The following is a 144,179-nucleotide window of genomic DNA, read 5'->3' as shown; positions in this document are numbered from 1 at the left end:
GCTGAACAGCAAATAAGACATTTAGTGGGATGACACATGTTGGGCAAATCTGAAGGCAACAAAAAGTTTAAGACTTCTGTACACAATCTGCCTCAGTATTCATTGGATCTGCCAGTTGACATGGCCTACTCTGACTATCAGCGAGTTCCCCTTCCTACAGAAATTTGCCAACTGAACCTTTTGCATCCTAGAACAATGCTGGAATTTAGAGCTCGTTGACTGCAGCCCATCCTTTTGGAAATGTTTGTAGTTCAGTCTACAATCCTAACCACATTGTTTTATACACATGTGGTCATGGGAGTAATTGGAACACCTGAATTAGGTTCTTTTGTTTCAAAAAAACGACAGATTTCATATGAAAAATGAATAAAGAATCAACAGAAGTGCACTTCTAGCACCATATTCATGAAGAAATTGCTACAGTACAAAAAGTTTGACAAGTATTAAAAGATCACAACCACAAGAAAAACACCACATGAAAAAAATCTGGAACAATGAACAAGACAAAAGTCTCTACAGCTGAATCACTGAAAAGTTCACCCAAACTGTCATTCAAGTAGTGTGCTGCAGAAACACTTCTGCTCAATATCTTACTTGCAAACTTTATTTAACCAAATGAATCAGCTAATAAAACTTTTTAACATCAGTAAATGCAAATCCAGAGATGATAAAGAGCAAGAGAAAATGGAGCACTTGCAGGTATGCAAACTATTTGAGGAGAGAAAATTGACAGGAATTGCCCATGGCGCTTTACTCTAACCTTGACATGTATCAGAATACAAAAAGAGGAGAAAAGTCCACCGACCTTCACTCAGTTTTTCACAGTTTGTTTATCCCACTTAAGATGTGAAAAAAACAGGAGGAACAGGTAGTGTAGGACCCAAAATACAGGGGACCAAATCATCTTAAATATGGCTGACCCCATGACCTGAGGGAGCAATAAAACAGATGATGAGACAAGGATGAACTGAAAATCCAACACTAATATATGCTGAGGACAGTTACCATAAATGAAAACAGCTGTGGATCGTTGACTTATTATTTACAATGCTTATCTTCAAATCCTGCAATTTTTGATGTGCCATTTATAAAAACTCCACAATGAAACATTTGGTTTTCCAGGGTTAAAAACAGAAAATTGTTGGGATAAAGCTTTTTTTATTTTATTTTATTGTTGACAATATACTTGCTTGTGTATTTTTATTCACTTACTGACTTGTTCTTGCTGACATTTGGTGTATTTTTCTGCATGCTCACTGTCTGTCACGTATACAGTGTAGGTAAAGCAGATGCAGCAAAGCTGTTGCCACTTTATTAAATAAAAATTTTTTTTGTGATGAGATTGTTGTGATGGAGAAGAGGTGGCCTAGCTGCAACAAAGAGAAAAACTAACACTGTAGAGCAAAGCAAAATCCCAAAATTCTAAATGTTCATAGAATAAAATCAAACGAAATTCATATTCAAATCCATGTAAATTATTGAGTCCAGTCAGACAGCATGTTACTTTTGCCCACTATGCAAGAAATTTGAAGCACCATAAAGTCAAATAAAGGTATGAACAGTAAAGTTCAGCTGAGAGGGTTTTGAGTACATTTATGATAAAATAAAATAAAATTGTGTGTTAACATCACTTTCAGTTGACATACTAAAAAAAGTTCTGTAAGGGATTTTTTTTTAAATCTAGATTTTAATTCAACATTTTAAACATTGGCTATGCCCCAAACAACTTTTAGAACATTAAACAAATCAAAATATTTTTGTAAAGAGCATTTACTTTTATCTAAAGCTCGACAGTATCAGTCTGAAATCAGAAGGTTCATTTAGAGAAATGTGCAGTCTTTGACTTTGCTCAATTGCTATGTAGTCAAAGAAGGAGAGAAACTGCAGTTGGACAGGAGGCAGACTGCATTCACCACATGAATATTCCTGAATTCAGTTTGCTGGCGTTCAAACAGATTGAGGAAGCCAAAACCCATAGTTTCTTTTTCTAAACCATTCTCAGGGCACAGAGCTGCAGTCAGACACACAGGGAATGAGTCTTTTGAGATCTCTGCAACTAATTTAAACTAAACTTTAAAGAAAAGAGGAGATTTTACTGAGACCAGAGTTTAAAGGCTCAATGTGAAAGCAACACTAATCAAAACATGGTTGCAAGGGAGCTGAGTGATGCTTGTCTTATAATGACATCACGCTTTTTATTGCTATCCTTCCCTGAGGCTTGTGGCTGTAGCAAATTTCAATCATTGTTATGCTGTTTTCTTTTTTTTGTTGTTGCTACGTTTGTGTACATTAGTCAGCTGGGAGTTGCAAATAATGTTTTATGAGCTTGCCACAGGTTTGATTAAAGTAGGATTAAAACAGGATTCCCAACAGTTACATGTTTCGGCATTGTGCACTCTTTTACAGTTCCACCATGCAAGAAATGCTTCATCAAAAAAAAATGCAAATGAAAGTCGGTGGAGGTTATCGACGACGAGCAGTTTTGAGACCATATATCTAAAGCTTAGTGATTATTGAACGTTGATCATTGACGCACTGAAGGACTGTGGTCAATACCAGGACAGATGATCATGCTGTGTGTTCACATGCTGACCATAATATCTTACAGGCATTTTTACTAAATGAAATTTTTGTGTGATATAAATAAAAATAAATATTTTATTTTTCTACTGGAATCGTTTGATTAAAAACAATATAATGCAATTTCAAAAGTTGTAATCCAGAATTGCTTGGATTTATTAAAGATTCCGTTTACATTCTTATCAAATATACAGTACATCATACATGAAAGTTAATTGGTAGTAGTAGTAATGGGCTTTACTTGATGAAATAAAAACGCACAGAAAGCCATTGATTCATCCATCCCATTTTCTACATTTCCTAATTTCAGTAAAGGGTTACAGGGTTGCTGGAGCCTGTCCGGCAACTGATGGGTGAAGAGGGGCTCGTGCACCCTGGACAGTTTGCACAGAAACAAAACCACATGTGTGAAATAATTTATTTTAACTTATGTTTTACTTGCACTTGCAACTTGTGTTCATTTTCTTTCTTAAATACTCATGTCAAGGCAGACAACAGTTTCCAGTCTCAGCTGTAGTCCACACAATACAGTTTAGATTATAAAGTCCCACTTTGTTCATATTTAGATTTTTTGTAAACGCATTCCCAGTGGTTCTTTAATAGTAATTATGTCGTTTTTAGCCAAAATCCAAAAATCTGTCATTTCCTAGGACAGAGTTGTAGGCAAGAACCTAGGTGCAAAGTATGCCCACCTTCCCGTCCTCTCCGTTTACACTCTCTCTAGCTCCCAGCACCTCACAACCCAAACATAACACGAGTTGGAGCTATGGAGCCGTATATTTTTGAGCCAGATGCCAGCTCAGGTGAGGAAAACGAAGACGCACATGGATCAAGTCATTTACAAGTGGATGCAGCAGAATGGAGCAGAGCATTGTAGCTTTTTACACCTACAAGCTTTTCCAATGGCATGTTTTTGTATTCTCCTGATTTGCAATTTCAAATAAAGAAATCCTTAAATATTGCTATTTTAACCTTTATTTTCTTTTTATATGTCCATCGTGAGGAAAATGCCAGAAGAATACGTTAGAAACACCAAAAACATGATTTTTGGAGTTGGTTTTAGTGATATGCTAAATGCTAAAACACAATGTTGGTTTTATGAATAGAGGATGACCCAATATGCAGAGTTTATACCATCTTTGAGCAAATAAATGGTATGAATCTGCTCTAACAATCATAAAAACTTAAATTTATATTGGAATATTTTGGTTCCTTCCCCTAAACCCTGATCAACCATAGCTAACTTTGCCTGATCTCACTTCATTCTTAACCTTCAGCAAGAGCATTGAATCTGTCATGATCAGCAAGGCTGAGCAGACCCAATTGCTGGAACCCGGAAGGACTACAGGAGATAGAGCAGGATTTAATGATTTATTGTCCCAGTCTGTAGATTGTGTTAGGATGAGGATCAGCAGGTAAGTATGAATGTTGTTTTTCCAACGACATAGCTATTCTTGTGGAGCGGCTGATAGTAGTTGCGTGGAGACTTGGCGTGGCTTGGTGTAGTGGTTGGTAGTCGTGGCGTGGCTAGGAGTCCTGGAAGATCTGAGGATTTTCAGCAGGCTCGTGTGGAGGTAGGACCCAGGTTGGCACACATGGAAAATTGTCCTGTAGACAAGGTATAAATCTGGAATTAGCAAGACAGCCAGTGTTGAGTAGACCAGCGCGCATGACGTAGTGACCAGATATAAGCACCATAGAGGAGCAACGAACTGGCAATGAATGCTGGTGAAGATTACTCTTAAATAGAGCTGGCTGGTGATGAGGTGAGTGCCAACAGCTGGGTCCAATCTGAAAGGCTGAGCAGAGAAGGGAGGGGGGGAGAAGAAGACTGCCAGAGGCACCATGACAGAATCAAATACCGTTTTTCAGCTCCCCTGAAAAATTGTTACAAGCTTAAGGTTAAATTAAGAAAAAGGCAGACAAAAAAAAAAAACTCCAATTCATCCAGATTCAACATCAGAACTTTTATTTACAAACAGAACTCTTATCCATCTATCAGACTGTTGGCCCTTCAATGAAATGATTCTCCCTCTGAAAAGATGGTTTAATTTCAACAAAAACTTTAATTTGTTTTTTCTCCAACACCCACAGGGCTTAGCTGCTTCCCACAACTCACTGTTTTTCCCCATAGTGTGTTATTTTATGGCAGCCATGAAACCAGGCTCAAACATATTAAGTGACTTAGGTCCTAACATTGAGGGTATACTTCCAAACGACAAGGAAATCTTTGGTTTCTTCATTTTTGTCTGTTCTGCTTCTAATCACCTAATGCACTTCTCAGAAGTTTATTGATTATATTAACTCCTCCAGATAAATTACATACCAGGGGGGCATTATTCTTTGTGTCAGAGCCTTTTCAAGGGACCATGCGAAGAAGATCACCAGATGTGAAGTGCTTCTGGGGGGGATTGGGTGACAAAAGACTGTAGATATTCTGTGGTTGCCGGAGGTGAGAAGAAAGATTGGTTTAGTACCGTGAGTGATCCTAGACAAGTGCTGTCCACCTAACCCAGCAGCTTTGATGGGAGAACTGAGGGGTTCGTTGGGAAGAGATAGTCGGGTTACTATGTGTTGATCAATAAGACTTTGTTCAGCGCCAGAATCAATAAGAGCCTTGAACTCATGAACCTTGAAATCGTGACAGACTTTGACAGGAAAGAAAAGATAATTTTAATCGGGTTGAGCACATTTTTCCCCCTGTAGTTTATTCACTAACAGGGGAGGGGGGTTTAAACGACGTTTGCATTGGTTCACTAGGTGGCATTGATTTCCGTAGTAAAAACACCACCCTTCGTCTTTCCGCTTTTGCCTTTCTTCCGCTGACACCTTAGAGTGACCAACCTGCATGGGCTCCTCCTCTGCTTATTAGTAGATTCGAGGTCTGAAGAAGGAGAGAGATTAGATGAAGAAGTGTGGTACAAAGAAGTGGAAGAAGTTTGCTTACGGTTCTGGTGGTTTTGTTTGGCTCGGCATTTACGTACATCCGGACATCTATAGAGCTGGGGTTACTAGGTTTTCCAAGCGAGTGGCTTCTGGCTGGGAACACAAATGATCTTTAATGTTATCATTGAGAGATTGATAAAAAAATTCTTTTGAGTGTGGGTTCGGGCCAACCCGCCTCTACTGCCAGAATACGGAAATTGATTAAGTGTTCACTGACCGGACGATTGCTTGAGGTTAAGAAATTGCCGGATAGCTTCTTCCTGTCGAAGACCAGGTGAAATTCTCCTATGAAACAGTCAAACGGAAGGTGAGAGATGGGATTGGCTGCCAGGAAAGCTTGAGCCCATTGAAGAGCTTTGTTTCGTAGAGCTTTCATTTTGAGAGTGATTTTACTGTGATCGGTTTGGTAATACCTGGGTGCCTGCTGGAAAATTAGCTGGCATTGGAGTAGGAATCCTCCACAGGCTTCAACATCTACATAGAATGGTCCCGGCTGATGGCTGAAGTTTTCCGCTGACGTGGCTGGGGTGGGAGCAGGAATGTTACCGGGTGGTGAACGGGATGCTGCAGGGTTGGGGAGAGAAAAAACAAAAACAAACGACCAGTTATTTCATATTTCATTAAGGGTTTCAATTCAATTCAATTCAATTTTATTTGTATAGCCCAAAATCACAACAACAGTCGTCTCGATGGGCTTCGAAGTAAAACATGAACTTAAAAGGATCACGAATACAAAGAGTTCAATAGGAAAATACTAAAATGAACTAACAAACTGACTATGCTATACTGGCATCCCTGCCCTTAGACCCCCCTTTGCGGTAAGGAAAAACTCCCAAAAAAAACGAATTCCGGAAAAAACGAAGAAACCTCAGGGGTGCCCACATGAAGGAGGGATCCTCCCCCAGAACGGACAGGCGATTTACCAGAACTCTTAGAGAAGAATTAACTTATCTAAATCTACAACTACATATATATATATACATAAAAGTCCAGCAGACGAGCTTCATCCAGCCGTGGTTGTGGGGACAGTCAAGGGCGCGAGTCGAGCTGGAGACAGGAACCACAGCCAGGTGTAGGAGCAGGAGCAGAGACGAGGTACTCGGTCAGGTACAGAGCAGAGACGAGCCAGAGATGAGCCAGAGGCAGGATCCACAGCCAGGTGTAGGAGCAGGAGCGAAGGCGAGGTAAACGGTCAGGAACTGGAGCACGGATGAGCCAACAGGAGTCTGGAAGCACTCCCACTCCCCAGGAGGGGAGAGGAAAAGAGGGACAATACATGAATCGCACTGTACCAAACAGAGGCATGGAGAACTAAATGATGAATTATGATCAAGAATAGAGGAGAGGAAGCGTAGAAGTAGAAAAGAAAAGAGGACAGAACCCCGGAGCACCATAGTTACCCCAGCTTCAGCTTCTAGCAGCCTTTTAAAGGAAAAAGTTATTAAGTTTAATTTAAACAAATTAACATTAAGTTAAATAATCTCTAAATACTAACTAGTCTGACAATAAGCCTGTCCAAAGAGGAATGTTTTCAGTCTAACTTTGAATGTAGAAACTGAGTCGGCCTCTCTTACATGAGCTGGGAGTTTATTCCATAAGACAGGGGCTTGGTGGTTAAACGCTCTACCTCCAACCGTACTTTTACTAATTCTAGGAACCACATGCAGTCCTGCATTTTGCGAGTGAAGTGTTCTCATTGGATGGTAAGGGACTATGAGGTCCTTAATATAGGACGGGGCCATTCCATGTAAGGCCTTATAGGTTAACAGGAGGATCTTGAACTTGATTCTAGAATCAACTGGGAGCCAATGGAGCGAAACTACCACAGGAGTGATGTGATCTCTTCTGCTAGTTCCTGCTAACAATCTTGCTGCTGCGTTCTGAACAAGCTGGAGACTTCTTAAGTTTGTGTCATACCATTAAGTCGTGAAAATAAATCCGACCTAATTAAAATAAATGCTTTTAAAATAAATGCTTCGACATTCGAGATAAGCCGTTAGAGTGTAGTTCCAGAAATGCTCCTTGCTGTGAGATGGTGAGACGGAATCCTTCTGGGTCAGGAGTTTGGCCAGTTTGCTATGTCATGATTTCAAAGAACCAAGGTAGACCCAGATGCTAGAACCCCGAAGGAAAACACGAGAGTATCTAAGGTAAGTTAGATGATTTATTTTTTCAGGACGCAGATCCAATGGCGTGGATAACAGCTGTAGATTGCAGATGATTAACAGGATGAGAAACGGAGAATCCTGACTTGGAGTCGTGGCGTGGCTGGAGGGTTTCTGCAATGGCTGAGCTGGAGGGTTGGCATGAACAGGAATCCAGGCGACATTGAGGAGGACCGATAGCTCTGGAGGTGAATCCCAGGTAAACACTTGCGGTATGTATTTCCTTAAAACAAGGCGTAGGAAAAATTTTAACAAGAGGTTTAAGCTTAAAGAGCAAGAACATGAGCCACCAGACTAAGCACCATTGAGGAGCAACGAACTGGCAATGAATGCTTGGGCTATTTCCTCCTTAAGACTGCTGGAGGTTGATGAGATGAGTGGAAACCGCTGGGAGTCTTCAGGAGCAGAGCAGAGAGGGGAGGGGGAGGAGAGCTGCCAGAGGCACCATGACACATTCCCTAGATCCTTAATCAGTCTTTGTAGCTACAAGCCACAAAGTCAAACAACGTTGAACCATTTTTGCAATGGTGAGGGTAGACATCCAAAACTGTGTTTGTCAAAGGAATGCCCTATATTTCCCTTCAGAGCATTTCCCATAGCATCCTGCTTTGTTTTCTTTTTTAAATGCATCCCCCCCTGAAAACACACGGACACATGCATCCATGTGATTGTCTGAAGACACAATACAACATTTGTGTTTTGAAATGTTCACATGATGCATTTAGGGATTTAGAGACTGAATATTTAACCATGTAACCATGTTGAACATTTGACTTAGAAATGCAGACCTTTCTTCATGCTGAGACTCTACTGCCCTCTGAATCACAGGTGTTTACATCTAATGCTAAGTTTTTTCTGAAGCAGCTGCCCAACTTCATTAACAACTACAGGAAAGTTCATCCAAATGGGGCTGTTAACATACCTTAATCATAGCGATTGCATTTTGCATCGCAGGAATTGAATACTTTTGATCCGACAATAGCACAGGGGCACATTAAGCTGCAAAGTTTTCACACACAAGCCCATCTGTTCATGTCTCACTGATAGTGATTCTTTCAGAGACATCACCATTTTACATAGGATCAGTAGTTGCTAAAGCTAAAAATCAGGATGATGGCTAAAGCTACAGCAACACTGCTCCTCTGTACCAGAATGCCATTAAAAACAATAGAGTTAAACCCCAAAAACTTTCAGGATAGCTTCAGACTAGTAGCTACTGACAAAAAAACACCTCTAATAATTTCTTCACACTTGGTTCTCAGCAGTTTGTTTCCTTGGCTTGTCTGTTTTACTTGGCAGGTGTAAAAGCTCAACTGGTGTGTATCAATCAGGCAAACTCCACTTTAAAATAAAGGTTTCTGTTTCTGTTCAGTGGCTGTGTTAACTCAAGAAAAAAAGAGCACAAGTAACAAAAGTGCTGTGCATTTTTGGGAAGAAAAGCCAAAAGATTCATGCTTTTGGTGGTTATAACATGTTCTTGAAGTTCTTGGCCGATTTGGTACCCTAATTTCTTCTCTAAATTGAATGGAATCAAGCAGACAAAGCTGGTCTAAAATTATTGGTCCGATTTGTCTGGCTTCCTGCAGAATCCGATGGAAGGAAGACACAAGAAGACACTGTAAAAGCAAAAAACTCTGATAAATTGAACATGTTTAAATCAATAAAGCTTTAAAGAGCCTCCCTTATATGACCCCGGGCTTCCTGTTGCTATCTGACATTTTTATTTTTAACCAAACTAGCAGAGTTTAGGCCCACAACTCCCAATAATTTTGGAGATTTACTCTGAAGAAAATTGACATCATTAACCCAGCAGGACCAGACAAGCAGCATGGCCTTAATCTGAATCCATGGAATCAACAGGATGTCCACTAACATTTTCTATCTCTCCTTTTGAGCAGACTGCAGTTCCCACATGCCTTAAATGAAACCCGGCAGCCTGTGCGACTTCATTCATGTGTCACTGTGACCATGACACTTTCTTATCTCTCATCAAAACCAGCATCCCCTCCAGTCTGATCTAGACATGCATCAACTTGGCCTCCCCGGCAACACACAGTCTCTCAGTCTTTTGTCATTTGCAGTCGTTCTTACACTTGTCCACAGCAGCACATAATCTCATTACTGCCAAACAAGTTTAGTATTCTGTCAGTGTCACCACAAACTGCTAAATGTTTGAACATGAAATCCAATTAACATTTTTTTTTTTTTTAATAAAACAGCGTTTATTGCAGAGTCAAACATGGTCCAAATCAGCGTGTGCAGGGCAGGCTTGCAAGCAGGCATCTCTATAAACTCCAAAGGTTAATAAGAAAGGAACATGCACACATTCAACTTCGTTCAGCCAATCAGGAAACTGATAATAGAGATGTCAGCAGAGAAGGAAATAGCAAAGTAAGTGTAGGGCTGCATGATAGTTATGTGGTGGTTAGTACTGTCACCTCATAGCATGAAGGCCCAGTTTGAATTACAGCTGTGTAGAGTTTGCATGTTCTCTTCATTTATGCATGGATTTTCTCCTGTCATTCGGTTTTCTCCCAAAAACATATCTCATAGGTTTGTGCCTTTAAGTAAAAAAAAAAAACCCTCTGCCGTGATTTTAAAATATGCGCAAATGAGCACTTTTTTGACAGATGTCTTTAGGAATACTGACAGTAAGTTATGCACACCTCTAGAAGTGAGGCCCAAGACCTATTATATCATATTAACACACATGATCACACGCTAATGAAGTTTGCTCATAAGTGATATTCGGAAAAGATTAGATGCATTAGAGAGAAAAGGTTCAAACTCACTGGAAAGAAGAAGACCCCAGCATTCATCAGGAGATTCAGAAAACAGCTCCTGCTGTTGTGACGTGCTTGGTTCAATCATCTAACTACCTTTGTCAGAATCTTGATAAAGATCCTCACAGTTTAATAATATTAATAAGCTTTATTTGTATAGCACCCTTCAAGATATAGAATCACAAAGTGCTTTACAGTAAACATAAAGGCAAGAAACACACGATATAATACACATATAAAAATAAGACAAGGTTAAGAGAACGCCATTTTAAAAAGATACGTTTTAAGCTTCTTTTTAAAAGAAAGTACTGAGTCCACAGATCTGAGGCTAAGGGGGAGGGAATTCCAGAGAGATGGAGCGACCGCTGTGAATGCTCTGTCACCTTTTGTTTTCAACCGAGTTCTTGGAACAACCAGCAGACCCTGGTCACAAGATCTCAGGGACCTGTTTGGAGTGTAAGGCTGTAGGAGGTTTGTTAGGTAAACCTGTGCTTGGCTCTTCAAAGCTCTGTATGTTAGAACCAGGGTTTTAAAATGCACTCTGTAACGTATGGGGAGCCAATGAAGCTGGTTCAGCAAGGGGGTGACATGTGAATTTCACACTTGCCTGGTTGTTTAGTAGCTTCCAAAACAGACTGTTATTGGGCCTCTATTAAATTCTTCCAAAGAAAAAAAAGCTCAAGCAGAAAAGGTGGATTAATTACTCTACAATTAGGTTAGGCTGTCAGTATGTAAAATGTAATGTAAAATGTGCGCAAAATGTGCGCAGCTCAAAGGCGTCAAGACACCGACTGAGCATCACACATACACGTTGTTGTGTTTGGGGTTTAAATGCCTTTATTTTCTCAGAGCAAACAGTCAGAGCTTCTTCTCAACATGGGACGCTGCTGGATCCTCCCCACAGCCTTTTCACTCATGCTGATGGTTAACTGTTACTCTCATGTGATGCTCAGAACACGTTTTTTTCTGATTCTTTGCTCACATAAAAATTAAAATAAATGCTTTTTCTCCACTGTCTTCAAAGTGGACACTTAAGCATGAGCAAGGTGTATGTGAGGCTCCTGAGAGCATACTAATTATTTAGCTAACGTCATTCTTCTTGTCATGGTGCCTGTCAGACTCCTCCCCCTCCAGCTCTGCCTGCTCTGCTCCCTGATTGCCACCAGCTGACGCCACTCACCTCATCGGCCATACTGCTTAAAAGGAGACCTTACTCATCAGTTCAACGCCAGATCGTTACCCCTTATGGTGACTATGCCTGGTCTTAAGTTTATGCTCTGCAAACTCTTGTCTTGTTCCAAGCCTCAAACTAATCATTGCCTTTTGTCTCAGGATTACCAGCACCTCACGAGTGACGTCAGCGCTCTCTTACCTCCTGCTGCTCATAGACATCCTGAGGATCCCACGGCTCTCTTTAACCGCACTAAGCCCTCCAGCCACGCCACCAGCCGTTGTCAAGTCCGGACCTCACCCAGCTACAACTCCTACCATCGTCCTAGCAGGAATAATAAACCTTTTCTCGCCAAATCCCTCACCTGTCTTCCTTCTGGGTTACAGCATCTGGGTCCTCACGCTAGAGCGTCATGACAGAACGATCTGGCCATTCCCCGGACCCAGCTGACCCAGAAGAACTCCGCTTCGCCGTTAACCAACACAGTTTATATTTGGAACTCCTGTACAGCGCCATCTCCCGTGTCACCACAGTCCAAGAGGATCTTCTTTCACGTATCAACGGTATCAACGATACTATAAGGATTTTTACCAGCCAAATGTCTGCTCCCGTATCAACTCTTCCTGCTCCCGTCACTGCCGCTACTTCAACCTCCGCTCCGTCACCTGAAAACTTCCGCCTACAACCTGAGCCATATTTCGGTGACGTCGAAGCTTGCGGAGGTTTTCTGCTGCAATGCCGGTTGCTGTTCCAACAAGCCCCAAGGTACTATAATTCTGACCTCAGCAAGATTACTTTGATTATTAATTCACTCCGTAATAAAGCCCTACAGTGGGCTCAGGCGTTTCTAGCCATCAATCCTGTTTCTCAGTTAACATATGAATGTTTCATCGACAAATTCAAGCTGGTGTTTGATCAACCCCGTAAGCAGGAGGAAGCCGCACACAAGCTCCTCGCTCTCGAACAGCGTAATCGGTCGGTCAGCGACCATGTTATTGATTTTAGAATCCTGGCGGTGGAAGCAGGCTGGACGGATCCAGCGCTACACGGGGTCTTCTACAAATCCTTAAATGAAACCATCAAGGACCACCTGTGTTTACAACCTGAGACTCACTCCTTCAAGGAACTCGTCACTGCAGCTCTCCGCTCGGACACACGCTTACGTGAACGACAGCATGAGAGTCCTCCCCCCACACGCACGAGCTCATCTAATCCCGCACAAGGTACGAAGCCACACGTCCCACCAGTAATTCCATCTATAAATCCCCACAGCCAACCTGTCAAACCGATGCAAATCGGGCATTCCAAGCTCTCCGCAGAGGAAAGGCAGCGACGACGTGCAGAGGGAGCGTGCTTTTACTGTGGACAATCAGGACACCAGGTACACCATTGCGGGTTACGTTCAAACTCCCAAGCTTCCCCGCTAGAAGACCAGCCACGGGCGGGTTATGTCAGATCATCTCCTAAAGATTTTCTTCAAATTCCCATCAAGCTATGTCATGCCTCGGAAACTTTAGAACTCCATGCCTTAATTGATTCTGGTGCTGAACAAAATCTCATTGATCACAGTATCGTGTCACGTCTGTCTTTGCCCACGGAAACCCTTCAGTCGCCTGTTAAAGCCGCTGGTTTGGGGGGTCAGCATCTCTCTATCATTACTCACCACACCGAACCTGTTTTACTTGTTTCTTCCGGTAATCATAGAGAAAATACCCGTTTTTTTGTCACTCGCACCCCTCAAAATCCAGTCGTTTTGGGTTTTTCCTGGCTCCAGCGTCATAACCCTCAATTTGATTGGGTGCGTCATCGCATCACCGGTTGGAGCGAGTTTTGTCTCGCCAATTGTTTACAATCGGCGGTACCTCCGATTAGCTCTTCCCCGTTAAGTTCCCCGGAGGAGATTGACCTCTCCAATGTACCTAGCTGTTATCATGATCTACGCACAGTCTTCAGCAAAGCTAGGGCCGGTGCCTTACCCCCTCACCGGCCCTATGACTGTTCCATCACTTTATTAGATGGTGCCCCTCTTCCCAAGAGTAGGCTGTTTAATCTTTCCGGTCCCGAGAAAGTAGCCATGGAGAATTACATCCAGGAGGCGCTTTCTTCGGGACACATCCGTCCCTCGTCATCTCCAGTCGGGGCGGGGTTTTTCTTCGTCGAGAAGAAAGACAAAACCCTCAGACCGTGCATTGACTTTAGAGAACTTAATCAGATCACCGTTAAGGATAAATACTCCCTTCCACTTATCAGCTCTGTGTTTGATTCCATTCAGGAAGCTCGCATCTTCACTAAGCTTGACCTGCGCAACGCTTACCACCTCGTTCGGGTCAAGGAGGGTGACGAGTGGAAAACTGCTTTCAACACCCCACTTGGTCACTATGAATATCTCGTAATGCCATTCGGGCTAACCAACGCTCCTGCCATCTTTCAGCGTCTTGTTAATGACGTCCTTCGGGACTTTATCAACCGGTTTGTCTTTGTGTACCTCGATGACATCCTCATTTATTCCAAAAATCCTGAGCAACATTCCGATCATGTTCGTCTAGTTCTCCAACGTTTATCTGAAAATCAGCTTTTTGTTAAAGCTGAAAAATGTCAATTTCACGCCACCACTATCCCTTTCTTAGGATATATCTTCGAGGCTGGTAGCATCCGTCCAGACCCTGCAAAAATTGAAGCAGTTTCCCTATGGGAACCCCCCAATACGCGCAAGAAACTGCAGCAGTTTTTGGGGTTTGCTAATTTTTACAGACGATTTATCAGAAATTACAGCGCTATTGCCGCCCCCCTTACACAGCTCACCTCCACGGCCCGGGCTTTTCTTTGGAACTCTGCAGCCCAGGAAGCTTTTGACACCCTTAAAAGCCTTTTTGTCTCAGCACCCATTCTTATTCAACCGGATCCCACCAGACAATTTGTGGTTGAAGTCGACGCATCAGACTCAGGCGTAGGAGCCATCCTGTCCCAACGTGAGGAGAAGACTGGCAAGTTAAAACCCTGCGCCTTCTATTCAAAGAAACTTACACCCGCAGAGCGCAATTACGACGTGGGCAACCGTGAACTCTTAGCTATTAAACTTGCTCTTGAAGAGTGGCGTCATTGGCTGGAGGGTGCGGTTCATCCATTTATAGTCTGGACTGATCATAAAAATCTCTCTTATCTCCGTTCCGCCAAGCGTTTGAATTCCCGTCAAGCCCGCTGGTGTCTCTTCTTCGATCGTTTCAACTTTACCATAACTTACAGACCAGGAAGCCGCAATATCAAGCCAGACGCCCTTTCCCGGAAATATTGCTCCTCTGACGACCAGGACAACACAGAGGCCACCATCATCCCCTCGACCTGTATAATCGGGAACATCACTTGGGACATTGAACATAAAGTTCTACAGGCTCAAGGTGAGGATCCCGATCACCCGGACCCCCCTAACGGCACCCTTTATGTTCCCCGTTCCCTTAGGTCCGATGCCATCAACTGGGCCCATGCCTCACGCATTGCCTGTCATGGCGGAGTTACCAGAACCCTCAACCTCCTCCGTCGTCGTTTCTTTTGGCCATCCATGCATAAGGACGTTAAGGAGTACGTTGCTGCCTGCACCACCTGCGCTCGCTCAAAGTCCTCCACTTCTCCACCCTCTGGTCTCCTGCATCCCCTGTCTACTCCTAGCCGCCCCTGGTCCCACGTTGCTCTGGATTTTGTCACCGGTCTCCCACCTTCTCAGGGTAACACAGTAATTCTCACAGTCATTGACCGGTTCTCAAAATTCGTTCATTTCATTCCACTCCCTCAGTTACCCACTGCTACGGAAACCACCGAAGTCCTCGTCCAGCATGTTTTTCGCCACCACGGTATCCCGGCTGACATCGTCTCCGACCGGGGCCCCCAGTTTGTCTCCCAAGTATGGAAGTCATTCTGCGGAGCACTGGGAGCCTCCGTGAGCCTATCTTCAGGATACCATCCTCAATCAAATGGCCAAGCCGAAAGGGCTAATCAAGAGCTCGAGACCTCGCTACGTTGCCTTGTCGATCAGAACTCCTCGGACTGGTCCAGGTATCTCGTTTGGGCGGAATACGCCCACAATACTCACCCATCTTCTGCTACAGGCTTATCCCCGTTTGAAGCCTCCCTGGGTTATCATCCCCCGCTGTTTCCCTCACATGAGTTGGACCTCGCTGTTCCCTCGGTACAAGACCATCTCAGCCGGTGCCAGGAAATCTGGCACCAAACCAGGGCAGCGCTGCTCCGTACCAGAGACAACAACTGCCGTGCGGCTAACCGTCACCGGGTGGAGGGACCGGCCTATCGTCCTGGTCAAAAGGTCTGGCTTTCATCCCGCAATATCCCTATTCAGGCCACCTCTCGCAAGCTTGCCCCCCGTTTCATAGGACCGTACACCATCGACAAGATCATCAATCCCACCTGTGTTCGACTCCGACTCCCGGCTGCCCTCAAAATCCACCCATCCTTCCATGTGTCACAGATCAAGCCTGTTGTCAACAGCGACCTTTGCCCGCCGTCCGCTTCCCCTCCACCCGCCCGGCTCATTGATGGCGCACCGGCTTACACTGTTAGTCGGATTTTGGACGTCCGCCGCCGGGGTCGCGGTTACCAGTTTCTCGTGGACTGGGAGGGTTACGGTCCGGAGGAACGCTCCTGGGTCTCCCGTTCCCTGATCTTGGATCGGACCCTCATATCCGACTTCTACCGGGCCCACCCGGATCGTCGTCCCGGACCGCCTGGAGGCGGTCGTTGAGGGGGGGGTACTGTCATGGTGCCTGTCAGACTCCTCCCCCTCCAGCTCTGCCTGCTCTGCTCCCTGATTGCCACCAGCTGACGCCACTCACCTCATCGGCCATACTGCTTAAAAGGAGACCTTACTCATCAGTTCAACGCCAGATCGTTACCCCTTATGGTGACTATGCCTGGTCTTAAGTTTATGCTCTGCAAACTCTTGTCTTGTTCCAAGCCTCAAACTAATCATTGCCTTTTGTCTCAGGATTACCAGCACCTCACGAGTGACGTCAGCGCTCTCTTACCTCCTGCTGCTCATAGACATCCTGAGGATCCCACGGCTCTCTTTAACCGCACTAAGCCCTCCAGCCACGCCACCAGCCGTTGTCAAGTCCGGACCTCACCCAGCTACAACTCCTACCATCGTCCTAGCAGGAATAATAAACCTTTTCTCGCCAAATCCCTCACCTGTCTTCCTTCTGGGTTACAGCATCTGGGTCCTCACGCTAGAGCGTCATGACACTTCTCCTCCTAAGAGGTCCTGAAGGAGTAATTACACCTATTAGAATAAACAGGCATTTCTCCATTTTAGCATTATGTGTCAGCCTTACCAAACAGCTCAACTAAACATCTACCAGGGCTGTATTCTGCGAGAAATGAGTCCATAAATGCGACCTATGACCTATGAAATGTCACGATTTTAGCTACCCTTTAAAGCAGTGTTTTTCAAACAGTGTGCCGCGGCACACTAGTGTGCCGTGGGAGATGGTCAAGTGTGCCGTGGAAAATTGCCCTCATTAACTGATCTAAAAACATTTCCCATCTCCAGGATTTCAGCTCTGTGTTCATCCAAACAGGCCCTGATAAAACACTGAGGAGTTAGGAATATAAAAGATCGTAAAATACTTTTTCTTTGCGTTTATTTTATTTTATTAAAGACATTTTGATAAGAATGACCGTACCGCGATTCAGCTGCAGCTCCGGCTGTATTTGGGAAAAGTCCCGTCCCTTTAACTGTCTCCACCAATCATTCTTGAGGGGCTTAATCACATGTCATCAGTCTGACCAATCAGAAGTGCTTAAAGTCTTCACTTCCTTGTCCCGATTTAGCTCGTAAAGTCGCTCAGTTCTAACAAAAATACCAGCTAAAGCTCGTCTTTTGCGCTGTAGCTTTCCACAGAATCCGGTATCAGACCGTGGAACAAGTGACCAAAACAATGAGGCTCCGAAAACCGATCTCCGGCCGTTTTATGCACTACATCTCCCATGATGCATTGGGTTGTGAGAGTGACAGGGCACAAGGAGATCTGTCGTTAAACGTCTTGAAACCAACGAACACACATCAAACTATTTTTAAATCTTCTAAATTAACTTTTATTGAATCTTTTAGAGAAAAAACAGCTGCAGTTTCCAGCTTTTTCTGCAACAATTATCTCAAAAATGCATGTGAGATTGTGGAGGGGCTGTAGATCAATACAGACTATGAGTTTCTCCTTCTTTTTTTAAATTTTTGGATGCTGGTGTGCCGCGGGATTTTTTTTAAGGTTAAAGTGTGCCGTGGCTCAGAAAAGGTTGAAAAACACTGCTTTAAAGTCCCGCCCCAATCACATCTTGATTTTTGGTAAAAGCCTTCCCAGTGGTCTTCTGATTATGCCTGTGCCATTTTTAGCCAAGATTTAAAAAAACCTGTGTTGTTTTCTAGGACATAGTTTCTGCAGAGCAACAGGAGTTCATTAGAAATGTGCCTCTGAGTTAAGGCCGGGACTTTTGGCCGCAGAGTGAGTCTGCCTTCATTTCCCATTATTTCTTTCGTGAAAGGCTTTCCCGCTAGCTTACAGCCCCTCACAACCCCAAACCGGTGCAACAAAAATGTGGAGCAATATTAGAGCCATCCTGCAGTAAGGTTTAGCGGCAGATGCCAGCACGGGAGCTCGAACGAGGAAAACCAAGACGTACATGGTTCTAGTCGTCTACAAGTGGATGTATCAGAATGGAGCTTGTGGCCCACGGCCTGTAGCTTCTATGTCTCAGCTACAAGCTTTTTAACTGAATTTTTTTCTGCTCCTGATACACTGCAATTTCAATAAAGAAACGCTCAGGAAGGCTATTTTAATCTTAATTTGACCTCCATAATGAGAAAAACGCCACAAGAACATGTTAATAACACAAAAAATATGAATTTCATTGAAGTGGGTCTCTAATCAAAGATAATTTGTTGTTAATAAAAGTGATTGTGACTACAATGTTTTGATTTTTTAATACTTCAGACATTGCTGCTATATTATGTTCACAGCCTTCTTCCTTTGAATTTTGGAACGTTTTTTTAATTTATTTCAAATGTCGTAAACATTAAGGCCTTAATTATTTATTGTATTCACACTGAGACATTATTTACTACTAGATTGAAAAACACATTTCCCTGATGTAAATAATAAACATATACAAGTTTATCCTGTCTTTGTGTTTGTAACACATTAAATTCCTTGTCATTAATAGTCTCTATCCGTGCGTACCTAATAGATTATATGATATATTCACTCTATTGAGCTTAACCACAAAGACTAATGGGGCACTTAAGGCCTTAATGGGCTGAATGGAATTTATCAGATGCAGACAGTGTCCTTAGTCAGCAATAAAATGACTAAACGGTGTGCACTCCAAGGAGACTGAGGTAGACAGGTCACGAGTGTTGGAATTTAGGATCCCAATGTAATCACAGATGATACTCGAAGTGATGAAAAATGCTCTGAACTTTCCATCAAACATTCATTTAACTTTGTTTTCACCGCTTAAAACTGCAGAATGATAATGCAGCACACCCATATGTCCAAAGGTGAAAGAAAACAGTCTAATTTAACACTAACACAGAGATGCTATTGTTATTGCTTGCAGGTTTCTAGTAAAGAAAACAGGCAATTCTGTGAGATATGCCTTGAGTTTAACAACCCCTTTATTTTAAACCTGCACACATGGTTGTAAAAAAAAGTGTCCAACAGAGAATCAAGGAAAGCTTTGATCCAAACTTAAATAATTGGCTTGGCAAGTTGAAACTGCTGCCAATAGCTGTTTCCAAGTAAGAGGTGATGGTTTTGGACGCTGAAAAGAAAACTCCTGCCAAAATCCAAAAAAGGTCACATCTGAATTCAAAATACGTGAATTCCTTGGCACATATGGAACACAAAAGGCCATTCTGATCAGGTAAAAGGGAAAATAAGGGCTGGTCAAACCAAGTGGGCCTATTTGGCTGGAAGTGATTCTCATGATCATCTGGTCTCAAAGTCTTTTTTCAATGACAACGTTTGGATGGTGAGGTCAGAACCTGCTCTATGCAGGATAAATAAATTGATCAGTCCTGTCCCAAACCCCCAATCTGGCTTTCGGTTCTGTGTGACAACAGATGATTCTGGAGACCTTTGACCCAGATTCTTTCCTCTTGGTGCAAATTGTCATATGTGGCTAAAAGGATGCAGTGCAGTAAAACCCAAATCAAACAACTACTCAAAATAAAGCACCAAATACCATTAGTACCTGAAGTCTACTGGATTAATACTGCTGACAAAGTATTTTTTTTTATAAATACTCATCATCTAATGGATTTGCTGCCATCTCACACAACTCTCAGCGCTGCTGACTGGTTTCTTCAAGATGACATTAAGGCCAAGCAAACGGCCTGCAGAGTCGGCTCATCTCATGTCAGCAAAACAACTTTGGGGGGAAATTTTCCAATATTTTTTCATTAGTTAATGCATTTTACACAAATCTGCTGAATTCTGTTACCAGGGGTCCAAAAGAAAGAGGTCAGGATGTAAATAAAAATTGGTTGAATTAAGTTCAGAATTTAAAATGAATAATAAATAAATAAATAAATAGTGAGTCACTTTTGGGAAAAGCAGTATACATTTTGAGAAAGAAAATCAAAATTTGAAAATAAAGTAAGAACTTTAGAAAACTGAGGTGGTCCAGGATTACAGGAACCTATCAAGGAGCATTTGCCTTTAGATTGTTCATATCTCAAGCTAAGAAAAAAAACAGCCAAATTGGTTCAATTTATAGTTAATGAGGGAAAACTGAGCAATTTCTTTTGCATGAATTTAAGAAATGTGAGCTAACAGGAGGAATCTAGCAGATTGTCAAAATATTGACATGCCAAATCCTAAAATGCAACAAGTTATTTTAAAGCACAAAAAAGATAATCTCTGTTACTATTTTTGTAGCTTTGAGGACAAACATGCATTTGTTATGAAAAAAATTAATGATATCTCTAATCAATTTAATTAAACACAAATCCTGCATCTAGAAAACACAATATAGCTTTATTTACACATAATGTAAGGTTTACAAACAACAGAAGTCTGTACAAGTTTCAACCACAAAAACATTCAACATTTTTATAATTCCTCACTTATTTGCAGGCATATATCAATAACTTTATCCTGCCTCTTATGCACAGAAAATAATATCTTTACAAATATGTAAAATCGGACCTTGTTTCACTCAATGAGCTTTTGATTTTCTCTTTCTGCTTATTACCACATAGTAGCTTTCTGCCCTAAAACAGCAGTTTAGGTTAGTATTATCTTCTATATGTGTTTGTTATTGCACTACACCACAGCTCACAAGATGTAAAATCTTTTGTCAGAGCTGCCTTGCCAGCTTTAAATAAGGGTTACTTAATGATCATGTATCCGGGTGCCCTAATTTCTCTGTCACTGGCCAGAAAATTGCTGTTTTCACCCTTGATGATACATCATTAAGAGGGTCAGTTCTTGTAAAACACAGTCCATTTGTCACAGTCATTCATGGGATGACATTGAAGCTAAGTATTAATTTACTACTGTACATGTGCTACAACAGCAGCATCAATCCTAATGCATGTAAAGAAACTTCATTAATTATCTGTACTAAAACTACAACACCCTGATATGGTTCAATCAGAGGACAGCAATTTTACGCACTAAAAAGATACATTTTTAGACATTTAAATGGTCAAAGCAGCTTGTTACATAAGTGCACCTGTGACAGATGATGTTAAATATCTGAAGGACAGAAATACAAAAGGCTGGAACATTTACAGCATTCTTTAGATGAAAACTGAAGGAAAGCAGTGCGAGCACGGCACTGATGGCTGGGATGGAGTCCAGGTAGCCCTCATCTGAGATTCATGTCTCAGTTTTAGGAGAAACACAATTTGACAATTCAGAGAAACTTAAATCTGTTAAGTTTTTCTTTTAAAATTCAAAAGTATCACACAAACAAAAGGTAAGATGTGCATGTGATAAATCTATTTTTACATTCATCAATGGAATGCTGACTGGTAAGACCAAAGCTGTCAGTGTGCATGTCGGACGAACACTTTCAATCACTAAAAAAATCTATTGTTTAAATGGTAACTGATGTCTTTTTGTACAGTAAATATATTTTTGTCATTTATAAGCCACGCTATCTGTTTATTTTTGTAGAAAATGTTTGAACAAACTTTCTCAAGTCATTTTCATGACTGACAAAACAGCAGCATGAGACCATAAGATAACTTATCGGTGAACAAATCATGGCACTCGGTGTGTTTGTCATTTCTTAAAGCCTCAAAAACAAGAAACTAGCGAGATCTTATCAGGCAGTTTCAACAGAGATCACCTGAGCACTCTTTCAGCAAGTACTATCACCTCAAATCTGGAGGAGTATTCTGATGGTTTGCGGCATAAACAGCAAGGCAGAGGTTGTTAGACCTTATTGTTTGAAAAAAAGGCATAAATAATACAATTAAATAGTGCTTAGGCATATGAACATTTTTCAAGTAAGCAAACTCCCAACTACTACCCTGTAAAAAAGCTGTTAAACATCATGGAACTGGAAATTGGGGAAGATTTTAATACATTTTTAATAAGTTATTTATCATCAAGTCATATGCTTAGCTTAGTAGCTTGAAGGAGGAAAAAGGAATTATCCGACATTTCTTGATTCTCTTGGTCTCACAAACTCATTAGATCACAGCACACTCCTGGAAATCCTGGTTAAAATGACCTGTTCCTGGCACAGCCTTTCTTCCAGTCTGAACTGTAAGACTCAATGCTGTCCTATAGAGGCTCTTTCACAACTTTGACAACTTTTAATTAGGTTGAACATTAACCGCTATTGGCTTTTATGATTGCACCTTGTGGATTATTAAAGTGAAGGTGCTTCCAGTCTGATATTACTCAGTAGTTCCCTCGGATCGGATAATCGTACATAATTTATAATAAGTAAAACTCTGCGGCGCGACAACAGGAAATGCTCCCTGTAAATATTGCGTTGGCTTTTCTGGACCCATTAAGGAATGTATCATGTTTAAATTATTTACTGCTGTTTTCTCCTCTACTGTGGGGGTAGGTTGGGATGTTTTTTTTGCTGCTAATCTTATAGCCATGAGTAGGACGAGACAACTGAAAACAAATATTCCAAAAATGATTTGTTTTTCTCCCTTGCCAAGCAGGAGCCTTGAAAAGCCAAAACATTTGCAAGAATTGGATGGACATCAGCTGGACAGCTGGATCAGTAGATACTTTCACTGTTTTGAATGTGAAAACGGAACCACAAAGGGTTTCATTCTGAGCTCATTGTTACATGTTTAAATTAAAGTCTGGGATGCAGACCCACAACTTCAGCTCATTATTCTCCAAAAAAGTACTACTAAAACACTCTCTGTTTAACAAACACCCCTTTTTTGTCACAGCAAAGGACCAAAATCAGCAGTAACTGTCAAGACAATTCATAAAATGTTCAGTCAGTTTTCTTTGCTTTATGCTTTTTTTTTATTTCTTACCAAACAAGGCTAATCCTTTGAGTGCCTCACTAAAAGCAAATTGCTTTAAAATCTACACAAGATCAACTGTTATCTCTGCACTGTCTCCATTGGTAGATAAAGGCATGAACGGGAGCAGAAAATGTTTTTCCTAGTGTGTTTTTTCAAAGATAACAATTTCCGATGGGGTCATCATCACCACTGAGCCTGTGTGTCTTTTTGGAGCTAAAAGTCTAAAGAGAAGAGTATGGATGACAGATGGCACACATTAACCTCATCTTGTAGTTAGAGCTGGATGTTGGCTGTGTGGAAATATTGTCCTAAAACATCAAGGTTGCCATGACAGTAAATGCACCAAACCTTGAAGTGATCTCTTTTACCAGCTTTGATAAAAATATTAACAGCCTGACCAACAATTAGAAGATGTTGCGCACTGAGCTGCACAAAAACAACCTTTACAAAATTGAAGGACAAACGCCTCTTTGAGAAATTTGGCACTAAAAAAACTGTCATCCAATCGAAAGGTACATGGTAAAAGGCTGAGATTAATTGTACTTGGCAACTGAAAGACTATAAATGTTTGCCTCTACTTGGAGTTTGCGCCAAATTTACAAAGAGGTAAAGCAAAAAGAAAAAAATGGAAATTCAAAAAATTGTTCATAAAAATGCCCTTTACTTATAATAAAGTGATGTTAGAGGAGGGAAACTCCACTAACAGCATATTTCACAGTGTCACATCTGCATGTTGTTGCCTTTAACGTATCATTTTATGGCATCAGACTACAGGTGGGTGGGGTGGGGGGGTGGGGGGAGACAAAATCCCTGACAGAAAAAAGACCCCCAGAATGAATACAACACAATGGTTTGCAAGAAATCTAGGATATTATATTTTAAAGCAATTAGAATTAGAGGTAAATTTATATGACAAACTTTAGCTCCAGGTGCATTATCTGGATATTTATATGACTCTTTTGTGATCCAACGTTTTTCTTTTCTTTCATTTTCTACAAAAGTTGGTGTAGACTTATGGCACTTCTATCTTTTTTGACAGGCAATGCCGGCACAATCTGCTCCTAATTTACAACCCCCTCTCCTGAAATCAGAATTTTGATAATGGCACAGATACAATAATAATTAAGCGTTAATGGCCGACGAAGTATGCATTATCACTTTTTAACGCACGCCGTGGAAGGCTTCCATGAGGATTTGAATCACTTTTCTCAAAAAAAGCGGGCTATTTGTTACGTGGTACGGCGCGATGTAACAAAAAGTCCGCTTTGCGCCACACCACTGCTGCAGTCAAGATTCGGCGATATAAAGCGATATATATATGCTGACCTTGCCGATGGGTTGAATAAAGCATCAGTTCAGAGATAAAGTTCGCCTCTTACCGCTTATTTTTGTCCAAATGATGAAGCAAAAGGTTGTTTTAAAGAAGCCGGCGCAGTGATACAAAACATTTAAGCTAGGTGACCGGAACTTCTGTTGTCACAATGCGGTTATCCTGTGGTATATCACTTTTTAACACACAGCCAGCAGCCAATCAGAATCAAGTATTCACCCGGACTATTGTATACAATTAATTAATTAAATTGCTGCATGATAAATGATACATTATGCTTGGAAGGGATGCACCCCACAAACTTACAGCTTCACATTTCTTACTTCTTAATGCATGCCAAGGACAGCCGTGTTATAAATTTACAGCAATTTCTACCAAACAGGCAGAGTTGTGAGAATTTAGCGCAAAAGCAGTAATATGTTATAATGAAAAAGATAAATATTCTTATTGGCTTTAAAAAAAAAAAAAACGTTTTTTTTTTTTTTTTTTTTTAAGAAAAACGTTTATTCTGAGACATTTCTGTTTAAGTTTACATTTGGCCTGTGCGTTTTTAAATGTAATTACAGCTGAGTTTATGGGCTTGTTTTAAGCACACAGCCATGGCAGGGGTGTGTTAGGTCAGTTTATGGCTTGAGGTTACTGAAATTCACCATCATTTAGATTTTGTGAGTCTTGTGAGACATGGTCATGCTTCCACATGCTGGTTAAGAGAGTTTCAATTGTAAGTGCTGCGAACAACACAAATGCTCAGAGCAGGCTTGACTCAAACACACTGCACAATGTGTGTGAGTAGTCATCCATTTTTTTCTCCATCTCCAACCAATTTCAACTACTCCAAGTAATCCTCATCTTCTTTGTCGGTTCAATTACTTTGATTTATGCCAAGTTTGTTACCCTTTTGGTTCTGTTTGTTAAGAGCATCAAGGACTGTCTGTGTCCCCTTCTGATCCTCTGTGGAGCAGTTGGAGACAGCGTTAGCCACAATGCAGAACTTGCGCAGGAGGATCTCTCTGAGCAACAGGTAGACCCATGGATCCAGGATCTGGTTGAGGGATGCCAGACGAATCGCTGTCAGAAAAAAGTTGCAATCCAGAGTCCTGCTGTTATTAGCTGTTGATGATAGGCCACACTCATGGGATGACATTTGATTGTAGATCATCTTCAGCATCAGTACCTAGAATGATTGGAGATGTCATACTGAGGGATGAGGCTTTTGCAGTCCACCTTAAATTTAAGGTGTTTAACAGAAAGCAGAGCGGGTAAATTCGCTTCTGCATGACTAGACAGTAAAGTTTCAATGACAAAGCTCAGGATCAGCAGTTTTAAGTCTGTTATAACTGTCATTTAAAGAGGTGCAATAATTTTATCAGCTTTATCTCTACACTTGACAGTTTCTATGCACGTGCACTGTAAAAATGTACACTTTCTTACATGGCTGCAAAAGAATAAAAATAAATAAAAATGGAAACAAACATACCAGCAGAGGAGACCAGCATATAAGCAAGACGCACATAATGCCCATCAGCTGAATGACAGTTTCTGTGGTGAGTCGTTCCCACTGTTTTGAAGACTGAGACGCGCCAGACTTAGTTTTACATCGGATTATTAAACCCCGGATCGTCATTACGTTGCAGGACAGGGTCACCAGCAGAGAGAAAATCCCAAGCGCGGCAAAAGTGACGGCGAAAACCGTGTTTCCTGGCACTTTGCTGTCCCCGGTGCTGATGAAGCACCACGTGCCCGGCCACTGCTTCTGATACTCCCCGACTCCAGCGATGGGCAGCAGGGCAAAGAGCAGCACGAGAAGAAACATGACGCCCAGAATTTGTTTAGTCACACTTGTCTTCATGTGGTTGGAGTACCAGTGCGGGTTCGTTATCGCCATGGCTCTTTCTATCGCCATGGCACTGGCCAAGAAAAGAGCGCACAATCCAAAAGTTGTCATACAAACCCCGAAAAATGAGCACAGGCAACCATCTGTGTCTATGTTTTCCCATTTGCGACCAGCCCGGTACACTGAGATGACAATGGGACTTGTCATAAGCTGTCCGAACAGGTCTGTCAGCGCCAAAGATCCAATACAAAGCAAGAAAGACTTTTTCCTCCTGTTCTCCTTCCTTCTGTAAGATATGTACACTAGAATAAGAGCCAAAGAGTTCCCGACTAAACCAGTGACCATCATGGTTATTGGGAATCCAACAGAAACTGTTCTGCACGCGGAGTCATTGACGTTGTTGTTATCAAGCGGCGCCAGGGAGACGTTGGAGCACAGCATCTCTTGAACGGTGGTTCCTGAGCCCTGTAGAGAACTGCAGCAACCTATAGTCATTTTTTAGGAAAGAGTAAGCTCATATCCCTCGTTTATTCGTTTGCTGTCATCTTGCGCCTCCTGCTTCTCCAAGCGAATGCGCTGCGTAAAAGCGCATCGAAGCTTTTACGCCCCGGAGGCGGGTCTCGCTGCCTGCTGACAACGATTCCGCTGCAAATGTACAGAAAATTAGCATTAATTGATTTTTTTAAGTGTCTTAGACCGTTTAACTAAAAACAAACTGTTAAAAAATAACACAAACGAAAATCAGTAGGCCAACTGGGAAAAAAAGCAAAAACCATTGTGAGCGTTTCCCGGATAGGATGGAGTTTGTATGGAGTTCCATTTGTGCCTAAACACGCATCTGAGTCAAAACAATGCTCACATGCACCTGTTCCTTTAAGATGCAGAGATGCTCACAACTCTTTTTTGTGACTAAGTCAGAAGACTATATCTTTTGGCCTGACTTTTGTCATGGAACAAAAATATGTGCAAACAAATGAACACTGTCCACACAAATGAACACTGTCCATACAAATGAATACTGTCTCTGTATGTAAGACATCTGATATCTGAGTCTCCATGAGCCGAAGCCTCCAACGCTTGTGAGATGCAAATATTGAAAAAGCATTTCTGTGCTGTCAAAACTACAACATTCCGTGTGCGTATTTTCAACAAAACCAAATACCCTAATTCTGTAAGTTCAGCTCCCATTTATTCTTTATGAGGCCTTATTTCTTTATTATGTTATTTTTTCTATTATCCAGCTTTTTTTTGTTATGTTAAAATGATCCCTTTCTTGACCATTGATGTAAAAATCTGTCAAAGCAAACCTACAATTGGATCTTGTCTCAAATAATGTAAGGAAAATGATAATCATTTACAGCAAAAAATGCCAGGATCAAATAGTAAATTACTGGTCAAGAATTTCAAACACATCCAAAAGAATAAATAAATCAAAAATAGGAATAAAGGCATACAGATTTTCTTTTGCAATTAATGAACTTTAAATAGTAATTTATTGTTTCCTTTTGTTTGCTGTATTTTCAAAGTGGATTTGAAAATGAATTTGCTAAATGGTAACTCTTTTCATTTAGCCGTTTCAGTAGCAGAGCAGTAAAAGTCATTTTTAAGTTATTCACTTAAAACTTTAAATGTAATGTTTGGGTAGGACAGAGACACACAAAGGAAAAACTACATTTAAACACAGGATGCTTTAGGTTTTTTAAAAAACATATACTTTTGTTTTTAAGGTTGGAGGCCTGAAACAAAATGTTAGTCTGTCCAGAAAGGTTTGGTGATGTTTGTAGGTTCAGTGAAGTTTGTAGGTTAGTAGACTGACAAGAAAAAAGTCTAAATTTTGACAGCTGCTTGAAAAAGAAGCAATTTCCCCCCAAAGTGTTCCATTAATAGCCCATCTCACAGATCTTGAGCTAATTATGAAACAGCATGACAGCACAAAATTAGGGAGAAAGTCCACTCATTGCAGCCAATGTTCTATCATGAAAGTGCTTTAGAGGTAAACAATAAAGTAAATCCCATTTTATGAGGAATTTGAAAACGCTGCAGAGATGGAAAAAAAGGTGTTAAGCTAGTTTTTTTTTTTTAAAAATACTTACAAAATATTTTATGAAGCTACTGTTCGATGGGAAAAAATCTAATTACAAAATTTTCCTCAATTGAAGCTCATAACGCCTGAAAGTTTTGTAGACCCTCATTTTCCTTTTTATTTATGTATTGAATTTTATTTTTATTTTTTGGAAGGTTTGTGTGTTACTCTTCATATAAAAGAAAATGAGCGTCTGAAGGACACAATTTCCTTTGAGGTTCTCAGGGTGACAGTGTGGAAAATCCAAATCCATTTGCTAAAAAATTGGTTTCAATTTGTTCACATCATGTTGATCCCCCGAGAGCTCACTGCTGAACAAGTCATTTGTGTTTGGTACGTGCACTCTGGAGTGCATTCAGCTAGAGATGGTGCATCTGCAACTAAGGTTTTATTTAAATCTTTGAAAAAGAGAAGGATGCTCAAGTTTGATGTAGAGGAAAAAAAAAGGTAAAACAAGTACTTTATCTGTAAGTTTGAAAAAATCCCAAAGATTGTTGGATCAAAACATCTTTTTCTGTGGTTTAATTTAATGCAGCAATTTTCAAAATAAGAATCAGAATCAGTTTCATTGTCATGGCAATAGTAAATTGTAATAAAAGTAGAGAAACTCAAGACTGGGAATGAAACAAAGGAAACAAAAAGACATCTGTGTGCAAAATGAAAGGAATTCACTGTGCAAAAATGCAGTGTCTAAATACAAAGAAAAAAGGAGCAAAAAATACAATTAATAAAAACAGGAAATAATATCTCTTACATTTTGATGGTTATAACAGTAATAATAAGAAATTGAACCATTAGATGTAAAAAGAGAAATGGATATAAACTGATGTATGCAGAATACTGTAAGGCACCTCAAAATAATCCACAGTACCTCATTGTAGTCATTTTACCGTAAACTGTAAGGAAACACTAGCTTTCTGGTGAAACAGCTGCAGACAAAATACTGAAAAATTCACAGTTATAGTGTATGCTCTAATTTGTATGGGAAACTGTCTTTAGAGTGTTTTAAATAATGGACAGCAGGTGAGCCTGATGTTCAGTCCACAAATAGATGAGTTGTAGTTCAAATAAAACTATCCATTGGGTTATTTCATTAAAAAAAAGAAAACAAACAAAAAATAACTTTCCAAAGAGAATTATATTGGATCCAAAACACGGTGATGTAATAAAAAAAATTAAAAAGTGGTATCGGGGGATAGATTTTTTTACTGTGAGTGACACCACATGTAAACAATGTTTGGAACTTGCTTACAATAAACAGTCATTGCTCTTGTTCATAATAGCTAGTTAAACTTAGTCCAAGTAGGTATGAAAAAGTAATGACACTTGTTTGTGATTGGTTATATTCTTGTGGGTGTTTTTCTTGACGTTTGCTGATTCACAGTAAGTGAGAAATTATAGTACTGACATGGGAAATTCCCATAATCCTTTGATTTTTACAGTAAACTCTCACAATTTATTGGTGTTTATATTGAAATACTGTAAAGCCTTTGTACAGTATTCTACTGTTGACATTGCAGTAAAATACTGCTCAGTTTACAGAAATCTGTTACAGTGTTGGGAAAGAACTTTTTCTCAGTCTAGTGTGGCGTCTGCTGGAGGGCAATAGGTTGAACAATGGGTGGGCTGGATGGGTGCAGTCTTTGGGAATGCTGGTCACTCTGCTGAGCCAGCGTAGATATTGGTGAGGGAAGGGAGGGTCTGGCCAATAGTTATCTCTGCTGACCTCACCACTCTATGGAGCCTCTGGCGTTCTGCTCCCGCGTGAAGGGGAAACCACATCAGGATGCAGCAAGACAGGATAGGCAGAGCGGTGGAAGGTCCTCAGCAGCTCATGGTTGATGTTGGTCCTTCTGAGCCCCTTCAGGAAGTGCAGGTGCTGTTGGGCTTTCTTTAGGATGGTCTTGGTGTTAGAAAACTTGGTGAGATGTTGGTCCCCAAGAAAGCAAAGTTATAGACCCTCTCCACACACTTTCTGTGTATGTGGAGATGGGGGATGTCACCTCCTCACCTCCTGAAGTCTCCTGAAGGTGTTTAGAATGAGGTTGTTGGCCTGGCACCATGGAGACAACTTGAACACCTCATCCTTGTGTTCAGCCTCACTACAGTTGAGTCGTCCACAAACTTGTTTATGGTGTTGCTGGTGTGTGCTGGTCTGCAGTCAGCAGCGTAAAGGCTGTAAGGAGTGGGCTTAGCGCTCATCCCTGTGGGAATCCTGTGATCAGTGTCCTGGTGGAGGAAACGTGGGTCCAAGCTGGACTGTCTGTGGTAGATCTATGAGAAGGTCTTTGCTCTAGAAACAGATGAGAGGGTGGAGTCTGACGTCAGAGAGTTTGGTCACCACAATATCAGGGATGAATGTTTTGAATGCTGTGCCCCATTAATACCCGAACAAAGTGGCTTGAACATTTTCCTCTCTAAATCTGAATGATTGATTTTTTTTAAAAACCATATTAGGTTTTCTTTTTCTGTAAGACTTGTGTTGCATCTTTATTTCTTCCTCTTTTGTATTCAAGGAAGGCTTCATGATTGTCACAGATGGTCCCAATAGAAAGTCCTTTCTTTGGAACCTCACTGTTTTTTGTTAATTACAACACAAGTCCTTTTTCATATAATTTTTTTTTCTGGCGGGATTTGATTCATGTCATGTCGTTTGGCGTACAGACAGCATCTGTTTCTTCATGAACTCACACTTGCTTATTATCAATTAAAGAAAGTGATTGAATTACTAACAGCTGGCTGCTTCTCCCCATCTTCATCAATGTGACATAAACAAGTGTGAAAGCAATTTCTGTACACATATTGTTCCCAGTGTCCTCCTCTTCTCTATAAAACAGTTGAATTTTGATTTCAAGACCAAACTTGAATTTTATTTATAGCACTTCTCCTGCTGGACAGCACCTCAGTGTTTAACATATGAAGCAACCAACTAATAAACAAAGAAATAAAAACTTTAAAGCTGCTTTAGTTGGTTGACTCTCTTGTTTTGCTTAAAGAAGTGTCAGTTCTTACATAAATCTTTCTATTTCTGGGGCTCAGAGATATTTTAATGGCTGTAAAGCCAGCTCACACAGAGAACAAGTGCAGCACACTTGACATTGATCTTTCTTTCTTCTTGCTTTAGCAATTCCAGAGCAATGCAGGTTTTTGCCGCAGGTAACAAAAGTACTGCAGAAAAAGAAAAACCAAGATTCAACATGAGCATAACATCATTTCAAAAAGGGGCAAAATGAATGTTTTCCTTATAAAATTATTAGAAAAGCACCAAAAATCAATAAAATGTTGCAGTTGTATAACAAACCTGATCTTTAAAAACATGGAAATTAAAGAAAATCTCTAAATAATGCTGTTTGTAAATATGGTCTTTAGTAGAAAAACCTAAATGTCCCAGTTCTGACTGACGCGATGGGATCAGCACCAAATTAGGAGTTTAATGTCAGAGGGGACATCAGTGTAGGTTTTACTGATTTGTTCTCATCAGCTGGCTGTTTTAAGAGTGTCAACAGTCTCAACAGGTGACTGTGTTTGTTTGACCTTTAGATAACCTCCACGAGCCTCTTCAACACAGATCACACCTTTAACATCAACCTGTTTTATCCTTTTCAAAACACTTTTTTGTCACCTCCCATGAGGCTGAACTGTTTGACCCAAGCCCAATAAACCCATGAGAAAACACGTTTGTTCATTTGTTGGTATGTTTGCCCTTCATGGTCTTCAAGTGTAGAAAATAAAATATATTAATTGATACAGTGGCAAAAGAAATACAAATACAAATGACTTATAAAAGAGACAAAATAGCAATGCAGACCTTTAAAGTGAATAAAAAAACAAAAATAACCAAAAACAAATGCAGTTTAGCCAAAGCAGAGACTGGAATGACCAGAATGAGCTTAAAAATGCCATAAAAACATGAATGTGACTAAAGATCAAAATGACTCAAATTGCAAAATCATAAGAAGCAGAGACTGGCAAAACGTAAAAAAATGATCAGACTGATACAAACAATTTCTAGAAAAATTGTTGTTTGAACATCAATGAGGTATTTCTTGTTAAGGTGAAAATAATTTTCAACAAAATAAAGCAACACACAAACAATAACAACCGAAGTGCTGACCGAAGCAACCAACATAAAAAAACAAACAAACAGTAAACATGGAAAAATACAAATTCTCAGTGTGTGTAGAGAGAGAATAACGTTTACATTAAAAAACAAAAAAACAAGATCCAGTGGTCACATTGGAATTAAATCCTATTTGAATAGAGTTTGTTCAATTTATGGACACTATAAAATATTTTTATTAAGTAGAAGGGTGTGGGTTGCCTTTAAAACATCGATTCTTGTGGTCTTGTTTTATCAATCAACAAAAAAAATCCACATTTCCTCAGCCGCAAAGAACATGATAGCCTTTTTTATTATTGTTTTTGAAAAGCTTTTTTTTTTTTTAAATAAAACACTATCTGGATTGTTTTTGCTAATAATTAACAACATTTTGGTACGTCTAAAGTCCACAATTCAGCAAAATAGCTACGTTTCTGCTGATCTGTTTGCGTTATCTTCTGAGATGTTGCAGTATTGCAGTTTCAAACCTTTGCCTAAAGAGGGCGACACAAATCCATAGAAAAAACATCAAAATGGTTTGATCCACTGTGTGACTTTGACGCTGTTAGAAACCTTCTTTTAATGTCTTTAGTACACAAAAATTTAAGTAAAATGTTTGTAGTAATAATTTCTAGCAATTCCAGTATTCCAAAAGACTTGAACATTATCGGAAAAGTGGCCAGGACAACAAGCAAGAAGTTTCTGAAAAATATCATATGATTCAATTGTTTTCATTGACACATAAGGAAAACAACAGGTGTGAAAATTCTTAAATATTAGAAAAGCCTTTAATTTTTCAGAGTTTATTTGTAACATTTAGATGCATTTAATGCCATAACATTTAAGTATGTTGTCACATTTAAGACACTTGATGCAGATATTTATGCAATATTTAATAATATTCTTTTTAACAGCATATACATTTTTTTAGCTTCTGTTGCAGATATTATCTAAATTTTGAAAAATTGCTCATCTATAAATAAATCTATTTAATCAAAAAGGAATTTTCTTAAATTAGTTATTTACTTTAAAAAATGTGGCCTTTCCATTTTCTTTTAAGGACTATAACAGTTCTTTAAATTTATTCTTGACCTTTAAGTTTGAAACCCTTGTGCTATCCTAGGCATTTTAACATTGGGAGTTGGGTCATCTAGATCCACTAGACAGTGCGATGAACCTTATTTCTTCAATGATTTGTGATCTTCACTGGTGTCCATGGATTACATGAAATCTTTCCACCTTTATCCACCTTTGTCATGGTAGGGAGAACACGTCAATGTAAGGGCGGGGTCATCTAAGAAAGCACAAGGGTTAAGTGTCATGCTGTGTCTACCACAACCTCACTGAAAGCTCTTTTTTAGGTCCCAAGCAGTACTTTTTGAAATCTCTAGAGTTTAGCAGATTTTCAATAAGGTGGACAGATGGGATAAAAAAAGAAAAATAAATAAAAAATTGAAAAAAAAGGAAAGCACAGTCTCCACTTAGTCCAGATGTAGTCTCTGTATCTGACAATAAAACTGAATACATTTTTACAAAGGTGTCCTTCTGACACTTCTTAGGCAGTGTGGTTGTAAAATCTCCCAGATCAAAAGGCGTAATCTTTATTATATCTTTATTTCCGATTTAAAAAAAATAAATGTGGTTTGAGAGCTTGGTGATAAACATTCAAACTGTTGGCTTCAGTGACCACATCTTTGCTTGTTGTTGCTTTTGCACATCTTGCATACAGCCTAATTCATTTGTAACTAAGTAAATAATGATTCTGCTATGCAAACACAGAAAGCACATGTTAAAGCAGATACTGTGTCAGTCCACTTTATTTTACAAAGATTAAATACATGAAAAAAGTGTTTATCATGACCTTTCCCTTTACCATTCAAAACCTTTAAAATAAGTTTGTTCTTAATTCAATTTACCCGCAAAAATATCCCAGGCTGTACTGTCTAATCCATAATCTCATAAAAAAGTATGAGCAAAATAATCCTTTTTTACATTTTATCATAATAAACCCTAATTTAACTACCATAAAGTGTCATTCACACCCAAACTGTTTAAACTTTTTTTCAGCAAACTTGTGCCAGTATGGTGACCAAACTAGGAGGGCATTAAAAAGGTCAATGGTTGAACACATCCTACGGGGTCAACAAAGCTTTATTCATCAACTAGCTGGTTCATATTTGAACTGCATGATGAGCCGAAAGCTGTGTGAACCTGTCTGTGAGCAACTTGTTTATAGAATAAACAATGTAAGAGGGCATGCAGTTTATGATAAAACACATAAGGGATTCCCAGCAGCATTTGGAGACGGGACACAAGAAAGCTTTATAGAACATACATTTCCAAAAAAGTTTCATTTTCACAGAGACACAACTGTATCTTCACAAAAAATACACGTCCATGATCCCTTTCAAAATTCATTTAGGTGACCAAAAAAAATAAACAAGATCATGATTTGAAAAAAAGAAATGTTAAGTTTTTAAATGACACATTTTTAATCTTAGTTTTTCATAGCAACTTAACATTTTAATAAAAAAATGCAACTTTGCTGTAGAAAAAAAACGAGCTATGTCCATTTAATGAGTGAGTTTATGAGGGCTAGGGAGTTTAGCAGTTCGGGCTGGCACCTATATGAGAATAAATTACTTTACAATAAAATATAATCCTGAACCTTTCAGGACAATCATAAATATACCACAGCTTAAACTGCTTAAAGTTAGTCCTCATAAATTCCTTGAATAACAATAGTGACGAAACCAGCACTAAAAGAGCTGTGACAACAATGTTAACAGCGCAACACGCCCGAGAGGCTCCACAGTGCTTTTTACATTAATCAGCGGGTTAAAGTCTGGTCTGTTACGTGTGCTCTCGTCAGTCTTTGCAACATTAAATTAGTCAATTATTTCTTTTTGGGTGATATGAAAAATGGGGACTTGACGTTTTAACTCCATCATATAAATTCAGATGACGCTGCCGAACACCTGTCTCCAAAAAGCCTCAGACTGAAGAGCGTTCTACCTTTTGGCCAAATACAAAAGAAGCCCACAGATTATTACTTGAACTGCTAAATGCTTTCCAAATGTAGTCATTTGCATTCTCCTGTTCACACAGACAGCTGTACGCTGAATAGGCACAATAAAAGGAAACATTCTGGATTATTTTTAAGCCAAGGGTGCAAAAAGTAACTCTTATGTCACTCCATCACCCTAAAACATGATTTGATAAACCATCTGTATAGTAACAGACCAAAAGGCAGGTTTCATCCACTGAGAAAAAGGCAATGAGGCTTATTTGCTTATTATTGATTTGTTGCTGGTGACAGAGAAAACATCCTTGAGGATTCCCTTTCATAGTCATTTCAAACCGTGAGGTCTCACTTCATTATATACAACAGTGTTCTTCGTCTGCTTATACAAATATTTCCATGGCGAAGCAAATATATTTAAAATATCTTTCCCCACCAAAAAAATAATTCACTTCCTGCTTCCAACAAAAGCATTGGACTCATTTAGCTTCGATGTAGCTTGTGCCGCAACCCTGAGCTTTATTGGTGCCGATTTCTATGTTCTAAGTGGGGCCACAGCTCAGATTTGAATCCTTTATCCTGTTCCACATCAGATACATCTGAGCTGGAAGGAATCTGTGTACCAACAGAATCTCTTTATAAAAACAGGGATGGTACGGATCTAATTTGTCAGAGGGTACGTGCAGTCCTGCCGTTTTCACACCCATGTGGGAGACTGGACGGAGACCCGCTTTGGCCAAACACATCCCCATGTAGACATCATCGATAGGAAGGAAGGATATGGATTTGGACATTTGGTGTATAACCTTTGCTGTGTAGCCAGACAGAAGGAAGCCTCCCCCACCACAGTACGGTGGGTACGACTCCGACTTGTGCACCTGTTCAGGAATGTAATACTTGCTCTCCACTGCTCTGATGGGTCCCACATTTTGGATCAGATGACCCGTAAAAAGATGCCGACTCCCGTTGTTGTCATGGAGGCTTTGGAGAAACACCACCATGTTGTCAGTGTGCGCAAAGACGTCGTCATCGCCATTAAACAGGAAGTGAGCGTTTGGACAGTTTCTCTCCATCCATTCGAGGAAGAGCACCTGCTTTAAGGTGAGGTTGTAAAATGTGTCGCTGAAGTCCCACTGGAGGATGTCATTGTACTCCTGCTGCTCCACCTGGAGCAGTTTGTTGAGTCTTTCCTTCTCAAAACCAGCTTCTGTTGTTCCCGAGATGAAAATCCTTCGAATCCAAACGCCGTTTGACAGCCTCTCTTCAGCCCAGGTTTTCCGGAGCACCTCCCTGCGGTCGTAGTTATTAGGGGAGCTTTTAATAACCAACAGCAGGAAGACTTCTCCAGATTTATTCGCTCCTCCACATTTTCCTGGCAGGTCCAGCAGCATGGGGAAGTGCCTGCAGTGCTGAAAATAAAGAAAATCCCGGATGTTTTGAGGAAGACTCCCAAAACCTGTAATGTTGGCCGCTGAGTTGTTTCGTTGACAGTTTGACCACGAGTACACAGAAGAGCTTTCTTTGGTGAGCTGCAATCTTTGGTTGTGAATCTCCTTCACGTTGAGGTGTACTATTTTATCATCACTAGAGAATTTATATAAATGGAGGATCAAAAGACCAAGGACTGCTGCCACAATGATGTTTCTTGTTTTGTGTCTTCTCATCCTGGAAACTGCGGAAAGGCAAAAGAAAAGTTTTTAGACTCAAGATGTTTTAGTGAGATTTACATTATTAAAGAATGATGAGGATCTTCAATTTCTAATTCCACTTTTCAACCCAACATTGTCCAGAGTATTTCAGTTCAATTTGAAGCAATTGATTCATAATTGGTTACTTATTTATCTGTTCAAAGCAAATAGTTGGGGAAAAAAAAGGAGAAGTCGGAAGCTGCTGAGTGTTAACAATGTTTCTCCATCAAACATTAACCTTTCCTTTTAAAGACCTACTTTATTTCCACCTTCACAAATCATATTTATTCTGGCAATCTGGTTTTACTTCTCTATATCTCCAAAAACGCTAGTAAGTTGGGTCATACCACTTCTGGATCAAAAAGTTCCAGATCAGCTGTCAGCAGCCTTTAATGCTTAAAGAGCCAGAGAGCCATTTGAACCAGTTTCTTACTAATTGAAACCCAGCAAGAGCAAATTTCTCATCGTTTAGAAAAATACATTTTATGGTGTTTTTTTTTAACCATTGATTCATTTGTTTATAAAATGTAGCTTTTAAAACTTTGCAATAATTAGATGTTAGTAATAAATATAGAGATAAAGTGATATATTTTTCTATGATAAAAATTTTATTTTCTTAGCAACAAGTTCCTTTTTAAAATAAAATACACTCCGTGTCAAATACAACACAGATCTGCTGTAGCAGATGTACAGGATTTACAGTCCATAGATTTACAGAACTAAAACTCCAAGAAAGCCAAGTCTAACGTGACATTTTCTATTAATATGACTGGTATGCCTTCATTGCTTTTCTCCTTTTACTATCGCATATAAACATGACAACCTTGGTGTAGAATGTTTTTATCTAAACATGTAAAAGCAGTTAAATATATATCCTTCAATCCTTTGCCTCTGAACCACAACTAAACGCTGTTGTCCACAAGAATAATATGTGCTTCATATGCGTCAATATGTGCATCATTTTGCTGACGTGTTAAAAATCTAAATATTTATGACAACTGAACCACATTATTTATGTAAATTGTTAGCATTTTTCTTCAGAGCTAAAGAGCAAGAATGAAAGGATGAAAGAGCCGTATGAGGATCAAGAGCTTCAGGTTGCAGACCCCTGAAGATTGTGTATTCTCCTTTTTCCTACCAGGCTTGCAGAACAGGAAAAGAAGAATGGTGGCCCAACAGTGCAGGATAATGTTACACTTTTTTTCCATGAGGACACTTGATGTTGAACCACCTTTTTTCTAAATGGAGGAGCAGATAATGTGCATCCTCTTAACCTTGAAGAGATGCTACAAACGTGCAAGGATATTTAAAACAAAACTGATTGGTGCTAAGAAGATACAAAAAACTGAAGGAAAAAAAGGTTTAAAAAGCTGATGTGGGTATGTGGTTTTACAGAATAAAATTTAGGCCAAAATAAGTGATTTTAACAAAAATAAGAATGTGAGGTAGTCAGGAAAAGTCAGGAAAATAGACCACTTTCAACCTTATTTGAAGACACATGAGAAAGTTATTACTGAAAATTATTCATTAACATTAATAGTGACTGATACACAACAAAATCCTGACTTTACACATTTGCTCAACACTAAATTATCAACATATTCACAAAGTCTCCAGTTTAATGTTTCTTGATTCTCTTACTCCTCATGACCAACATAAACTGATGAACAAACAATAGTAAACTTCAGCTGCTTTATTCACAGCTTTGCTGATTTTCTTTCTCATGTTCACTTGGCCGTCCCGGGTTTATTCACGCTCCATTGTTTTAAAGAACGCTGAAACAAGCTGTAAACACACAACGCCAAACCTCCATCTATACTGGTAGCAGTTTGAATTTGATCCCATCCAGCCACAATCGGTGGTACACCATCACTGATATGTTTCACAGTGGAACAGGGGTTCAGCAACACAAGAGTGAGTGTTTCAGGTGTCAATTCCTGAAGCATCAGAAGAGGGACTGCTGAATCTTTAAGGAGGTTTAAGTATCAGTTTCTAACCTTAGCGTAACTAAACTCACCTTTAAAGTCCTTCTGAGGGTACAGCGCACAAAACCAAGACTAATTTATGAATGGATGACAACCCTCACTAAGTGAGGTTCCATTGATTAGCCTGGTATATAACTAACTATCACATTTTTCCAACTATAAGTCGCTCTGGAGTATAGGTTCCTGCAGCCAAAAAATTGAGAATTAAAAAAAAGATCATTTATAACTTGCACTTTTGGGATAAATTTATTTTAACAAAATACGGAACCAAGGACAGAATAGAAAATAATAGACTGACTATATGCATGTTTTACCACCGCAGCTGTATTTAGCATAGTAGCACTAGTATATTTGTGCTACATATGAACAATTATTCAGATAACCATAGCCTAAAGAACATACCAACAAGTTTGTTTTTTTTAATATATTTTTTAAATCACTTTAAATCACTGAATCCATTGAATTCTTCATCCTCTGTGTCACCTTGGAACAATTTCGCCCAGCCCGGCGTCAGACTTCTTTTGCATTGCAGTCATTTGCAAATACTGATAAAACTACAGTGCCCTCGAATAGTTGTTGCTATTTAAACCAAAAAAAAAAACCATCCCATATAGGTCGAACCCCAGGCCACTATATGCAAAAATCTGCTTATGCCCCAAAAAATATTGCACTTGGAACTGTAAGCATGTGAAACCGTTTTAAAAAGTGAACAAAAAGGTATACTTGTATTTGTTTAGATTAAACAGTGATCCTCATCAAAAATATAACAAAACACGATCTCACAAGGAACCTTTTTCATTGAAAATAAAATCTCTGGGTTGTTTCCGCACACACAGGTGGACTGAACTTTAGAGCAGACAGGTGCTACATGCGCTAATATAGTAGCAGCACTAACTAACATGTCTTCACGCTCCAGGGAGGATCACTGAGTCACTGCAGAAAAGGAAAGTCTGTGCAGAAAGGGGAAAGTCCTCAGCATGCTCAAGATGCCACAATTCTCACTTGTTTCGAAGATGTACAGTGTGTGCACCATCGTTGTTGATGGCCTGTTAGTTAGCCATGCTTTCCTACTACATGGGTATAAGAATGCCTTTCCTCAGCTCCATCTTGTATGTGTGTGTGATTGGTGTCTCATCTGCATCATGTGAAAACTCTCTCTACTTTGTCTTGAGTTCATATACACCCTTTCGAGCACCGTGCTACATAAAAGAAACCAAAATGTAGTTATTTTTGCTCATGAGAAGGCCATGACAAGATGCTTGGATATGAGCGTTTTTGTTTGGGATTAGCACAAAAAAACAGACGACTGCGAATCCTGTAATGACTGATATGAGCCATGCTGTGTGTTCAGAGCTAAATAAACTAAATTGACAAAACCATAAAAAATAAATACAAAACAAAAAAACTCAAAAGAATACATAGCTAAAAGATAGATAGATTTCAAAATAAGTAAATAAAAAAGTGACAAAAAATACATAGAATGAAGAAGAAAAAACTAAACCAAGGATAAACTTCATAAATAAAAGTGACACAAAGTATGTAATAAAAAAATACATACATGTTAAAAAATAAAAGAAAGAACAGATTGATAAACAGAGAGCCAGGCATAAAATAAATAAATAAAAGTAACTAAAAATCACCTACTCCAACACTTGCTCGCTCACTCACTCACTCACTCACTCAAAAATAAATACAATTAAAAATATAGCCTCAACAGGGGATAAGCCATTTTTGCATTTGTCCCAAGCGCAGGTAAGTGCAGAGGGTGGTGTCAGGAATGTCATCCTACATAAAACCTTGAAGAAAGGTCGAGTGGATCACAGCAGACAATAGTCACAGCACAGTTAGCATAGTTTTTTATGCATTTCAGGGGCTTGGAAGGATTTAAACCCCAACCTCTCAGTATACTTGCCTTCACCAGCTATTCTGTCTGTCCCCCCAACAGGGGCTGGCTAGATGCGGCCCTGCTATGTGCTATATTGCAGATATGCTTAGATACAGTTTCTTCTAAGTGTGTAAAAGGTTCCCTTTCATTTCATTTCCCTTTCATTTCACAGGCACAAGAACTCGTGTAAGACCTTTTTTTGTTTTATGTAAATGAAAAGAAATAAAGGAAAGTCAAATCTGAACACAGAGTCAAGAGTAAAAGTGAAATATTAAGAGCAGCTCTTGCTTCTTTGGAAACCCACTCACATTATTAACTCCAAGTTTTCAAGTTGAGGCAAAGATGTTAAATATCTTTAAAAAAAAATCTATGTTAAAGATGATGGTTCCCACTGGACCACAAGGAATTTTCTTGATGGAAAAATACTCAAAATAAAAGTTCATAGTCTGTCATAGGTTTTAGAAATAGACATTTGTGCCATAAAAGTGGTTTACAGAAATCTGTAAACAAAAAACTTTCACCCTCACAGTCAAAGCTATGTAGAGTCAACAAGTGGGAAAAAATGTTGCAATAAAGTTCATTCTTTTGGGGATACAACCCCCACCCAAGCATTCAGAGCTTCAGAGAAACTGATCTTCAGAGAAACACATGAAAAAAAAATAAAGAAAAAAAATTCTGCTGAGTTGTTTTCTCAAGTTTCTCAAATTCCTTGTGGTCCAGTGGGAACCATCTTCTTTAACATAGATTTTTTGTTTTAAAGATATTTAACATCTTTGCCTCAACTTGAAAACTTGGAGTAAATAATGTCAGTGGGTTTCCAAAGAAGCAAGAGCTGCTCTTAATATTTCACTTTCCTTTATTTCTTTTCAATTTTCTGATCATATTTCAGTAGGTTTTAAAAAAAACATCATTTAAGATGGGTTTAAAGACGTACTCATATGTTTTATGCGTGTTAAAATCCTCACATAAAGAGGATGGAAGCAGACTAAGGCAAAGGACACACCTTTGTCAGTTTCTGGGCGCAGTCACAGAGTTAATGATTTATCTTTCAATTAATACATCACTGATGCTGCACAATCCACACCAAACAGACGCACCAACACATACCTGCTTACTTCCTGTCTTTAACGGAATGTATCCTTTAAAAAAGCTGAATAGTGCTTTACACTTTTATTTCCCAAATTCAAAAAGAAAGTGGCTCTCAAATGTTTGCTCCAAGATTAGACACATTAGACCACAATCAGTGTCATTTCCTTTTTTTCTGAGCTGCAGCTGTATTGTTAAATCTGTAGAATTGTTAAAAATGACCAGAGTCTGAAGAGAATTAAAGATTTAATGAAGTGAAAAACATATATAAAAGAATGAGTAAACTTTGAAGAAAGAGTAACATTAGACTCTTAAAGGACTGATTATAATAGATTTTTGTTCTTTTCTTTGAAACAAAGAATTCAAATGTTACTCTTTATTTGTGTGAAAAGAGAAGAGTGCTCGCGGTTTGCAAACTCTCACAGCCACACAGAAGTGAATAAACAGGCTAGAGAGAAAGGTGTCCAAACTCAAAGCCTTCTGGTAAAGCTCTGCATATCTCTCTGTTTAGACCCTCCCACTAATGAGTCAGATGTAAAGCTGTGCTCTGCTATACCGACTGATAAGACTCCTATCTGAACCATTGTGCAAATGCCTCCCTGATTTGAAAAGAGACTTTTTCTCTAATGTTCCCTCCACCGATTGCAGATAGAACTGTCAGAGACACGGTAAGTTCTTAGGACAAAACCATGCTATCCTATAAAACCACACTTTTTGCGTTCCATCTACAAATTCCCCAGCGTCATATCTTCGTAGTCAAACTGATCTGACTCTTTCAAAGTTATTATAACAGGAAGCGTAAAGCCCCACTGCCATTTTCCAAGCGTTTCCTTTAGTGTTCAGAGTTAAAATAAGCAGAATAAAAATGACTCTGAGGGGATCATTTTAGTCTTAAAGTTGTACAAATAGTGTCAATTATTAACACCCAAAAGAGTTATGTTAACTCTGAAAATTCAACACTATGTTCGGTAGCACTTTAACACTGTATAGATAAGAACTGTATGGTATCTGGCTCAGAGTCAAAATCAACTCTTTAAGTGTTGCATTTACACTTCTGTTGCTACCATATGGTATCTAAGTATTTTAGAAAATTCTTTTTATTTTAAAAAAGCAAAGATGCAGGTTAAGTTTGGTCAATGAATCCCATACCATTTAAAATGCTTTTCAAAAAGAAACCCATCACTTGCTAAATAAAAAGATGAGTATTATTAGTATAAACTATGGTTTTTAGCTTAATCAGGCAGATAAAGCACAAATGAAACCTGGAGGCTCAGATTTTTGTTCTGTTTTGATCATATTTCAGTTCCATCGAGTAATTCTTACTTTGGTAGGGTTTGTAAAAAGGAAATAAAAATAAAAGAGTATATTACGTTTCACAATTTTCCGCCAGATTTTTTTTATTAATTTAGTATAAGTAGAGACAAACTGGTGACAATTTGCTGTTACAATGACATTTCTAAAGAATGGAAACTGAAAGTCATTTCCAGCCACACACCTCTTATGTGCTGCACCCACATACATGTGGTAGATTACTACGGTGGAAACCCTCCAAATATTTATCAGTTTTTCTTTAAGGCATGTCTTTTTAAGATACAAATAAAATGTTTTTCTTGCCAAACTAATATTTTTTTTCCAATTTTCATTTATTTTTCTTGTAGTAAAACGTTGTCGTCCTTACTTGTTGGCTCTGTTTTTGTTATAAAAACATTATGTTCAAATATATTAAACCTATCACAAGTTCAAATTCTCCTTTAATAATAATCATTAAAAAAAACAGTGGGCGAAACAAAATGTTTCACAAACATTTCTCCAGGGTTAAAAGGATCCACCACAACGTAAACATTTGTACTACATCACGTATAACTAACTAAATAAATAAAACTTGTGCTGAAATGATTTTTAATTAAGCTGCTAATTTATCGTTGATTTCAATATCGAACATAGACTTTATTTATAAAAGATGCATTTCCCGTTTGGTGCGCGCGCGGACTCCCCTCGCGCGAGGTCGGCGCAAACTTCCTGGAGTGTTTCCTTGAAGACCGAGTCATAAATGTATGAAGCTGTTTTAAATTGAGGAGCTGAATTCTTCTTACCTGGGGATGAAAGGGACCGTCAGGTGGTTGAGGAGGCTCAGCTGCACGTACTGAGCGGGGAGAAAGCGAGGCTGCGCCGCTGAAGGGCGGTGCCTCACGGTCATGTTGCGTCACCGGATGGTTGAGATGGACGGACGCAGCAGGAGACCAGTCACTCTGTGTTTCGAGGGACTTCATCCAACCCATAACACAAATGTTAGATTTACTTTTAAAAAGTGACTTTGTCAGACAAGTAACCCAGAATTTATTTTAAAATCATAGTCAGAGTGTGCAACAAGTTCAACTCAAATATTATCTTACAAGTTACTTATGACTTATGACGTGAGAACAATTCACCCTTTTTTTTTTTTTTTTTTTTTACAGGGTTGTTACTTTTGCAGCCCCACTATGTTTCTTTTATTTTTAACTGCCTTAGAGCAACATATGTCACTTAGCATAATTCTGGCACATTGATGTTCTAGCTATGCTAAAACATTAAAATGAATCGCTCATTTCAATCATTGACCATGAAAACAGTGGACAGCTCAACATCGCCATGTTGAAACCAGTCGACAGTGATTGTTCCGAGTCGCTCCGAGTCATCATATCTATGGCAATTACTGTCGCCATTGCTATAGATACAATGTGTCAAGGTGACTCGGACCAATCACTGTCGACTGGATTCTGCATGGCGGCGCCCGCAGCAGGAAGCAATGATGATAGATTTTGTCTTATTTCGTGAGAGCCACAGGTAAGGCATTTTCTATGGGTCATGTCACAACTCGATTTGTCCATTTTTTTCCAGTCTATGGTTTCAATCAATCACTCAATCAATCACTCTTTTTAATGACTGGACCAATTGGAGCACTGAACGCAGTTATTGTTTGTTTATTTATTATTTACTATGGCCCTGCAACAGACTGGTGACCTGTCTTCGCCCAACAGTTGTTGGGACAACACACTTTCTCTTAAACTGATGTTAAGGGATATTTGTTGCTCCAGTATGCATTCATAATCCAATATATGGAATTGTTTGCAATGATGCGGGACATGGTAGCTTTTGAATTTGATGCATTTAACATCAAATCAGCCAGGAAGAAACACAGGTCTGAGATTACAGACAAGAAGGAAAGGTTTTTGACTTTTTTTGCATGATTGTGTTTTGTTTGGTCTGGCTGTCCTAATGAAGGACTGAGCCCCAAAATGTTGCAGCATTGTCTTTTTTTTCTTGCAGGTCTTGACGTTGTGTGACAGTCCAATTCTGGTTTTTAGTTTGAGATAACCCATTTCCTTCACTCTGTCTACAATTAAGGATATGCCAATTACAACCTTGGCATAAATAAACTTTCTAGTAACCTAATTTTCTTAAAGTTCTCACCAGCATTCTTAAATATTTTACCAAAATACCACTGTTTTGAGACTTGCAACAGATATCACATTTGAAATCATTTGTCTGAATCATAGATTAAAAAAAGCGACAGAGCTCCGGTCACAAGACTGTATATCCATTGTGAGTCGCCCTCATGATCAAAATAGAACTCAATTTGCTCCTTTTGTGAAATCCAGGCCTTAAAATTGCCTATTTGCCCCTTCTTACAGCTGCTCCAAAAAAGAAAATATTTTGATCATAAATTGATCACAATAATGTACAATTTAGAAAGAAGGATGTTAATTTATTTAGAATCAAACCTTCAAAAACAAATCAAATTAAATCCACTGTTCAAACTTTCTTTCAGGTTTAGCGTTTGTTTATAATTAAAATTCTGCCTTAATCACAACATTTATGTAATTATCAGCTGCTGCCTATGTAACCCTTGTGCTAAGTACTTTAACGTTGGGAGTTGGGTCATTTAGACCCACTAGACAGTGCTCTGAACCTTTTTTCTTCAATGATTTGTGATCTTCACTGGTGTCCATGGAATACATGAAATCTTTCCACCTTTATCCACCTTTGTCATGGTAAGGAGAACACGTCAATGTAAGGGTGGGGTCATCTAAGATAGCACAAGGGTTAAGTTAGTGTCACTATTGTGAGACACAACTAATAAAATGAGACAAAAATGTCCAAATGCAGCTCTGTGCTCACATTTGACAACAATAACATGTTTTCCCTGTACACTTATATTAAATTAAAAAAAAAGCAACCAAAATTGTGCCCATGTATGATGACAATCAATTGTCCAAGACCCACAATCATTAATTTAGCTTCTCGTCTTTGGACTGCTTTATTTAGCTTTTACCATATTCCTTTCATGTGGCTGACATTATTTTACCAGTGTGTTAAATTTTGGGACGATCTAGCGCACAAGTGTTGAACTACAGACCTCGATGGGTAATGTCCTGCATGTTCCAGCAAACCCGCAGTTGCAGTTTCTTATTGGCTAAACACACCTGGTCCAGGTAATCATCTGCATTTAAGACAGGATTTTTGTTTTTTTTAAACCAGCAGGATGCCTGGAGTTTGACACTTATGATCTAGTGTACTTTTACTTATCGCACTCGTGTGTTTGTTCACAATTGCTCCAGTTTCCGCTCAACATCAGAAACTCTGACTGAAAAAAGAGAAGAGGAAGTCTCGCTCTACCTGTAATTCTATGATCTAAATACACTTAAAAGAGAACTTTAGGCGTGGAAATTAAATATCTTGCGCTTGAAAGGGCTTTCATCTATTTGTGGGCAACACATAGGTCTGTTTTTCTTTTTTTGAGGAGAAAAACTGTTACAACAATTATTTGTTGTTTTTCATAACTTTAATGAAGTTGATTTACTATGTTATCTAGATTTTGATTTTGTTTGATGTAGTTTATAGACTGTGTTTCTTTGTGTGTTTTTAAATCAGTTTTAGTGAGCTTAATGTGTTAAAGTTGAAGAAAACAATAGTTTAAAAAATCATTTTCCAGGGAGTCTTGCCTCAGATGTAAACTCATTAATTTAAATATCAGGAACAAATAACCCTTAAGCAAAACCAAATGAGCATGCTCAAAGAAAGGAAGTTTTTTGTTTTTATCTAAATTATGTTCCTAAAGTTTGGTCTGAGGATCTTTCTCAAGCGAAAACTCAACTTTGTTTTTTGTGAAAGTAGAATTTCTTCAGATGGGGAAGGAAGTGCAAATGATGAAATGTCATCACAGCATGAATGCAGATTGTCACGATCTGTCAAAAACCAGACGATCAAACTCAATGCAGTCAAACTGCAATTGTTTCATAACCAGGCATTTAAAGCCAAACCACAATGATGATGGGGGGGGGGGGTGCGGGGGGGAGAAATTTTGTAATCAATATAAAAGGAAATCTTGAGCTTCTCTAATCTTTCTAATAGACTACAGATTTAAGGAGCATTTTAGCGGCAAACAAGTTGCCAATTTAAGGTCACAGTTTGTTTGTTTTTGTGGTCTGAACTGACGTGGTTAATCAGAGACGCCCAATGTAAAAATTCAAACATTGCTGTGGTTTGCATCATGTTTCTCTGTTGATCCATTTTGTAATAAAGTTTGGTTCAATTTTAGGATCTGCAACTTGAGTCTGCAGAGTAGAGCCACCTACTGCTCTTTTACTGTTCCATTTACTTTTACTTCCATTGTGACTGTCTGGGAAAAAGGGTTCTAATTTGAATAAAAAAGGGCTATGTTGTTTAGTACTGATGCAGACTTTACACTAAATCAGAGGTCTCCAAACTTTTTTTTTTTTTTTTAAGTTGATCAGGTCTGGTCGGGTGAAAATGTGTGGTGGCCAAATAAAAAAAAATGGCTTGCATTCTTTGAAACCTTATTACATTAAAAAGAAATTAACTATTTGATAAATAAATGCAAAGGGATACTTTTCATTTCTTTACATAGAACAGCACTATATCTAAATACTCAGTTAAACTTTGGACAGCAAAGAATAGGCAACTTTAGTAGGTGCAGCAGTAAATGTAGGGGAGAATTGACAGAGGTGAATCCAGGAAGTAGGAAGTAAACGGTGGCACGCAGTCATCAGTCTCTTCCTGAATCATCTTCCAAATCCAGGTCCAATGATCACAACAGGGGTCATAACAAACATGTAACAGGTAAAAGGGTCAGAGAGGCTTGATTTTGACAGCTTACTGAGACAATCTGACACAGCCTGAATAAGTGTAGGCTTGTTGGCACCACACACAGAAGGACCCTGGGGTGGGGGGGCTCTGCTGCTTGGCAGCGTTGGGGCCCGCCCCCCCACTGGAGACCTCCCATTTTACCTGCAGCACACACGCGCACTACCACACCACAATAAACAGGTGGGATCGGTCTTCACACGCCTTCACCCGCCTCGTCCTCTCAGGGCGGCCTGTTGGCCGAAGCGGTGGCCGGGCGTGCGGTGCTGGGGGGTCTCTGGGCTCGAGGGGGTTACTGTGTGGCAACGAGGGGCAACCAGAAGAAAGTGTGTGTGTGTGAGAGAGTGCATGAGAGGGGACAGGCCTGGAGGCTACCTCGCCAGGACCCGCTGGGGCTCACCCTCTCTCTTGCAGAGTGGGGAGGGCATCGGGGGGGATACGGGAGGAGGGGTTGAGGAACGTGTTCGGTGAGGGAGCTGTAGAGGGTAGTGTAGTGTGGGGAGGTAGGGGTGGAGCTGTGGTTACGTTGTGATCTTATTGGCCTGCTGTGACGAGGCTCCAGAGGGGTGGTAGGCGGCTCCTGGGCCCTCTGGGTCCTGGCTTCATCCTTGGCCCGCGTCCCGGTGTCCAGCACCCAGTGGCCTGTCCTGTGGCCCAGGGGTCCTGACGCCGGGCTCGCCTATGCCTCCAGGTCCTGGAGGGGCCCCTGTGGGGGACCTCCTCTGCACCTGGCTGGGTGGATGGGCGGTCCCCCCCCCCGCCCGGGCTCTAGTTCTGCTTATGATCACATGACACACTTCGGCAGCGTGCATGTAGCTCCACCCCTACAGGCACGTGCACAGTCACACTGCTCCCTGTCTTCTTTATCCCTCCTCCTAATCCACAGTGTATTGATGGACAGATATGTTCTGCTTATCTTAGTGTCATAATATCATTTTGGATGCAATATATTTTTCTTTTCAGCAGATTTAGCATAAATGTTTCACAGCTTAAAATCCTAACGTATTCAAATGAGCAACTCTGCACTTGTATCCCCTCACTGCCCCCCCCCCCACCACCACCACACACACACACGCACTTTCCCCCTCTCCCTCCCCTTTAATCAAAATAAAATATATATATACAGTCAGGACCATAAATATTTGGACAGACGTTCTTTCTAATTTAGTTTCTGTACATTACCACAGTGAATTTTAAATAAAACAACTCAGATGCCATTGAAGTGCAGACTTTCAGCTTTTATTCCATGGGTTGAACAAAAAGATTGCATAAAAAAGGGAAAAACTAAAGCATTTTTTAAACACAATCCTTTCATTTCATGGGCTCGTAACTAATTGGATATATATATATATATATATATATATACACACCCACCCGCACACGCGCACACACGCGCGCACGCGCGCACGCACGCGCACACGCGCACACACGCACACACGCGCACACACACACACGCACACACACACACACACACACACAGGTACTTAAAACATAAAATAAAAAATAGTAAAAACAAACAGGGGTTTATACAAATGTACACCCTGGTTACACAAAAATACAGAACCTCTTCTTGTAATAAAAAAACCTGTCCAACACAAAAGGTTTTCAGCTCTCCTCTGTTCGCTCAGTTGTTGGACAGAAAAATTTAGAAAAAGCAAAGAAAAATAAGGGAAAATGGCCCTATGTGAAAAAAAAGAATGAGATATTGCCACAAAAACATAAATACAGATGAAGTGGGATTTCATGGCTATTGATGGGTTTTTACAGTAAGAAAAAGACCCAAATTGCAATTTCTAATGCTAAAGGTGGCAGACATCTGGCCTCAAACAACCAGAATGCCACAGACCGTAATGACAACAAGATTTGCATCATTTCCATATGTAAAAAACCTTTTTTCTTACTTGGTTGTTTTTAACAAAAAACAATTAGATTCAAATTTAGTACAACCATGAAAAATGTTAACAACAGGCTAATTAGGAAACAAATGACATTAAAATGAGAAGACATTTGTCTTGAAGTTCTCCAACTCTTAAGGAGTTAATCTTATGCTCAACAAAAAACACTGTAGGAAAAAAAATGTTCTAAATCTCAAATGTAAGACTACATGCCATACATGCTTTTGTTGCATCAAACTGAAGTAACTTGTTCTAAATTCCTGACAGCTTTTTATTTGTGCTTCTCATTTGTCTCCAGCATAATTTCTGCTATCTAGGTCATTCAGATGTGAACACACCAAACACTTCTCTGTTCACTTCCTTTCCACTCGCGTAGGAAGGCTTTTTTTCCCCCTTTAGTTGAGTTCTGAGGTTCTTTTCTTCCGTTTCACTCGTACAAACGTCTCACATCACATTATTTTATATAGGAAGCGTTGTTGACACAAAAGATTTTCAAAATGAAGTCTTTTTGGTTGGAATGTGGGCCGTTTCAAAATCTAGAAGATGCAAAACAAAACATTTCCTCTGCTCTGAGAGTGTGGCCAGTTTTACTAAAACAGAGGCACAACTTTAAAGACCCAGTCCAATCATCTTTTAATCTATTTTTAAAACATTCCCAGTGGTCTTTTAGTTATGTTTGTCCCATTGTTAGACCAAAAAAATAAACTCTTTTTCTAGGACAGGGTGTTTCAACCGTGATCCTCCAGAACCACTGTTTGAGCAGAGTAGGATTTTTTTTAATCGTGCCTTCCTCAAACACACCTGCATGTTTGATAGCTGCCATTATCAGGCTTCTGTTGAGTTTGATGAGGAGCTTAAGCACGTGTGCTCGAGCAGGGTACATGGAAAGCATTCAGGACAAAGGACCAGAGTTAGGAAACACTGTTCAGGGACATAGTTTCTGCAGAACAGCAGTAGTTCATTAGAAATTCACATTTAATTGTGGGCGGTACCGTTGATGCAGAGCACTCCCCCTTCTCCTTCCAGAGAGCTCGGTCTTTACGCTCTCTACTGGTAGCTTGCAGCCCCCCCCCCCCCCCCCCCCCAAATAACATTACCGGTTCAACAAAAATGTTGAGCAATTTTAGAGCTATCCAGCTGTCCATTTTTGAGCCAGATACCAGCTCAGACAAGGAAAATACAGACATATGTAGATCTAGTCGTCCAGAAGCGGACACATCAGAATGAAGTGGAGCAGGGAGTTTGTGGACAACCCATCATGTTTTCTACATTACTAACATGCTCTTTTGCCAACAACATTTTTTCGTCTGCTCTGGAATCACAAAGATTTGAATAAAGAAAAACTCAGAAACGCAATTTAATCTAAAATTCCCATATATAAATATATATATTCAGAAAAATGCCACAAGAACATGCTAAAAACAGCAAAAACAAGATTTTCATTGAATTTTTAAGATTTTTCTACAACCTCTGTACGAGTTGAGCAGGTCCCAATACGATAAGTCTTAAATATGAAGACATTAAACTTTTTCATATGAATTCAAATAAGTTCTTCCCATGCATAGAAGTTGTAGCCAACAGAATAGATCAAGTACAGTTTTTTCCACAACATGTGAGATTAATTAGACTTTCCTGTTTGTATCCTTGAAACTCTGTCCTTTATCTCATGTTATGGCAGCAGAGCAAGGTTTTTGTTGTTTATTTATTCATTTTTTTGTTGATAACTAACAGGTCTTGTGTGTTGGGATGTTGGATGGCAAACAGTCTTAGGAAAAAATGCTCTCTCCCTGAGCCTTTTCCCCTCATTTAGGGACTCTTATCAAGGTTTCAAATCTTGGACGGTTTGGTCTCTCTAGAGAGTTTCATGCTTCTGGAAATGTCTCTAGTGAACTTTTTCTTTTTTATATGCTTTCTGTCCTGTGAGAGAAAACTGTAAAGTAGCACTTTTCCAATCAAACATCCTGTGAGGAAGCCACAACTACTGTGGCCCTGGGCTAAGAGTCAACTGAAAATAAAAAAACGGAAGAAAATATTAACAGTCAGTAAAAAACAAAAAGATAAGCTGTATCTTCTGTCAACAACTATCAAAGGAGGCTCAAATAGAAGGGAACATGACCAATTTGATAATTTCCTGTTTAAGTACAACAATAAGCAGCAGAGAGATGATCACAATTCACTCACTGGACCTGCACCACCTAAGAGCGAAGAGGAGGTGTAGCATGAGGGACAAGGAGTGTCATTGCATTAGCATTTTAGTTTTTTGATAATCAGTACATAATTGCAAAATAAAAATATATACTCAATAAGATTTCTAATCTATGGAGTCATATACTGTTCATAACTTAATAAATAAATATTTGATTAAATAAATAAATGTGACCTCATGCAAATACACAATCAACCAATAAATCTCTCATAAATATATAAAAAGATCATGAAAAGGTGAAAAACCTGCACACAGATTTTAAATTAGCAATTATATTATTCAATATATTTCATTTTGCTTTAAAAACCTGTTTATTATTTTAAAACAGCATTTTAAAATATTCATTTTTAATCATGTGGAATATTATTATAATTCTGTCTTTTTTCAGAACCTTAGATTTCAAAATCAATATTTTCCAAAGTAGCTTTGTTTTTATTTCATGTTGCTGTTTTTCACAATGGCGTATTTATTTTATGAACAGCTTTTTCAGCAGAATGGGTCTATCTGTCAATCAGTGAAAGTGGGCGGGATCTAAACGCTCATTGGCTCATCCATGGAAATCGACTCATATTCCTGGATACCCGCTCAGCGGTGTGCCAGTCCGAGAGATGATATATTTCAGCGATATCCGCGCGGCTTTGCTGACATTAGAGATCAAATATAGACAAACAATCTGTCTGCTGCAGAAGATGCAAACATGGACCACTCTGTTTTTGTAGTTTGAGGGTTTGTGTGGACCAAAGGAGCTCCGGTCGTCCACGTCTCGAATTCCCCGTGAAACACTCTTGAATCTTACGCAATTCACTCAGACAGCTCTCCTTTGCTCTGCAGCTAACAGCTCTGCTGTCTGAGCTCACAGATCCAGTCTGACGTCATCGTGCCTTATGTCGGCTCGCAGGAGGCGCGCTGGCGGACCGACACACAGTCGGACCAGACAGCAGTGGATAGGGGAACAAGCCCGCTCGGGCCTCCTGAACCTTGTGATATTGTTTTATTTTCATTGAGACAGTGATTTTAAATCAGGTCCTCTGCTTTTTTTTCCCCTCTTGGGGAAAATGTTGAACCTTTCCTGCAAAAGTTTCTCTTTCTGGTTGTAAAACGCAGCGGAGATCCGGGGTTTGATTTGGGATCACTTCCCCGTTCAGACCTCTCAGAGCTGGTTATTAAAAGAATCAGTCTCTATACTTTGGATATACTTTTTTATTATTACTTTTCCGGCGAACTGAACAACAGACCCTTAACTTGCGCTAACACACACACACACACACTTTTTGCGCTGGGCGCTCTGATTTATAAGTTTGACTGCAGGAGCTGAAGACTCTCTGGGATGATCTCATGAACTCAAACATGGAAACATTGTTGTGGAACTATTCCAAATAAATAAACCTGATCTCTTAACATTCTCCATGTGCATTGTGCATCCATGCATTGTAAGTGAGATAAACACAGGCAATCGCTCCATGTGGCTATCAGGCAAAAGCATTAGCTGCTAGCTCCTCCCACACGCGGCATGGTGCGTTTATTGAACTCCAGTTCACAGAAGTTTTGTGAAAGTCCAACAGCCACTCAGCCTAACTTAGGCCACTACTAGATGTTCATGAGAAGATGAAAATTGCAGAACCGACCACAAATTCACCTGAATTATGCACACTCGCCCAAAGCCACTTTTATCCGCAAATTTAGAACCAAAACTGCCCAATTTCTGGTAACACTGTGGATGTGTTGAGGTGCATACTCCCCCTAGTGTTGAGGAGTGGGCATCGCGCCGTCACGTTCACTGAAGCATCTTCGATCGATGTAGTCAGGGTGCTGCTGCTCATGTCTGAGTAAAGGAATAGCCAATCACAAAAGTGTCTCCGCCTTGTCTGGTTTTATTGACAGATAGACCCATTCTCCTGGGGCCTGTTTCAGAAAGGTTAAGTGTAAACTCTGAGTGCATTAACCCCGAAATCAGGGAAACCCTGGGTTTGCCGTTTCAGAATGGGAGGTTTGTTAAACCAGAGAAAGCAGAGTAAGTCAAACCCGTTTCTGAAAGAGAGGTAACTTTTACTCGGAGTCAGTATCCATGGTTACTTATGCTGTGAACCTAACCTGGTCGGGAGCAGGTTTTATTCTCCAAACTCGAAGTTTCTGCCGGTCCCCTCCCCTTTTTAAAGACGAAGCGGTATTTTTCGCTTTAACCTTCATTGCCCAAATGTCCGTCACACAGAGACAAGTGACAAGAATGGCTTGTCCTTTTTTGGAGGACCCAATAGATGAGGAGGCTGCATTAATTCGTAGAGAATTACATTTACGTCGTACGAGGATTTTGAGATGACTCGTTTTTTTGTCATTTCCCCATACGTTTTTGTTTGAGCTTTACCGTTTTTCGTTGCAGTCAATTACATATTTACAATGAAAACAACATTAGATATGTATTGCTATGTAGATGTTTCATATGTCAAATATTGTCAACAAAGCCTACATCCATGACATGCTCAAATTTGACCTGATTGAATTATTTTTTTATACTTCATTTTTAGCTGCTGCCATGTTCTTTTAATTCATGCAGGATTGCATCTACATGAAAATGAAATCAGGGACATTGAATTAGATTAATGTAACAATTACTTTTTGGAAACACAATTTGCTAGCACTGCTTACTTTCTTAATCCCATATAGACCTATACCACTTGATCAATACAAGGGTAGTGTTGCAGCGTGTGTGTGTGCTGAGCGGGGTGCAATCCACGAGAGACAAGGGGAAGGGCGATTGCAGGAGCAGATGGGGGGGGGGAGCGGGGGGGGGGGGGGTGCGTGGAATATATTGTGTGTTCGGAGGACGGAGCACTTAGTTAAATAAAGAGAAGGTGTCATTCCCAGAATAACTGTTTTGGAGTCATTCTTAATCCGCTCTGGACGTTGAGGGTTTCGAACGGGAAGTGAACCCCGAAGGAGAATTCCCTTCGGCCCTGAAGGAAATCTCCCCTGCGCTTCTGACCACGGTCGGAAAGACGAGAGAAAAGAAAGAAAGGAGAAGTCTTCGCGCAGCGAAAGGTTCAACAGTAGACAAAAGTTCACTTTTAAAAACACAATTGCATGTATTAATATTAAACTGACCAACGTTTGCAAGAGGGGAAGGATAACAAAAAAGTCCTCTAAACATTATCAACGTTAAATGCATTTTCCCCCAGATTGGTTCTGTACACTATGCAGCATTTCATGCATTTACACCAGGAATAACACTTCAAAAGTACACCTAAATATCGCCATTTTTTATTTCACTCCTTACGCTATTTAAAAAGTTATTACAGCCAATATTTTATAACAATGATTTAAATGCAAACTTACGCATTAACTTGAGCAGCTATGTTTTCCACGCTAACTGTCTCTGTTTTGCAGATGCAGCGGTGTTGCTTTTGTTCCGGAATATGTGTTCATATTCAATGTAACTCTGCTGCAGCACGTCAAGTTCAGCTGGCGAAAAATACGCAGACCTCTTTTTTTCACGGTTGCCATGGTGACTCGTGATATCTGCGCTCCATTAATAATGGCTTCTTATAGTCGCGGTGCGCACGCTCACCTCCGAATCAGTCCACTCAGAGTTGATTGATCTAACTCGGATCAGCTTCTCTGAAACTGAAAACTCAAAGTTGTTAATCTCCCGATTGACCAACTCAGAGTTCAAGTTCAACCTCAGAGTTGGTTGAACCTCCTTTCTGAAACAGGCCCCTGAAAAAGCTCTTCATGAAATAAATACGCCATTGTGAAAAACAGCAACATGAAATAAAAACAAAGCTACTTTGGAAAATATTGATTTTGAAATCCAAGGTTCTGAAAAAAGACGTAGAATTATAATAATATTCCACATAATTAAAAATGAATATTTTAAAATGCTGTTTTAAAATAATGAACAGGTTTTTAAAGCAAAATGAAATATATTGAATAATATAATGGCTAATTTAAAATCAGTGTGCGGGTTTTTCACCATTTCATGGTCTTTTTATATATTTATAAGATATTTATTGGTTGGTTGTGTATTTGCATGAGGTCACATTTATTTATTTAATCTAATATTTATTTATTTAATTATGAACAGTATAGGACTCCATACTAATCCAGCAATTCATTTACAAATAAATACAATACTATGGAAGGTCTTTTCAAATGCAAAACTACTGTTAACATTGATAAAGACAAATTGCAGTATGGTCTGTTACGGGTTTATAATTACAAAAGTTCATTGAAATATTGTTTTCTTACAGGAACAACTAAACCACATAAATCCTAAATGGTGAAAGTAAATTTCCCATTAATTGTCACACACCTGGGCGTGTGAAATGTGTTCTCCACGTTGGACCAATCCCCTGTGGGAGGAACCATTTGGTGGTTTAACCCGTCTGAATGCTGAGTGTCAAGCAGGGAAGCATTGGGCCCCATTTTTAGTCTTAACTGCAGGTTTGAACCCACAACCTCAATCTCAGGGGGAACACCATCACAAACTAGTTTTCACTTTTAAGATTAAATTCCATATTCTATATCGATTTTCTGTCCCCTGTGCAGTTTTGACTTTTTTTTTTTAATTGGATTTCCTGAGCCGTTTACTCTCTCCGTTTAGCTTTGGCTTTAGGACCTTAGGCAGAAGAAGAAAAAAAAAATCTATTTCCTTGATTGTAACCACCTCTGACTACTTTTGCTATATTTACCACTAGATCGGAGAGGAAGCAAAAGAGGTGTTTTTTTATACAAAAATATAGTAAAAACTCTTCCAAACTTTTCTTCTTTGTTTTTTGCTGCTCCCTTTAGGAACCACCACAGAGAATCATCTGCCTCTATCTAAACTAGCAGAGGGGAGTGAGGGCCACATTCTTGCTCGTTTTAAAAACATACCCTCCTCTGGATTCTACTAATTTGGCTGGACACTCCTGATCCAGGTCATCAGCTATGAGGAGGGCAGTGATATCTGGAAAATTTGTAGACACAGCAGCCTTTGATGCCTGATCTAAACCGGTCCTCTGCATCCTCCTCACTCACACCAACCCTGTCGTGTCATCCATGACTACTTTTGTGCAGTCTTTCTCCTGGCCTATTTCATGGTAGCTCCAACTTCTGCATCCTTTTCCCAACACAATCACGGTCCATCCAGTCTACGTCATGTACACCTTTCATTTTGTTCCTGCTGACACTGTCACACATCACATCTGAAACTTTCCTCCACCTATTCCTGCTTGCACGCGGCTCTTTATCCCTTTATCACACTCGCCTCCTTCACCTCTGCCCCTTGTAAACACTCACTCTTCGACTATTTTACACACATTCTTTTTGCAGCTGACCATCTCCTTTCCAGAACAAACCTCCACCTCTCTAGACATTTTCCGCCATCTGCTCCAACAACAGTTCACCACATCATCTGCAAACATCACGGTCCACAGACATTCCTGTCTAGCCTCATCCGTCAGGCTGTCCATCGCCACAATAAGCAAGAAGGAGCTCAAAGCTGATCCTTTTGCCACTCCCACATCCACCTTGAACTCCTCTGTCTTCCCTGGAACAATGCTAAAGTACTTCTCCGTCACTCCAGACTTCCTCATCCAAACCACAACTCCTCTCTGTATTCTGTTACAGACTCTAGATGAACAAAGACAATTCTGTTCCTACCAACCTTCTCTGGTCATCTCAGTGGTTCTTCATTCTAGCTTGAAACGATAGTGTTGCTCACTTGTGACCTCAGACACCACTCTTTCCCATAACTTCATTGTGACTCGTCAGCTTTAATACTCTAATGTTTCCACATCTCTAAACATTTCCCTTGTTTTGAAAAACCAGAACACTTCTCATTTCCTCAAATGTTCACTTTCCAAGATCTTGTTCGTCAGTCCAGTCAGAAACTGATGATCCTTAAATAAGATCACAAAGTAATCCTGGTCCTTTGATATCCAGTTACTATATTAACCTGGTAATCTAATGAAAGATTAACGGAAACAAATCAGTTTGTGAAAGCTTAATCGTTATTTCAGTGGTTTTCACATGTACTGTTCTCAGGGAGAGGCTAATGGAAAATGCAAAACATATTTTTTAGAAAATCTAAACGATACTTTTAAAAATCTATCTGGCAGGAAGTGGGACCACAATTGTCAAATCTGCCACCATCAGTGTAATTAGTAAGTGCAATTGGATCTGAATAAACGCTTTCCTGTTGTTGCATGAGAAGTTTTGCCTTCAGTATAGGGCCCAATTTCCCTGCAAATGTTGATAACCTGCTGCAGGATTTCTCCATCCAGGGCCTTGAGCGTCATTTCCCTGTAACATTTACATGTTTCCATGCTGTAGCAGTAATGATTCAGCTAATTAGAACCCCACAAGCTTTGAATAAGCCTTTAGTAAAGGAGACAGAGTGCAGAATTGGAATATACTAAGCAGTGGTTTAGCAAAGAGCAGGCAAAGAGAAACAATGTCCACCGCACACCCCTTCCTCCCGTCACATCCAGACAAAAAGAAAATATACGGCCTATTTTCTTTTCATTGATTTAGGGTTAGTGATCATATTTCCACAAACAGAGGAAAACCTGGATTTCCTGAATGCTGTCACAGCGGACCGCTTCAACTTCCTGTGGCACAGGAAGCAGGATAGTATTCATAGTTTTCAACCTTACATCCACAAGCAAAGGAAAACAATCTTAGCTTAAACTGATGTTTAAAATGCTGATCTTTGGAGAAAACCTGTATCAGAAAGCAGAGTGTGAAATACTTATAAGCATTTAAGATAAATATAATTGATACAATTTGGTTTCTTTTTGTTTTGGCATTCTTCTGAGTCAACTGTTAAAATATCTAAACTTAGAACAAATGCAGACCATAAACTGTGCAGAGACGAAGGCTGATTTCTCGATTTGTTGTTTTACAATCAGGCTGAAGTAGGACCGAACAAATGGGATTTAGGATTTTGTGATTCTTTGCTTCGTGGAAGTGTTTCCAATATCATCTAGCAGTGATGTCAAACTGTAGTTAATAAACAGATGTGAAAGTCGGAGTGTGGAGGCCTTCAAATGACTCAGTGACAAACACATTTACAAACTTCTAGTTCTTTATTTCATTCACTCACAGAAACTGACAAAACCGTGATGCAACAAAATAAATAAAACCCAGCAACATAAATATATTCTATTAAGCTCGTGTTCAGCAGCCCAGACTCACAGATTCGTCTCTCAGTGATGGCCATATTTAAAATATTTGCTCCCGTTTTGAAACCAGCGTTTACAGCGGTCAACCACCATTACTACTGACCGAGTTCTGCTCAGAACAATGCTCAGTCAGCATTGTGTGATTCATCTCTAAAGAAAAGCCTGTAAAACACATTGTCAAAAAAATAAATTATTGGTAAATTATATTAAAAAAATTTTTTAACTCATCTTTTTTTTTAGTAAAAAAAACTACATCAAAGTAATACTAAATCTTTTCTCTCATTTCCAGTTTCTGTTAGTGAAGTGGTCGTCTAGCTGTCAATTCAATTGTAAGCATTAAATATATCTACCAGTTAGTTTTTTTCCAAATAGGAATAATCAAAGACCTGTATTCCAAAGCTGGTTGAACTGAAAAATACAACCTTATGACCCCAAGGATTGAAGAAAAACATGTTCTCATGATCAAGATAAACAACTTTGAAGGCACGTGGAGCAGCCTTCAGTGAAGCTGAAGTGCCAGAAAACAGTCAGTAATGACACTTGGGCCTCCTCCACTCCCAGAAGCCCTGATGTCATTTCATTAATGATGCAAACCTGCGAAAGGCCGCGCTAGCTGACCAGCTGGGTGAGGTCGCCTCAACGCCCTGCAATAAACAGGAGCGGCGTAGTCAGCTGACCGGGCCTTTCACATCTTCAATCACTGTCCAGGTCCACCTTAAGCAGCAAGTCCTGCAATGGAGAAAGAACTGCTCAAGTTCACACAGAAGGTTTAAGGAAACTAAACCGGGTCAGTATCATCTTAGTGCCTGCTAAAACCCTCATTAATCAAATCTAATTATTATAAAACTTACAAAAAAAATGTAATATTCTTAGTAAGCCTGAAAGGGCTTAATCTGATCAGCTCTCATTGAAAGACCATTTTAAAATGATCAATGTAGAAGTGTGTAGATTTTTTTTCCGCAGGAACACAATTAAGATTCATTATGGGCCACCGGAATCATAAAATGATAATTTTTATTCAAAGAAATGAAACTGGAATACATTTTTTGAGAAGATTTACAATTCTGTTCCTATTAGGTTTATGCTTGTTTTTGTCCAAAAGACAATATCCAGATTCATCCACTCAAAAGATGAAAGAGCAAGTGAATGGAAGACCATTTTTAAAATGATTTGACCAAAACAAAGCCCAGAAACAGCCAATCTTTATGTGTACAGATGCTTCACTAAATCGAGATTCCTCTCAGGAGGACGTGAAGCCATTTTGCCTTTGAACTTGCCTCAATCAGGAACGTCCTTGTACACGAATGTGATTCTTGACTGATGAGCGGGTCCTGGGAATCCTTAAGGGAGAAGCTCAGTGCAGAGGAAGCCCTGGATGGCTGTAGCCTTCTGCACAACCATAGAACCACTCCCAGCAGCAGCACACTGAGGAATACTGACAGACACAAACAAACCCATCACTGTGTGCAGAGGCTGCGCTCAGACACTGATGTCAACTCTATGATGTCAGCTGACGGGACATGCAAGTGGAACAACTGACCACAGCCGTCTATCCAGCAACACCCTTCAATGTGCACTCTTGTTACATGGGAATCCATCAAACTGAAGAAAGAACTTCTTTAAAGTCATTTTTTAAGACATTAATAAAATAGAAACAGGTATTCAGAAACAGACTGTCCTGTACTTGTTTCTTTAACCTCCTAAGACATAGCGTCTACAGGCGTGAACATCATATTTTGGGTTATATTACCACTGTAGGTATGGTAATTCCACTTAACTGGAGCCCTGTGACCATGTCTGCAGAGGGTTAGCTCAGATCTTAAGAGTTTCTAAAAGTAAATCGACAAGGCCTCCTCTGATATTTTGTCACCTTCTTTACTCGAATGGAGAAGACGCTAAAATGATTCTGATTCTTTCCTGTCCTCTCTGACCCTGACCAAAGTGTTTCTGTTAAAGGGTTTTCTTCCAACTGTTCCCTCATTTATGAGGGGTTCTCAGATTGCAAAAACTACGCAGAACTTTGGTTCCAAAAAAAAACCAAAAAAAAAAAGGTCTGATATTTTCTAATTGATCAGTTTATTTTGTGTAAAGCACATAATATGCTGCACAGCGACAGTAGCCTCCAATGGGGAGTTACTAAAACATATTTGACTTTTCTTTATGCTTTTTCAACTAAATCACAAATCAATGAATTTGTGTCCGTGTTCAAGTTAACAGCAGTACTTAATAGGAAAATGGATGACGGCTCATCAAGAGAAATGCCGTTCTTGTATTGAGATTTTTAGCTGCACCGGGATTAGCCTGTTTGGCACAGGATGCATTTTATTTTGAAAGGAAGTCAAACCAGCTTTTGTCAAAAGTAAAAAAAACGTTTTTTGAGAAAACGCTAGTTTCTCTTTATATCTCTGCTTATATTCATGCCAAAAGAGAAATATAATATATGATAAAGTTAACATAGACTGAACACAAAGCAGCATTAAATTTTCTTAAACAATTTTCATTTGCGGCTTCCAATAGGTTTTGATCTGCAGGAATTTACAAAATAACTCACAATCTGCAGGAAATAGGCCCAAATAGTTTTTACTTTTTAAAAAAGGTGGAAGACTCCTGTTTTAGACAAATGATGAAATTAGTGTGGACAGGCTGCAAGCTCGTACTGTAGGCGAGTGGTTAAAGTTTAGAAAGAATGGAAACCGTCTTACTGATCAATGACAGAATTCCAGCAAAAGTGAGAACAGAAAAAGTTGATGCCGGAACGGAGATCTCAGGAGTCTGAGGTTTGTTGATCCTCGTCTCTGTGGAAGCGCATCTGAAGCGTAATCTTTCAGGCTGCAGGTCGATGAGGCAGGCGTGAGGGCACAGCGTCCCGGGGCGTCCACACGCAGCTGGGCCTTCAGAAGCACCAGAATATACATTAAAGGCTGTGTCACACAGCCACTACATAGATTTTTCGCCATGTTGGATTGAGGAAAATTGGTCATACGTGAATATGCGTAAAAAAATGAAAAAGGTTTTTATGTGGAATTTTCACAGATGTAACACGAATGATACATCCGAACCACCTTAAAACGACAAAAACCATCCAAAAGAACAAACATGTACATCAATGTCGAACATGAACAATACGTGATTTTTGCACTGTTTATGTGTAATTCACTAGTGATTTTAGCGTTAATTACGTAATTTGAACATGATATGTGCGCCCTATACGCAAGTTAAAAGTTATACATCGGTGGTACATGCATGAAAAGTGGAACGGTCGCAGAAAGCCACAAATTTGGGTATGCATCTTGCAAAAATCATGCACAAATGCGTAAGATTTATGTAATAATGGTGTGTAAACTACGTAAAAACTGCATAATTCTCAACCGACCAAAGTTTTGAACAGCTAAAGACTGAATTCATGTGAAACTCATCGGCCAAAACCCTCAAAGGACATCTGTGCACATTGACGAATGATTTACACAAGAAACATGAATTACATTTATCACGGGTGTATCACGAAAGACTGAAATTTCATACGTGGAAAATTCGCAAAATGTATGTAGTGGCTGAGTGACATGGCCTTAAAAAAGGAGAGGAGGGGATCAGGAAAGTAACGGAACATAAATGTAACATTAAAAAAAAAAAAAGGCACTTGGTCTTTGAGATGAAATACTTTAAATGTCTGATTTAACAGGTGATGTGTTTGGTTTACCGTTTGGTTGGAGCACAGGTTGAATGATGGCAACTCCTCCGCCTGAGGGGATGTCAGACAGCAGCACCTGGAGGTTTTTACCATTGTGCTTGTTTGCGCGACAGATTGAGCGAGTCACTTCTTCACTCCAATACAAATACCCCTAAAGCAGTGAAGGATCATGGTTACCGTTGCAGTATGTCTTGAATAGAGTTAAAAAAAACTGTATTTTCACTGCAGCTCATTGGGCAGGAGTGTCCAGTCCCAGTCCCCAAGGGTTGTGTCCTGCTCGTTTTTGGCTTTTGAAAGATTTGTATGGGGTCAAACCAGGATCATCTTAAAGTGACTGAAAAACGAAATGGTACATTTGAAATAATAATGAAAACTGTTTGAAACTTTAAAGTGCACAAAATTTGAAAAGATAAAAATATCAATTTGAAAAAAAAAGTATTTGAAGAAATACTGAAAACTTGAATAACAAAAAAAGATAAACCTAAAACTATAGCCAAATTAGAAGAATGTCTATATGGAACAGCTGCTGTTTTGCATTTAAAATTTTTGCTTTTGTTCTCTCTTCCGCTTTGCTTCCAGTCCTCAATTACATATGTACCAAACTCTGGAGGGACGACACAGGCTGCGCCAAGAACAGACGCTCTACTGGAGCAAAAATGACATCACCATAACCTCTGTCACCCCATCTCAATTGTGTCCCAGCAGCGAATGGGCTCAAAGCCCCTCCCCTGCACATTACATTAGGCTCAATTCCAAAAAAAAGAAAAAGTCTGAGTTGAAACTTTAAAATTCCAGACTGAAAGCTAAGAGGGAGACAAATGAAAAAACAAAAATTGAATCTACACAAAAAAACAGCAGCTGTTAAAAATAAGATTTTTTTTTCATTTTGCAACAGCTTTAGATTTATAGTGTTGTATTCAGGCTTTTCAGCATTTCTTTGAATAAAAAAGAAAAAAAAAATCAAATGTCCCATTTCATTTTCCAGTTTTCAATATTTCTATCAAGTTAATGTGTACTTTTGAGATTTAAACTGATTCTGATATTTGACAACATATTTCTGCCATTCCTACTGCAGGTGAACAAAATCCGGTACATTTGGCCGTCAAGAAAAATAAATAAATAAATAAAAATAGAAGTTTGTGGGAATGAAGCAAAACATTGAAAAAAACCCTCAAGAACTCAGATCAGGCACCCATGAAAGCCCAACACTCCTATTCAATGTGTGGGCCGTGATAAACATACCTCAAAAACAGCGAGTCCAAACACCCGGTCCAGGTAACCATTAGATTCTACCACCGTTTTACGGTGGCGACCTTCAAAGGTAACTCTGGAGATGCTCCTGGCTCCTTGGTCAAACCAGTAAAGGAGCTGCCGCGGTATGTCTAGAGAAAATAAATAAATAAATAAACAGCTGTACCATTAAGAGCATTACTGTAAGTAAAAAATAAAAATAAAAAACAAGAATTTGATTTATTTGTTCTCAAATGTCCCCATTATAAAAACGTCTTCTTTAGACATTGGGGTGTCCAAAAGGACAATTGGCTTTACAAAAGAAAGAAAACAAAAACGCATCACAAAACCTTATTTAGGAATAAATCTGAAATCTGATATTGCTGAGTACTTTTGCAAAAACAGGGGATATTGACTCACGCCAGGGAACGTCCACGCAGCCTAACTTTAATTTTTCTGCATCAATATGCTTTGGAAAAAGGAACATTTGATTTTAAAGTGCATGAGAAAAAAGGGCGCCTGTACTTTGCAAAAAGGAAAAAAGGTTTAAAAATGCTATAGGGATGCTTTAAGAATTTAAATCAATACTGAAGCTGCATCTTAAAGGTTATGTCTTCCAGATAATGTCATCTATATAGTCTAAAAAGCTGCAAACATACCCAGAGTGATGGCAAAAGGCTGGTTTAAGGAGGATGTGACCAGAGCGGTCCGTCCGTGGCCATCCAAGCTGGCCCTCTCGATCTTCGGGGCGCTGCCACACTGAGTCCAGAAGACAAACCTGAGAAATAACATTTGGTTTTTTCTAATGCTATGCTTTTATTTTCCAGCACTGGTGCCACACAGTTAAAGACCAACTCTAATGAAGATTCGGTTTTTGGTGTTTTTAACATGTTGTTGTGGCTTTTTCCTGATGATCGAGGACACATAAAAGATAATTAAGCTTAAAATTGCATTTCTTTATTCAAATCGTGGTGAATCAGGAGCAGATGAAGCACAGATTGTAAGCTAACCAAAGAGCCTCCAGGCCTTTAGGGTTTTTAAGAAAACCGACTTGCTGCCAATTACCTGGATCAGATGTGTTTTCCCTAATGACAAGCTACAATGGCAAGTTAGTTGGAAGCCTGTGTTTGACACCTATGTTATAGAGGGCATTTTGAACCGACTGAGCATTTCGGTCTCGCACCCTTGAAGAGGCTCCACAGCCACAGCAGAGGGCTCGTCGAGTCCTGTGATAAGTGGGTGCTCTGGTGAACCGTCCATCAGGGCCGCGTTTAGAGAACCCTGGTCTGGACTGGTCCAGTAGAGAAGTCGGTGGATCCAGTCCACAGCTAGGCCCGACACTGAACCTTGTGCTTTTTGCACCAGCACGGCTTCCTGGGGTTCTTTATCCAAAGATATCCTGAAAAAAATCCACAAGACAGACACCTGAACCAGACTTGAAACAAACGTGTTTTACGTCGGTTAAATCAGGATTTTTCTAGTTATTAAATATTTTACAAAAGTAAAGCTACAGCTTGGTTCACCATTATTGTGTGTAATGATGAACTGTGTTACATATCTTCATCTTAATAAAATGAATTGTCTAGAAAACAACTAAGTGCTCCAAAAGTTCCAGGATGCCACTTGGTTCATTTAATAGACATGAGAAACATTTTTACTGGCTTATTCTGCTACATCTGTGAGGCTCATGCTTTTATTTTAGTGGGTTGTAAGAAAAGTAATATAATGGAGAGCAAACATAAAAGGGAGGTGTGTGTGGGTTCTTCTGTTACCTGTAAATAAAGTTTTGTCCTTGCTGGGCCCAGTACAGTGTGCGGTTGGACGTCACGGCTGCCAATGGACCCCGCCCTGGTAAATGTGGGGCCAGGGTCTCATGATCCGTGCCAAACAGGCTCATCAACTGTATTCCTTTAGAAGTGGTGAGGACCAGCTGAGCTTCATCTCCTGGGGGAAGACAAACACAGATTCAATGAAAGATATGCACATCAGTGCCACAGCCTGGGAAAACAAAGAAAAACTGTCACTAAGTAAGCAGCACAGGCAACATGGATAGAACCGATAGAAAAAAACAAATACAGAAAACTTTATTGTTATTTATTTATTTATATAGTGCAACTTAACCCCCATATGAGTAATGTCAAGTTTTGCAATTTTTCCTTTCAATTATGTTAAAAATTTAATCATACAGAAGCACTGGAAAAAAAAAATACAGAAACTTCAGTTTGATGACTCCTGCCAAATCTGCTTAATGCATGAATACATAGATTCATATTCAGTTCTGATTGTTCTTTCAAAGTGTTCCCAGTGGTTTTTAGTCAAAAAGCAAATACCTGTCGTTTTCTAGGTCAGTTTCTGCAGAGCAGCAGGAGAAATTTGCCTGTGAGTCATTGGCCGAACAACCCCGCCCCTCTTCCCGTCTCTGTTGCTTAGGAGCGCGGAGCAGGGAGCTTGTGGCCCACCCAGCATATATTCTACTTCACAAATAAGCCTTTTTTCAAAACAGAATTTTTTTCATCTGCTCCTGATTCCCAACAAAATGAATACAAAAAAATAATCAGAAATGCAATTTAATCTTAATTTTCCAAATATATGTTCTCTATGATGAGAAAATGATACAATGACATGTTAAAAAACACAATTTTTTTAATCAGAGTGGGTCTTTAAGTCTAGATTTTTTAAATATCACAACATGAAAGATGTGTCCTTTGAGAATTCTTAATGAAACATGAGCAAAGTAAAGCCTGTTTCTGCTGTGTTAGTGGACCTGTGTGAGATCGTCTGCTGTACCTCCAGCTGTGCATGCCCCTGTGGTTGAACCCGGACGGTAACCCTCGTGACAGTCACAGGTGATGCTATGGCTGCTGTGAACGCACAGCTGATCACATACGTCTCTTTCCAGGCACACGTCAACCTCTACAAAGACAGGGAAACACCTTCCAGTATGCGTGTTATGAATGTGCCGCTCGGGCTGCTACATGCAAACACTAAGAAGAGGTCAGTTACTACACGCAAACAAGTTCTGCTCAGACAACACAAGCTTTGTTGTTCACATTTGAATGCGAACAACAGTTCCTGATAAGGGAATTGCATCATAAAAGCACTTTGTTGGGATAGTTGTGAAAAAACGGTGTGACTCACCTTCACACAAACTGTCGTCGACGAGCTTCATGTTGTCAGGACACTGGCAGAGGAAACCCATGGGGAGGTCCACACAGTGATGAGAGCAGCCGCCATTATTGACCAGACACTCGTTCTGATCTGCAGGAAAACAATAACGATGGTTCTTATTTTTACTGATATAATAATGCTGGACTGGAGAGACTTTGATAAAACAAAAAAATAAAAATCAATGTTAGCGATGAGTTAGCATTAGGCCTGCACAATATACCGCAAATTTATCGTTATCGCGACATCAAGCTGTGCAATATGCATACCGCAAGAGACGGGGAAAATCGCAATAATTGGTTACTTTGACCCATGTGCTATCCTAGGCACTTTAACATTGGGAGTTGGGTCATCTAGACCCACTAGACAGTGCACTGAACCTTTTTTCTTCAATGATTTGTGATCTTCACTGGTGTCCATGGATTACATGAAATCTTTCCACCTTTATCCACCTTTGTCATGGTAGGGAGAACACGTCAATGTAAGGGGGGGGTCATATAAGATAGCACAAGGGTTAAATGTGCTAAAACAAACTCATGGCAGCTTGAAATAATGAATAAATGAAATAAATCCCTTTATGCATTTAACCAATTGGAAGGACCCGTTTACGTTGTTGATCAATCAGATGAGCCCTTTTATGTTTGACGTTTGCCTCCTACGTCGACAAGGGTCATTTCGAGTATAATTTTTATACTGTTGCATTGAAATGGAAATGATGTTTTTGGTTGGTTTGATATTTGTTTATATACCGCAAATTATATCGTTATCGCAATATTAATCACCAATATCGCATATCGCGAGTTTTCCTCATATCGTGCAGCCCTAGTTAGCATTTATTAAAAAAACAAACAAAACATTTTTACGTTATCCAGACGTTTTATGAAATCCCCAAATAGTTTGTGAAACATTACCATTTACTTATTAAAACTGGTAAAAAACAAAAATAAAATAAAAATGAAGCTGTAAATGTCAATGAAATACTCTGCAATTAAAAATACAGAAAATATTTGGGTAGGAATTGTTAAAATTAGAAAGTAAAAGGTCCCTGTGGTTATTAAGGAATGTACTTCTTGCAGTTGTAAAGACTGTTTAAGTCTGATGAGGCTGTTCTACACATAACTGGATGTAAACTATGCAGTGCCAACATTCATCACGTCCTTGCAAAACAACGATAAAGTACCAAGGACTGTTTTTACAGCAGAATTAAAACAAAACAAAAAGAAGTGAGGAGGAGAGGAAATGCCATTGTCTCCTCCCCCACACTGGAGAGCTTTAGATCATCCAACAGTGTTTTTTTTCTGTCCCGATTGCAGTTTCTTCACACTCAGAGGATCAGTTTTACACTAAAGCCCAGTCATCTGTCAGGGGCCATCAGAGACCGGATTAAAAAAATTGAAAAATTGACCACCAGTAAACCAACTGTTTTAAACATGAAACATAAAAATGTGGACTTTTCTGTGACCTCCTTGATAAGAGTAATAGAACTTGATAAAAATGCAACTGAGATAAATAGCTGCAAACAATGGAATAAGTGCAAACAGGACGCTGTGCTTGCAGTAAGAGCATGAGTGTAGAACTTTATTGCACTTGTGTGTAATAAATATTAAAAAAAAAAAGTTTTAAGAACTTGTTCTTTAAACTAATTTAAAAAACATTAATGGTTTTAAGTCAAGTAAGACATACTGGAGCCTTGAGGAGTCAAAATGTTTATGGTTTTTGTTTGAACTCCAATTAAAAAATGTATATATATGCACCGCTATAGGTTTGTGTGTAAAACAGTGTCTTTACAATAAAAAATAAGTTAACAGATTTTTTACCAACTAACCCCCCCCCCCCCCCATTTCCTCATGACGAGAAAGCTCACTTATACAACATGAATACATCCCCAAATTTACTGAGGAATAAATTAAAATATCAATGTTTATAGGAGTATGTTTCTTCTTGCAAAACAAATAAACCAATAAGTATTCACAAACCTGTTACGAACAAGTTCACAGTTAGATAATCTCTAATTATTTTGTTATAAAGGTTTTATCACATCTTGAGGGTTTTTTTTCCTTCTTAGTGCTTTTATTTGTTAAAACTACAACCCAATGATAATGAGACAGGGAAGTGACTAACCCTTTATTGCCCTCTGCTGGATATTCAGCGCTACTGCATTCTTTTTGCTCATTTTAAACGTTTAAAAAAGTTATGAAGATCAACACTTTGCCTTAGGCGTAGACTCAAAGTCACAATTTAATTTATGATTAATTCCAATATCCAATCCTATGGATTGGTTTTGAAATATCCTAATAATTTATTTTAACCAAAATGTGGAAATTTCATCCATAAAATTATAACATCTTGCACCGAATTTTTTTTTTGCCTCTAAAATACAGACAATGCATTAAAGGAAAAATTATAGATTTTTATAATTGAATACAACTTCTTTCAATATAATCCGTTTATTTGTATTTTGAGATTCAGGTTTAGTTCAGTTTGTGTTCCTGCACTGGGGTGTAAACCAAAATCAAATCCAAACTTTTTATGTAAAGCACTTTTCATACTCCTGTAACTCAAAGTGATTGACAAAGTCAAACGTTTTTTAATTTAAAAGCCAAAAGCAAAACAAAGACTTTCCCACACAAATTATAAAGACATACAAAATGGTTTATACCGCACTGCATCTCCTGCATCCTGAGAAAATGTCTCCAAGTTTTTCAAGTTTGTTCTTTGATTGCTAGTAGAGGTAAGAAAGTCACCCAGATTTTTAACAATTTCAATGAATAAGCTTCTTTTTCTTCCCCAATACTCACTGCAATCTTCCTCATCGCTGCCATCAGAGCAGTCAGGTGTGTTGTCACACCTCCACACATGGCGGATGCATTCTCCGTTGCCACACTGAAACTCTGACGGAGGACATGTCGGCGCCGTCTGAGCGGCAGGCTGGTCCGAGCCACACAGCTCCCAGCTCTCGTCCCGTTTGTTTGTGCAGTCGGCTCGTCCATCGCACACTTTGTCTTTGAGCAGGCAGGCGTCAGATGGGCCGCAGGAGAAGAGCCCAGAGGTGCAGTTCTGACAGGAATCCTCGTCGCTCCCGTCACCGCAGTCATCAACACCGTTGCATAAGAGCTTTGTTGATATGCACCTACTGCTGCGGCAGGTAAACTCATCTTTTTTACACCATTCCTCACCTGCAAGTTATGAAACACAGCAGGAAGGACGACAGAATTGAGGTTATTACATCACATACTGCACCTAACATCTGTTGCATAAGCACTTGCCTAAACTACTTTATACATCTGGGAATGTATAAGGTTTAAGAATTATAGATATTTTTGCAAATTGTAAAATTGAAATGTCTCAATTTACCAATAAGATATCACATTCTGATGAAGACATGAAACTTTTGCTGTGGTCGTTTTAATACAAAGACAAATCAAAACAAGACTGAACGGTTTTGGAGCCTCAACAAATCAGAGCAATAACTAAAAAATAATTTAAAAAAGAGAATCCTGAGGTAGACGCCAACATTAGTGTATCAAAGTCCAGAAGACAAGGAACTTCTTCAAGATTTACACAGAAAAAACTAAACATTTATGTAGGGTTTTCAGTTTCATGCAGCTGAGAAAGGCCGCTCAGTCAGATCCACATATCAGGTTCTGACACAGCCTACAAAGTAAAGCGATACAGTTCTGTTTTTTTTTTTTAATTGTCATATGATCTCTTAACTCTGTCCACTGTGCAAGAAGATTTTCCACGTAAAGCAGTTTAAAAAAATGTTACCCTTTAACTTTTGCAGCATGGAGAATGGGACTATTAAGAAGTACTATTGAGTAACGTTGGCAGCACAGGGGAGGTGAATACCTGCTGCTTAAATGTGCAGATGTGGTTTTAATGTGTGAGAACTGATCTCAGGAGCAGCAGATTCCCACTAAACCTCTCAGGAATTTAGTATCAAAGGCTCCCGTGACCTTAATGGGATTGGAAATGAAAATCTATGATGACATGATCTTACATTAAAAAAAAATTATTAATTTAAATCCACAAAAAGGGGATAACGCTGACATGTGTTGAAAGATTAGCAAAACGTTCATCCTCATTAAAAGCTCAAAGACTACAGTGTTTAAAAAAAATTAAAAGGTTGAATGTTCTGGTACCTTTTTAAGATTGTAAATGCTTGTTTCAAAAGAAAAGAATAAAGTTAAATTAACTACTTTAATTTGCGTCCTTCCATTTTCCTTTCAGTTTCTTTGAATTTTTAACCACAACTGAAATTTTGTTTAATAAATTCCAAAGACTACAAGATTTTGTACATTACATTAATCTCCTGCACAAATAACTTTATCCACCCGAAATCCAAAATAATACGTATTCCAGTACAATAAATATACATCTATAGGAATTTTGTTTTAGATTTTAAATTGTAAACAATTATAATTGTAGCAACTTTATAAGCAAAACAAAGTTGCCTTTTTTCCAACGACTTCAACTTTTGTGCAAAAGTGCAGGCAATAATCACGCAAACATGTCATTAAACAGGCAGGAAAGGTTTCAGTATGTTAGGGCAAAACGTGCAAACACTCATTAATGCTGCGATAAGACTTCATGATGTAACATCTGTCAAATCACAAAAAACCGCGAGTACAACTGCAAGAGGCGTGGGTCACCTCCGAGGCTGCATGTCAATTTTGGAGTGCCAAAAGTGAACACAAACAGTTTCAAAGCTACTAGGACACGCAAAACGTGCGTGTTTCATTTAACAGCGAAGACTCCCGCATCTTACCACATATCTGAAGGATAAAGAGCGGCGCGACCAGGAGAGCCAAACATCCAAGGTGCCCCATGCTTGATCCGCCACCCTCTGCAGAAACGAGACACACGCGGCGCATAGAAATGACGTCAGCGTTTTTCTGTCAAACGGCAGGTGAATAGAATAAACCTATATTTATACCTCTGCTGGGTTTTTTTTAAAGGTGACATTATTTTTCATACAAAATTTAAAATTATACATTAAATTACATGATTTATTCACTGTTTTCTTTTAGCTAAAGAGGAGTCTGGTTTGTTGCGTGTGTTCTGCGCGGATGAAACTCGTTTCTTCAAGGTTTCAGTCAAGATAATTTTTTATGACAAAAATGCAAAAAATTACTTTTTCTTTCTGCCATAAGGAGTTGTGACACTTGATCATGCGCCATAAATACATTAGCATCATCTTGAACATTCTTTCTAGTCAGGTGTGTGTGGAAATACAGGTGTTTCATTTTTAAACTTTATTAACAAATATTACACATACAAGGAAATACAGGTGTTTCCAATGTTTTTTGATTAGCTCTCCCACACACAATTACTGGAACACCTGTGCATCCTGGTCAGGATCAGTATCCCTTTCACTCATCATTTTCCTCTTTATTATTGAGTGCATAAGAATTGCAACACTACTGAGTTATTTCCCGTCTAAAAATCTAAACCAGCAACCTACCAGCCATTTCAACCAGTGAGTAAACGTTTAATTTTTAATAAGACCCACTGGTGCAAAAAAACTAGGCAAATTCATTTCCCCTTAAAATAAATAACTGTCACAAAGCATACAATCCATCTTCAAATGCCAACATGAACAAAAAATACTGCACAAAGTTAGTGAAACAACATTTTATTCAGACTTTCTAATGTACAAGACAACCAAAAGCAGCTGTCATCTGGGTTTTCTCTGCAGCTCATGAGGATGAGAAGGTGAGGAGCTTTGTTCATCTGCTCACAGGTACGGCTGGTCTGTGGAGAGCGGAGGGGGTTGATAAACAGATCCTGGTGTCACTGGGACCTTTGAGGTCTCCACAACTTGACTGGAAGAGATCAAAATATAAATAATGTTAAAACATTTCAGAACAAATGATCTGACGTTGGATGTGGGAAAACTGAATTACAGATATGCTGCAAATGTGCAGAATGTTGGTAAATATCACAAATTGCATATATTTTGAGTTTTTTGTGGCAGTGTTGTAACAGTAATCAGACTTTTTTGATTCTTACCTGCCAGCCGTAAGAGCCTTCTGTGAAGACATCACAACTGTGGCGGGTGCAGACTCCCTGCGGCCGTCTCTAGTGAAATAGTAGTTGTTGGCGTATTGGTGACTTGGACCTACAGGAAGTTTAGGTGGTGGCTGCGTTCTGCAATACAAAAAAAGAAACAAAACAGTCATGGAAAAGCATTTTATTTTAGTGTTTGTCCAATATGTCTGCAGCTTATTGAATAAGCATGTGTAACACTAGTTACATAGATTTATCTTTCAAAGTGGATAACGCAAATAAAATTTGCTAAATTTCATTACATTTTTAGTGAGGGAAAAGAAAAAGAAAAAAAATGATATTGTCTGTCCATCTGTTCTTCGTCAATTCTTCATCTTAAGAAGGGTTACGGTGGCTGCTGGCGTCCATCCTAGCAATGACAGGGTAGAGACGGGCAGATAGCAGCACCGCAGACAAAGGAGTGCACAATAAAGTCACCAATCGATGCGCCAAACAGGATTTTGGTTTATGGGAGTGAAAATCCGTGTAATCACTAGAAGAGCATGCAAACTAATTATGTTTTCACCCAAGAGGACACAGCAGGGATTTAAACAGAGGCTTTTTTGCTAGGAGGCAAGCAGTCACAGCGACAGATACCCAGCATCACTAATGCAACATGACCAAGCCTACACATACAGTGGGGCAAAAAAGTATTCTCGAGGTCTGCAGATACACTTCAACTGTGAAAGAATAGGAAAAAAAGAATCCAGTAAAATCACATTCTAGATAATTTATTTGTAGAATGGTGCAGAGAATAAGTATTTGATCAATAACAAATGTTCACCTCAATACCTGGTTGTCAATGACAGACTTTAACTGTTTCCTGCATGTCTTTACCAAGTTTGCACACACGGGCTGTTTTGGTCCATTCTTCCATTCAGATCTTCACAATGGGTGTGATGCTTTGGGGCTTTTGCTGGGCAACACAGACATTTAACTCCCTCCACAGATTCTCTATTCGGACTGATGTCAGGACACTGGCTAGAAAACTCTAGAACCTAGAAATGCGTTTCATGTAGTCTCTCCATGGTTGCTAGGGGGAATGTATTTGGATTGTGGTCATGATGAAAGATCCAGCCATGTTTCATCTTCAGTGGTGTCACTGATGGAAGGAGGTTTTAGCCCCAAATATATCCATACATGGCTCCATTCATTCTTTCCTTAACACAGATCAGTCAATTCTGCCCCCTTCGCAAGAAAACAGCTTCAAAGCATGATATTTCCACCCCCATGCTTCAAAGTGTTCTTGGGATGCAACTCAGCATTCTTCCATCTCCAAACACAGCGAGTGGCGTTTATACAAGAGTGTCATGTGGTCAGATGAGACCAAATTCCCCCAATCCTCCTCTGGATCATCCAGATGGTCTCTGGAGAACTTTGAACAGGTCTGGACATGTGCTGGCTCAAGCAATGGGACCTATGGAGCACTGCAGAATTTGCATCCATAATGACATCATGTGTTACTGCAGTAAGTTTTGTTACTATGGTCCAAACTCTCTTCAGGTCATTGACCAGTTCTCCGATGAAGTTCTTTGCTGTTTAACAGATCATTTGTACCTCACCATGTCAGATCTTCCATGGAAACCCAAATTTAGAGGGGGGACTGATCTTTTCAGTGATCTTGTGTTTCTTCCATATCTTAATAACTGCTCCAACAGTTGATCTCTTCTCACAAAGCTGCTTGAATATTGTAGATTGGTTCATCCTAGTCTGGGTCAGGTCTACAATCTTGTCCCTGGTGTCCTTAGACAGCTATTTGGTCTCGCTCATGGTGGAGAGGTTACAGTCCGGTTGTTTAAAGTTGTTGACAGGTATTTTTTATACAGATAAAGAGTTCTAAAAGGTGCTATTGATCCAGGTAAAAGTGGACTCCAAAAGAGCGTTTTAAAGAAGTAACAGGTCGGATAGGGACCGAATTCTTGCTGCTTTCTAGGAGATAAAGACTTGTTTTCTATGCTATTATAAACCTAAATTCATTAAAATTCATACAATGTGATTACCTGGATTATTTTTAACTTCTGTCTCTTGCAGTTTAAGTTAATCTCTGGTAAACATTAGACATCTCTCATCTTTTTAAGAGGGACAGCTTGCAGAGTCTGTGACTGATAAATACATTTACCTCATTGTTTGTGTTTGTATTCAGCCTCTGCAGGCATGGCATTTACCAAAACATGATTTACAAACAAATGTGACAAAACTTGTATAATTTTAGCATATTCTAAAAGGGAATCTAAATAAAATGGCTGATGTGGAATGGCTAATATTATACTTTTTACACAAATTTTTGAAATGTTTTCAATTTGCAATGATTGACCTATAAATGTCACAGCACAGAATTTTGTTCATGGATTTACTTTGATCCTCTAGAGTTGAGGATGGTGTAACAGCTGGTCCTTAAACTACAATTTTCCGTCCGTAAAAAACTACTAGCTTCTTCTTGTTCTTCTGTGTGTCAACATCGTCTTACCGTTTTGCTATCTCTTCATAACGCAGTTGCAGTTTAGATTGAAGGTCGTGCTGGGGGAGAAAAAAACACAAGATATTGTGAATATGCGTTTACTTCTAACCTCAGTTCATCAAAATTAACTAAGGACATTTCTTCACCTGTTTTCATTTCAGACACACTAGCTAGCCTAGAGTCAGTTAGCTGGCTATAGGTGACTATTGATTTAACTTTTGGACGTGAATTACGTAAAAAAAATCCCACAAACAGTTTTTTAAAAAAATATATATTTTCAAGTCAAAACGGAGTGTAGTGGCATACCCCTGATAAGAAATTTCGCAGCCTTTGAATTAGTTTGGTAGCTGTAGCCATGTTCGATGTTGTGAAGGACACCGGTCTTCTTCTACTGTCGTCTGTCCAATTAGTCCTCAGCTCAGTACTGACACCTGGCGCTGTACTATTAGCTTACACTTTGTCCTTAACTAACATTTTGCAACGTTTTATCTTTAAAAACATATCGGGGGCGATTTTTATGTTTTTGTATGTTTTAAACAGATTTAAATTTTTAAAATTGGTAGGGCTTTCTATTTATTATGTTTTTATTTTTTACGTTTACCCTTTCTTGTTAACGCTCATGGTGCGTTCACTGACACTCGGAAATCAGAACAAATCCTGTGTGACTCAAAGATGCCCTTAGCAAACAGGTAGGGCCTTTTACAGGTAGTATAGACTGAGTACGTGTAGTGTAGAAAGTTGAGCAATTGAATACTTCTTCAGCCTGAATTGGAACGCTGTATGTTTATAATATGGATAGTAAATAAAAGTAAACAACACGTAAACTGTCTAATTTTCAATACAGACTAAGCATACTTGTAAGCACACTTCTAAGACTACTTTTTTGCAAAGGTGAACATTTTCTAAGGATCCAAAGGACACATATTAACCTAAATAAAATTTGACAGAATTGTATATTTAACCGTTATGTGCAAATAAATCCTTGCAGGAGTTTGAGCAACTCTTGCTAATCAATTGGTCAATGGTTCAAATCCCAGTCTTGGCACAGGACACTTAACCTCAATTGACACAAGCCTGTAATCTCTTCCTTATATTAAAGTGTCTGCTAAAAGAATCGAAGACAATGCCAGTAGAGTGACAGTAAATGAGGGGTTGGTGGGGGATTGAACCTTTAATGACCCCACATAAACCTCATTTATATGGTTCAATAGGATCCTAAAAAATATTTTGTTTTAAAGCTGTTATGAGAATCACGAGTATTTTAATTCCATGAAGTATGAAAGCTCAGCTTGGCTTTTGTGTAAATGTCTGTTGTGCTTGTAATCTCACAGACCAGCAGGGAATCAAACTCAACTCAAAGGAAAATACGATTTATTTTTGCACAAAAACACAGTACAGGGCGGCAATGCCGATATACCATGCAGTCAAGTATTACACCTGTGTGCTTGTCTCATGCAGCATGCACCAAATAGGAGAATCCACAGGAGAACATGTGCACAGACAAAACTTTGATCCAACAATTTGTTCTTATAGTGCCTGAACACCAGCGTATCTTACATCTACTGACCTCCTGTGGCTCCAGCTGCAACCATCAGACACTGAAGTGGTGGAGGGTTGCACAGTGAGAAAATACTGTAAACTTACATTCACAACAAGAATCCTGCCGTTTGTTTTTTTTTTCTTTAAAAAAAACTGTTGACAAAATGTTTTGTACTGAAATTCCCCTCAAACGTGTCGCTTAAAACATCCAGAAATGTGCACACCGTGTATGAACTGTGTTTTAGATTCCGTGATTAGTTTACCACAAAAATAGTAAGTTGTCATTTTTTTTATCTTTACAAAAACGGATTTCATGTCCACAAAGTGAATAAATCGATTGGGCAAAAACGGATAGGATAAATGATCATTTAAACACACCAATCCTTAGAAAACAGGCCAAGAAAAAAAATGCTACTTCCTGTATGTGAAAACATACAAAAACCTTTCCCAGTCTGGTGCTTAAGTAGAAACAAAAAGTGGTATGAAACTTGTGAGAGGTTTTACATGGATGTATCAAAGAGGAGCTTCATCGTATAACATCCACAAGCCTTTGTACAGTACTTTGCTCGTTTGTTCATTAGCCTGCAGAAATTACTGAGACATCGGCTCAATTCAACTGAAAGGGTTTTTTAAAGCTGCATAAACCAAAGTATACATAAAAGTTGTCCAAAACCATCGACCCAAACTTGAAACTCCACCTCTGCTGTAAAAATAACAAAAAAAAACATCTCACCTACACAAAAATACTCCAATGTGGTTGTGGGAGGAAAAAAATGGAAAATAAAGGGGAACAATAATCAGCAATGTTCTACAAGTTAAAATCTCCCCAATTCTTGTTCTTTGTGCGTACCAGTTATACAACCTTAAATACATTTGACGTTATAGACTGCCTCCGTACCAAAATATTAAAAAAATATTTGTACAAAACAGAATAATACAAGACAAAAAAACCTACATTTTTGCTCAAAAAAGCCCTGGGTTTGGATTCACCCAAAATATGTCCCTCTGCTTTTTCTCCAAGTTTGCCCTTCACAGGTTCTCACACACCTTTCATAATAGTGCACTATTCTGTCTGATGTAAACATGACTGCAGGGAAGAGAATGCATACATCTATAAAATGTCAAATTGAATTGCTCAAATTTAGAAGTTTAAAAGCCTTCCAGAGAACTGACACCTTTTTCAGTCTTCTCAAATCTTGGCACTTTGAGCCCTTCGTGTCGGCTTCTGCAATAGATTGTTCTTCAAAGTCGCAGCCAGGTTGTGTCTCAGCACGATCTGCAACACTGACTGGTTGAAGATGAAACAATGGTGTGAGTTTCACACTTGGGAGGATTATGAATAACAACAGGTCAGTAGCTTCTTTACTTCTTTCCAGCATGGCTGTAGTCTCATAAAGCCGTTTCCAATTTTGATAAGCCTGCAGAAAAGGGGATGCAAGAAAAAAAACTGTTGTTCCCCACGCGTGTTTTGGGTTCTGCTACTCTAGTGTAAACAGCCACTGAGAGGGACGGAGAGGAAGAGAGGCCTGCCCTGACTTCTGTAAAGACTTTTCAGACATTTTGGTCCTACAGTATTCCAGCTTTTACCTCCATATCGACGCATCTCAATTAAAAAAATAGACATTTCTTTTTAAGAAAAAAAAAAAAAAACATCCATTCAAGACATAAAAGCACATATGGGTACAAAAAAGATTAGCCTTGGCTGTTCTAACAAGCTCCTTCATTCCCCGCCATGAATCTTTCACACGTTACAAACTTAATAAATACAGTCAGAGTTTGCGTTGCCTAAAAGCAAATATTTACAATACAAAATTCAAGTAAAACCTTTTCCCCACGACTTCAGCTGGTAATCTTTGTACAAAAGCAGTTCAAATTAACCTTTTTTGCTTTAATGATGCCCCGTCACTTTCTCGCATGTTCTTTTTGGGGGGGGTTTCATCTCTGCAGTCAGTCTTAGCTGATGCTGGTGTGCAGGGAGTAACCACTTCTGCTGACTCAGAGGAAGCAGCTCCTGCTGCCTGACTGCTGCCAGCAGGAGGAAGTGCTGCTTGTTGCTGCTGACAGGAGGTCATCTCCAGCTCGGGGTTGTCGTTGGTGCTTTCGCCGTCTGAGCACGGCTCCCACTCATCCTGCTCCTCACTCTCCGTTGAGCCCTGCACGGCGATCTGGGGCACCAGTGTGAACCTCCTTACGACGGGCACCTCCAGCTCCACCTCCTCCCCGCTCTGGGGTCGAATGACCATCCAGGGTACCCCCCTGTGCTGCTGTTTGCTTTGCGCTGACTCCCCTGGAGCCGTGGCCCCCGCGCTGCCGTTTTTCTCATCGGGCTCATCGAAGCTCACCTCCTGCACTGCCTCCTGCTTTTTGAAGGAGTCCCGCCGCTCCGACAGGTTGAGTTTCCTCATAACAACCAGCTGCTCCGATCGCTCCGTTCCAGAGTCCCGCATTCTTTGCCCGCCGATGAACCCCCCGAGTCTGCTGTGGTCTGCCCCAATATGAAAACCTCCACACGCTCCCTCTGTCTCCGTGTCGCCCAGTAGGTCACCCTCCCCGTAAAAAGGAACTTCCAGCGTGTGCCTGCGGGGGGCGTATGACTTCTTGTCAGCATGATATACGCCAGACAGCTTCTCAGCAGACTGCACCCTCTTGAGCAGAGGAGATCGGGGAGGCTCTGCGCTGCGGGGGCGGACAACATGTCTAACGATAGTGGGAGGTGACAGGGTTTTGCCGTGATACGTGTGCAGGGCCTTGGCAAAACCTGGCAGGGGCGAGGGCGAGCGCTGAGGAGATATGGGCTGGTTAGACAAAGAGGAGGAGTTGCAGGCCAGGGGCGAGGGCGGGATGTTACTGGTCGACTTCCGCCGACCGACCTTTGAAAAGCGCTGCGTACTGAGTTTGGAGCCCAGCCCGTGGAGGGAGTTGGGCCGGATGTGTGCTGCTGGAGAACTAGGAGAGCTCGAACATGGAGATGTACTCTGAGGAGAGTTGTTTTCTGCGAAGCAAAAGCAGCAAAAATTGATTTCTTTTAAGTACTGTACATCACTAACCCACTGACTTTACCTCCTTTTTACTATCTTCAATGGTTAAAGTACAGTAGCACTGAACTCACCACAGCCCTGATGGTCAGGGGCGGGGCTCTTGCAGGGCGTGGAGGGACCGGGAGAGAGGCTGTGAGTGGGAGAACCTGGAAGGCTCTCGCTGGAGGAAACGGAGTGATGGAGACCTGAGGAGAAGCTTCGACTGCTGTGCATCACTGAGCTCTGCTTGGACAGCTTTTTAAGGATGCTTCGTCGCCTGAAAGAAGAACCAGAATAAATGAGATTTCATCAAAATTTAAAAAGAGTTTTCTTTTTTTTAACACATGTCCATTTATTTCCACGTATACACATCAAAAGTAATAAAGTTGAGCATCCTCTGCTTTAGTTTACATTCATATACTAACAGTTTCTAACACTAGAGGGCAACAGCGAGCAAACAAATGACGATGATGAGAGACCGGGAGAGACCGGGTGGGGGGCAGCTCAACGGAACAAGAGCCAAACTGCAGATCTTCACCTGTCATAGTTGTCCCTCCTCTTGCTCTTCTTGCTGCGGCGAGCCATCTTGCCTTTGTGTTTGGTTTTCCGCGCTGGGCCGACTTTAATCGAAGTGTTTTCCAGCGCTATGGTCTGTAGAGTCACCTTGCTGCCGCTCTAAGGGGTTCAAAGGAATCAAAGATGTCGGTGATCAAGGCCACAAAAACTTGCGTATAGTAACAGGTAAGCTACTGTGCAGGCAGAATCTACCTTCAGCAGTAACTCGATCATCTCTGGGTGGACCAAGCCTTGAACGGACTCCCCGTTCACGTGGGTAATGAGGTCTCCGGTCCGAAGACCTGCCTGGTAAGCCAGACTGCCTTCCTCCACACTCTTTATAAAAAGAAAAGCCAAAAGAAGAGTTTCATTTCAGTATTAGATAGTAACCTGCAGCACTCAATTCTAGTTTGGGATCATAAACAGCTTCATGTTTCAAAACACAAAGAAGTTTCATTTATTCGTCTTCAAGGCTTTGATAATAACGCACCGACACCATGTGATGTACGGTGTAGACGTCGCTGTCTCCCATGTAGACCCGGATGGCCTGCACTGTGAAACCAAACTTCTTCCCAGAGGTGTGGATGACAATGGGAGGCTTCAGGCTGGCAGAGCTGAGCGACAGGTCCCTGTTGGGGGACGAGTCCCGGGAAGAAGGGTTGGAAGACAGCGAGCGAGGTGAGATGGGACTGGGCTGGAGGCCGATGGGCGAATCATCTAAAAGAGACATAAAAAAACAAGCAACTCCAGTTTATAGTATTTTAAGTTTGGATCCTTTTTACTTCCACATTTAAGTGATATCAGTGCTAAGCTCACATACTAAAGCCTGATTTCTACTGGTCCGTCTGTGGGGCATCTCTGTTGCGTTAGCACACAAAAAATAGAACGTTCATTAATCAATCAGAATGTTTACATCGCCTCCGTCATGTCTGGGACTGACAGGTCTGGGTTTCAAAATAAAAACTTCAGCTGAAATTTTAAAACAAAGTACACAATTTTATATTTAGGGTGACGTGCTCATGCGATAACGCACATTAACACAGCAGATAACGCTTTTGTCGTCCATTTTCACCACGAACGACAAAAGTTTAATTTTAGAGGAACAAAAACACAATTTATGCATTTTACGAGACTCAGTGAGGACGGAGAGGGCATGAGGCCTGGTTGCTTAAATTTTGGATGACATACTCAACATGGGCGTGGCAGGACAAACCACCCCCCCTGGGAGCCAGGGTTGAAGGGGGTGACGGAGACGGAATGGAAACAATGTAAAATAACTGACGTCAGGAGACGGACTTCCCACCTAACACAAGGGAGGCGCACCGCAGACAGACCAGTGTAAGTCTGGACCCATTAATTGTGTTTGAGCTGAAATCTATGATTACTGTAAAACACACAAAACCAGCAGTTCAGCTTTGAGAAAGTCCATTTTCTTCTGGACCTTCAGGGAAGTCAAACTTCAGCACACCTGTGGTGATGATGAGGGAGAGCGCAGAGACAGAGGCAGATTTAGGAACCTTTCCAGCACAGGGAAGCCTCTGTCTGTCCGGTGTCTCCAGCTGGTTTCCAAAGCGCCGAGTTCCTGCTGGATCCTTTGGTGACGAGTGTTTGGCCCCAGTGCTGTTGCTGCGAATCCGGATCCTCCGCAGGTTAGACACCACCACCTCAGCTGCAGCGGAAACATAAAACATGTTTAAGTGCACTCACCGTTGATGCACGGAGGCAGAAGCATCTCCAGCTAAAGAGAGCAAAAAGTAGGAGGGGTCTGGATTTACCCTCGTCATCAGTGGACAGGGCAAAGCGGGGCATTGTCTCCAGGCTGTGAGTGCTGCTCATCACCAGAGGGCTGGTGCTCCTCTCAGACTGGGAAGAACTGGAGGAGGCCCGAGGACGAAGGCTGAAACCAGTCCAAGACCAACAGGATCATTGAATCAGCCAGTATAAGGTGACAGCATCAGTGACTAAAGTGCTTTGCTTCAAGGTGGTCTCAGTTAGTTTCCAATTGGACTGAACTTCCGTTTGCTCTGAGATTCCCGTCTGAAAACAATCCGTTCCCGTTTGTGGAGCAACTGAAACTAAACGGCCGCCGTGGCCGACGTAAACCAAGAGGAATGTAGCAACTAATGAGCCGTGGACAAATATGAAGCAAAGATTGTCGTGTTATCAAACAAAACAAAAAGGCTTCAACTTTTTATATGTTACAACGTTTATTTTAACACAGCTGAAAACGCTTCTTACATGATTGTCTGCGTCTCGTTATGCGGCACGCGGCCAGTTGCTTTGCCCCACCCTCGCAATTCTTCACTGATGAGTGAAGAGATCTTTAGGTCACGGGGTTTGTTTACAAGCTTTAGTCTGGACAGGAAAGTCCCCTTGACACCAGTCTGAATACAGACCAAACGCAAGGTTCAGGACTCAATCCGGACCAAATTAAGCAGACTGGGCCCGGTCCAAACGGTTTTCATTTCATCATTTAAGGCTCACATATCACAGGCTTGGAAAACTGCTTTTTATTCACCTGTGCAACATAGCTAAGAGCAGAAATATCATGTCTAAAAGTGATGCTAAAAAACTCATCCATAATAGGCTGGATTACTGTAACTCTTTGCTAGGAGCGTTCCCTAAAAGTTCCTTAAACAGTCTTCAGCTTGTTTAAATCTTGTTTAAAATGCACCAACTAGATTGTTAGCAGGAACTAGCCGAAGAGAACACATCACTCCTGTGTTAGCTGCACTTTACTGGCTCCCAGTTGAATCTAGAATCAAGTTAAAAAATCCTCCTGCTAACCTATAGTGCATTATATGGTATGACCCCATCCTATATCAAAGACCTCATAGTGCCTTACCAACCAAACAGAACATTTTGCTCCACAAAATCCAGGACTGCTTGTGGTTCCCAGAATTTGTAAAAGTACAGTTGGAGGTAGAGCCTTTAGCCACCAAGCCTGTTTTATGGAATAACCTCACAGCTCATGTAAGGGAGGCCGACATAGTTTCTACATTCAAAGTTATGCTTAAAACAGTTCTCTTTGGACAGGCTTATTGCCAGACGAGCTAGTACTCAGAGATTATTTAACTTACAGTTAACAATAACAATTAGTTGCTAGTAGGCTGCTCCAGATCCTGCCTGCATCCCTACCAATCTACGACCTGACCCGACCCCTGCACCACACACTTCAAGGGACGATTTGATCCCATTCAAGGGGGCCTCCAGATCCCGCCTGAACTACAATCTATCTACAGACTACTGACAAAACTCCCCTCTATCCCTCTACACCCCCCCCCCCCCCCTTTTTTAAGCCTAGCTCTGACCTGAACCCTAAACTTAACCCTTACCAGAAGCTGGAGAACATATGGTGCACTGGGGTTCTGTCCTCTACTCTCATCTACTTCTTCTCTCTATTCTTCATCATTTATTTATTATTCAGTTCTCCATGCCTCTGCTTGGTGCAGTGCAATTTATGCATTGTCCCTCTTTCCCACTCCCCTCTGGGGGAATGACTCCAGATTCCGTGTTTGTATCAAACATGAGAACTGTTTAGCACCTTCTGTATGTTGTGTGACCACAGTTACATCTTCTTGCAAGGATAACCCGAGTTCATACTTAAGTTTTGGTCTGGTTTGGGTTGTGAGATGAAAACACACAGAGCAGAGGGTTTTTTGCTTTGCATTGTGGTGTTTTGGCTGCAGCTTGTTGTAAAAATGATAAATGTGTTTTTTGCTTTCAAGACTAAACTCCTATCTTTAATGATCTTTGCATATTGGTATGCTTGCTTGGACTATTTGTTCTTATTCATTTTTTTTGGCTTCTTCTCACGTAAAAAAGTCCATTCAAATGGGTGGGAGAAATGCAGCAAGACATTTCACATGCATGGTCTTTAAAAAGAACCTAAACACGATTTGTGTTTAATAAATTGTCTGCTTTCAGCAGAAAATCTTTCTATTTCACAGCAGTTTTCACCTGGCCATGCGTCCAGAGTGCTTCTTTTCCACACTGCTCTCGGCAGAGCTGGGGGAGAGTCCAACTCCGCCCACTTCTCCACGCTCCTCTTTCTCTTCACTGTGACTGCGGTCTGAGGAGAAACTCAGGTTGGACGGCGTCGCCAGATGTTCTGTGCTGCTATAAACCTTAAAGAACAGACGAAAAAGTGTTTTCAAAATGTTTGATGCTCACAATGTTTTCAGCATCGTGAAAATGTTTTCCCACCATGTGGTAAAGATGTGTGTTTGGGGGATGTGTGTGTATACATATGTAAAACGCACAAACCTTTTATTTTATTGTCTCATTTTCCCATGTCATATTTACCTTGCTGAAACGATGTGACCACGAGGAAAACTGCCTGATTTCTAATGAAGACTCCTCATCATTAGTTTCTTCATCTTCATCAGATGCTAGATGATGGTATCGATCTGACCGAGCTGAACAGCAAAAGAAAATAACAAGCAAAAAGTCAGAAATTAGTGTCTATATGTCAAACAAAATGCAGAATTTCATACAATTATCGTCCCAAAATCGAACATCTATAGATTTTTTTTTTGTCAGTCAGTACTGGATTAAAAGATGCTGTTGTCCAGCTTCTATAGCAAGCACAGACTTACTGTCAAAGTAGCTGGTATCGTCTTCTGCTTCCAGCTGAGGAATAAACTCAGCTTTTTGCCGGAGGAGTCCATTCCAGTCCAAACCCAGAAAAAAGGGGTGCTGCTTCACCTCTGAGGCTCCGCCTGCAACCACAAAGCTTTCAGTAAATCAAACACCAGACGAGGTTTACTGATGTTAAAGAAATTCTTGTCCTTCTTGCATTTATCTCAAGCCAGTTGCGTGACATGTTTGCAAAATTTCATTTTCTTTTGTTTACTTTAAAACTGACTTTTGTCCAGTCTAAATCAAGTCCTGTGGTTTTCCATATTCATCGGCAGTACCTGTTCCCAGGCGCTCCAGAGGGTTCTGGCTCAGCAGGCGGGTAATCAGGTCCTGAGCATCTGCAGGTAAAGCATCATCTCCCTCTGGCCAGACGATTTCATCTGATCACCATAGAAACAGGACAATTAAACAACAAACACAAGCAAGGCACTAAATCCGAATGACTCTGAGTTTGGAGCCAGATATAAATTTGGAATAACTTGTAATAGTATATTTTAATACTAATTCGAATTCTGAGAGACCAAAAAAAGGTAACTGTGCCAGCTGTGGACTATTTTATGACCATATTGGCATGAAGCTGTTCAAGTTTAGTAAAATAAATAAATAAATTGAAAAAAACATTTTTTTTTTTTAACAAATACTCACCACTGACAACCTGACCAAAAAGCTCTTCCGGGGTGTCTCCAAAAAAAGGAACACAGCCAACAAGAAACTCATAGAGGATGATTCCCATCGCCCACCAGTCCACCGGCTTCCCGTATCCCTGTCGAAGGATCACCTCTGGGGCGATGTACTCCGGAGTGCCGCACACCTGCACAAGCAGTGATCCAAGCTCAGTTTGAACCAAACTAGTGTGAATTCTCTTTTTTTTAACTTCCTTTCCTTTCCATCTCAAACGGCCTCACCTGTTTGTCTATAAACTCCCGTGTGTCTTTCTCCATGTGGCCTTCATACAGGTTGGTAGTCATGTTCATCAAACCAATTTTAGACAGACCGAAGTCTGTGAGTTTGATGTGACCCATGGATGTGATCAAAAGACTGTAAGAAATAACAAAAGCACTGTCTTTATTTTCAGATGTTTTAATACAAGTCTGCAAAAAAAGGTAAAGTGTAAAAGTTTGATTAATTGCCAAATGGTAGGAGAAGTGATGTTCTCACTTGTCAGGTTTAAGGTCCCGGTGCACGATGCCATAATTGTGAAGGTACTCCAACGCCAGGACTGTTTCTGCAAAGTACATCCTTGACATTTCCACAGGCAGAGGACCCATGTTCTTGAGCAAAGTGGCACAATCTCCACCTGCACAACAGAAAAGAAACTGATTTAGGATTAAAAAGCTGAAACGGATGCAGCAGGTTCTCTGAACGTTACCTTCTACATACTCCATGACCATGCAAAGGTGACGCCGCGTCTCAAAGGAGCAGAACATGGACACAACGAAGGGGTTCTCAGCAAAGGTGAGGATGTCCCGCTCCACAAAGGCCTGTTGGATCTGGTTCCTCAGTACCAGATTTTGACGATTGATCTTTTTCATGGCAAACCTTTGACGAGTTTCCTTGTGACGGACGAGATACACCGCGCTGTTTGACATGAGATCAAAACCTGAATTAGACTTCTGATCTTCTACATTCACAGCTTTTGCATTGTTGTACAAACATACAACATTATAATTAACTCTGGAGAACCCAGAGGGTCAGGTTTGGCTGCTTATTTTTTTTTTTTTTTTTTTTTTTTTTGGCGAACAAACAAACAAAACAAAAAGTCAAATTAACTTTAAAAGCCCAGAAGAAATTTGCTTTTGGGGTTTCCAGGGTTAAAAGGTTTCATCAAAACTTTTTATATTTTGTTAGACAGATGTTGAACAATTTCTTTGCAAGGCAATAACAGGTGAAAGCTGTTTCCTCCCACCCATAAGCTCCGTTACTGATGAGTTTCATGGTCTCAAAGTCACTCTCAAGGGGTTTCCTCCGAGTTGGAGTCAGCGTCTGGGGAGCTTTATTCTAAACAGATGAAGCAAAAACATTTTGTTCCAGCTCTTTTGCAGACACATGATAAGGATTATTAACAATAGAATTATTATTCTGTTCTTAGTACTAATTGAACATTTACCTCAGTTGTAACTTCAGGTTCCACTGACACTGTGGGGCTGGAATCATACTGATCAAACTGCACCATGTCTAAAAAAAAATAAAAGAAAGTCTTCAACATTTCAGAACAAAAAAAAAAAGTCTTTCCACCCACTTCCTGCTCCATATTCTTTTGTGTTTATCTGTTTGGTGTCTGATGTTAAACAGAAACTTTGTCCTGTGGTGCAAGTATTTAGCAGTACAAACGTGGTGCCTTGAGCAAACTTATGCTGCTTTACAAATTTGAGGTAAATCCAGACAAATCCTGGGTCTCTGCTTTAGAGCTTTTGGTGGAAGGAATACACATAAAAGCAACTGAAGATGAAAATTCAAATAGGAATGGATTTAAATGTTTTACGTTCTTACACTTTCTATAAATTTTGCATTATAAATGCACAGCAAAAACATGTATAACTTATTGAGAAAAGTATATCTGATTTCTTTAAAGGAGCTGGTAAAAATATACTTTTAAGCTCCAAGATAATTTAAGATGTTAAGTGCCACATTAAAATGGTCCAGTGCTCCAACTGCTTTAACAGACAGCATTTTACAATAATGCATTTCATGCATCCTTATGTTTTGTGCAAGTGTTTTAGGCAAATTCTATTCACTTCTTTCAGTTATGGTGAAATTATAGCCAAATACAGGAACGATGTATGAATGGCCTGTGCCAGTTTGAGTCTACTTTAACCTCCAGATGCACTTCACTTTCTAGCTGAATTTTCAGTGTTTGCAGAAATTCAAAGAGCTTAATACAGAATAAATGTGGCCACATACAGTCACATAAATAGGTAAAAGAAGCCCATTAGGTTTTGATACAATCCTTGTCCAGCAGGTTATGAAGTCTCAACGATGAGACTGCTCGATAACTCACCTTCCAGCAGATCTCGGGTCAGACCCAGCTGGTTTATGATGTATCGTGGGATGTCTGTCTTAATGCCCTGCCCCACTTTGGCCTGACCCTCTGCTGCTTCGAGTCGGTGGTAAAACTCCTCTGGATCAAACTCCTGTCCGAGTAACAAATATGACATTGTTTTGATTTTCACACAGATTCATATTTATTACAATTAAAAATAAATGTTTTATTTTGCACAGCTTACCAGACACTCAAGAAGACGAGCAGGTCGGGAGATTATGATGAGGATCTTGCGCACCAGCTGGGTTATGACCGTTACTTCTTCGCTTTCGGAGCGATCATAGGCCTGGAAAACAAGTCCAGGAGAGGAAGAGAAAGCTGAATAAGATGTCACTTTGACACACGGACAGCTACAAACACATACTGCTTCTCTTAAAATATTTAATGTGGAGAATGAAAAAAAAGAAAAGAAACATTTGTGTGTAAAAATATGTTTTCTTAAAAACAAAAAAATCAAGACAACTTAAAAACAAAAACTGAATGAACGTTCTCAGAGATCTGTGGGCTGGTGTGAAAATTAGCACCTGCACCCAAAAGAAAGACGGTTCCAGGTTTGAATCCCAGCAAGTGTATTTCTGTGTTATGGTTTGTGTGTTTTCACAAAACTGTAGTTTGTCAGAAGGTGGGGGCTGCATTTCGTGGAAGATCTCCTCCACCGTTACAATAGATTGCATTCATTTCATTCCTCTCATATTTAAGATCATAGCAGGTCACTGCGGTAATCAGGATCTACATCTTAGCTTAAGTGGTTTATGGTCTAATCCTGTGATCATGCTCAAAAAAAAAGCTGAGAATGTCATAATTTGAATGCGTATGAAAAACATTTTTGTTTTTAAAAAGCCAGAGGCGCATTTTCTTAGCTGTGTGTCATTCTGTGGGTCGTTATTATCACATGGTTAAAGGATTTGCTGAGAAAATGTGGTAAGTGGCCGTACTTATTCCAATTTTTATCGAAAAAGAAAGGAAATTGAATGAAAATGTTTAACATGTCATGAAAATACTGTTGCTTTAGAAGAGGAGTTGGCTCCTTGAGGCCACAAGAGCCACAGGTATCGTGGCTCTACCAACTGTCGATCACCTGGATGCGGTGTGTCTAGCTAATTAGAAGCTGCCAAAACAAGAGTGGTTGGCTCAGACGGTGGTTATAAAGGCCTGGAGTTGCTGGTCCATTGAGGAAAAAAAAAACACATCTATGTGGTAAAAAATAAAAGCATGTTTGTTCCGTTGCATGGGAACAGACTTATCAGGTCAGCTGGAGGAACAGAAAATTGGGCAAGCCTGCTGTCTGACAGCCTGAAGAAAAACTCGAGAACAGGTTGTTATGGAAACTTTTTGTTATTGACAGTATAAATAAGATCTATGACAAAAGTGCGCTTCCAACTATCACTGGATGTTTCAACAACTGCGTCTATAGTTAGACCTTTGGGCTATCAGATGGTTATTGAGTGACCTGCCTGACCTGATGCTAAGTCAACCCGTGCAGAACGTGAAGCTTTTATGCTCAAAATGGCAGCAGGGAAAAAAAAGTTGTTGAAGTTTGTTTTAAAATCAACTCTGTGCTTGGCATGCCTCCTGCGAGAGCAGTATCAGCAGGCCTTTTTCTCACCTCATGATGCAACTTTTCCAACTTCTCCTGGAGCTCGACAAAATACCGAGAAGTAACCAGGCCTTTCTGGGATTTATCCAGACAGTCTCTGACCAGTTCCACCAACTGGTGCTGGATGAAGCCCAGCACTCCGTCAGCTAACGGGAGCGAGATGTCTGGAGAGCAGTGGGTGATGATGTCCAACAAGCGCTCCTCCATCTGGGCTGTGGCCTGCAGGGAGGGCAGGCACAGAAAACGGTTCAAACTTTCAAAAGAACAGTTCTCTTTTTTTCTATTTAAACTCTCCTGGTGGAGCCAAATGCCAAATGTGGGTGGACTTATATGGCTGTGTCTACACCAATGACATCAAAACCTTTAAGTCTCAGATACAGGAATATATACAATATAAAGAGGTGTAAGATGTTCCACACCCAAAGTCTTCTCTTTTGGAGAAATAAATAAAACAAAATATATTGTTCTGCAACATACCTTTGGAAAACGTTCTCTGTAAACATGGTTCATCATGACTATCTCGTGATCAAAGGAGACGCTGGACCTCCCCGGGCTACAACAGAAAACAAATCGGCTTAAATAAATAGTTATAAATGTACACAATCCAATCATTCTACAGCATTCTACAGGAAGGAAGTCATATGGAAGCAGGTTCATTTCTGAGGCAAACACCCTCCTATGCATTTGTTATGGAGGCAGATTTAGGCCTAATAAACCCAAACACACTTGTTATGGGCCTTTCTTTAAGTAAATTAACAAATAGACAGCCAAAGCAATATGTGACCAAGGGATGCTGAAGGAAAAAGTGATCCAAATCTCAGAATTTTGATCATTTAAAGCGGTGACTGATGCTTCAAAAGGAACAGATGAGAGGAAAACCCATCACACGTGAGCAGATTTCATGAGTCACTTTTCTTTGTAGAAAAAGAACGCCTCTGTAGCTGTGGAGGGCTGCAGCCCAACACACACTGCTGCCGTTTGCTGTGGCTCTCTGCATCAGGCCTCGCCCCTCTGAAAGCAACCCATCCTCAACTGTAGTTTGGCAGCCTAAGCCCCGAGGCGTTCTGTTAGCGAGCACGCCCACACACTGCACACCATGGTGCCAGAACATGGAGCACTCAAGCACTGCAATAACAGCACAGAGCACGACCAACAGGCAAAAAAGATCAAAATCACATAACTTTGCGGTCAGAAATCCACCTGCATGTCGACCAACAGCCGCATGTGATCAGTATGAGCCTTTTTCAGAGCATGAGTGTGCATTTACTTGTGTTTTTTTGGGGGGGCATTCCACTGATGAGTTATTTTGACATCTGTCAGACTGACAAAGGGTCAGAATGTCCAAAACCCACAGTTAATAGCCAACATTCTATCAACAACAAAAAATCCTTCTAAATTCATAAGTTTAAAAGAGGAGTTACAAGACCGATCACCTAAATAAACAAATTTTTATTTTATAATTGGAACCTCATATATGCTAGTTAACACTTAAGAAGAGCCCTTCATTCATTCATTCATTTTCTAAACCCGTTTTGTCTCTTTTGGGGTCACAGGGCTGCTGGAGCCTATCCCGGCCACTCGTGGACGAAGGCAGGGGACATCCTGGACAGGTTACCAGTCTGTCGCAGTGCCACATATCACTCACCTATGCACACCCACGCCTGCAGGCAATTTACCAGTTAACCTATGAAGCATGTTTTTGGACGGTGGGAGGAGTCCCCGGAGAAAAACCCACGCATGCACGGGGAGAACATGCAAACTACACACAGAAAGGTCTCCCACTGGTGTTCTGTTTTAAATCTCCCAGCTGGGAACCAGGAGCCTGCTTGAGGCAAGAGCCCCTTTACCACTGGGCCACCGAGCCCTAACTTCTTTATATACACGGTTTGTAGCATTATGTGGTTAATTTGTGCCACAGGAAGGAGTTTCTTTTGCTGTTGTGGATTGGACACTGGCTCTAACGCAATCTGTGATACTGTTCTGGTACCTGAGGCTCCGAGACCGGGGCCGCATGATTGTAGAGGGCCGCCCGTCTTCATCGGTGATGCTGTCCGAACTGCGAAAGTGCTTGAAGAGGAAGTGCAACTCATCCTGGGTTGGCTGGTAGGGAAGCTGGTGAAGACGCTCCTGGGAGGACGAAGAAGACTGCACACCAATATAAACCAGTCAGTGAAATGAATAAAATCTTTTTTTTTTAAATATTTATACACAAATCCTAAGGTGACTCGAGAGGTTTTTATGGCAGTGGTAAATGTGAAAACTCAAAACTCCAGGTGCATTATTTTCTATCCCAGCACTTTATCCTTTTCAAATAAAAGTAAAAAACATCAAATGAATGGATTTATTTACTTTTGATTGAAAAATGATTGATAAAAATGAACAATTGATAATAACTACTGAACATGATTAATTAACAACAATCAAATCAAACTTTTTTTAAAGCCTTTTCAAAACAAAAGTAAAAATAGTTTCTGCAGAGCGGCAGTAGTTCATTAGAAATGTTTTTTTTTGTTTGTTTGTTCATTAGAAATTTGCCTATTTGCCACTCCCCGTTGCTGAGAGCTCTCGGTTTACATGCTCTCCCAGTAGCTTACAGTCCCCCTAACCCCAACCTAACATGGAAGACATATCTAAGTGGGTCTTTGAGGAATAAACACGTTTTTTGGATTGTTTAAGTATTATAATAAAAACATAACATTGGAGAAAAAATAAATCTCCACTTAAGGAGATGACGAGGAGATATCTTGTAAATCTGTAAGAGGAGTTACCCCACCAATGACCACAGAGGGTGTCACCCGAGATCTCCATGGTAACGACCACAGAGATGTGTAATATTTAATTCTATGCTTGGGATTTAATAACATAAAACAAAGCTGTAACAACTGTGCGTCTGGCTCAGGAGTCAGAGCTCCTTTCAAAAACAACAAAAAAAGGAAAAAGAAAAAAAACTTGACACGCACCACATCTCAACAATGAACTGCAAAAGTGCAGAGGAAAGCTTTAACAGCATGCTTGTCTTGCATGTTATCAGCTAGATCGGATCATATAGATTCAAGCTTAAGTGTTAAACAAACATTGCTATTGTCAGGAACACCACTTGTCACTTGTCAGTCCAGCCCTTCAGCCACTGGAACAAAAGTCTAAGCAGCGTGTCCAAAAGAAAAAAAAAAATTACACACTTGGCATGTTTAGGCAAGTTTGCAAAGTTGTGATTAAAGTGGAGCAGCTAAAAGTTTCCACTGCTGAGCAAAGCTTAGTAAAACTTTCCTACTATAGTGTTCTTCGCCATTCTGTTACTGATTGCATTTGTTTTTATTCCACACAATTTTTAACTCTCAAAAGGAGTTTTAAGTATTTCAGCGTACCTTGACTAAAGTTAAACATTATTAGGAGTTCTGAGTACCAGATCGAAATAAAAAGACGTCCATTTGCCAGTTTAGGGAACAGATGAAGCCGTAGGTTATTCACATATATAAACAAGAACGGTGATGAGTGGAGACTTTCTAAACTCTATAGGACATGGTGTAAACTTCAAGCAATCTGAAGCCAGAACTTACAGCTTGAAATAGGACGACAGTAGCATCTGTGGCATTTCCTCACAGAAGATATACCGGTAAGCTTTCTGAGAATGACAGTGTGCTGTTTCCATTAAGCAACAAACACTTGAGAACTGGCACACTCTCAGAGTCGGCCTCAATCCAACTACTCTCATTTTTTTTGGGCCACTTTTCTCTGTATGAAAAACTGTACAGGAATCTGTAAATAATCTCCTGAAACTTCTCTCACACTCTGTAATTGAATTTTCCTGAGCTTTAATATATGCAGACTGCGTACTCCTTCCAACCCAAAGTTCCAAGCACAGCGAGAATGACTCACTAAAGCAGATGATGGGAGAAAAACAATTAGCACTTTGTCATCTTCATGTTGGCACTTTCTGAATCTTACCGTGAAAAAAAATTAAAAAAAATAAAATGACAACAGGCCAGGGTGATCAGTGCCACAATCTGAAGTGACTTACTGAGACAGTGGAGCTTGGCGGGTTGGTTCCATAGCCAGATGAAGGAAGGGAAGCTAGAGACCATCGTCTGCCCTCAGCTCTAAAACAAAAATATTCAACAACAAAAAAACGTGAATGTTACGTAAGCCTCGGCAGAATAAGCATTAGTTAGCATTTTACATGAGAAAGCCCTTATATAACAGGCGGTGGAGGTGTCCTGTTATGATAAGAGCATAAAATTCATGCATTTGTGTCTAAATTCTCTTGCATTGCATCTTAAAAGCAATTCTTTGGAGAAAAAAATGGACTTGTAGAATTATACGAAATGTAGCCAGGTGGGAACATCTTTGCAAAAAAAAAACAAGCAAAGACATGAGTATTGAAAAAGAAGCTACCTGTCAGCGCGAGCCAAGTGGCTGAGATCACGACAGCAAAAGAGAGAGAAAAGCAAAAACAAAACAAGTGTTCAGTGATTTTAAGATTCTTGCACAAGTGCTCCTGTGACCTCTGGCATTCAGCTGAGGGATTAGTACTGACAACGCCGCCTTCCTTGCCAGTATTCATTTATCCAGAGCCAAGGAGGACTCCATAATAATTTGGGGAGTATTGTTAAGGTTACAACACTCATTTTTTTGTCTTAAAAGTAAAATTGTGCTAAGATTGTCCTTAAATAGATTTGATCCTGACGGTCTAAAATGACAAATTCTCGAATAAATTTTCATCCAGCTGCTCACTTTTTTTTAAAACTTTGATGCTTTTTAAAAAAAAAGTTTTTTTATTGATGCAAGCAAAAATGTTCTCTTAGTATATAAGTTATGGGCGAGGCACCTCAGCTTCTCATGAGTTTTTAATGATTGGGCTTGGGTTTCTTCAAGGTGCTGTCTCCCTGGTAGGGTTTCTATCCATGTTGCCACGGGAACGTGATTGAGTGATGTGGGAGTGCCTTTCAGGGTAGCCTCTATCTGGCTGAACTGAGGGGGAGTCAGCTGTGGGAAGACCTGGAGGAGGGAGGAAGGTGTGAACGCTCCAGGCTGAGCTGAGTCAGCCTCAGTTACTGCACTGCTGTTTCTCCCCACCTCCTTGTGTTTTGTAGACTGACTGACTCTGTTGCAGCACACAAAGTAAGCCTCACAGGAAACCCCTTAAAGCACCAATGAGCCTTACATATATTTATTTTGTTTTTTTATTTGTAGTTCTCTAGTTTATTTTTTTTGTTCGGCTGGATTCACTGTGGCAAAAAAAGCCAAAGAGAAACCAGAACTTTGATTACAGAATGAACGCTACAGTCGCTTTCTTTTGTCGTAATGACCGTCAGCCAATCAATGGGATTCAAAAGTAGCTCCGCCCTGACCAGTCCGTTCCATTTTTTTTTTTTTATGGAAGTACAACCAACTGTGGCCCGAAAATGCTACGGTTCAGTCCGGCTTATTGGGTCCATTTTTATAATGAAAAACGCTCGAAATACCGGACTGGTCTGGACTGTATCCCTCAGTGAAAACAAGGCATACGTGGATCTGAAGTCTCCCTGCAGGGGACTGCAGGTTTCAGAGTCTGAGGTACCTACCTTCGGGCAAACGGAAAGTTGACGCAGGCACCAGTCGTGACATTTCGAGGGCTGTCTAAAGGGCTGCTGGCAGCTGCAGGAGGACACACAAGCAGATCCGTTTGACTGTTAACATGTGTAAAAACAAACAGAGACCGCGCGGCTTGTTTTGCAAGGAGATGACATCATGTCTATCATCATTTAAAGACATATTGCCGTTCAAAGGTCAGACGTATTATCTTGGTTTTTTACGTTTCTGAGCGCTCCACTGTCCGGCTATAAAAACACCGTCCAGTCAGCTCCACCCTGCTTTGCTTTGTTTGGACCTCTGAGCGATGAGCGGCTGTGCTCGTTTACATGTTAAGTACACAATTACAGCCTAATATTACTTAATGATTAGATAATTTTTTTGGTATGACTAAGCTACAAAGCTCTGCTGCTGTGAAGAGCTCTCAAGCTCTTCTCTCAAGAGTGCAGGTGTTTGGTGGGAATAAAAGACTGCTGCCTCAGAAAGAAAAAGGATGACGCCAATCTCTTCAACATCACAAACTCCTTAATTGTGTTGACATACAAACCTGTTGTAATTCCAATGACCTCATTTTGGATTAGTTTTATTCTGAGTTTGCAGCATATCTTCTATCATTTTTTTGTAGTTGCTATGCTTTCATGCCAGCCTCCAAATCCTGATGTTGGCTTCTTCCAAATTGCAGCAGGATAAGCAAATGTTTAAATTAGTGAGTATAAAAGAGGGTGTGGTGTGGAATTAAAGCTTGCACAACACCCTGAACAACACAGGAGTTCTGCACCATATATTTAAATGGAAAAAAAATCTAAATTTGAAGGCACTGAAATGCAGACTAAAGTTCAGAAAACTATAAAGTTGTGTTCGTATTTAGCAAATGATAAAACAAATGGAAAAATATCCATCCAAACATGAGCAGTAACTTCTTCACTCCATTGGATCCTCTACACACTTACAGTCTGTTGGTGATGCGGACGTCTCTGACTGGAAACCACAGGATTATACACTTTCTTTCTCACCATAATCACAAAAAAGAGGAAAACTGGCATTTTTGTGCCGACGGCAATGCCACATACATGCTAGCTTGTCTGTTCTTGCAAGAGACAATTAATGGCAACAAGACCTGCTTCTAGATGGAGAATGGTTTACAGAACATGTAAACAGTCATGTTCAACATCTCAGTGCTCAACAGACATTATGAACTAAGACGGTATTCACACCAATGCTTCATCTTTTTGAAAGGTGTGTGTTGTTGTTTTTTATACAAATGGTGGACATCTTTACATCTTACCAGTGTGAAGAGAAAGTGGGGAGAGAGGACGGGACAGCGTGGGTGAAGGCGTCCCAATACCCAGACTTTTCCTGTTGCTGCTGCGACAGCTGAAGCACAAGCAGGAAAACAAAAGTCAACAGCCTGCTATCTTCAAAAGCAGTCAAAATATTCGAAATTGTTACACATATGTGTTCAATTATGTGTTATTTTATTTTAAGTTATTTAATTGTTGATTAGTAATTTTTTACAATGTTTCTTTTTCTTCTTTAAATTAAAATCACATTTTAGATACAAAGTATTTTTACTCGTCTTTGTCCCATTTCTCTTTACGGTTAGAAGTAATTTATGGTAGATTTGAGGGGTTTCCAGATTAATTTTTCTGATACAAGCTCTTAAACGAACTGACCTGTATTGATATCAGAACATACTATTGGTGTCATTTTAAAAACGATTCAATTCAATTCGATATTTGTTGTTGCAGATTCCATTCACTTTTGATTTTTCATTTTAAACGATCCGATTCACTGACCTTTTTTGTCTAAATATCGATTCAGGACATCTTTAGACAAAAATTCAACCAGTGTGACTCAGAGATGGTATTTTCCAATATAAATCCGATTATTGATTTATCTAATTATGAAACAATTTTTCATAAAATTCGTATTAAATCGATTCTTTTTATTCTACCTCAGACAGATCAATCTGGTCGGATTGTAGGAACAGAAATAAATCAATTGATTTACTGTTCCACCAACTGTTACACACATTTAGGCTGAGCCATGGTAAGTTCATTTTACTACAAGGTAAAAATGACCATGGGCATCACATGTGCAACACACGTGATGGTAGCATAAAATTAATCAAGCCATCATTATAGTCCAATGTGTGGAAACACCTTGAATTTAGCACGTGACCATACAGTGTGGTAGAACGTTCTAATAATGTTCCCTTTGGATTATTTTGATTTGGAACAACAACAGTGGGCTAAACCTTAGGAAACTATAAATGTGAATGGATTTGCCATTCATTCTTGTTTACTTCTTTGTGCACATGTTTAATTTCCACTTATCATTCAAGGAATCTGGAAAACTTCACCTGCACTGTTCAGTACCAAGGTATTCATCTGTGAGTCACACTGGTTGTAATTTAGTTCAGTGAATCGAATCGTTCAAAATGAACCAAAATCGACTATGAATTGGATCGGCAACGACAAATCATGATATGGATCGAATCCTTAAACTTTAGCGCTAACCCTAGTAAATTTATTATGCTTTTCATTTTACGGTTTGACACGTTAAACTCCTCCATGTTGCAAATGATCCATTCTAAACAACATCGCACTTTAATCGTCATTTCCCTGTCTTTGTTATCACCATCGGCCATTCTGCTGGAATGTTAGCGAAACGTAAAACTTTTTTTATTCCAAATGCCAAGATGTAATCAACCTAAAAATATAAAAAACAAAATATTTCTTACAAACATGCCAGCACAGAAGCTTCATGACAGTATAACGCTGGCCAATTGAAACACTTGACCTCTCAACCTTTTAGAAGTGGAACACTATCATAATGTAAGCTCTGACTGTTATAAAACAGCAAATGACACACAAACATCTAGGTAAAACTGGAAATGAGGAATAATAATGAGGCACTATATTATCTAATGTCCATTTTCTGCTCAAAAACGCAGCTGCTTTCTGAATAATACATTGCTGTAAATGTATCTGAATGCGCTTTATGTCCATGAATGCAACGCCACCTTCAAAGCAAAGTCTTAAATATAGATACTATCACCAAAAAGTTCTGTTTTATCTGAAACCCAAATGCAATAGTTTAAACATCAAAACCTGATTTATTTTACAAACATTTAAATAAGAACGATAAATATTGGATTTTTCTGTTTTACTTTATTTTGCTCCATGATTTAAAAACATAAAAATTTACCGACTGTTTGAAATGACCAACTCGTTTAAATAAAAGGTATTTACATCATGTGGAAAGTTATTGCATTAGCATCTCAAGTCAGCATGTTATCTTCAGTTGAAAGGTTTGTACTGTCGACTGCAGTAACAGTACCATTACAGTGTCACCATTTGCCTCCTAATTCTAAAATAAACTACAGCACACAATGATCAGCTTTATGCTGCCTTTGTCCACCAGTCTTACAGCCGGTAGTTGTAACTCATATATTTACATTCAAATAATTCAAATAATTCAAGTCTATTAAAAAGTGTCAAGTTGCATTATTGAAGCAGCTATCTTCCCATCAGCGAAGAGATTTTTTTTTACAATTGTAGCTAAAATTATACATTTACTGATTTTATAAAGGAGGTTATAATAGTTAGTAAAATGTGTTAAATCTATTTGAGAGACAAACAAAATTGTCTTCTAAAAACAGTTTGCTGGAAAACCTAAAGCTAATTGTTGAAAATGTTTAAAAGGTCCCACTCCAATCAGCTTTTGATTTATTGTACAAGCGTTCCCAGTGGTCATTTAAATATGATTATGTCATTTTTGGCCAAAATTTTAAAAAATCTGTCATTTTTCACAACACGGTTTATGCAAAACGGCAGGATTTATTAGAAATTTACCAATAAATTTCCAAGCAATATCGAAGCTATGCAGCAGTACAGTTGGGAGCCAGATGCCAGCTCAGATGAAGAAAATGAAGTCTTGCATGGATCCATTTGTCTGCAAGCGGATGTATCGGAATGGAGCAGGGGGCTTGCGGCCCGCACCACCTTTCTTAAACGGCACTTTTAAGCCTGCTCCTGATTCATGACTTGAATAAAGAATTACTCATAATGGAAATTTTAACTTCAATTTTCTTAATATATGTCCATCATGAGAAAAATGCCACAAGAACATGTTAAACAGCAAAAAGACTATTTTCATTGGGTCTTTGATTTATTTAACACACGTTTTTTAAGATGAAATAAAACAAAACAAATAATCGAAAGAGGCGGATGACGGGTTTTTTTTATCACTTATGTCTCAGATGTGTTCACACAAGGCTTGGAAATGTAAGTTGAAGTGTCTAATGAAAAGTCAATGTAAATGCACGAATATGTGCATTTCGCGTTCAAAACTCTTGCATTCAAGCAAGTTTTTAAGTCCACTTTTGGGCTCTACCTACAAATCGTGTGGCAATTTATCGCAAGTTTAAAGTTAAAGCAGTTGAACTTTGACCAATCAGGGACTTGGACTGGGTAGTGACATATGGGTAGCATTATTTTCAAAACACAGAAGTGCCAACTAAATTAATAATAGCGGTTTGAAGGAGAAATATGACACCAAGTCTTTCATAAATCGCAATACAGCTGTGAAAGAAAAAAATTGGACCACGATTTGCAAGATCTGCCCTGCTTCCATGTTTCACACCAAGCCTTTTCCAACTGTAGGTACATGCACTAGCATCAGGTAGCGCCAAACCTGACAAATGTGAAAACCATATACTAAAAAGCATGTTCAAGAATGCTCATTTAGTGCTTTCTTGAACACGTATCACATGTGAACCTGTGAACATAACAAAAGTCGAATGCAAGTAAGAGAACAGACAACCTCTTTCCAAATCCTGTGCTGCTTACGTCTATAGTATAATCTCGCTTGATAGCAAAAAAACCTGACAGGATGTTACTGACAAGTTCAGAACCTCATTAAAAAAACAAACCTGGAATCCAGGCTGATGCCACGGCATCAACAATTTAATCCCACTAAAGCTGGGATCCACTTCAAAAATGCCTCATGGCTTAAGCACACCAGATGAATGTCCTACGAAACTAGCGGTTCATCCACAACAATGCCAACGACTCTTTTTATGCAATTTATGTCAGAGAGGATTTTTTTACAAGTATATTTGTACTTTTACTTAATTGCATTTTAAAAGGTTTCTTCTTACATTTCAGAGGTACCATTTATTTTTATTTTACAGAGATGCCTCACAAAATGGATGCAGATGGTCATTGCTGAGGTTTCTTCTGCTCTAAAAACAGGATCTAACCAGATGACTTCAAAATACAGCCATGCTTAACTGGTATTACTTCTAAGTAGGCCTGCACAATATACCGCAAATTTATCGAGCTGTGCAATATGCATACCGCAAAAGACGGCGAAAATCGCAATAAATGGTTACCTTGACCCTTGTGCTATCCTAGGCACTTTAACATTGGGAGTTGGGTCATGTAGACCCACTAGACAGTGCTCTGAACCTTTTTTCTTCAATGATTTGTGATCTTCACTGGTGTCCATGGATTACATGAAATCTTTCCACCTTTATCCACCTTTGTCATGGTAGGGAGAACACATCAATGGAAGGGGGGGGGGGTCATCTAGATAGCACAAGGGTTAAATATGCTAAAACAAACTCATGGCAGCTTGAAATATTGAACAAATGAAATAAATCCCTTTATGCATTTAACCAATTGGAAGGACCCGTTTACGTTGTTGATCAATCATGTGAGCCCTTTTATGTTTGATGTTTGCCTTCTATGTCGACGAGGGTCATTTGGAGTATAATTTTTATAGTTGCATTGAAATGGAAATGATGTTTTTGGTTGGTTTGATATTTGTTTATATACTGCAAATTATATCGTTATCGCAATATTAATCACCAATATCGCATATCGCGAGTTTTCCTCATATCGTGCAGCCCTACTTCTAAGACTTCTTTCCTGTACTTCACAGACAAAAACAGCACTCCATGCTTGAACCAAGGTCACTTTACAGCAGATCTGAATGTTTTTCTTCACCTCCACCTCATTTGCAATAGAAGCGTCTGTAAAACACCAAAGAGGCAAATACTAACACAACTGCTAAAGTTCATCTTCCTGACATCCGTGAAGAGCATCTGAGGCAAACAAAAACCTGAATAGGAACAACCCCTCTCCACAGATGCAGTTTTTTTCATATTAATAAAGATATTTTTTCATGTATTACAGAATAATATTATGATATGACAAACTGCAATCACTTTGTATCAACTCGCTGAAACGCCATTCATCCAGTGAGATTATCTCTGCCTTCAGGGCAGCTCTGCCTTGAGGAAAGTTATGCAACTGGAACTGCAGGGAAAAATGCAGGACTCAGCAGCATGGGCTACCTCAGATTAGGAGTGTGAAGCAGATGAGAGCCACAATATGAAAAACTCAAGGCCAACCTGTATGTGTGTGACTGTGCACAGCAACAGCAGGCTGGGTTTCACTCCCAGATTTCTCATTAAATCAAACCACTAAAACCGGTTTCAGATAAAAGAATTCAATGTCTTGAAAACTCTTCAACAAATAATTGTTTGATTATTTTTATAAATATACAATTTCCACTTAAATGAAAACAATAACTACTTGACCTTGAATTATTGTGATGACTATGTTCTTAATTTCTGAAGACTTCAAGTTAAAACTGTTAAAATTATTTGCCATTTATTTATTCTCCAAGTTCAATAAACTTTTTTTTTAATGATTTAACTTTCACTTTTAAGACCCAGTTCAATGAAAATTTTGCTTTTGGTGTTTTTAACGTGTTCTTGTAGCATTTTTCCTATGATGGTGGACATATATTAGCAAATTTAAGATAAAAATTGCATTTTTGATTGTTTCTTTATTCAGATAATCATGGATCAGGAGCAGACAGAAAAAAAAGCAGTTTAAAAAGGCCTGTAGCTGAGATTTAGGTGCTACAGTTGGCGGCTCATTCTGATACATCCACTTGCAGTCAAATAGATCCATGTACGTCTTCGTTTTTCTCATCCAAAATGAGGCATGTCAAAACTGTATGACTTGATAGCTCGGATTTTGCAAGCCATTTTTGTTGCTCGGCTCAGGTTAGGGTTGTGAGGGGCTGTAATCTATAAGTAAAGAGCGTAAACAAAGGGATGATGGTGAATGATGCAGGGTTACTCCACTTCAACAGTTCTGCCCACAACTCAGAGGTGATTTTCTAATGAACTCCTGCCACTCGGCAGAAACTATGTCCTAGAAAACCACACAGGGTTTTTTTTGTTTTTGTTTTTTAAATATTTTGACTAAAAATGGCTTAATCTAAATCAAAAACTACTAGGAACACTTTTACAATACTTCAAAAGATGATTGGAGGGGACTTTAAAGTGCTATTTTCAAATTTTAAACAAAAAAATCATAGCTGGCTAAAGCTTGATCTCACTGGAAAAATCTTTATTTTGAGTCACAACTTTATAATTCAGCTTGAATAGATGATACTTATTTGTTATTCCTTTTTTTAAATGGAAAGCTTGGTTATGAAAATGTTTTCATATGAAACTGTCACTACCACAATAAAAACTAATAGCATTTTTTTACCACTTTAATTTAAAAAAAAAAACTATTTTTTTTATTTCTCATATCTGAAGAGCTAATTTTACAATTTGTCAGTGAATATTGATTTGACTCCATTAAACCCAGCCTCCAAAAGTGATGCACTGAAGTCTGGGTAAAAGATTAGATAAAATTAAAATGCTTGAATTCATGTTTTTTGATTGTTTTTTTTTTGTGTGTGTGTTTTAGGTAAAACTGTTTCACTCGTCTGAGAAAACAACTGTATCAGTCTTTCAGCGTTTCAAAACTGGCGGTTTTTTGAAAACAAATTCATGATGAACAAACGAGGGATTAAAATCGACTTTATGAAAACAGCAGCTATCATGCTAGGACTCTTAACGTCGCGCGAGCTTGACATCAAGCTAGCTGTAAAAACAGAAAGGATACCCCCAAAAAAGTCCAGCATGCAACATTTTAAAGTAGCTTTAACCTTCTGACGGGTACCTTTTCGAGCGCTTTAGCAACGTCCGAGAGAGGAAATTGGACTTCTGGCTCGGTACCGCAGACCACTGACTCGGATCCGACATCGCGGATGTTTTCCAGCATTAGCCCCTTTCAAACTTATTGTTGATTTCTGAGAACCACAACTCTGGCGGATGCGTGATCCGTTCTTGTTTCTCCCGCTGCGTCCATCGTCTCTTCTTTTCGGCGGTTTCTTTTGTGCTCAACAAGCCCTGTCTTTCTACCGCTGGTATTAATTCTACCAGAGATGCAGTTACATAGTCCGTTCCGGCGTCCGTAAAAGGTCCAGGTCCCGGAATATCGCCCCCATGTCAGACCGTCAGGCTAGTTAGAGAGTTTTTAACGTAGCTGTACACTTTACATCGGATAAACAACCGCTGCTGGCAGCGTTTGCTCGTGTGAGGAAGCTGGAGCCTGATGCTGCCTTCAAGTGCTGCTCAGAATATAGAGGCTTATTTCTGTTTAAGCGCAGCAAATTCTTGCTAGAAGATTGCGTTTCTTGAAAATGCCCGTGTGCGAGTTTAGGCTGCAGAAGCATTAAATCAAAGTTTTACGTAAAATGATAGAAAATTACTTTCTTGACAGCATTAGATTAGCATAATTTAGGCCAGAAAAGGGAAAATTAAATATTAAAAACAAATCTAAATTAGCTGGATTATTCATTTTTTTAAATAAATAAAATTTGCTGCAGTCTCAGAAAACCCCTAATATTTTAAGGTGTTTAAGGTTAATGCGACTAATTTTACTGAAAACCAATAAGCTAAATGTGTCAGGAAACCTAAACAACAATCAGGGATATCTAAAAAAAAAAGATTAATCTTTAGAAAATATTACATACAGGGGCAAAACTGAAAAAGAAAACAATTTTTGTTCTTGTTTTAAGAAAATTATCAGTTGTCACATTTGGGACAGAAATTGTAGCTAAAGATTAGGCAGCAGATTTTCTGCTTTGCCTGATATTATTTAACAGCAGTATTTTTTTTAGTTAATATAACAGTAGATGTGTTGTTTTGACATTAAAGTCAACCAAAACATGGTAAAGTTGAATAATCTTAACCACATCTGACCACTGATAAGAAACTTGTGTTATATGCAACCAAATAAGAATTAAGCTGTAAAAAAAAAGAACTTTTTTGGGGGCTCTGAAAAAGTCACAATTCCTGACTGTACTTGAAAGCAGCTTTAGATGTTGGTAGATTGTACCATGAGGAGGGTTAATGGGAGGTTCCTGCCAAACTTGTAGAAAGTGGTACATTCCGCTGCACAAAATTAGTCTTACATCTTTGTGTTTATGAGCATGTAATTAGAGCTTGATTTGTAAATCATGGTATTTGTTAAGAAACTAAAAAAAGAAAAGTACATCTGTTTTTGGGTTTCTTTTGGAGTATAATAAGATGTTTAAAACCCCAGTTTTCAGAAAACTCGAAATAATGATATTTCACTTATAAAGGCATTAAACAGAAATTATTAGGTTTGTTTCCTTCAAAGGCCTGTGTTTTAAATAAAAAAAAAATTGTCTCCTTCTCATTCTTTAGTGAAACTAGCAATACCAGAAAAGTGGTCATCATGTTTGTTGTAAACATACCTTTATTTTGGCATTAACAAAGCTAAACTACTGCACACGAAAGATACCAGAGCCAAAATCTCATATGAGAAGGCAATTTACTTGCATCCAAATATAGAAACTGATGCAAGAGAATGAGTATGTTTCTGGATGGTGAAACAAAATGAGATGTGGGGTGTCTTCAGTGCAAACCAGAGTGAAAAACAAAAGCACGATGTGCCATAGTGTGGCATAGCAGATACAGGGAACCCTCCTTGCATCTTATGCCCAGATGTTTGCATTCCAAGTAAAAAATCAGCTTCTTTTGCAGAGCAAATGAGATTCATTACTGCTTGTTCAGTGACAGCCAGGCAGCGCTCACACATGCAGAAACATGCTGAATGCAGTTGCCTCTGTTTGCAGTGTTGTCTCCCGCTTTCACAGCACCCAGTACGGTTGCCAAGCAACTCACACAGGGACAACTGATAGGTCTAAAAAGAAGCACCTCAGTGTATTATAAGAAACAAACAACTTATGGTACATATCATTTTTCTCAATTAACTCAATTTTTGGACTATTGAAAGTGTTCAGTTTGTCAATCTATCTGTTTTTCTGCAAAAAGATCTAATCCTATTGATTTGCAAACTGGTCCAGTTTGTAGGAGCTCACGGTACATACTGAAAGTTATTGTAATGTTAGTTGTTCCAATATATTTCACCACAGGAACAGTGCCATAGATTATAGATTTGGTGCTGTCAAACTTTGTACAAAAAAAAAGATTTTCCAAAAAAGTATCAGGTGGTCAAAGTTTTTGCTGTTTTTTGTAGTTTCTGTGCCAAACAAACTAGACATGTTGTTATAGGACAAGATTTCTTCCTACAAAGACTAAAATGAAATGAACTAAGGATGTCTTATTTTTTTCCTTCTATCCATTAAATTTATTTTCTGGTTATTAGCCTCTTAGGGGCGTAAAATGGTTTAAAGTATTACAAAAGCATTTAAGTACTATTAAAAACTTTGGAATGTCTTTGTGAACATCCTGGCAAATGGTAATGTGGCTCAGAGGAACAAGATCTTCCTGAAAGCTCAACCTGTGTGTTTTCCTGGGGTTCTTACCTCCAGGGATGAAGGGTTTGCAAAGGGCTGCAGGGGCTGCAGGGACTGCATGGGCTCAGGAGGGTGGGGCTCTGGCAAGTGGGGGATAAACTGCAAGGCAAGACATGAATTAAAAACCCGACTGGGTGGTGGTGGAGAGCTTTGTTCCCGGGTAAGAGGTTATGGCGCCCGCCACTTTCTGGCGGCGTCCTCAGTTGATGGAAGGAGACTCCCCGATTTTAAGGGGGGGGGGGGGGGGGGGGGGGGGGGGCTGATTTCTGGAGGGTTTGGAGGCTTCGCAGCGTGGCCTCATCTGCTTCTCTGACAGCTCATATGTACATATTTACAACTCAAGTTTGGAAATTCTGAGAGGAAATTTCAACACCCGGCATGAAATAAGTGAATGTTTGTTTTGTCATCACACCGTTAGGTGTGCCAGATAGTTGTTGCAAGCTTCCTCCCCAAATCCCCACACTACCAGAGGAACCATGTTAAAGGAATAATAATGAATTCACATCATTAGCATCCTAATGCATGAATTTTACAACAAAATATGCATACTTAGCCACCCTAAAGTCTGTTTTGGACTGATGCTGACCCAGCATTGAGGCTTCTGCCAATTGATTTCTCTATTTGGATATAAGCTTTGCATTCTGGGCCCCAGAGTGCTCCTATTGTCTTGGTCCTGCCCAAGCTTCTCAGTCCTAAACGCTGCACTGACAGGAGCGGCACTAATGAATGTGTTGTCATAGTAATGGAGGAAGGACGGCAGGAAAAACAACTCCTTGCACAAAGACTCCTCTTTGCGTAGCGCTAGCTCGTAATTATACAACACATGGCTGCTGTCATTACATTTTTGTCAAATTTGAGTCCACAGCAATGCTTGGGGTGACTAATACAATGATTTCCTATCTTTACGTGCGCTCCAGTTCAGAGAAAATGTCAGACGGGCTCAGCGGTGACATTTTCACCTAGTTTTCGGATTTTCCTGGATTTTTTGGGAGGTGAAGGAGCAGATTTTCTCACAGTAGTCCAAATTCAAATATCTTCAAATATCAGGGAACCATGTCTCTGTCCGAGTGCATTCAAGGCGCACTTCTCTGCATTAAGTGAATCTGAATGCAAACAAGGGTCACTTCTGGAGTGTAATGCTGCAGTTCAGAACATCCATGCAGCTTTCATTAAAAGTTTAAACCTCTCCCAGCTCGCTGTATTTCTGCTCTGCTCCTGAGCAGGAACAGAGCGTCTAAAATGAAAGTGACATGAGAGCAGCGCATGCTCAGCCGCAGCCAATGCAGGCAGATGTATGGATCAGGGAATGAGGATGTAAGAAGGGAAGCTCCTACGCCTTATGGATCTGCATGTAGTGGGCACCGTGAATCCCCCTCCATATAAAGACAAAAGCTGCATTGTGGAGGAAGAGTGGGTGAATCCATGTGCTTTTAGAGGGAAACAAATCTGTCTAAACATGATGGACATGCTACAGCAGTGGCGGTGAAAGTTCTCATCCAACAAGGTTGCATTGTCTTGAAGTTGAGTCATAGCAACTGGAATTAAGATCTTCTTCCTTGAAATCTGTCACCACTCAGAAACGTTTCAAGGAAGAAGATTGTAAAGACCCACTCCAACGAAAATTGTGTTTTTGGTGTTTTAGCATGTTCTTGTGGCATTTTTCTCATGATGAAGGACATATATAAAGAGTATCTGAGTATTTCTATGTTCAAATCGTGAATCAGGAGCAGATTAAAAAATGCTGTTGGAAAAAGCTTTAAAATCTGCAGGCCACAAGCTCCCTGCGCCGCTCCAGTCTGATGGAAAGCTTCGATATTGCTCACCATTTTTGTTGTAATGTTGGCTTGGGGGTGTGAGAAGCGATTCCGGAGCATAATTAAAAGTAAAAGTCAAAATCAGAAATGCTTTTTTATTTTCAAAATGAAGCTGCATTTTTGACTCAAAATTAAAATGAAAAAGCAATCCTTCAAAATGCTTTTTCATTTTCTTCCTCAACACTGCTTATTCTGTCATCTAATTAAAATTATAAAGAAAATAGTATTGTAAATTGGTGTTGAAGTAGAAAAGGAAAAAGCATTTTGAAGGATTGATTTTTCCTTTTAATTTTCAGTCATTTGATGCAGCTTCATTTTGAAAATTAAAAAGCATTTCTGGTATTGACTTTTATTTTTTTATTATGCCATATAATCGCTTCCATATGTGAGCAGCTGTAAGCTAATGGGAGAGTGAATAAACAAAGGGATGATGGGAAGTGAGGTGGACGCTTACTCCGTCCAACAGTTCCATCCACAACTCAAAGGGGGATTTCTAATGAACTCCTGCGATCTGAAAAAAAACAATGTCCTAGAAAACCATACGGGGGGCAAAAGCGTCTTAATCGTGATTAAAAGACCACTGGGAATGCTTTTAAAATAGATTAGAAGATGATCAGAGTGGGACATTAAGTCCAGTTGCTATGATTCAACTGGAAGACTCCAACAGCAATGTGAAGGAGAGTAAATGTGGTTCATGCAGGGATCAGAGTGTGGAGAGACAACAAAAACAAACACTGCAAAAGATTATCAAGATAAACATTAGGGGCTGGAGCCTATCCTCAAAAAACTTTGACCTGACAAACAAAACAAAAAGAGAGAAAAGAAATAATTCCAGGATTTGCAACAGGTCCAGGCTTTGGTCAAAATAGCCCAATCTCCACATTTTATCAAGTGTGTGTAAACAAAAGTGTGTAAACACACTTTTTCTACATCCGCTTAAAGATTAATGGACAGGAAGACCGTTTTGACCCCTGGTTCCTGCTCCTGAAGCATCTGGAGGTAAACAGTCGAAGAGAAAATCTTCTCCAAACCACACTGCAGGATTTCACTTTCAAGCTTCACTCATTTTCACTTTAAGTCCCTCTTAGATTAACAATGTGTTTTCATAACTCAGAACTATAATGGATGAGGCAGAACCTCCAGTAGGAAATAAAGAAAAAAAAGCAGAACTTACTCCAGAGTCAGAGAGGGGATCTTCAGCTTATCTCTCCTGGACTTCATTCTGGAGGTTCAGCCTGGTTTAACACAGCGCGCCACAGCCTGTTCTGACAGCCGCTGTCCGCACACTCATCTCTGCGGCGAACTAAAAATACTGAGTTCCGTCTTTTAGCCTTAGACTCCAGTGGGAAACAGCAGCAGGCAGCGACACGCAGCTCCGGTTCCAGCGGCGGGGGAGGCGCTCCTCTGCGGGCAGATTTCGCTCGTCTTCCTTCCGCGCGGAGCTCCGGCGCGAGACTGAAAAGCAGCGAGCGAGCGCGCGAGTGAGCGCGCGAGCGGCGGGTCCCCGCTGACCCGCCATGTGATTGATGTGAAGGGAGGGATGAGGCAGAGAGAGGGGGGGGGGGGGGTCAGGGGAGGCGAGGGAAACATAGAACATTAAATAAATTCATGTAAAAACGCGCCACTCTTGTTTTGGTCTCATTCTGTCAATGCAAAACCAAAACAACACGACTCCCACATGAAAGTTTTCGCGTTTTATCTCCTAATGAATCACGATTTAAGCTGCAGGTTCAAAGGTGGCTCTTGAAAAGCGCTCGCACTCGTTTAAAAACTCTTACTTTCTCGTTTGAGGTAAGAGGAAATGAACTGTTGTTCACTTTCAACGAGGAAGCGCGCGCGAGAGCCAGCCTTCTCTCGCACGTGCCTGCAGGTACGTGTGCTTTGAAAGGCAGTCTGAGCTGCAGGTACGTGTCAGAACAGCGGGGGATGTCATTTTCACACTTTGTACCGCAGCTTCCACACCTGATCCTGGTTGCTAGGGAGCTGATGATGGTTTGCCTGGTTGCTAGGGAATGCGGTGTGACACCCGTGCAGCAACAGTTACCAACCAGGTATCTCCCTGGCTTACACCCATGACTCTGAGGACCATCTTCATCTTTAAATCGGCATAGATGGGATTTGCGCCTTTCTCCATGACATCACTGTGGTTTTCACAATTTTCATACTTACATTTTAGTTGCAGGGCTTCAGAAAAACTTGAATGTGTCCCCATCAGTTCTTTTAGGACTGTCTGTGACAGTAAAATGCAAATTGAACCACTACACTTGACTGGAAGAAAGGGGCTTATGAGCATCTTTGACTTATCTAGGAGTTAAACGATTAATCTTAATAATGATTCGATTCCTATCATAATTTGTGGTTGCTGATCCGGTTCATAGTCGATCCGATTTGGTCCGATTCCGTGACATAAAATCAATCCAGAACATCTTTAGCCAAAAATTCAACCAGCGTGTGTCTCAGAGATAAACACTGAAGAGTGCAGGTGAAGTTTTCCAGATTCCTTGTATAATAATCAAGAGTAAATTAAATATGTGTGCAAACAAACAAGTAAACAAGAATTAATGGCAAATCCATTTTAGTTTCAAGTTCAGCCCACTGTTGTTTCTCCACATCCAAATAACAGTAAACACATATTGGGCTGTAATGACGGCGTGATTATTTTATGCAGCCATCACATGTCTGTTGTCTGCTGTGGTGACACTTGATCGGCTTTTATATAATAGTAGAATAAATCTATGGTGCTTCAATTCATATGGTATTTATCAATATCAATGTAATCCACTCGTTTCCTTTTGAAACAATAATATAACAGTGTGACCGATTCAATTAATAACTTGCCTCAGACAGATTGATCTGGTTGGATCACATAGGGTTATAAATCAATTCATCAGTCAAGCTGAATAATTGTTACAATTGTTATACTTTCATTTTATTTGTGGTATTTCATAAACTGACTTGCAGAAAGGGGCTCGTGAGCATCTTTGACTTATAAAAGCCCTGTTTAGCAGATGAATAAAAGCCATCATCATTGAGTTTGTTTTTTCTTTTTTTGTTGTGCCAACGGATCTGACTCTTCAGCAGATGTGAATGCAGTTTCTATTTTTCCATGTGCAGGAGGGATGCAGAACTCTCTCACATGAATTTAGCTTAAATTAAAGTCAGCTTTCTGTGAAAATCCTTGATTTTCATAGAAAGCTTGGTGGTATTTTCCGCAAACCTGCATCTGGATGTGCTTTTGAGTGGTGGGTGGGGCATGGTGGTATGGGAATCCCATTTTCAAATGACTTGCTTTAATACCGGCGCCTTTAATAAAAAAAAAAAGAGAGCCCATATCTTAGTTACCATAGCAATAAGGGCTTTCCTGCTCCTCTCTTCCCATCTGCCTGTTTGCTCTCTCCCACCTCTGCTGTGAGATGGAGCTTAGGTAAATGCTTTAACAAGCATTGCTCTGCAGCAATGTCAGATTGGGAGCATTACATCATCTTTTGTTTTGTCTGCTGTGCTAGTCCACCGTTGAAAATGAGTTTGAATTGCAGTCAAAACTGTGACAAATGCAAACACGTTTCCAAATTTTCCCATATTGCAGGCTTGAAATTCATGTAAAATATTCTCAACTTTCTACAGACATCTAGAGGAAAGTGCTTGTAAACTGACAATTCACATATGCTGATGGGGATTCATCTGATGCTTGGTAGTGTAGAAAATTGTGTTTTTTAGTAAATGCATGTTTATGTTCAAGAAAAGACAATTCCAGCCTAATTAAATATCAACTTTACATGCACAATGATTAAGAAATGTTATGATTTAAATAAAAAATGCAATGCATGCAAGCATCACAAATAATGAAATTCCAGTTTAAAGTGCATCAACAATACAATTGGAATAATTGAGTAGAAGATTTTAAATGTTGTTGTCATTAAAAACAGGTTTCTAAAAGACCAGCATGCAGAAATAATTAATTATTCTGTGTTGGATGGGAAAAAACAGAAGACATGGATTGTAATCTGTGCAAGTGTAACTCGTGACTGAGAGAAAAACATGAGAGGTGTGTGGCATCACGTGTCAAGTCAATTTCCTGTTACAATTCAGTCCACAAGAGGGCGCAGGTCTACAATGTTGAGACTGGAAAACCCTGTTTGCGCCCAAATCTCTTCTTTAGTGTGTCAGAAGTCTTCCCTCAATAGGGCCACATGACAGACTGGCTGCATGTTCAGGGTGTATCCTGCTTTTGCTTTGAAGCAGCTGCAAGAATTACAGCTAGAAGCTGCATCTTAAGGCTAAACATTTTGACATGTTTTTTATTCCATATTATGTAGAAAGCAGGGGAAATATTCAAATAAAATGGAAAAACAGTGCTTGCTTACACTTAAAAGCTTCACTGAAAATAAAACTTAAGCTAAAAAAATGCATGTAGGATGAATTTAAAAAAAGCACAAAAAGATTTGAACTTCAAACACTCATGGCTGCAAGGCAGCAGTTCTTGCCGCAACCCCTTGGTGGAAAACTAAATCTCCTGATTTCCATATTAAATAGCTGAAGCTTCAAAATATTGTTATCTACTTTAAAATGTAAACAAACAATCAAATGGTAATCCTGAGAACCTTTATTTTAGTCTGGTTACTGTGGCATAAATCTATGTTTTTTTTAAATAATCACAAACTGGAAAAAAAATGGAGTGTGACTCCTCAATAAAGCCCCTTTTATAGAAAAAAAAACAACAAAAAACCACACTCTCTTGAAAATTCAATTTCTCTTGGTTGTGCAACAACACGCCCCTGCTTGTAAGCATAACAAGTGTTTCCCCCCAAAGCTGAGTCTAGACCTTTAGTAGGAGCTGGGTGGTCTTCAGTCACGTTTATGTGGTGATGCTGAAACCAAACATTCAACCAAGAGAATCCCCCCAACTTCCTCTCCTGTGGTGAAAGTGTTACTGATTTTGACTGGTGTTTTTAGCATAAATAGCTACAGGCATGAATATGCAGATAAACACATTTTTTTCATGACTTTACACTTTATGATCAGCTCTAATGAATTTTTTTTTCCTATTCACTGGAGTCATGTACGTCAGAGAGGATTAAAACTACTGTTAAAAACACCCATAAATTGTGTTTTTCTTAAAAAACAAACAAAATTTGTGAGCTGAGAATTATTTATTGCTAAATAATGGGAAATGTTATCATTTTTTATGTTATGTTTTTATGTTTAAATCCATGTTTTTTTGTTTTTAAAGTATCACTGGGAAGTCACATCACTGACCAGTATGTTTGTTATCTTGACTGACTTCTCCAACTGACATGAACATAGTTAAATAGTCAATGTCAGGGTCAGAGGAGCATGAAAAAAAGTTCACTAGTGGACTTAAAGAGTCCAGGTCTCAAACCCTTTGAGAAATATTTGCACGTGCCGGAGACGACATGACCCATCTCTCAGGTACTCATCAGTCAAACAAAAACCAAGATTTTGGTCAAAAGTTCATGCAGAATTGTGTGGATTTTGATCTTAACAAGAGTTTGCAACCTGAGGCTCCGAAGCTCATACGGCTCTTTTACTCCTCCAGTGTGGCTCTTTGGCTTAGAAGAAAAATGCTAACAATTTTAATAAATATAAGGGGTTTGTCAATTAAGTTTAGTTTTTTAAACTGAAATGATCTTACATAAATAAAAATTAACTCAAATTTGTTTTTTGTTTTTTAACCACTGCTGACATGACACTAAATCAAGAGGCATTAAGAACTTTGCCATTTCTCCAAAATGAACACATCAGATAACTAAGCTAAATTATGGTAAAAGAGTTAGATCTATTGTCAGAGTGGTGTATTTTTAGAATGGGTTTAAACTCATAATATTGTTGTATGTCTAGTTGCTGTTCAGAGCCAAAGTCCTTAAAGTATGATTGCAGGTAAATCTACTGTATCGAGATCTTATTTGACGCAGGATGTATTTTATTTTGAAAGGAACTTGTAGGGGCTGCAGTCAAAAGTAATGATATAGACATATAACACTTTTATAATTCAATTATTTTTCATCTTTAAAAACTAAATTTTATCGGTGAATGGCTTAAAGGCCACGAAGCATAAATAAAGCTTGTTTTTATTGTTTCTTACATGCAGGTATTTGCACCAACATGCAAAATTTAATCTTTTCATCTTTGATTTCCTGAAATTGTGGTATGGCAGCACGACTGGTTTAAGATAACTCTTTTGCAGCCTGACTTTGCAAGATGCAATGTGCTTTAGTTTTGTCTTTGCAAACGTGGAGACTAACCACTGGGATTTAAGATGTCCAAAAAATATAAGCAACTATATTTGCTTTTGGGCTTTACAGCTGACTGACATCTACATACAGATCCAACCCTGCATGTTCAAATCGATTAAACTATCAGCTTCAGCTTCCTATTGTCCATATCACTCACTGTTGGCGGTTAACAGCACAAACATTGCAGTAAATAATGGTTGCGTCATTAGTGAATCATGTTTTTTAAAATATTCCACTTTGCACGATAATCTAATTCTATGCAGTTCTAGTCTGACACATATGAGGAGAGATGCTGTTCCCTTTACCTTTTAAGAGCAGTTTTTTTGTAGTGTTGCGAAATAAGTGGAAGTTGCATTAGTTAATTTGTGCATTCAAGGGTTAAACTCACTGATTCAGAATTTCTCTGAAAAATAATATTTTAAAAAGTAAACCAGGTAAAACAAACAAAAAAAAAGCTTTTTCCTGTAACATGCTTTTTTTTCAAGCTTAGTGAAATGATTCAACAAAGTCTTTTTTCTTCTTCTTTTGTTTGTGTTTTAAGAGCATGGCAAAAACCCTGCTTGAACTGCAGATGTAATTGTATGAACAAAAATAAAAAAATACTAAAAGCATTGCAGATTCAAGAGCAATTTCTGCCAAAAACGAAGCTAACCCAGTGTATGTGCAGAGGCTTTGTATCTTCAGTGGCTTCATGCAAAGGAAAAGGTTTGCTCCTCTGAGTGTGCACGCATCTTGTGAGTGAAAGCCTCTTCAGCTGTGCTCCTCACTGTCATCACCACATGTCCATGAACCTTTTTTGAAGTCTTCCGCTACAGGAGGCGTTTGTGAGACTGAAGGCAGATAAATGAGTGTGTGTGCAAGTTCCTGTCTGCAGTTTCCTCCTGTCACACTCTAAATCTGACACTTATCCTTAAAAATCTCAAAGTACTGCTCAAGTAAGCAAAAACAGATACAATTCAAGACTTGAGAGGCTTTTAAGACAAACAGATTAGCAGAAAAATCTCTACAATGGTTTGTGATTTCTTCATCAAACTAACAGGGTTGGTTTTAATCGTCACGGCTCACACGGTTTTGAATGGTAAGATGTTTTCTATACTTGACTTTGAAAATTAGAAAGTTTTGTTCTTATTCTTTAGCCTGTACAACTTCAGATCCTTCCAAACATTTTAATGTTTTATTTGATTACACATGGTGCAAGACCAAATGACACTTGTGAAAGCTGCGAGTTGTTGGTTCAGAAGAGCTAAGAGTATTAGCTTTAAACTCAGTTTTACTATACTGAGATTGTTTTGTAATTTGGGTTTTTATTACTTCAGAATATTTAAGTTGGTGTGTAACAATTCGTTTGAACAAAAATTCAATTCATATCATAATTTGTGCCTGTTGATTTGTTTCATAGTCTGTATTAGTTCATTTTAAACGATCCGATTCAATCCGATTCACTGACCTAAAATCGATCCAGTACATCTCTAGCCAAAATTTCAACCAGTGTGTTTCATAGAGATAAATACCTGGTACTGACAAGTTTAGGTGAAGTTTTCCAGATTTCTCGTATTTCTCAAAAGATAATGAAGTGTAAATTAAATATGTGAACAAACAAGCAAATAAACACGAATTAATGGCAAATTTATTCACAATTTAGTTTCATAAAGTTCCGCCAACTGTTGTTGTTTTTTTTGGCATCAAAATAGTATGCATTCGTATTGTTTTAACTGAAACTCAGTGTGTTTGGGACTTTAGGACACAATGATTTTGAGTGCTTTAACTCTCATATCATCCTTTGGGTTTGGTAAATACATTTTTTGCTACAAACAAAAAACTTTGTGCAGTGCAGTGGTTAGCAGTCTTAGATCACAGCAAGAAGGGCCATAGTTCAAGTCCTGGCTGGGGGACCTGAAACAGAATACCAAAGGGGGACCTTCCTGTGTGAAGTTTGCATGTTCTCACCATGCATGTGTGGCTTTTCTCCGAGGACATTGGCTTCCTCCCACCATCCAAAAACCATGCTTCATAGGTTAATTGGTTACTCTAAATTGTCCATAAATATGAGTGTGCATGGGTGATTTGTGGCACTGTAAGACTGGTAACCTGTCCAAGATGTCCCCTGCCTTCACCCACAAGTGGCCCCGGCAGCCCCGTGACCCCAAAAGGGACAAAACTGGCTTAGAAGATGACTGAATTCTTACCTCTTATTAATTCCTCTTTCTCAACAAAACTGATGGTCATCATGAGACCAAAAAAGAAAATCAAATTTTTACAAGACTTTTATTTAGAAAATTTTACAAAAAGAAATGTTTTGCCGGTGACTGCATACTGAATTTCTGCTGCCTTAATTTTTCTTGAATTAAAAAAAGGGAGACATTTATTTGTGAAGAGCTTTTTGTTTCCAGTTTTATTGCTTTCGTTTGTGCAAAAGAGTGTCATCACATTCTTAACCCCTCATGTGTCTTTTGTTTTCTTGCAGACTCGAGCCACACAGAAGTTGTTGGGATGCTTGACAAGGATGTGACTCTTCAGTTTAAATTTAACAAACGCAAATGTAACATCACAACGAACAGCAAATTTGGAGTTTATACAACAGGGGAAAAAAAGATCTCAGAATATCCACACTCCAAATGCTTTAGAATTAACCCTGGAAATAATACTGTTTCATACCATATCACAAACCTGAGTATGAATCATAGCAACATTTATTGGATTTCTTCGTTTGATGACCTCCTGTCTCGAAATTGCAGCAACAGGGTGAAACTGATTATTAAGGAGAACAATAACACCTCAGGTGAGGACATTCTTTGTGGTTAAAGGTAAAAAAAAGTAAAAACTTTATGAACTTTTCAGCTTCGTATTTTTCACACATTCGGAAAAATGTCACCACAAATGGTTTTAGTCATTGATTATTTCCAGCGATGTTCGTAACTTTACAGAAACAAAATCACATCAAATAATTTCCTCTGTGCTGTACACTCACTCACTGCCTGTTACAACCGTGGTAGAACAGAATATTTTCATCGTTTGTTTTTTTTTTGCATGGATGAGTAATTGTTTTGAACATTTTCTTTTAACTCCCACAGTTCCTCCGGTAACGACAGACCACAAAGAACCTCCAAGCAGTGGAAGTTCCAGTTTCTTTTCCTCTCATGTCGTCATGCTCCTCGTGGTTACGCCAGTGGCCCTGTTTGCTGCTGTGCTGCCATTCTCCATCTGCTGTCTCTTGAGAACCAGAGGTAAATAAAAGTCCACAACAATAACTTTTTTTTTTACCATTAATTAGAACTTTAACTGATATTATAAAAGTGAGAAAATGAAATCTTAAGTAAATCTGAACTAAAGTGACCAAAACTTTCAAATAAAAAAAACAAGGAAATTGAAATTATAGTTAAAAAGCAGCACTTCCTGTTTAATTTAGGAAGAACAGACATGTAAATGACCTTGACTCTTCAAAGAAAGACATGGATGAAAAGAAAGCTAATGTTTATTTGATGGAAAATATTTGCAGCTGTGTGGTGATGTGCACCAAAATGCAAACCATATTGCAGTTTCGTATCCTTTTAATGCCTGTGATGAGTCACATTTTTTGCAAATAAATTCCTCCTTCGCAACATGCAAATGTAGCCTCAAATACTATCAAAGAAAGAAAAATGGAAAAGGAAAAAACCATTACTCAGGCTATTGTTTTTGCCAAATGAGTTTTCAGTCTTCTTGAGGCAACCTCTCCTGTCCTACGTTTAGAAGGATCACCAAAGCTTTGAAATGACCTCAGAAAACACATCTAGCAGTTGCCTGCATGCACATCCAGCGGCACACTTATGCTGACTGGGCGGTCTTTAAACAAATAATAATTGCTCATACTTTAGCAAGCATCAGCGTTTTGTTGTTTCCGTTCCTAAATAGTCAAAGTTTTCCATTTTTGTATAAAACAATCTAACTGAAAAAGTTCAACTTAACAAAATTAATAAAACATAAATTTAATTGTATACATTTTGACCAATGCAACAAGAATAAACAATCAACACGGTTTTGTTGAACCTTGCCTTTTAATCATTTATTTGAAACAAAATGTCTTTATTTAGGTAGATTAAATTTTTTTTGAGAATGTTTAACACATTTCCTGATATAACACATCAGCTTCTTTGCAAATACAAATGAACTTTTACACAGTTCATTTAGATACTTATGATAAAAGTAGATATTTTGTGTCTTGAATGCAAAAAACTGCTGCACTTTTCTACTGAGATAAGAAAAAAAAGGTCACATTCAGACGGCAATGAGTCAGAAAAAGGTCTTGAAAGTTAACACTGTTAACTACTTTATTAATTTTTATTTTCTAAAGCTGTAGCAGAGGATATGATCAAAATCAGAAGTTCTTCAATGCACTTTTTGGAAAAAGAAAAGGTTTTTGGGTATTCCTCTAACTACTTATTAGACTGAGTTAAAAAACAACAACAATTGAAATTGAATAGGTAAATAAGCACAGAGCAGGATTGAATCAACATCTTATAAATGCAGCTCTTATCAGCACTGTCCAGCAAAACTGTCCATTAAGCTGAGCAGTTGCATATGAGTGGGTGAAAATATCACCTTAAAGGACCATTGGAGACCATATAACTTGACTTAATTAAAAGTTTAACATACAACCAAAATCAAATTATTTTATAAGTCTGAAAAAAAAGTTAAAACATGACAAAAGGAATCAAATTTATGCAGTCATCGAGTTGATTTTATTCTCTTTAGACCTAAAAAAAACAGCATTTTAGGGCGAAAAAATCATTTCAAAGGCAGATTTTGTCTCCATTCTGGCCTTTTCCTTTCTCAGACATAACACTGAAATCTTTTTTTCCTTTGATCACATAATTCTAAGATATTTATGTGTTTTTGCTTTTGTGTTTGTCATACTGGGACTTAAAGAAAGGAAATTGGCTGAAATCTATTTTTAATTTTAACTTTAGATTGATTTAATGAGAAGATCCTTTAAATGCTGTAGCTTACAATTTGGATACAGACTAATAATATGAAAGTTATCCTGTCACAACTTTTTTGCCTTACAAATGTAGACATTTGAAAATTTGTTAAGTAGATATTTAGACATCAATAATGTATTCCATCCAACACAAGTTGTAAAAGTTTCTCAGAAATTAGATAAAAACTCCTGACATCAGCACCTTTTTTTTTTTAAATTGCATAAAAATTGAGTTAATGTGTCCCCTTTTCTCCTTTCTGCAGACCAGGGGGACGACGAACCTCAAAGACTTTCAAATCCTACCATGCAGGTACAAACACATTTCCTTGGACACAAACGAACATAAAACCCAGACTCCAAAAACACTTTCTGTCTTTACAGGAAGTGATAGAAGATTATTCATCTCTGCCTGGACCTTCTGTGATCTACAGCGTCCTGGACTTCCCTAAGAGACCTCCTACAGTGGTGGAGTTTGATCCCAATGACACAGAGTACGCTCACGTCAGCTACCCCCCAGACCAAAGACAAGACTCTCACAGACCTAAAAGCAAACCTGACTCGACTTGGTGTCATATGTGATTGCTGGATTCCTTGTGAAGTTGATGAAAATATTTATTTTTGATTATTTCAGGGTGAAGTTGGGTTGTAGTTTATTGTTGCACAAAGATATTGTTCTAGGCAGGTATGTCACTTTTGTGTAAAGCTGTTAGAACACAGAAATTCGAAAGTTTCAATCAAATAACAGACTGCATGGGCAAAAGGACAATCAATATCTGCTTTTTGCTTTTCTTTTCTTTTCTAACCCTGTAACATTTTCTGTTATTTTAGAAAAGTTTCCGACGTGTCCATACTATCGTTTTGTGATTTAAATAATCCAGCACAGGAATGACTAAGCCTTTCAGTAAGACTTGGCAGGATTAGATTCAGGAAATTTGGTTCATTGGACAGCAACTTTATCAGAAATTAACACGAAACTATTAATGAGCATGTCACATGGAAAAACTACAGGGAGTCAGGCAGATTTGTTACTTTATGGATTTTAAAAACTTAACGGGTTTTCATTGCAGCTTACTCTAATTTAGAAAAAACAAATACACGTTTAGTTATTTTTCTTTTTCTAGATCAGAGAGGAAGATGAGCAGACCTGTTAAAAGAGACATGTGCGTGCTAAAAACATTGCTATTACATTGACTGTTTATAATAAACATAAACTTTATGTTTGTATAGAAATTGCTATTCTTTTCAGTTGGAATCTTACGATCAGAAGAGGAGTTACTTTTTTCCTTTTGTTATCAGCAAAACATCTTTGTTGGTTATTCGCCTTATAGTTTGGCCAGGGGTGCAACTTATGCTCAGGAGTGACTTATATATGAGTTTTTTGTTCTTTACCATGCATTTTATGGTTGCTGCGACTTATGGCTGAAGAATAGGGTATTCTTTTTTAAAGCATGTTAAAATCAGGCAGAAACAGTGGATACAGTAACTGATGTGAAGGTTTTTGTGCTCCCTTACAACAACAAAATACATCACAAAGCTGGATTTGCCAGGCAGCTACTTTTAAAATCAAGAAGTGTTTTGACTGACCTGTAGACTAACGAGACAAACTGTTATAGAGAAAAAAAATCCTGTCTATTTAAAAAAAAAATGATTGGACCTTTAAATAGACTGATTCCATGAGAGCAAATGAAATGAAATTAGACGAGAGTCGAACGTTGATTAAGGTGACATATAGGTAATCAGTTATTTTGTTAAAGTAATTAATTTTTAGTGCATAACTGAAAGGTCGAGCATGCTCCATTAAAGAGTGTTTGGATCTTTGGTTTTCAGACTTTCTGTCTTCTGGTTCACCACCCAAACCGATGCTCAGAGAATTCACACAGTTTGATTTGGGGAATTAAATGCTGATGTTTTCTGAATCTACACAAAAACACAGGAGATTTACTCAAACACAAAATATCAAACACTATATCTCACTGTCATTGTTTCTTACACGGTCATGAAAGTTCTCCGTTTAATGGTGCTCACCAAGATCTTTGACAGACATCTAAAAAAAAAAGAACCGGAATCGAGTTCTCATTTTAATCAATTGGGGTGTGAAGCAATATATGAGATATATGTGTGCAGCAAAGCAATCAGGTCCAGGAAGTTGCTTGCTGCTCAAGAGGATGAGCAGCCAACCAAGGAAGCTCGACTGGTGTGTGGTTTTTTCATTGGCATGCAACCAAACACCAACTCAAGACTTTTTTTTTTAAACCACTGTAATTAATTTGACATGGACCTTCATATATTGCTTTTTTCTGTCAGCTGTTAATTTTAATAAAACTGCTGACTAAAAAAGAATTTCTCAGGGGTATAAAAAAGGTGGCAGATGTTAAATGAGAAAAATGTGTTTGTCAGATTTTTATTGTCTGTTTTCATATTATTTTTCTGACTGTTAAATAAAGCTGCTGTTTTATTTAATGAAGCTGTGTTTTTTTATTTACCATAAATTATTTTTTTGTTTATTTTTAAATGTATTCAATCAAAATATTTTCATCAATTTATGGTATTTATGTAATTTGGCACCATAGTTAATTTTCAAGGGGGGAATTCTAGTTGCTCTAGGTCAATAGGGCTCCAAAGAGTTCAAAATCAGCTGCAAATCTGTAATTTTATTAGTTTTCTGTGTATTTTGCATCCATGTTTTTTTTACAACATAGTTGCACGTAACTATAGAACCTTTTGAATCCTGCAAAATCAACATACAGTAAACACAACGCTGAAATTAATGACGTCTATCTATCACAGAGAGGGTGACATAATAGCGTAAAAAAAGCTTGAAACTACGGAGCCCGTGTCCTGACATTAAGATATAAAAATATATCTTGTTCCCACAGATTAATATCTTGTTCCCACAGGTTATTATGTCGTTCGCACGAAATACTATTCCGTTCCCACAAGATACTATTCCGTTCCCACAAGATACTATTGCGTTCCCTCAAAATACTATTCCGTTCCCTCGAAATGATTAACTCGTGCGAACGCAATAATTATGTCGTTCGAACGCAATAATTAATCCGTTCGAACGCAATAATTATTCACGTCATAAGTCATTCACGCGGATATGCTCTCTGTACGCCGGCAAAACTAAGCCGCTTTCAGCGGTAACTTCCGTGTCTCTGTGACCCATATTCGTTCAAAAAAGGAACATGAAAAACAAAAATGATCACTTTATTACCGTCTCAATGAATATAAGAAAAATATCAAAAGATTTATGATAACTAGGCTGCTTTGTCATATGATAGCTCCTGCTAGGCTACTACTAGCTCCGCCGCAGAACTCTTTGATGTATGCCGGCATTTGGGCAACTGGCTGGTCTGTTGTCAGACAGCTGATATTGTAGTTTAGGGTCGAATAGGAATAATAATATTCAGGACTTGTCTTTTATTAACTTTAGCAGTCAGTATCTTTACATTCGAAGCCTATTAGGCTACATGCTAACTGACTAGCCGATCATTTCCTGTTATTAATTTACGTCATAGATTTACAGCAGATACCTTCACATTTCTCTCTGTGTGTGTCTCATTACATTGCATTGAAGACACGGAGGATGTTTAGAGAACAGATTTATTTATTTTAAAAAGCACAGAAGCATCCATCGTATTCACGTTCTCATCATCTGGTACGCCTTCAGTCATCTTGCTGCAAAAGCCGCTCCCTGCCGCTACTTCCGTGTCTCTGTGAGCATTCAATAGGGGTAAAAATAAAAGCAAGAATGGTCGATCTGTTATTTTCTCGATGAAAATCTGAAAAATATCATATTAAGCTGGATGCTTCGCCTAAAGCACTTACCTTTAGCTTGTAGCATAACAACAATAGCAGTACGTCCCGTTTCCCAGGGTGCTTTGCTGCCAATCACTGGCCAATCACCGTGTCCCTGTGACCAAGGTCTAACAACAAGACCAATGATTGGCCAGTGATTGGCAGCAAAGCACCCTGGGAAACGGGACGTACTGCTATTGTTGTTATGTTACAAGCTAAAGGTAAGTGCTTTAGGCGAAGCATCCAGCTTAATATGATATTTTTCAGATTTTCATCGAGAAAATAACAGATCGACCATTCTTGCTTTTATTTTTACCCCTATTGAATGCTCACAGAGACACGGAAGTAGCGGCAGGGAGCGGCTTTTGCAGCAAGATGCGTACCAGATCATCATGTGAATGAACGTGAATACGATGGATGCTTTTGTGCTTTTTGAAATAAATAAATCTGTTCTCTAAACATCCTCCGTGTCTTCAATGCGATGTAATGAGACACACACAGAGAGAAATGTGAAGGTATCTGCTGTAAATCTATGACGTAAATTAATAACAGGAAATGATCGGCTAGTCAGTTAGCATGTAGCCTAATAGGCTTCGAATGTAAAGATACTGACTGCTAAAGTTAATAAAAGACAAGTCCTGAATATTATTATTGCTATTCGACCCTAAACTACAATATCAGCTGTCTGACAACAGACCAGCCAGTTGCCCATATGCCGGCATACATGATCAGAGAGCTCTGCGGCGGAGCTAGTAGTAGCCTAGCAGGAGCTATCGTATGACAAAGCAGCCTAGTTATCATAAATCTTTTGATATTTTTCTTATATTCATTGAGACGGTAATAAAGTGATCATTTTTGTTTTTCATGTTCCTTTTTTGAACGAATATGGGTCACAGAGACACGGAAGTTACCGCTGAAAGCGGCTTAGTTTTGCCGGCGTACAGAGAGCATATCCGCGTGAATGACTTATGACGTGAATAATTATTGCGTTCGAACAGGTCAATTATTGCGTTCGAACGACATAATTATTGCGTTCGCACGAGTTAATCATTTCGAGGGAACGGAATAGTATTTTGAGGGAACGCAATAGTATCTTGTGGGAACAGAATAGTATCTTGTGGGAACGGAATAGTATTTCGTGCGAACGACATAATAACCTGTGGGAACAAGATATTAATCTGTGGGAACAAGATATATTTTTATATCTTAATGTCAGGACACGGGCTCCGTATGAAACTGTTTCAATAGCTTACACTTTTTGCAAAGGTAATTTGTTGCAAAATCAACTTTTTAGTAACCAAACTACACACATTTAGGTAGCATTAGCAAGTATGGTGGAGCTTTACAGTCAGAACTGTGTTAAAATGTACTAACACCTGTTTTTGATGCTATTGGTCTGACAGTAAAGTAGTTTTTAACACCCAAAAGTATAAAGATACCATAAACATTTTAAATTACACTAAATGAGCTTTAATTGGGTTTAATTCAGCAATCTGGACAAAATAGGCATAAAAAATAAGAATGAGGAGTACAGAAGACAAATGGAAAACGAAAACACATTATTGGATAAGTTTAGAGAGTTATTAGAATTTCTGATCCAGGTCAGTGCATTTTTGGCACGTTCCCACATAACCCTCTCCCCAGAATTAGCAAGCAAAAATAATTTCTAACAAACATTTTCCAAACCAATATATTGAACTGTGTAGTTGCAACAGAGCAGATGCATTTGTGTCAGCTCAGCATCTCCTGAGCAAAGGCCTGCAGAGATAATCACTGAAAGCTGCGGCCGCCCACCCACCTCTTTGAGGTAAACATGCCTTCTGCTTCACTGCACGTTTGCTGCTGCACTCAGCGTCACAAACAAATGATGTATCTGCACGGTGCACTGTGCGCATCCAAACGCCCACCTACATTATATCATTTCTTGTAGATATTGCAATTTAAAAAAAATGAGCTTCAGAAGATCTTCATTCCGGCAGCACATGGACGTTAATTGAGCTATGCATTTTACACATTAATAAAGCAAATTCAGAGAATGTTTTACATTGTACTACTTCATTATTGACAGGTCATGTCCATTGTGGAAGCAAACGTTTTTCAAAGCTAAACTTTATCCGTTTGCTGAAGAAATTCTGTGTTGACATAATTTTCTTCTCCAGAAGGAAAGGATAATAATGAAATACTAAGTTTTAATTTTACCATGCATCATCTCATGTGAATTGATGAGCTTTTTTTATACAGAAAGTATGTTCTAGAAAACAGTGGGTTTTTTTAAACATTTTTCTCTAAAAGCTGCATAATCATGATTAACCCTTGTGCTACCTCTGATGACCCCACCCTTACATTGACATGACAAAGGTGGATAAAGGTGGAAAGATTTCATGTAATCCATGGACACCAGTGAAGATCACAAATCATTGAAGAAAAAAGGTTCAGAGCACTGTTTAGTGGGTCTAGATGACCCCAACTACCAATGTTAAAGTGCCTAGGATACCACAAGGGTTACAAGACCACTGGGAACGTTTAAAACAGATCAAATGATGATTGAAGTGAGACTTTAAAAACATTTTAAACAACACTATTTGTTTGCTTGTATCACAAAATGGGCAGACAGCTGGTTGCAAGTGCAGCAGGTTTATTATTAGCACAGCTAAAAGTCCACAAAGCTAAATTAGGGTCAGGCAGGCAGAGGTCAACAACCAGCATCAGAGAAGCAATTAGAGTGGTCAGGATCCATGCGAGAGTCGGGGCAGGCAGCAGGCAAACAGAGCTTAAACAGGGTCAGAAAATCAGAAGCCCGCTCAGTAATGCAGGCAGAGCAGCGCATACAATACTTCACTCTAAGCAAAGCTCTGTGCAGTGCTTAAGTGTCATGTGATTGATTTGCAAACGAGATTCAGGTGAGCGGGATCCAGAAAGTGAGCAGTGGGGTTGCTGGGAGATGTAGTGCTCTAGCACTCCGGAAACGCCTCCTGCCAGTGACCGGGTGGAGGTTACAGAGCTCTGACTCCTGACTCCTGACAGCTTGCACAGTTAGGACAGGTTTTTTGTTGAACTTTATCCTTTATTAAAAAATCAACCATAATGTTTCTATTTTAAAGTGCAAACAATTAAATGTTTGTTCTGCCCATCAAATATTGAAGAAAGTTAGATTCATTAGATGACTGTGAAATATACAACCCTTTTTTTCCTTATCATGACTAATATTTCTGATAAATTACAATAAATTATAGACTTAAAAAAAACGAAGTAATGTTAAAATAAAAATAATAATTCTAACATCCAGTGGATAATGCAGTCATTTTTTGGACACACACGTCGTTTGTGTGTTCTGGTGTCCCCCACTTTTGTATGGCAAAACCACACAGTTTCAAACTTCATGAAACAATCAATCAAATCCTACCAGGTTACTCACTTAATTACAAGCTAGCTGAGTTAGCTCGCAGAAATAAACAGAAAACTACAAAAACATTTTCCAACTTCTTATAGATACCTTAGCATTTGCAGCTAATGTCCTAACTTCCAGCTGTCAATCATTCCCCAAATGCCTGTCTCTGAATATGTCCCCCTGTCTAAAATCAGTATCCCTTTAAACATTCATACATAAATATGAAAATAAAAACAGGTAATTTTTGTTGTAAGCAATGGAGGAAATGGTTGTGATAGCAAATCAGCCAACTGGCACAGACTCAAGTGGTTCTAATGAGATCCTCATGGCTGAGCTGAGTACTGTATAATGGTGAGGACAGAGCGGAGTCAAAAGGCCAACCTCTTAATAAACAAGTCAAGTTTGATTAATTCAATAGTTCTTTGCTTAAGAGAACAACCAGCTGGAATCTCTTTAAAATGCATTTTAGTTGGGATCTTCCTCTGAACGATGGTGAATACCACTGTCATTTGTGACACTCATGGTGTTGAACTACAAGGCTTGAGGTTTATTTTTTCCTCCTGGTTTTTCAGAAATCCCTGCCCCACCTGCTGCTGATCACCTGGTGTGTTTGTCCAATTACAAGCTGCAAAGGCAGAGGGTGTTGGAAAACCAGCAGGACACCAGCCAGATTGCAGTCTGACACCTCTATTAGTCTACCCTCAGCTGCTTCATAATAGAATAGAATAGAATAAAATAGAATAGAATAGAATAGAATAACCCTTCATTAATCCAAAGAAGAAGAAATTAATCCGACACTGAAATTGGTTTCAGTACAACCTAAAGCAATGACGGCATTTCTGCCTGCATTAAGGATATTTCCTGGAACTTGAAGCAGGAAGAATGCTACGTGAAGACACTATGGTATCCAAGAGCATTAGCATGACGCTATGCAGCTGTGTCTTAGCAGTGAAGCAGAAAATGAATGGAGCAATGACAATTAACTAGTAAAAAAATGAGCATCACATCCATTTTCTACACATGATTTATTTAAACGTGGTACCAACTGGATGATAATAATCAATCTCAGAATCATCAACCATATTAAGGCCTTACGGTCATAAAAAATAAAATGACATCTAAAGAAAAATTATGGTCAAAAAGTTTAAATCCATTCTTTAGAATTTGACAGGAAAGTGGTGTACCTGTATTAAACTTCAGATCAAGGCTTTGTTGGGATTTGGGCCAGTAACTCATTGCTGTAAAGCAACAATGGCAATCACATTAAAGCACCAATAAGCACCACTGTATTTTATCCCAACTTAATGTTTTTTTCTTTTTTTAAGTGAGTTTTCGCATAGGAATTTTTCAAAAGATTTATCTAGACGTTTTTCAAGTTGGTAACATTTCATTCTTTTTGCTTCTTAGCCAAAATATTTGGGCTAATTTAGAATTAAGAAAGCTTCTTGGATAAGAGATGGGAAGTGACATCTTCAAGTTAAAGTAATAAGTCCAGAAGAAAAAAAATGTAACCACCCTGGATAAATGAGAGTCTTTACAAATATGTTATCTCCAAGAGTGATTTACCATAATTACTCACTTTTCAAACTAGATCATATGCATTTCTTACCATGTTTTCTCATTTTCGGCCATATTTTGTCAAACTATTCAAATTTGGTTTTAATTCCCACAAACTTTCTGTCTTTGTAAAGCATTTTGAATGACCTTTGTTTATAAAGGTTGCTGTACAATTAAAGTTTAATGAGGAAGAAACTACAAGAAAAAGCATCCACATTCCAAAACAGAGTTTACATCAGCAAATCACATATCTTGAGTAACACACAGAAGTTGGGGTCTCATAAGTTCACGTTACTTTAAATGATTTGCTAGTTGACACAAACCAGGCTGAAACCAGTTTGGTGTTGGAAGAAAAGCACGCACACAAACACTCGATGGTGTAAATTTTGGTGAAACTCGTATCTCTGTTGTGTTGACTCATAGGTGTGAAATTAACATAGATCCTGTTTTCAGCTTCACGTTAGCAGAAAGCGCAAAAACCACCTGAGTCTAAAAATGGAGAAGTTTCACGAGTCGAATACGGGAATCTCACGCATCTGACTTTATTTTTTCCTTGCATTGGTTTAAATATCTGATACACCCCTTGATCAGAATTTGCTCTCATGAACTGAAAGCGTGAGGAGCAGATCAGTGTGGTAACACAGACTGTTAAAAACCACATCTTTCCTCATGCATGGGTCTGTCCTCTTTTTAACTTTGTAAAGCAGGTATTAATCAATGAAAATGAAAGAGAACATTCAAAATTCTCTCTCTTTTTTTTTTTTTTTTAGCAATCAGCACTTAATAAATTCTTAGTTTGAATTTTGGATCATTAGTTCCAGGCACACTGTACCTTGAGAAACATGAGTTTTGCTTTTGGTTTTTGGTTTTGAATGCATGACAGACATAGTAACGTATGGATTTTTAATGGGGTTTTGGCAAATATAACTGAATAAAAATGGCTGACGAGATGACCCCAACGGCCCAGAACACTATAAAGAGAGTGCGGATGGATTGATATTAGGATTCTAGCAGTGGTTTTATTGTACTTCCTGGTCTGTTATCTGGAATAACCTACCTAGGTTCACCTGAACTGCAAGGCAGACCAAAATATAAGAGTTTTGGTTCACTTTCGTGCAAAGGCTGGTGTCGTTTGGTGAGAATGTCAATGCAGATTATCCAGCAAACCCAAGAGAAGAAGTGACAAATGTGACATTTCAAGTAAAAAAGAAAAACGGCGCTCACAGCTTATATCTGCAGGAGTGCGAGTCACATAGAGGTTGGAACGTGTCTTGTCATGGTGTTGTAGGAAAATAATGGCACTAATGAGTTAGTATTTTTTCTGGACAGCAACTGTTTTGAGCAGCTGTTGTTTCTATTTGGCCACTTTAAGTCAACAAATTTGGAGCTCTGAAAGTGACAAAACTGTGACAAAATCTTATTTAAATTAAATCTGAAAAGATGCCACCACTTAACTGAACCCTTTAGTTCTGGTCATTAATGAATTTTGTTGTGCTGTTCAGTCCCTGACCCAGAGTTAGGGTCTCACCTATACATGACCTGATGTTTTCAGTGGAAATAGACAGACTTACTGATTTTTCTCCCCCTTGAAGACTATTTCTGATCAGGATCATGATCTATCTACCTTATGATGAAACACACTGCATTCTGGAAGCCCCGTTATCAGTTCCATTTTACAGTTTGCCTCTGCAGCCAGTCAAATGGAAAATGAATCTTGCAGATGGAACCAAAGTGGAAACATATACTCACAGGCTCTCATCTAAATGGAGGCATTTATTGTTTTATGGAACAGAACCTGGTAACAAAATCTGCTCAACGTTGCTGTGAATTGAATCTTTAGAGGTGGAGAATTAAAGAATTAAAATCTTGCTTTTACATTGTTTTTTTCCACTTGCATCTGTTCTCCATTACACACTTCTTACCTTTTTGTTAGTCTTTATTAACCATTTGTCTTACAATAACAAAAAAAAAATGTTATTCTGCATATTGTGGCTTTTTTATGTCCAGAATGTTATTGTACAGAAGAAAAAATGCTAAACTTTCACATCAGTAGTATAGAAACCTAAAAGTAATCCCACACTTTATTTAAGTCAAGTGAATATTTGGGTTTATCTATGTTCAAAACAGTCAAATTTAACTGTATTACAGTTTTTCTCCATTGGTTTGGCTTATTTCTTGAAACAGAAATTACATTCTCATAACAACATAGACAAACCTCCAAACCACTTGGCAATTGTTCACAACAGAATTGCATTTCTCATTAATCTCATCAAATTGCAAATGTCTTAGCACCGTGTTTTTCAACCAGTGTGCCGCGGCACACTAGTGTGCCGTGGGAGATGGTCAGGTGTGCCGTGGAAAATTGCCCTCAATAACTGATCTGAAAACATTTTCCATCTCCAGGATATAAGTTCTTTGTTCATCCAAACAGGCCTGATAAAACACTGAGTAGTTAGGAATATGAAAGATAGTAAAATACTTTTTTCTTTCTGTTTATTTGATTAAATTAAATACATTTTGATAAGAATGACGGTACCGTAGCGTCAGCTGTTTTCGGAAAAGTCATGCCCCTTTAACTGTCTCCACCAATCATTCTTGGAGGCTTAATCACTCTGATTGGTCATCAGTCTGACCAATCAGAAGTGGTTAAAATCTTCACTTCCTTGTTCTGATTCTGCTCATAAAGTTGCTTAGTTCCTACAAAAGTACCAGCTAAAGCTCATATTTAGTGGTGTAGCTTTCCACAGAATGTGGTATCAGACCGTCGAACAAGTGAACAAAACAATGAAGCTCAGAGACGCTAATCTGTTTGCATTCGGCGGCTGTTTGCACTACATCTCTCATGATGCATTGGGTTAAAGTGACAGCGTCTCAGCGCACAATGAGTCTTTTTTTGACGTCTTGAAACCACAACGAACACACATCAAACTGTTTTTAAATCTTCTAACTAACTTTTATTACATCTTTTAGAAAAAACAGCTGCAACTTCCAGCTTTTTCTGCCACAATTTTCACAAAAATGCATGTGAGATTGCGGAGGGGCTGTAGATCAATACAGACTATAAGTTTCTCTTCTTTAATTTTTGGATGCTAGTGTGCCGCAGGATTTTTGTCAAGGTGAAAGTGTGCCGTGACTCAAAAAAGGTTGAAAAACACTGTCTTGGCACATGTCTCAATGTCTACATCTTTGCAAGTGATTAAGTACAGGTAGCCTACATAGCACAATTTCCAAGTCAATAGATCTTGCTGATCTAAACTGATTGTTGATTCTCAGTCTAATAACTGTTCGCTCCAAAATGAATCAGCATCATTTCATTGTGTAAGTCATCACATGCACAATAGTCTGTTCAATCCTCAAAATTAGTCAAGAACATAATACCATGAATACGATATATGAATCCCTTGGAACATTTGATACATTTATTATTATTTTGATTTGATCCCTAAAAATGAAAGAGGTCTCGTAGGGCCTCACCTACCACTATTTGTTATTGTGTGGGACAATGTGAATTTCCACCATGGCCTGCTCATCAGGGCCTGGTTCACTACTCATCCAAGGATGGTCATAGTGTTCCTACCACCTTACTCTCCTTTCCTAAATCCTACTGAGGAGTTTTTCTCCGTTTGGAGGTGGAGAGTGTATGAGCATCGGGCTCAAGATCAGAGGTCCCTCCATGCGATGGATGCTGCGTGTGAGGATATTACAGGAGATCAGTGTAGGGCAGGGGTGTCAAACATACGGCCCGCGGGCCGTATCCGGCCCTTCAGGTGGCTACGTCCAGCCCACACATGAAGAGTAAAAATCACAAGGATGTTTAAAAAAAAAAGCAAGTTTCTAGTCCATTCCTGTGGCGAGTTATGATTTTTTAAAGAAATAACCGAATTGCGCAATTCCGCCACTAGGGGAAGCAAAGGAAAAGCTTAAAAGGTGAAACAACATAACTCTGCATTTGCCAAAACGAAACCTAACAGCTCTGTGTCTGGGTAGGCAGTAGTTTGGTTCCCTGTGAGCCTCACCACTGAAGGATGATCAGCAGTGACACCCTGATGACCAAAATGTTGTCAAAAAGAAAAAAAAGGTTGAAGTGAAGTCCTGAGCTTTCCAGGAAAATGGAAAGCGTTTTATTTGTTCACGGAGCTGAATGCAAACCTGCATGCTTGGTATGTCATCAACAGGTTATCCAATAATATAACATTCAGCACCACTATGAGACTCTCCACAAAGAAAAGTTTCACCATTTGCAGTCAAGAAAAAAAAAGATTTAGCAACTATTAGCTGGACCGATAAATAACCATCTGGATTTACTGCAGCCGTGACGTCAGTGATGGAGCAGTGACACCTAGCTACCTCATTGCAGACAAGTTGGTGCAAACATCCAAACCATTTTCTGATGGTGAACTTATTGAAAAATGCTGAAGGCTGCAAAAGTCTTGTTCCCAAAAAGCAGTCGACCTTAAACATGAATCTGTCAAGAATTACGATCAGATCCAACATCTCTGAGGACACATGGGCAGCCATATGAAGTAATCCAGTCATTTATTGTATTTTCAGTCACTATTGATGAAAGCACCAACATTACAGATATGTACAGCTGTGCATATTTATTAGAGGTGTTGCAGAGACCGTCACAGTGGAGTTTCTGGAGTTGATGGACACAATATCAACTGATGACATAGTCAGCTCTCTAGTTACTGTGCTGGACAATGTTGAAATGAACTGGTCACATGAAGTAATTTTGGTCACTGATGGTGCTCCATCACAGGTCAGGAAGAAGGCAGGTGTTGCCACAAAATTCAGGTAGAAACCAGGAAAAGATTCTTATAATAATGAATGATAATAATAACGGACATTTCATTGTGTTTTGCACACTTGAATGACAGTAAATGTGTTTCTGCACAGGATTTGAATCCTGATATTGCCGGTCTTGTGAAGTTTTCAGGAGAGAAAGGAAGTTAACTCCAAACTCTTATGTTCACAAATGTCTGCAAGTTTAATTTAGTGTAATTTTGTCATCGTTTGGACATTTAAATTTTAGGAAGAGGTTTCATTTTTTTCTGTAGCCCCTCTTGAATTTATTATCAGGATTGCTTCAGTGTCAGATTTAAAATATTGAGGCTGTATAAAATTGAATAAACCAATATTTTTTAAAGTGAAATTAATTTTATTTAAGATCCATTTGCCTCTGTGAATGAATGTGTAATAAGAAATGATTAGGCTACCATGTTGGTTGAGGCATGTTTTCCAATTGGGTAAAAAAACAAGAATAAAGCTGTTGTTTTGCCTTTACGCTACTGGTCCGGCCCAGTTGAGATCAGACGGGTTGAATGTGGCCCCCAAACCAAAATGAGTTTGACATCCCTGGTGTAGGGGATGGTTAAGACATGCACGCCGTTTCTTCCCTCATTGCATCGCAAGGGAGAATATACGCTGTCATGTGGACGAGAATCTGTGGCCAGACAGACAGCAGAGTGTGGAAGGCCAGCAGGGTGAGGACGATGGCCAGGAGAGGGAGGGTGAGGACAGCAACCAGTGAAGAACTGTTGATTGTGAAACCCAAGCATTATTTACAGCACTTTAGGCTGCATATCATTTTCATTGTTTTTTTTGCCATTTTGGTGGCACTGACTCTTTACATGGGAAAGGAATTTAGTTTTGAAGCATGAATGAACATTTTTGGGAGATATATTAGATTTTACAAGTGAGCTATAGTGTTGTGCTGGACAGTAAGACTGTTTTGCCAAATGATCTTAGAATTTTTAGAATGTAATTTCTGTTTCAAGAAATGAGCCAAACCAATGGAGAAAAACTGTAAGTAATGTGCTTTTCACGGTTGAATCAATACTGCACTCTGGTGGCAGTAAAGTGACATCACTCATTCTAAAAGAGTATTTCACGGGTCCACAAGGTGGCAGCTTTATTCTTTCGTTCATTTGGAGCCACTGTATCATTTTACCAAAAACATGCCTAGATTTTTCTTTAATATCTATCCATCCATGTTCTTAATTCGCTATATTCCTTTAAGGATCACGGAGTTGCCGGGGCCTGTCCTGGCTACAGGTACACCCTGGACAGGTTTTTTTTTGTAAAGATCAAACAGTCAAATGGTTTATGTGCCTGAAAAATACTTTGATTACCTCACCAACAAAGAATTTTATTATAAAAATACAATAAGATGCCCTTAGAAATTATTCTAAGCCACATTGTGTTCAGAAATCTAATATGTCATCATTTTTTAATTTGAGCTTTTCAATCTTGTCACCTGTTGACCAAATTCCCATTTTATCTCATTTATACGAAATGTAAAAGTCAGCCATACTAGGAATATGTGGAGGAAATCATATAAATATACAGAGAGATTGTAAGTGCTTAGGATAATAGGCTTTTGGTGCATTTTTGTTGAGGGATCACATAAAGTTCAGGCAGTCTTGCTTAAGCCACTGCTAATAAATACTTTATTGACTTGAAACCAGAAACTGTGCATCTCTGCAGAGCCAAACATGGCTGTCAGCCTCATTTTTTGTTACACCTGACATTAGAGCGCAGCAGCTCTGCTGGAACCGCTCACATCAGCGGTGCTGCCCGCAGAGCAATGCATAGGAGGTCAACAAGAGCACAGCAAACTGAAACAGCATTCAGGTCACCACTGTGCAGATGTTGGCTCACAAAACTGTTCTGACTTCAACATCTTGGTTCAACGTGTTGGTCAATATATTAACCAGTTCATTGTTTAGGTAAATTATATTTTTTGTTTATACAACAATCTATATGAATATGTTAACTATACCTGCAAAAATATAAACCTTCTGGATTTTTTTTTACCAGTTTTGAGTTGTTTTAGCTCATCTTTACTCCACAGCTTTCCAAAATTTTCTTTAAAATCAGCACAGTTGAGAATTTTTGTCTCTCATTATGAGAGAAGATGGGCTAACTTGTACTGAGATTGTATTCTCAGTTAGTTTATAATTTGTTCTAAAATAAGTCAAATCCACTTTTTCACTAGCTTTTTGACATAAAAAACTCAGAAAACACAAGCCTTTTGCTTAGAATTGGCAAAAAAAAATACTTTTCATTGGCCTGTATAACATTCAGTTTTAAGTAATTGTATCTAACAGCTCACTGTTTAGCATATTTTTACTTTTTGAAGGCTTGTGCGGAGATCCCCATGTCTAGACTTTGATATTTTATCATAAGAATTGTTGTTAAAGTCTCGTGTTGTTAAAGCTCTTCCAGTGGTCTTTTAATTATGATTTACCAGCAAAATAAACTTGTTGTTCTCTAAAACAAAGTTTGTGCATAGCAGCAGGAGGTTATCAGAAAAATTACCTCTGAGTTGCTGGCAGGAGCGTTGGCGTGGAAATAAGCCTTCACTCCCATCATCCCTTTTTTTTACTCTCTCTCCCGCTATCTTATTGTCCCTTACACACCAACCTAACATTAGCGGTACAACAAAAATGCTAAGCAATATTGGAGCCATCCAGCCGTACACTTCTGAGCCAAATGCCAGCTCAGACAAGGAAAAAGAAGAATCAAATGTATCTCATTGTCTGCAGGTGGATGCTTTACAATGAATCGGAGCAGGGAGACTTTCATTTTACTAGCTGCGTCACAAGAGAGCTTTCACAATTGGCATTGTTTTTCGTCTGCTCCTAAATCATCCTGATTGGATTAAAGAAATACTAAGAAATGCAGTTTTAATCTTAATTGTTTTTTTTTTTTTTACTTGTCCTGTCCAACAGCTGGGCAGACGGATGAGAATTGATGGCCTCTTGTGTTGGACATATTTTACTTTAACAACAGGGGTTATTAATCTTCAGACAAACCAAAGGTTTGTCTGAAGATTAATAAGAAGAGAGAGGGATGTTAGGGGAGGGGGGAGGGGGGAATAGGAGGATGATCATAGGAAGGGGGGGGCATAAAACCATGAAGCAGCATAAAGCAACTAGCTACTGGATGTTTATCATTACGGTAAGGTTCAGATGTAATACAAATCTCAAAGGGCGGGGCCTGTCCACACACACACTCAAATGTTATCAACACACCTGCTAGCTGCAAAAATGTCCACATGTCAACATGTACACAATACAGATAGTGTTCACACACGCATACTTATGCCTTCAAACCAACTAGTGTGAAATATTTTATTCAATCAATCACGCAAACTAATAGTGCAAAGGTGAGCTAACACCTGTGCTCAGGTGAGTGTTTATGTTCTTCTAAAATGGAATGTGAAATGTGAAAAGAAGGAGGGAGAGTGCCCAGCTACCCCCCCACCAAGACCCCCGCGGCAGCAGCCGCGGCAGCCAGAACCCCCTAACGCCACACGTCAGCAGGCAGAGAACAATCTTAATTTTTTTTATATATCATCCATCAAGTAGAAAAATGCCACAAGAACATGTTATTAACACCAAAACACACTTTTATTGGAGTGGGTCTATGAGTAAAAATGATTTGCTACATGAAGAGATAATTTTATAACTTTGTAAGGGATTTTCTTCTTAAGATAAGTGTTTTTTTTTCCTATTTATAGGCCACCTCTTTTTTGCAGAGATGTAAACACAGCTTTTTTGTTGTTTCATACCCTCTTTCTTTGTTTGTTTCTGATCCATGTCGATTTCAGTGGTTGACCAAAAAAAAAAAAAAAAAACATTGCAGCATGTGCTTGGTCTGCTAGTTTCTATTTTATAAAAAAAGATTAACTTTTAAAAACTGAAAGTGCAAATGATTAGTTGCGAAATGACAAAAATAGGAAATGTGGAAAAGATTGAGGATGCAAAATAAGGAACAGTCAAAGAGAAATGTCCTTTGATGCACAACAAGGCAATGGATGCGTGTTATAAAGTCTCTCGGCAGCTTTGCATGTACTCTGTCAGAGTAAAGAAATGAGGTCACTGACCTAAACAGGACAGCACCAAAGGGCCACACAGAGACTAAAAGTACAAAAAACTGTTTTTACACTACTGTGTGGCAAAATGTATCCTGAACTTATTTAATGTCTTTAAAATAACAGGAAGACGATAAGGTTTTCATGAGCGTTACATTAGGATAACCTTTATGCAACTTAGGTATCTTACTCCTATTCAATTTTTCCAGCATATTAGCAAGGTTGGAATAAACTCAGGGCTTAAGGTTGCAATAAAGCTTTTTTTTCTGTCAAAATGTAATATTTTTTAAAGGTTTTTTACCGGTCGTTCCAATACTCACCTTTGGTCATGAGCTCTGGGTCATGACCGAAAGAATGAGGTCCCAGTAGGGTGGCTGGTGCTCCCTTAGAGATAGGGTGAGAAGCTGGGTCACCCGCGGAGAGTTCGGAGAAGAACCGCGTCTCCCCCACATCGAAAGGAGCCAGTTGAGGTGGCATGGGCATCTAGTCCAGATGCTTCCTTGATGCTTCCCTGGAGAGGTGTTCCTCTCCAGGGATGGATGGAAGTTTTTTTTCTTGTTTCATCATTTAGTAAGACAGAGCTGTTGGGGTTTATGTAGTTATCTTTTTCTTACTTAAGAAAACATTCATTCATCTTCTGCTGTTTTATCCCTTTTGAGGCTGTGACAGACAAGCTTCTCCTTCTGCAGAAGTCTAACAAAAATTCTCGTCTGCTGCTGATTACCTGGATTAGGTGTATTTAGCCAATAAGGAGTTTAAATGGCAGCTATGGATGGAAAACATGTTGGACACCGGCCCTCGAGGCCTGGATTCTGACACCCCTGCGTCATAGTTATACAAGTAATCCAATGCCTAAGAGATACTGTGCATGAACGTGTATGGGGGTTGATCTGTACGAGTGCTTAAGGTTTTTGGGTTGTCTGGAATGTAGAAGGTTGTAGAGTGAAGAGGCTGCATTTAAGAGGAGCGTAGGTGAGTCTTTCCAATCCCTTATGCCTCATTCGGCCACCGTAACCCTTGTGCTATCCTAGGCACTTTAACATTGGGAGTTGGGTCATCTAGACCCACTAGACAGTGCGCTGAACCTTTTTTCTTCAAAGATTTGTGAACCTCACTAGTGTCCATGGATTACATGAAATCTTTCCACCTTTATCCACCTTTGTCATGGTAGGGAGAGCACGTCAATGCAAAGATAGCACAAGGGTTAAGGGATGACATGAAAATGGAAGATATGATTGTTGTACATGTGGTAAGTGTATTCTGAAGTGTTTGTAAGGATAATGCATGTCACATGCACCTATGATGCACAGGTGATGCCGCACTCTAATTGTTAGTAGGGTGCATGCGCTGGCTCCTTACTGACCGTGCAGAAACGCTGCACGCATACGGTGTCTACGTGATATGCAATTGCCCATGAGATGTCCACACATAATGCATTCTGTCAAATTTCCATATTTCTAACAGGCAGGCTGCACTCAAGAGATGCACAACTGTGGCCGAGCATGGTCGGGCCATGTTTACAACAACCCTCTTGGGCCACCCTTTTCTCCGGGGTGACCCCCTCCTGGGCGGGGACGGCTGGCCCCTGCCTTGCTCCTTCCTGGACCAACTGTGGGCCGGGTGGGTGGCTGCCTGGAGTGCGGAGCGGGTCTCCCTTGGGGGGTCCTGGCTCGTACCTGGGGTTGGGGCATGGGGATTCCCAGAACTCCTGGGTGGTGATGGGGTGTTCGTCTGGGGCTGTGGGCACCCTTGTCGGGTGGGGCCCTGCGTTGGGCCCTCCCGGCGCGGCGGGGGGGCTACTCTCCTGGTTGGGCTGGGGCGGCACTCTCTTTCCCCCCATGCCTCCCTGCTCTCTGGCTCTGGGGGCCTCGCGGCGGTCCTGCTGGCCCTGGCCTGGGTGGCGGATCTGATCGCCCGGGGGGCGGTTGTTCTCTGCCTGCTGCCGTGTGGCGTAGGGGGCTTCTGGCTGCCGCTGCTGCTGCGGCGGGGGTCTTGATGTGCGGATGGCTGGGCACTCTCCCTCCTTCTTTTCACATTCCACCACCCATTTTCGAAGAACATAAGCACTCATCTGAGCACAGGTGTTAGCTTACCTTTGCACTAATAGTTTGCATGATTGAATGAATGAAATATTTCACACTAGTTGGTTTGAAGGCACAAGTATGCGTGTGTGAACACTATCTGTTTTGTGTACATGTTGACATGTTATCATTTTTGCAGCTAGCAGGTGTGTTGATAACATTTGAGTGTGTGTGTGGACAGGCCCCGCCCTTTGAGATTTGTACTACATTTGAACCTTACCGTTATGATAAACATCCAGTAAACTTGTTGCTTTTTATGCTGCTTCATGGTTTTATCCCCCCCCCCCTCCTACTATCCCCCCATCCCCCCCTCTCTCTAACATCCCTCTCTCTTCTTCCCTCCTTTCCTTTTCTGTCCAGTCCAACACCCACAACACACACAAGATTTACAAATATGATTGAAATTAATAAATTTTGGTCTCAATTACAAAAGGGGTTTATTCAGACATACCTCTGGTTTGTCTGAATATTAATAATAAATAAATAATATAATAATAAAATAATAAAACTTTATTTGTATAGCACCTTTCCAGATAAAAATCACAAAGTGCTTCACAGTACAACACGATAAAACAACAGTAAAACACAGTAAAAACACATGTTAAAAAGAAATTAAGAAAAAGCTATTTTAAAAAGATATGTTTTTAGCTGCTTTTTAAAAGAAAACACTGAGTCCACAGATCTGAGGCTGAGAGGAAGAGAGTTCCAGAGGGATGGGGCCACCGTGGCAAAGGCTCTGTCTCCTTTAGTCTTTAAACGGGTTCTCTTAACAGCCAGCAGACCCTGGTCACATGACCTCAGTGACCTGCTGGGAGTGTATGGCTGCACCAGGTCTTTTATGTAAACTGGTGCTTGGTCATTAAGAGCTCTGTATGTTAAGACCAGGATTTTAAAATGCACTCTGTAGTGAATGGGGAGCCAGTGCAGCTGCTTTAACAACGGGGTGATGTGTGAGAACTTGGATGAATTGGTTAAAAGCCTAGCAGCAGCGTTCTGGACAATCTGGAGCCGTTCTAGAGATTTTTTACTTAAACATGTGAAGATGGAGTTGCAATAGTCGAGACGGGAGGATATAAAACTGTGAATGAGCATCTCCATCTCAGAACGGGACACAACTGGACTCAATTTTGCAATGTTTTTTAGATGATAAAAACAAGAGCGAACGAGTGACCCGACATGGGAGTCCAGGGATAAAACCGGGTCTAAAGTTACACCTAGGTTCCTGACAGAGGGCTTGATAAAAGAAGCAAGTGAGCCGAGCTCATGGATTATCTTGGGGAGACAACTGTCAGGAGCACAAACTATGACCTCAGTTTTGGCTTCATTGAGTTGGAGAAAGTTGTGATTCATCCAGCTCTTAACTGAGTCCAGACACTTTTGTAAAGTCTGTATTTTAAAAACATCCTGGGGTTTAAAAGACACATAAAGCTGAATATCGTCAGCATAAAAGTGATAAGAAATGTCATTAAAAGAACTTAAAATATGCTGTAAAGGCAGCAGATATAAAATAAACAATAAAGGTCCCAAAACTGAGCATTGGGGCACACCAGAAGTGAGAGGAGCAGAGGAGGACTTAAACTTGGAGAAGACAACAGAGAAAGATCTGCCAGTCAAATATGATGAAAACCAGTTTAAGGCTGATCCGGAGATCCCAACCCAGTTTTTCAGCCTGTCCAAGAGGATGTAATGGTCCACAGTGTCAAAGGCTGCGGTCAGGTCCAATAACAGTAACACAGAGCATTTTCCTGCATCACCCTGCATCAGGATGTCATTAGTGACTCTGAGAAGGGCTGTTTCAGTGGAGTGAGCTCTGCGAAAACCTGACTGAAAATGATCAAATATCCCATGACTGTCGAGAGCAGCTGTAAGTTGTTTGGCAACAACCTTTTCTAAAATTTTAGACATGAAAGGAAGGTTAGAAATGGGTCTAAAACTGCTCAAGAGGGAGGGGTCAAGCCCAGGTTTTTTAAGGAGAGGAAGTACAACAGCTTCCTTAAAGTGCTCAGGGACTTGACCAGACAGCAGAGACGAGTTCATTATTGACAGGACACAGGGACCAATGGACTGGAAGACATCTTTGAGCAGAGAAGTTGGCAACGTGTCGAGGGAGCAAGAGGATGACTTCATTGTGCCAACTAATCTGACCAGCTCAGGGAGGGAAACAGGCGAGAAAGTGTCTAAAATCACAGGACGAGGCGGACCAGGAAAAGAACCAGGGCCAGGACCAGCTGTGTGACACAGAGAGCTTCTCACAGATCTGACCTTTTCAATAAAAAATGATAAAAACTTTTCACAGTCATCATTGGAATGGATGGGAACGGCAGGTGGACTGGGCATAACAATATCACTAATAGTGTTGAACAGCACTTTAGGATTACCTCTGCTTTTGGAAATGAGATTAGTGAAATATGCAGCCCTCGCATCTCTAACAGCATTGTTAAAAGAAACTAAAAGATCCTTAAGATGAAGGAGATGAACATCTAGGTGAGTTCTTTTCCATAACCCCTGTTTCCATAACCCCTGTTGTTAAAGTAAAATATGTCCAACACAAGAGGCCCTCAGTTCTCATCTGTCTGCCCAGCTGTTGGACAGGACAAGTTAGAAAAAAAAAGAAAAAAAAAGGGATGCACACGGATTGGGGGGTCAAAAAAATGAACAATCTTTACAATGTGCCTGCGACTCACCTACTTTATCCTTACTTTTACCCTTGTGTGTAGTTCAAATGTTCAGTACGACCAGCAGCATGCCCGTAGTGAAAAAACGTGCACGAACATTTTCGCCTTATTGCCTCATTGAACAGTCTAGAACCTTGATCTTTCATGGAAGCCACCTGCATGCCCCGTACAGGTTTTAGACAGCCCGCATCTACCCGTAAGGGCAGTTATGACTAAGGCATTAGGTAAATTAAACTTAGTAGTTGGTTTTTTCCCCAGGCATGACAATTTGTCCTCCACAGCATGACAGGGAAATAACCAGAGAAATATCACATTCATGGACTAGTCATCTCTCATCTTGATTACTGCAATACACCTCCAGCTCTTCTACACAGTTGTCTTCACAGTTGTATCCAAGTCCAGAACCAACAATATATGAGAGATGGTACCTAGATGAAAAGATTGTGAAGCTTCAGCACAACTTTTATATTTTAGCGTGGAGATTCTGTTGGAATGAAAGCGCACAGAATGACAGCGCAAGATTTATTACCCTAACAATATTTCTAATAAAGATATACGGGCTCAATCAATTTCCCTGAATGCCTTTTACTAAAACAGGGCTCACAGCAGGAACACAAAGAAAAGAGCACTGTTTCTATTCCTGCCCGGGTATTTATACAAGTGCTCACTTTCTTAGGAGCCAATCACAATCAAATTCCTACCTTTAAATTAATTGAAGTTTGTTTATTCAGATTCCAGACATATTTGTCATGATCAGCTATGACAGAACAGACCCCGATGCTGGAACCCATGAAGATCACGCAAGACTGAAGTGGATTGTAAAGATTTAATGTCCAAGGGAGCTGAAGGAGTTTGGGCTGAGACAGCTGGCACGAAGGCGGTCGGATGAGGACCAGTAGGTAAGTTCGGAGTTTCCTGATGAACGGCGCCAATAACTTGGGTACTGAGCTTGAGTGCTGGTGATCCAACTGCGAGGTGGCATGGCTTGGAGTTGTGGCATAGAGTCGTGGCGTGGCTGGAGGCTTAGGATCTCAGACGGAATTCTTCTAGATGAAGTTAGTTTAGAGGACCCAGGTTGTCACTCGGGGGAGATAACCTGCAGGTGATGAGGAACACTTGATTTGAAGAGTAGACAAAGAGTAAAAACACACTTGGCAGACTATGGAAACCATGAGTCCAGGTACAGCACCATAAAGGGGGCAACGGAGTGGCAATGAGTGCTGGGGAAGGTCCACATTAAATGGGAGCAGGCAGGCTGATGAGGAGAGTGCCAACAGCTGGGTGCAATCTAGAGAGGAAGAGCAGAGAAGGGAGGGGGGAAGGAGAGGACTCCCAGAGGTACCATGACAATATTGCTGGCCTGCCTCCGTCCCGTTCTCCTCATGGCCCTTCGATTCGGCGCTGTCTAGCCTTAACCACCATCAGCGTCTGGACTCTGGGGTCTCTTCACTTGGGCATGCTAGTTGTCTCCGCCCAGAGCCCAAATGCCAAAGAATACTGACTGTTCGTGCTCAATTCCTGTTTCACTATTGTGTCTTTCAATCAAGCTTTCGAGATCTCTCCTTATTAAAATACTCTAAATTCACCTAAATGCATTTGTTTCATACTAATGAAACAAATTACCCAACATGCAAAGTTTCTGTACTTTAAATTTTCAAAAGACTCTTCCAGACAGAGGTCTTTCACAGACTCCCATGTACTTTAACCCTTGTGCTATCTTAGATGACCCCACCCTTACTTTGACGTGTTCTCCCTAACATGACAAAGGTGGATAAAGGTGGAAAGATTTCATGTAATCCATGGACACCAATGAAGATCACAAATCATTGAAGAAAAAAGGTTTAGAGCACTGTCTAGTGGGTCTAGATCAGTGTTTTTCAACCTTTTTTGAGCCACGGCTGAGCTGATATCCTGGATATGGGAAATGTTGTTAGATCAGTT

At 39.5% G+C, this 144,179-nt stretch overlaps 5 protein-coding genes and 1 pseudogene across 13 annotated transcripts; 1 reads left to right on the top strand and 5 right to left on the bottom strand.

Annotated features, from left to right (window-relative positions):
• Window positions 1–20,667: 20,667 nt before the first annotated feature.
• Window positions 20,668–27,065, bottom strand: ptger3 (prostaglandin E receptor 3 (subtype EP3)). Its single transcript, XM_004067974.5, has 2 exons — window positions 25,971–27,065; window positions 20,668–25,667 (listed from the first exon to the last, which is right to left on the bottom strand). Exons 1-2 carry the CDS (start codon window positions 26,820–26,822, stop codon window positions 25,356–25,358), a joined length of 1,164 nt encoding a protein of 387 aa, XP_004068022.1. The 5' UTR covers window positions 26,823–27,065; the 3' UTR covers window positions 20,668–25,355.
• A 7,464-nt stretch (window positions 27,066–34,529) lies between these two features.
• Window positions 34,530–44,408, bottom strand: LOC101161544 (N-acetyllactosaminide beta-1,3-N-acetylglucosaminyltransferase 3 pseudogene; annotated as a pseudogene). Its single transcript, XR_013655768.1, has 2 exons — window positions 44,269–44,408; window positions 34,530–37,203 (listed from the first exon to the last, which is right to left on the bottom strand). The product of XR_013655768.1 is annotated as an N-acetyllactosaminide beta-1,3-N-acetylglucosaminyltransferase 3 pseudogene (transcript).
• Window positions 44,409–59,465: 15,057 nt separating this feature from the next.
• Window positions 59,466–72,907, bottom strand: LOC101161302 (low-density lipoprotein receptor). 3 transcript variants are annotated; one of them, XM_078946597.1, is made up of 13 exons: window positions 72,798–72,907; window positions 72,432–72,509; window positions 70,462–70,839; window positions 67,637–67,756; window positions 67,286–67,411; window positions 66,271–66,442; window positions 65,682–65,897; window positions 65,158–65,276; window positions 64,511–64,650; window positions 63,278–63,419; window positions 62,283–62,471; window positions 60,858–61,015; window positions 59,466–60,309 (listed from the first exon to the last, which is right to left on the bottom strand). In XM_078946597.1, exons 1-13 carry the CDS (start codon window positions 72,841–72,843, stop codon window positions 60,274–60,276), a joined length of 1,920 nt encoding a protein of 639 aa, XP_078802723.1. In that variant the 5' UTR covers window positions 72,844–72,907; the 3' UTR covers window positions 59,466–60,273. The 3 variants fall into 3 exon arrangements, with proteins under 3 accessions (XP_078802723.1, XP_011472310.1, XP_020558035.1); XM_011474008.4 differs by having other exon boundaries at window positions 72,600–72,888; XM_020702376.3 differs by lacking the exon at window positions 72,798–72,907 and having other exon boundaries at window positions 72,432–72,575.
• A 375-nt stretch (window positions 72,908–73,282) lies between these two features.
• On the bottom strand, window positions 73,283–76,778 carry ndufa7 (NADH:ubiquinone oxidoreductase subunit A7). The gene is made up of 4 exons (XM_004067908.4): window positions 76,476–76,778; window positions 76,179–76,228; window positions 73,676–73,813; window positions 73,283–73,488 (listed from the first exon to the last, which is right to left on the bottom strand). Exons 1-4 carry the CDS (start codon window positions 76,524–76,526, stop codon window positions 73,401–73,403), a joined length of 327 nt encoding a protein of 108 aa, XP_004067956.1. The 5' UTR covers window positions 76,527–76,778; the 3' UTR covers window positions 73,283–73,400.
• Window positions 76,779–77,523: 745 nt separating this feature from the next.
• On the bottom strand, window positions 77,524–110,100 carry mast3b (microtubule associated serine/threonine kinase 3b). Of its 5 annotated transcripts, XM_023954235.2 has the most exons (28): window positions 109,819–110,100; window positions 106,840–106,929; window positions 97,412–97,500; window positions 96,120–96,192; window positions 94,951–94,971; window positions 94,577–94,655; window positions 92,546–92,703; window positions 91,036–91,111; window positions 90,568–90,777; window positions 89,146–89,247; window positions 88,920–89,052; window positions 88,029–88,096; window positions 87,828–87,919; window positions 87,291–87,499; window positions 87,080–87,218; window positions 86,827–86,959; window positions 86,567–86,732; window positions 86,200–86,301; window positions 85,879–86,001; window positions 85,586–85,698; window positions 85,241–85,407; window positions 83,056–83,177; window positions 82,749–82,949; window positions 81,771–81,997; window positions 81,494–81,616; window positions 81,264–81,400; window positions 80,818–81,002; window positions 77,524–80,700 (listed from the first exon to the last, which is right to left on the bottom strand). In XM_023954235.2, exons 1-28 carry the CDS (start codon window positions 109,863–109,865, stop codon window positions 79,577–79,579), a joined length of 4,509 nt encoding a protein of 1,502 aa, XP_023810003.1. In that variant the 5' UTR covers window positions 109,866–110,100; the 3' UTR covers window positions 77,524–79,576. The 5 variants fall into 5 exon arrangements, with proteins under 5 accessions (XP_023810003.1, XP_023810004.1, XP_023810006.1 ...); XM_023954236.2 differs by lacking the exon at window positions 94,951–94,971; XM_023954238.2 differs by lacking the exon at window positions 106,840–106,929 and having other exon boundaries at window positions 109,819–110,050.
• Window positions 110,101–110,383: 283 nt separating this feature from the next.
• LOC105353938 (uncharacterized) lies at window positions 110,384–120,576 on the top strand. 2 transcript variants are annotated; one of them, XM_078946599.1, is made up of 6 exons: window positions 110,384–110,514; window positions 110,598–110,695; window positions 117,363–117,677; window positions 117,970–118,122; window positions 120,119–120,165; window positions 120,237–120,576. In XM_078946599.1, exons 3-6 carry the CDS (start codon window positions 117,389–117,391, stop codon window positions 120,432–120,434), a joined length of 687 nt encoding a protein of 228 aa, XP_078802725.1. In that variant the 5' UTR covers window positions 110,384–110,514; window positions 110,598–110,695; window positions 117,363–117,388; the 3' UTR covers window positions 120,435–120,576. The 2 variants fall into 2 exon arrangements, with proteins under 2 accessions (XP_078802725.1, XP_011472395.1); XM_011474093.4 differs by lacking the exons at window positions 110,384–110,514; window positions 110,598–110,695 and adding an exon at window positions 115,778–115,976.
• Window positions 120,577–144,179: the final 23,603 nt, after the last annotated feature.

This window comes from Oryzias latipes, chromosome 4 (assembly GCF_053564925.1).
Source record: "Oryzias latipes strain Hd-rR chromosome 4, Olatipes_Hd-rR_3.1".
Lineage (NCBI taxonomy): Eukaryota > Metazoa > Chordata > Actinopteri > Beloniformes > Adrianichthyidae > Oryzias > Oryzias latipes.
The sequence above is the reverse complement of the archived record's forward strand: the minus strand, read 5'-3'. Positions and strand labels throughout refer to the sequence as shown.

Bases quoted from the DNA above. Each gene is read 5' to 3' on its own strand.
- ptger3 (XM_004067974.5), bottom strand. From the start codon at position 26,822: ATGACTATAGGTTGCTGCAGTTCTCTACAGGGCTCAGGAACCACCGTT. The intron at 25,668-25,970 runs GTATGTTTGTTT...CAATCATTCTAG, and splicing joins TATGCTGGTCTCCTCTGCTG to GTACTGATGCTGAAGATGAT.
- LOC101161302 (XM_078946597.1), bottom strand. From the start codon at position 72,843: ATGGCGCATGATCAAGTGTCACAACTCCTTATGGCAGAAAGAAAAA. The intron at 70,840-72,431 runs GTAAGATGCGGG...CATAACTTGCAG, and splicing joins CTTTATCCTTCAGATATGTG to GTGAGGAATGGTGTAAAAAA. The intron at 65,898-66,270 runs GTAACAGAAGAA...GATTTTTTTCAG, and splicing joins GGACAAAACTTTATTTACAG to GATATCTTTGGATAAAGAAC.
- ndufa7 (XM_004067908.4), bottom strand. From the start codon at position 76,526: ATGGCTACAGCTACCAAACTAATTCAAAGGCTGCGAAATTTCTTATCA. The intron at 73,814-76,178 runs GTAAGACGATGT...TTTGTATTGCAG, and splicing joins TATGAAGAGATAGCAAAACG to AACGCAGCCACCACCTAAAC. The intron at 73,489-73,675 runs GTAAGAATCAAA...GATCTCTTCCAG, and splicing joins AAGGCTCTTACGGCTGGCAG to TCAAGTTGTGGAGACCTCAA.
- mast3b (XM_023954235.2), bottom strand. From the start codon at position 109,865: ATGAAGTCCAGGAGAGATAAGCTGAAGATCCCCTCTCTGACTCTGGA. The intron at 88,097-88,919 runs GTGAGTTATCGA...ATTTTTTTTTAG, and splicing joins GACCCGAGATCTGCTGGAAG to ACATGGTGCAGTTTGATCAG. The intron at 81,617-81,770 runs GTGCGTTATTAT...CTTTTTATAAAG, and splicing joins CCGTACATCACATGGTGTCG to AGTGTGGAGGAAGGCAGTCT.
- LOC105353938 (XM_011474093.4), top strand. From the start codon at position 115,907: ATGGTTTGTGATTTCTTCATCAAACTAACAGGGTTGGTTTTAATCGTC. The intron at 118,123-120,118 runs GTAAATAAAAGT...TCCTTTCTGCAG, and splicing joins CTGTCTCTTGAGAACCAGAG to ACCAGGGGGACGACGAACCT. The intron at 120,166-120,236 runs GTACAAACACAT...CTGTCTTTACAG, and splicing joins TTTCAAATCCTACCATGCAG to GAAGTGATAGAAGATTATTC.